Genomic DNA, 144179 nt, shown 5'->3' with positions numbered 1-144179 from the left:
CAAAAGTACAACGCCTGTTCTTATCAAACTAGAAAATAACTGACGGCTCAAATGATGGTCAGACAGACAATCATTAACATTTATCAGTACATTCTCACTGTGAACCAGAATCACAAGATATACTTTGTTCAGCATAGGTTGTAGCATATCGTTGCACTGTCGTTGAAGGACAGCTTTATATGTACAAAGATGCAGCAGACTTGATTAAGTTCAATATATATCATTATATACCCTCAAGGGTTAAGATACACTAACCAGCCAAAAAAGAAATAAAGTTCAAGGGGTTCGTGTGAACTATCAACTTTAGATAATAATACTCTTCCCTCTACTCAAACTATATGGGAAGGATATCAGTAAGTTATTATAAAGAAGAGCTAGCACTTGTTGGCTCACCTAAACTTCTGTAATACTAAAAGGCAAATTACAGACCTGTCGATCAGAAAAGCCCAGGTCAAATAGAAATTGAACAAGAAATCAACAAATAGGAATGAGAAACTCAAAGGTCGAATAAGACTCAACGACAAAAAACAGAGCAGCCAACCACTAACTTCCACATGTATCAATCCATCTGAAAATTATTAAATTATTATCAGCGTCGAGGCTTTGACAGGCTAGGTCTTCTTCAGTTACTTTTCATGGGCATGATCAGATGGATGACTCAGTGCTGGAGCTACATTATGGGAGGTGTGTTGCTATCTTAAACTTATATTCTTTACTCTAGGCATAATGCATTCTAAATTTTATCTTTATAATTTTATTTGAACTTGTTTATATTCTTTTGGCCTAAGTAATTTTCTAGCTTTTCCTAGAAAGTTGCAAAACAAATCAAAAGCTATTAATTATTATTATAAGTAAGGAAAGAAGATATCCAATACAAAATGATGCTTTCTTTTGGCCTCTTTTACCTAAGCAAAAGCAAAAGCTGTAAATTATTATTAAAACTAAAAAAGGAAAAATGCAAAATGCAGGATAAAAATTCAGAATGCAGGAGCAGAATGTAGGAGAAAAATGCAGGAGCAGAATGCAGAATGCAAAATGCAGGAGCAGAATGCAGAATGTAGAATGCAGGAGCAGCAGGGAGCATTTCAAGGACTCTAGGGCAGATTCTATGATAACTAGAATGCAGAATGCAGAAGCAGTAGCAAGAGCATAGTAGAAACAGCATAGTAGCAAAAGAATGCAGATTTACTCCTTTACCTATGGGGGGAGTATCAAATGATTTGGCCAAGCTGTGAAAGCCTTCTTAGCTTGACAAACAAAGATCAATTCATCATTGGGACACGGCAAGGGAGCAGAAGGCATTAAATCTTCTGTAATGGTTACTCGACGATGACCATGGGGCAACGATATGGTATGATTACCAAGAACTTCCGTGTTGTTTTCTATGTAAACTTTTCCGTTAGCAACAATCTGTAGCTCTTTTTCGCTTCCCTCAATTTCCAAGCGGCAATCACTCCATCCCTGAAAACAAAAGGCTCAACCAGATATCAAACATGAAATCTCGCTTAAATGAGCTTCGCATTATATGAGACTTGAAAACAAAGCCCATAATTCAGAAGGCTTTACCTCGGGAAATGTGTAGTTGTTGTTGGTATTCACAACTTGACTTTGATGTGGGGGAATTGGAGTATGCTCAACTGCATTCATAAGGTTCACCTCAGGCCAAGGAACATGGTATGCCTCTGCCTCTACCGCTATCTCGAGGTTCTGAAGTTGAGGATGGACCACGATTGGGCTTTTTGTGTACTGAGGTTCTGAGTTTGTCGTAATTTTTTGCTCAGTATAGGCTTGTTTGTGAGATTTATCCACAGGTGAATCATGTCCAATGTGAAGCCCTTCAACGTCGTGCCTTTCCATACCTCCCATCAAGAGTTGTGTGAGAGGGACACCATTACCAAATGAGTTGTCTAAATGAGCAGCATCCAACCCATTTCCAGCTGCCCCTTGGCTACTAGAACCACTCATGTCACCAGAACCAAAATGGTTCCCAAAAGCACCAAGGAAACCACCCGAACCTCCTGCCTCCCCACCAAGCAGCCCACTTGAATTTGCAAGATCGCCACCAAAAACGCCTTGCTGAGCACCACCAGCCATGAATGCTCCTAATTGCTCTTGGGTTAAGCATGACATCATGAAGGATATTATAAAGTTTTGCTGCTTGCTCATCGTTGCCATCCTTGAGTTCATCGCATTCATTCTAGCATGTAATTCGCTAGGTGCGGTTGGTTTGTTGTATCCAAAGTACTCCTTGTTAGTTATGCCTGATCCAACAGCCCTAACAGAACCTCCATGCTCTGGTTTGTTTAAAGCTCTTGACAAGATATCATCTCGACCTGTAGCAACTATTTCACCTTTTTGTACTTGGGCCTCCAATATAATCTGTAAAACGAGGCCAAGATCATAAACGGTTAGTATTTATTTTTAGCCGTAAAGGAACTTATATTACATGCAGGTGGTTACCAAGAAATTGCATCAGATTGTTGCTAACTTACTATTGCATCATGGATTTCTTTATCAACGGGATTGTCAACTATCAGAACTCCATTCTTGACGTGAGAATGAGCTTTAATCCAAGTCAAATGTCGAGGCACGTTTGAGACATGTATTCCTTGCTTTTCAAGATCTTTCTCCTACATTGCGAAAATACAAAATCATAAATTAAACTACTTTGAAAAAGTTATATACCTAACATAAACATGCAATAATCACTAAAGCAGAAAAAGTAATCTCTTGCTTGCTGCTATCTCGCGTGTGTGCTGTTAGTGTGAGTAAGGCAGTTCATAACAAATAGTAAGGCAGTTCATAACATGTCATTTAAAAAAATGGGGATGTATTTAATAAACCTCCACTTATTTATCATTTTGCATCAAATTGAAAGGTATCAATACAATAACACTTCCTTCTACAATGAGTATGGAGGTTCTGAAGCAACCTAGCCTGAGAAAAGAAAGATGGAGGGGGGGTGGGGGGATGGCTGTTTAAAAGCATCTTCTGGCAAAAAAACTATGCTAAACAGATTATATGCTATTAGTGTTTCTGATATGCTAAACTAGCTTAATATAACTTATTTTCAACTAATTAAGAACAAGCTTTATCATGAAATACCTGAGCAAGTCAAATCACTATAGTAATTCTTTGGCACCTTTTTCCTTAATGCAGACAAAATGTCACATTAAATGAATATATACACAGCTATTATAGTCAACCAACCCCCAACAAACACACGTTTATCACTCTATTAACCACACCATTCACTTATAAGTAGGAGGTTATTTAGGTATGCTATTCATACTAAAATTTATCACATATTTCAGCACATGTAGCTCAAGGAAATAGAATAGGTGAATGTTAAACGTAAATGTTAAACATAGGATAGGCTAATTAGGCAAGTGCCTGTGATGACAGTGAGTAATATAATTAAGGAAGCTTAGGAGTTGGAGTCAGTGAGGAGAATAGCATGAATTGCATCATGTACAATGACACCAAACCATAACTTCGAGCATTTGGTAACTAAGCACCAAGTATTACAGTTGGAGGTTAAGGAGCCTTGTCAATTCAATTACTGCTTGATTTCCACAAGGCATATACTTTAGAGGTTATAATTACCGCACCTAAGGAATGGTATATGTGTTTGTGCATCAGAACTTCAGTCTACCACTTAATCCTACTTTTACAGCCACCCTACCTTGTTGGATGTTAGTAAGAGTGGTATGCTGTAGTGACATTGATTGCTTTTATTTTCAATTTTTGTAAAAGCAACTGTTATAAGGCATTTAGTTGCTTCTGCTGGTATTAATACCTGGAATTCCCTTCCATCTGATATGTTCAGCACCCTAGTGCAATGTGACATTGTTGTATACATGCAGGGAATAGTTTCAAGCCTTTAAAATCTCACTAGCTTGAACCCCACTGTGATCATACACTAAAGTACGATGGCGTCCAAAAGGGAAGAAGATAGAGCAAAAGAGTGGCCAACAAGTTTTTAAGGAACTTGTAAACCGTTCACAAGGTGAAGGTTAGACCCCTTAACGATCCAAGAGATCGTCAACTCCATAAGGTCATGAACCAAATAAGGGTTCGGGGATGAAGGTACAAATCCAACCTAAAAGAGATTGAACCTGCCCTAATAATAGGCCTCTACTTTATTCTGCTCGTATTCATGTGCGCTTTCTAACTTACATACAATCAATAGGATTAATCCTAAACCTGTTTAATCTATGTTGGTTGAATATTAATGCACAAACAAACTATTATTGGCAATCACTTGAATTATAATCACAATTAACCTAACAAGATTATTAATTATCTTATTAAGCGTGATTGCAAGTACCAATTCCCTTTAAACATGCAATAAAAGGTGATCAAGCAATAAATAATAAATAATGTATCAAGCAACATAATCAATAATAATTATGAATAATAATAATAATCATCATAATAATAATAATCATCATAAATCATAAATTATTATAACAATTATAATCATAATCATGTTAATATTAAAGCATAATAAACATAGTAAGATCCTAGGCATGATACTAACAAGATTAATAACAAATCCTAGCATGTCACTAAGCAATAAAAATCAAATCTTTAACCCTAACATGATACTAACATGAATTAATATTAGAAAGAATATAGGAAGCATCGCAACAATCATATTTAATATTAAAAATACCCTAGACATGATACTAGGAATCATAATAACAATATAAACATGATTTCTACATCATAATATCAATTAATCAATTAAAGTACTTACTTGGATGCTTCGTACCTCTTTCTATTAACAAAATACACGCGTTAGTAACTTCAAGGAAAAATAATAATCAAACAATTAAATTAAATAATTGAAATAGAGATTTGGGACCAAACCCTCAGAAATTAAACCTTTCACGTCTAGGGCGAAGGCAACTTCGAATATGGCTAGGTGTTTCAAGATCTTGTGAATGCGGAATTTTGTATTTGAAAGAAAGAAATAAAGAAAAGAATAAAATTATAGAGAATTTTAAAGGAATTAATGTTATATGAGAAGAGATGAATGAATGAAAGAGATGAATGAGAGAGTAGATGAATGAATATCGGTAATTGGTGAATCTTGGTGAATGGTGATTGTTGATGATCAAACCGGAATTTTTAATACGATATTTATAGAGAGAATCATCCAAAAAAGATAATTTATCAAAACAAAGTCTGAAGACCACAAAACTAACTTGGCGCCAGACCTGGCTCATTGGCGCTAGGGTCAGTGGCTAGCGCCAGGCGCCAATGCTTGCGTCTGGCACTAATCGTGATTCCAGGCGCCAAGGCCTGGGGTTGGACGCCAAACCGGATTTTAACGCGTTTTCAAAAATCTGATAATTTTACCGTACTGGAAGATTAAATAATATAATTTCAATCGAAAATGCTATTTGATCTGATTAAAACTCTGAAGAGTCCTAATTGAATTAAGAATGATAAGACCTTCTAGAATGTTCTAGAAGACTAAAACCATTCCTAATTACATTAGGAATGATAAATTAAATTAGGCCCTCCCCTAGATCATAGGGCCGTACTTAAAACTCAAACCGGGCCCAGTTTAGCAAATTGGCCATAAATTCCTCAATATTCATCGGAATTGGGCTTATAATATATCGTTGGAAAGGTCTTTGCAAGCCCCATCCAACTACACCACTATTGGACCCATATTATGGACCAACCAACTGGATTGGATGTTTTCTTAAAAATAAAGTTTTCAAAAATCAGGGAGAAGAGAAAATAAAACTTTCCGCAACACGAGACCTTTCCACACTTTCGTTTCATTCGATTATGATTCGACGTGAAAGGCACTCATCACTAGGTTTGGTTTTGGGGAGACACAAATGGGTGTCTACAGAAGCCCCCACTTTGACTGAGTTTGGAGAAACGCAAGTTTCGAAAACGAAAGCCAAAGTATCGATAGGGACGGAGAATGATTCAGAACGTTCTGCGATCCTAAATCAATCTTGTAACGCCGATACCTGCAAACAATGTTAGTTAAACAGATAAAAGAGTTAAGAAACGCGTATCTTGCACCGTCGAGCACACGTCTCTGAAAGTAACCAATTTGCTGTTGCTGTTGTTTTTTTTTTTTTTTTTTTTTTTTGACGACCTCCTGCAAGCTAGAGAATGCCATCCCGCTTGAAAACCGCTACGCCTTGTAATTGCTTCCAAATTAGAAGATTGCTTTGCCTGAAACTATCCTCCCCGCTATGATAATATTCCACGTCCAAGGGAATATCATCGAAAACTATTTCTCTTGAAATAATTCTCATCCGCATTATGATCATCTTCCATGCCTTAGGAACTATGATCGAATACAATTTCGCCCTGAAATTACCTTCAGTTGTCCATGACAACTTTCCGCCGAAGATATCTTCTCTTGAAGTCATCCTCATTTGATGCGATAATTTCCTAAAGGAAAATACCGAAGACCCACACCTGTCGATCTTTAAAAGTTCGCCTGAACTTTGCTTTTGCTATGCCTGTACGTCGGCGCTCTTCACTCTTGAACCTGTATGTCGGTGCCCTTTGCTCTTGAACCTGAATGTCGGTGCCTTTTGCTAACGAGCCAAAGTTTAGGCGCTTTAAACTTAGTGAGACGATCTTTTTATCAGGTCGACCACTTTACGTAATCAAACCGATTACATAATCATGTCAAATTGCTTAGAGGGGCTAACTGGCGTACCAAGGAACCCAAAATATGTTGCAGAAAACTAGCACAACCCCAACAGGTGGCTGCTGCTTTGGCGTCGCTGAAAAACAATCAGCGCCAACAATATGGCATTAGCGCCAGGCGCTGGCATTGGAGTCTTGCGCCAAGCACAGAATGTGACGCCAATGCCTAGGGACTGGCGCCAACACGGGAATTTTCTTTAAATTCCATTTTCCGTTCATTTCTTGCTCTGTTCGTCGCGAAACAGCCCGAGAGAAGTCCGAAAACTTCAATTGCTTGGTTCTTGCTCGTTTTTCAACCGAATTCGCTCAAATTTGTTGCAAATCAAAGCTCTTTTCATCTATATTCCCGATCTATGTAAGTTTTCCTCTAACTCACACCGTTTTTATGAATTATTGGCATTTTTATTCACGAATTTCATGAAAATTCGAAACTTATAATGCTCAATTTTGTTTTGTTTATCAAGTTTTATGCCATGAAATTGCTTGTTTATGTTTGTATATTGCCTTAGGAGTAATTTGAGACTTGTTTGACTAAATTTGATGAAGAAACGAGCAATCTGCCATTGTTGGACCTCTTAAGGTCGTGAAGAACAATGTGGCTTGTTCTTGATATTTTTGCTAGCAATTCTTGTTCAATTTGTCACAATAATCACTATAGTGTTGCAAGAAATTATTTGATTGCTTGAAAAAATGCTGTCATGCTCAATTCGAATTTGTGCTCTGTTTTAGTACTACGTACTCTGTTTTTTCTGCGAACATAGTATCATGCGGCTAGGCGAACCTTTAGATACTATAGAACCTTAATTCATGATAATTTTGCGCAATGTAGCATGGCTAGACAACGAGGCTCGGGTTCACGGTCCCGAAACACTAGACGGGAGCATGAGCCCGTGGAGGACGACACTACACCGTCCACTTCGCTTGGTCAGTTCCCGGAGTGGGATGAGCGGACCTTGTTCTTTGCCCCTGTCCACCACATTTCTGAGAGGGTGAGACGGGGAACCGAACCCGGGAGGACACGGCATCACGGCTCTGGCTGTGATGGTCTAGGCGATTTGTACAGGATGCACATCGCCAGAGATCGAGAGACGAGACTCCTATGGGAGTCTTGCGGACTAGTAGCCTTGTTTGAGACCTCCGAGGCTATGGTCGCCTCTAGCGGGGGTCACCACGTAGTACGCGCTCTGGTGGAGTTCTTCTGGGACACCACCAACACCTTCCATTTTCCCTGGGGTGAGATGATGGTCACTCCTACAGACTTCAGTCTCATCACAGGACTGGAGTTCTCTCCTGTGCCTCTACCCTTCGACGGCAGTATCGACGTCTTTTCTCCGCAGGTCGAGGAGCTGTTGGGGCCGATTGTTGTTCGGGCCCGAGCTGAGGTCGAGACGACTCAGTTCAACGCTAGAGGGATTCGCCGCTCGACGCTGGCAGCGGCTCTTGATGACGATGCGACCACCCGAGAGCAGCGGGTGCGCATCTTCGTGCTGATGTTGTTGTCAGGGACACTCTCCCCTGACAGGGGTAGTAGGGCATTGCTTTACTACCTCCCTGCTGTTCGCGATCTCCAGCGGATCGGGACTTATGACTGGGCCAGCTTGGCCTATACCAACTTCGTTCGCGCACTGAGGGACTCGTGTCGCCATCGGTCCTTTAGGACGAATGTCGCTCTTTCTGCTTTCTGGAAAGTCGTAGAGGTAAACATTATTCCCTATAAAGTTTAGCCCTATATGTTAGTTAGCATTTACTCACGCGTTTAATTTCTTGTAGATCTGGTTCTACGAGTACTTTCCTTCCATTGCGCCGGCGAGACCATCGCCGATGGGGTATCCGGTGAGCGCCTCTTGGGGCGGCCACAATGTGGACCTGTCTACTGCACGTGTCCGGAGTCGGATCATCTCGGTACAACTTTTAGTGTTTAACTTGCTCTTCTGTGATGTTTTGGACATGTTCTTACCCGATTGATATTTTTATAGGGACCTGAGGTAGTATACCGACCATGGGGAGGTTGGACAGTCCCTGGATTAGCCGTTCAGTACTCTGCTGAGCGTCGCTACTTTCTGATGACCTATGGGGCGGTTGTATACTTAGGAAAGAGAGTTGCTAGACAGCACTCTTCTGATGTTTTTGTTGTTCCTGCTCCTCCACCACGTCACATGTTCGACGAGAGAGAGTTGTCGAGCATGGCTGAGGAGTCTGGTTCCCTCTGGCGGTCCCATGTGATCCTTGGGCGGAGCTATGATGAGGAGCTACTTCCTTTGTTGGCTCCAGCCCCTGTACCGGCCGAGGATGTGAGGGTAAGATCCTTAACTTTTGTTTTTCGCTGAGTAGCCCCCAAGTAATACTTCACTGATTTCTTTCTGTTTTATCAGGATGGTCCCACTGAGTTTGTGCCACCCCATATGTCCATCCACTACCAGGGGACATATGGGCCGATCGAGGAGATGATTTCTCCGGCTCCTGAGGGCGAGCGCTTCATGGAGCGGTCGATTCCTCGTCACCAGGCTAGTGTAAGTCTAGCTTTACTTCAGAATCTTGTATTCAGTTATCATGCACTTTTACTGATTTACTTTTCTTGACAGTTCCCACGCGAGGTGGTTTCGGCTATGGCACGATGTATAGATGCCTTCCGGAGCCAGCTCGTTCGGATGTGGAACGCGGCTACCTGTCGTCGAGACGACGCTGTTCGAGAGGTAACTTTACTTATTATTTCTGCATTATGGCTTCAGTTTTACCTTGTTTCTGATTTAATTCTTTTTGCAGGGTCAGTCGATCGCTTCTCACACCCGTACGAGGCCTGAGGGGCGGAGAGATCCGGTGAGGTCTAGCTCGAGACGTCGTCGCACTTTGTCTGGAGGTAGAGGTGGTCGTTCTGAGGCTCCGCGAGCAGATGTTGCTGAGGGCTCAGGGTTTTCTTCTGAGGGTGCACCTGCTGCACCGGTAGGAGAGGCTACCTCGGCTTTCAGAGGTGGTGAGATGTACGAGGTTGGCTCGTCATCGCAGCAGCCTCCGCGGTCTCAGCCTCAGATCGATCTTGGCTGGAGCGGTCCTGTCTTGAGTTTCCCTCCTCCTACGGAGGCTGGAGCAGGTGCCGAGGCCGGAGCTGGTGGCGAGGTGACTCCTCGGACGGCGCAGTTTTATGGCATGATGGGTCTACGTCCTCCGGCGCCGTAGTTTGCTTCTGTATATGTATTTTATTTTGACTTTTTATAGAACTTTGCCTTTTGTACTTATTATTTAGACACTTTGTACTTTATGCTATTGTAAATTCATTATTATTTATTATGTTAGTGTATGTTAGTGTGTGCAAGTGTGATAACAGTTTTGCGCAAAAATTCCGTCATTTTTATTATTGATGGAGGGTATTATCCGACTCTCTCCCCCAAAAAGAAAATAAAAAAGGGAAAAAATAAAACGGAGAAAAAAGCTGATATTTGAAAATTAATATAGTTCAAAAAGAAATAAAAATAAAATTAACTAAAAATAATTGTTACATTAAATTAATTAATTAAAAAAAAGATAGAAAAATATTTAGAAAAAATAAAACGGGGCCATAAAGTCATTAAACCGACTCCAGTTTTAATATCAAAACGTAAATGAGCACGCGCGGCTTCCTCTGATTTGGCGCCAGCTGGCGCCAGCTTGTGGCGCGTGGCACCAGGCGCTACACCTAGCGTGTGGCGCCAAAGGCTGATGGGTGACGCCAATTCCCGGTGAGTGACGCCAATTGACGCTGACTCCGTATTCCAGTCAGATTGAAATTCCTCGTAATTTGTGCATAAATAGCCCCCTGCTCAGCCGATTCTTCTCATAATTGCATCGAAAAATATTCTTCTCTTTAGAAAAAATAATAACCATCATGTCTTTAGCCACTAAAACCTTCACCCAATATTCTCATGAATGGTGTCGATCCCTTAATGCTAAAGAAAGAAAAGAATTGGATTTATTTCACTTGGGGGGAATTTTTGGCATTAAAGGGGTAGATCTAGACATAGACTTCATACATACCGCTTTAGAATATTGGAATATTGAAACACATTGTTTTAGAATAGGGTATGATGAAATTAGCCCTTTACTAGAGGAATTTGGTGCTATTTTAGGCTTCCCTGCAATAGACCTGGTAGTAATCCCTAGAGTAGATGCATATTACTATAAGGATTTTGAGCGCTTTTTTAACTTGAGGGAAAGGGATTTATCAAAGATAGTAGATGGCAATGTAGTGAACTTGAAGGAATTTGCACGCTACTATTTTGATAAACCGCTTTCTGAATCTTGTCACATATATAGAAGAAGGGCGTTCTTATTCTGTATGCTTAATCAATATTGTCTTAGTAGTGGTAAAATTAATGAGGGACAATCAATTATAACCACTGTGCTAGAACAGATTGAATCAGGGAGAAATCCAATGCCATTGATAGTTGGAGAGACTATGCTTAGTCTAGATGAGTTGAAAAGGGACCCAAAAGCACCTCTTCGTGGCTCTCCAATTTTATTACAGGTAGAAAAATAATATTTTTAATTACAGAAATTAAAAAATATATTTTTGTATTGTAATATTAATTTATTTGCATTGCAATTTCTTACAGATGTGGTTAATGGAGAGGCTAGGATTAATTAGCCCTCCGGACGATATTGAAAATTATACGCCCACTTGCTTTGTGAGAAGGAAGAAACGCATTCCCAAAATTGGGCGCCATGGATGGAGGAAGGTCTTTGAATCACGTGATTTTGCTATCAAGTGGGTCGTCCCATGGTGGAAAATAAAAAGGATGGTTGGTGTTAACAAGCAACCTTTCTGCCGTCTCCCAAGCTTGTCTCGCGTGACATATTATTATCCCTGCAGGGTAAAGAGACAATATGGCTTGCTCCAAAATATTCCTTCCGGGGATCTTCGTCCTCCCTATGAGTATCCTATATCTCAAGAAGTAGATAAATTTGACACTTACTGGAGCGCTAGACCTTTATGGGAAGTGATTACCCAAAAGGTTCCCCCTTCTTTACCTAATGATGTAAAGAAGTGGTTGCTGAAGAAGTCTTCAATTGATCGAGGTAGAACTGATGTGAAGAATCGTCTAGGTGACAGGGTAACACCGGCTAAGGAACGCTTAGGTGCAAGAATTGAGTTCAAAACACCTACAATGCCTAAGAAAAAGAGTACTACCAAAGACAAAGGAAAAAGGAAAGTTATAGACAAAAAGATTTGGGTGGAAAAGAAGCATGGGGTGCTAGCTGAGGGAGAAACAATCTATTCTAAAATTGAATGTAGGTCCTCTAAAGGATGCCTACTAGCTAAAGTAATGGATGAAGAGGAAGAGACAGAAAAGAATTGGAAAAGAGTAAAGAAGGAAAAGAAAGACTAGAACATTGCTTAGCTTTAGATTTATTAGATTTGTTAATTTTTATTTAAAGTTAATTTATTTCAGCTTTATTTGAATTCCATTAACAATGTAATTTTATTTTATTAATGAAATTTCAGCTTTCAATTAAATTGTTACTTTAAATTTATTTTATTAAAGCAATGAAAAATCGAAAAAAAAAATTAATTTTCCAGAAATTCTTCGAGTACGGAAGTCGAAAAATTTCCGAAAAACACCGAAATTCGCCCAGATTTTAATGCCGAGCTGGCGCCGGAAATTGCAGATTGGCGCCAGCTATTAAGGTCTAGCGCCAGGCGCCAATATCATCGTCTGGCGCTAAAGACCAATTTCTGGCGCCAGGCTCTGTTCTGCGACGCTAGTAGCTTTTTCGACTTTAGTTGACTTCTAGCTGATTCTGGAACGCGGAGATGTCGAATAATAAAGTGGCCGCACCCGTGATGGGTTGCCTACGTATCCTTTCCTAAGGAATCAGGCCGAACGTAGCTCTCTTGAGTGTCCTACTCAAGTAATTATGGGTAGTATTTTTTAAGTTGGTTAAGATTGGTCATGTTTGAGAATTCATTGCCATCCATATCAGTTAATTTTGCTGCACCACCTGACAGGATTGTTTTGACAATGTAGGGGCCAGACCAATTAGGTCTAAACTTTCCCCTTGGATCTAAAACATTTTTTCTTAACGCTTTTAATACCAAATCTCCTACTTTGATATTTCTTGTCTTGACCTTCTTATTAAAATGTCTAGCCATACGAGTTTGATAGCACTGAGTGTGATGTAGAGCTTCTAGTCGCTTTTCGTCGAGTAGGATCAATTCTTCATATCGTGCCCTAGTCCATTCGACTTCATCGAGTTTACTCTCTAGCGCAATACGTAGAGGTGGTATTTCTAGTTCGACAGGTTGTACGACATCCATTCCATATACCAAAGAAAATGGTGTATTTCCTGTTGACGAACGGATTGACGTGCGATAACCCCACAATGCAAAGTGAAGCTTGTCAGGCCAATTCTTATAATTTTCTGTCATTTTCTCAATGATAGTCTTTAAATTCTTATTAGCTGCCTCGACTGCTCCGTTTGCTTGAGGTCTATAAGGGGACGAATGATGATGTTGGATACCATATTTTTGTAACAAGTCTTCACATTCGGCTTGAAAGTGAGTTCCATTGTCACTTATCATTTCATGTGGGACTCCATATCGACAAATGATATTTCTCTCGATAAAGAGCGCTACATGTTTTGCAGTGAGTTTAGCATATGATTGTGCTTCAACCCACTTTGTAAAGTAATCAATTGCCACTAGAATAAATTCATGGCCTCCTGTCCCTGGAGGAGTGATCTTGCCAATTATGTCAATTCCCCATGTAGAGAATGGCCAAGGCGATGTGTAGGTGTAGAGCAAAGATGGAGGAACGTGTTGTAAATTGGCATAAACTTGACACTTAGGGCATCTTTTCACATATTGATGGCAGTCCCTATTCATGGTGGTCCAATAATACCCTTCTCGCATTATTTTCTGGACTAACATTTTGCCATTTACATGAGTTCCATAGATTCCTTCGTGGACCATTCTCATTATTCTTTGTGCATCCACCTTCCCTACACATAGGAGAGCTCGACCTTTAGGTACCCTTTTATGTAGCTCGTTGTCTATGAGTACATATTGAGAAGCCAAAAGTCTCAAGGCTCGTTTCGCTCTTTTGTCAGCATGAGGAGGGTATTCTCCATTGGTGACATAGTTGAGAATATCTGTGTACCATGGTTCTTCTTCTTGTTCTTCGTCTTCATCTTGGACTGGGTCGTTATCTTCTATAGCCTGTATATATGCTGGTTTATGCCTTTTGTCAATAGTTAGAGGCATTTGCTCGATATCCGTGGGAATCCTAACCATTGAGGCTAATCTTGCCAAGGCATCAGCAAATTGGTTTTCTTCTCTAGGTAGATATGTATATTCTACCTTCTCTAACTGATCGGTAAGAGTTTCCAGATAGGTTTGATAAGGGGCTAGGCTTTCGCTCCTTACTTTCCACCTTTTAGATATTTGATTGATGATCAGAGAGGAATCTCCGAATATCCTTAACTTCTTTACTCCCAATGCCAGAGTCCAACCTGTAGACACCTATTTGTGTCTCCCCAAAACCAACCCCGATGATGAGTGTCTTTCACGTCGAGTCATAATCGAATGAAACGAAAGTGTGGAAAGGTCTAGTGTTGCGGAAAGTTTTATTTTCTCTTCTCTCTGTTTTTGAAAACTTTATTTTTAAGAAAACAGCCAATCCAGTTGGTTGGTCCATGATATGGGTCCAATGGTGGTGTAGTTGGATGGGGCTTGCAAAGACCTTTCCAACGATATATTATAAGCCCAATTCCGATGAATATTGAGGAATTTATGGCCAATTTATTAAACTGGGCCCGGTTTGAGTTTTAAGTACGGCCCTATGATCTAGGGGAGGGCCTAATATAATTTATCATTCCTAATGTAATTAGGAATGGTTTTAGTCTTCTAGAACATTCTAGAAGGTCTTATCATTCTTAATTCAATTAGGACTCTTTAGAGTTTTAATCAGATCAAATAGCATTTTCGATTGAAATTATATTATTTTATTTTCAAAAACGCGTTAAAATCCGGTTTGGCGTCCAACCCCAGGCCTTGGAGCCTGGAATCAGGATTAGCGCCAGACGCCAGCATTGGCGCCTAGCGCTAGCCACTGACCCTGGCGCCAATGAGCCAGGTCTGGCGCCAAATTAGTTTTGTGGTCTTCAGACTCTGTATTGATAAATTATCTTTTTTGGATGATTTTCTCTATAAATATCGTATTAAAAATTCCGGTTTCATTCATCAACAATCACCATTCACCAAGATTCATCAATTCTCTTATTCATTCATCTACTCTCTCATTCATCACCAATTATCAATATTCCTTCATCAAATCATTCATCTCTTTCATTCTCTATAATTTTCTTTTCTTTAATTCTTTCTTTCAAATACAAAATTCCGCATTCACAAGATCTTGATACACCTAGAAATATTTGAAGTTGCCTTCGCCCTAGACGTGAAAGGTTTTAATTTCTGAGGGTTTGGTCCCAAATCTCTCTTTCAATTATTTAATTTAATTGTTTGTTTATTATTTTCCTTGAAGTTACTAACGTGTGTATTTTGTTATTAGAAAGAGGTACGAGGCATCCACGTAAGTACTTTATTGGTTTTATTGATATTATGATGTAGAAATCATGCTTAGGTTGTTATTATGATTCCTAATGTTATGTTAGGGCGTTTTGATCTTCCTAGTATCATGTCTAGGGTAATTTTAATATCAAGTATGATTAAAAGTACGATGCTTCCTATGATCTTCCTAATATTTATGATTGTTAGTATCATGTTAGGGTTAAAGACTTGATTTTTATTGCTTAGTGACATGCTAGGATTTGTTATTAATCTTGTTAGTATCATGCCTAGGATCTTACTATGTTTATTATGCTTTAATATTAACATGAATATGATTATGATTATTATTTTGATGATGATTATTATTATTATTCATAATTATTATTGATTATGTTGCTTGATACATTATTTATTATTATTGCTTGATCACCTTTTATTGCATGTTTAAAGGGAATTGGTACTTGCAATCACGCTAAATAAGATAATTAATAATCTTGTTAGAGTTAATTGTGATTATAATTCAAGTGATCGCCAATAATAGTTTGTTTGTGCATTAATATTCAACCAACATAGGTTAGACATGTTTAGGATTACTCCTATTGATTGTATGTTAGTCAGAAAGCGCACATGAATACGAGCAGAATAAAGTAGAGGCCTATTATTAGGGCAGGTTCAATCTCTTTTAGGTTGGATTTGTACCATCATCCCCGAACCCTTATTTGGTTCATGACCTTATGGAGTTGACAATCTCTTGGATCGTTAAGGGGTGTAACCTTCACCTTGTGAACGGTTTACAAGTTCCTTAAAAACTTGTTGGCGACTCTTTTGCTCTATCTTCTTCCCTTTTGGACGCCACCGTACTTTAGTGTATGATCACAGTGGGGTTCAAGCCAGTGGGATTTTAAAGGCTTGAAATTATTCCCTACAGTTTTTGGTGACTCCACTGGGGAGGATTTCTATTTTAATTCCTGAATTTGTTTCGGCAATGATTTAGAATGAGTGGATGAGACTCGAAAAGTTCTAAGTATTTCATGTGCGTAATTTTGATTAACATTGTGGCATATGCATAAAAAGGTTCTCATTGGAAAGACCATCCGTAATGAGTCAAAAACATAAGGATTTTACACGTAGGAAATTTGAGAAATGTCTTTCACAACTAGGACTGTTATAACACCGCGCGAAACAGGATAATTTTATTGAGCACGGAAAGCTGCTGATGCATGTGGGAAGTAGCGTCAGCGGCCAGAGCTTGGGGCCAATTTTTTAGCCGTAGCGCCAGACGCCAGTATTGGCGCCAGGCGCTACAGTTAAAAGTTGGCGCCAGTCTCTGTTTGCTGGCGCCAATTTCCCCCAATACCGAGCCAGAAATATGCGTTCTAATTTCGACCGGTTTTTCGCGTTGTTTGCTCGATCCTGCTTCCTAATTGAATTTTTTCTCACTTTTCTGAAACCCATATGTGTTCTACATATGGACATAACCCTCTGGGAATTCATGCTCTATCTACCCGATTGAACGCTCCTGGCAAAAAAGGGTACATCTGAGAGGTTGAATTCACCAAACCATGGAAGCGAGTTTTTCTAAAAAACTCGCGGTGTTCTATCCACACGCGTTAACCCTTCACGGTTAGGCTTCTACGCGGTGCATCTGAACAATTAACCATGGACCCTGTTTGACTAAACCATATCCCGAACTTTAGAGAACTAGAGCCATGGTTAGGTTGCGAACTCATTGCATCATATTGTTCCTACTTGACTAATTGTGCATTATTTGTTGTGCATATATATTCTATGCTCCTCTTAACTGTTTGTTGATTTGTGTTGAAATTAAAATTAATGACTTAAAGAACTTTGCCTAATTAATTAATTAATTAATTAATTCGAGTCAATAAAGTCTTTTTTCTTTTCTTTTAATCGGAATTGACCTAGTACGACTTTAGGCATACCCCAGTTGACAAATAATATCGAAAACAGTCCCAGACCGAGGCTCAAATATTGGTGCCAAAATCTGAGCTATAACGCCACTGTATGGTGCGTAGCGCCAGACATTTACTAAAAGGTCTGGCGCCAAGCACCATATTGTGACGCCAATTCTGTCTCTTGGCCGACAGTTCGAATTATTTGTCGAGTCATCACCTACGGTATATTTAGTCAATTTTCTGTTTAACTCGACTAATTTTGCTGTTATAATGCTTAATTAAATTAATATTCGAGTTTAGGCACTAAGTCCCATGGTCTTACACAAGAGTCCAAGCATGTCACTTACACACAATACACACACCAATACACATGTTTTGACCATGATTAAAGAGTCTTGTGTGCGCGCATCTTTTTTCGTCATTTTTTTCAGGGGGGGTAAGTCGAATATTAATCCTCCAATAAATAATAATACTTAAGTTCCCTAAACACATATACATTATTGCTCCCTAAAAATATGCATACTTTTCTTTTTTTTTTTTTTTTACCTTTTTTTTAAAATAAAAAAAAAAAAAACCATAAAGTCAAATTGATTCGAGTCAAATAATTAAAACGTAAATTGGCTTAATTTACAGCGCGTGGTCAAGAAAAAAAGGACGATTAATCAAAGATAATCTCTTCGTACAAGTCCAACTTTTCGACAAACCTATAGCCCGCAAGAGGAAAGCAAGAGTCATAATGGCAACTCAGGAAGAAGTCAACGATCTCAAGAACCAATTGGCTACTGTAACTGAGACACTGAAGCTTCTCGCACTTAAGATCGAGGATCCCGCGAAGCAACAACAAATGGACCTCATGCAAGAAAGCCTAAGCAAGTTGTCCAGCGACTACAAGTTTCAAGAACTCACATCCCAAGGGGTCTCGGTGGATAAAGATCTTCTTCCGCAGAAGTTCAGTGCCAACGACATCCCAAAGTTTAGGGCAATCGACAACCCATACTTCCATCTAAGAGCGTCTGAAACAATAATGAGTATCAAGGGTATCGATAAGAAAGTCTTCCCTTCTCTGTTCTCGCTATCTCTCGAGACCGTTTGCCAACAATGGTTCTTTTCTCTTGAAAAGTAAAAGACCTCTACCTGGGAATCCATAGCAAATGCTTTCGTTGATAGGTACAAGTGCAACGTTCAAGTTGAAACTGACCATAGAGAACTTGAAATCCTCAAACAGAAGGAGAATGAAGGCTTCACATCTTTCTTTAACAAGTGGAGAGAAACCTCAGCTAAAATGATTGAGGTACCAAGTGAAAAAGAGTCCGTGAGACTGTTCATTAAAACTCTCTAAGAAAAATATTCAAAACATCTTAAATATCAAAATAACCTTCATACTTTTAAGGCTGTTTATGATATTGGGATTAATATTGAAGATGACTTGGCTAAATCCAAAGCTGCCAACAATAACTCCAACAGTGGCTGGAAAGGAAAGAAGAACGACAATCCTTCTTCTTCCAAAACCGCCCACTCAAATAATGTTATCTCCTTCAATCTAGGAGAAGTCCTTGCCATGAACAATCAAGGACAAAAGAAACCATTTAGGAGAAACTTCACTCCTATCGGCATGAGTTATGACACCGCGTTTGATCGACTAAACGCAAAAGGTCTTATAACTCCCATTGGACCATTTGGAGATCCACCAGTCGAGAAGAGGTCGCCTAATTGGAACCCCAATGCACACTGCAAATATCATCAAGGTAGGGGCCATTCTACTGAAAGTTGTTGGAAGCTTAAGGAAGCTATCCAAGACCTAATTGACAGTAACAAGTTGTCGTTGCCCCCTGCTAGTAAGAAACCGAGTATTGACAATGCACCTCTAGCTCACACGTTGGCTATCTCCGATGAAGAAAGCGAAGTTGACCCCTCATCTCTCATTAAGCCTGTCAAAGCAACCAATGTCGAAGAAGAAGAAGAAGAGACCTTTTTCGATGTCAAAGATAATCTTCCAGAACCAGCAAATGAGGTAGAGATGCGAGTGCTCGCACTGTATCTAAGGGAGACATCGCAACTGTTACGTGAAACTCTCAAAAATTTGAATGAACTTCACAAGGAATATGATGAAGAACCTAAGAGAGAATTCACACCAGTAAGAACGAATTATGAGGCAAAATACTTTCCCTTACAAGTCACCGAAAGACCCAAGAAGAGCAATAAAGTTTATACTCCAATTGGGATCCCGTATGCACAGATGTTTGAAATGCTCTCCGAGAGTGGCAAGGTCAAACCTCTCGAACCGAGACCATTTGAATCATTAAAAAGGACGGATAGATATTATTGTCAATACCATCAGTCAGGAGGACACACTCTAGAAAACTGCTTCAAGTTCAAGGATTTGGTGCAGAAAATGATTAATAGAAAGGAATTAGTCCAAGTTCAACAAGAAGAAGACATAAATGTTAATGGAGTATGGGACAGTGATGAAGAAGATATCTATCTAAAAGACATAGTGGGACCTTCACCTTCTGTATCATACACCACGGACGACATTTGGGCTGAAGAAGAGTCATCAATAGACGTCCTCACAAAATCCGGGAGGATGCAACCTCCCGTTTCAACACAACCTATGCCTACTGTACAACAAGTTCCCATACCTATCATCGAAGACAATGACATCGTTAAACAATTCAAGAAGACAAAAATCGAGATAAACGTATGGAAGCTTCTGGCAACATCTCGAGAACATAGGTTAGTTGTGATAAATGCCTTGGATAAAATCGGGATAGATTCTGACACCACTCCTGAGGGACTAGCTAACTTCCTCACGAGTGACCTCCCTAGTCCGATTAATCTAATCACTTTCTCTGATAAAGATTTACCCCCGGAAGGTGATAAACATTACAAGGCATTAAACCACACGGTAGTCTGCAAAAGGATGAATGTTCCCATGACTCTTGTAGACAATGGATCGGCTATTAATGTCTGTCCACTTAGGACCGCAAAGATTCTTGGCATAAAGGATGAGGATTTAACTCCGTCTACACAAGGAATAAGAGCTTACGATAATACTCGACGTTAAGCTCTTGGAAAAATAACCCTAAATGTGACGGCAGGAGCAATAGAACATGCTACTACTTTTCAAGTGGTAGACATCAAAGCCTCATTCAATCTGTTGTTAGGACGCCCTTGGCTCCATGATTTAAAGGTCGTCCCTTCATCTCTCCACCAACAAGTGAAAGCCATAGTTGGAGGAATCCCCATCACTATTGATGCTTCGCCAATGAGGATCAAATCAATAGAGAATCCAATCATTAATGTAGAGCACGACGAAGATGATGAAGACCTATGGGGATTTAACGAAGAAGTCTCCTTAATCCAAGAGGATGAAAGGACATCTCTTTGCCACGACCCCCATTCTAACATGATTATCAACACTATGCTAAAGAAGCAAGGACACTTCCCTGGGATGACCTTAGGAAATAAGAAGGGGATAGCAAAATCAATAGAGTCACCTGGCCTTCCTAAACTAGATACTTTCGAACTTGGTTTCGACCCGACTCGGAAAGATCTCAAGCGAGCCCAGGAAAAATTGAAAGCACGTAGGGACGCTCGCATTCAAAAGAAAGCAATTCCAATGGATCAGTACCCTCTTACACTTAATGGTCAGTTTATAAAAGAAGGAGAGGACTATCCATGCCATGAATTTCCTGAATCATTTGTTGTAAATGGCATACGACAACCAGGATTCGTGATTTTCTTGGATTGCTACTTCACTGACGAAATCCCAGCTCCCGTCCATAAGAAGAAAGCACCCCCATGCTTTGACTTTAACGTCATGGGATTACTTTTTGGGCGAGAAAAGAATGAGTCAGTTTATGAGGAAGACAACTCTTAACTCATTCAAACGGTCCTACAAAGTGAGAATTTTGACCCCTCAAAGCTAATTACTCCAACCGAAGGATTGCTGCAAGGGTGGCGCTAGACTATCAAGGTGACTACTCCGAGTGGAAGAAAGATATCGATCACGACGGGGCAAGGGTCGATGTTTGAAGAATCGTCAGAGTCAAAGTCAGAGTCTGAGTCAGAGTCTTTCCCCGTAGAACCTTCTAGGTCTTTAGCTATAATGTCTCCCCCTCCTATTTCTTCTCCTAGGATAGTTAGTGATCCAGTCCCTGAGGACATATCACTCTTTGATGTAATGATCTCAGAGTATAATAATATCGTTCATTCTCCTTATTTCTCGTGTTCTTCCCTAACCCAAGATGATGAACATTGCTTAGCTAACGATGAAAAAGATAAAAAAATTATTAAAGCAATGGAAACACTGGAAAAGAAACACCGATAATTGAAGAGACTGAAACAGTTGATATCTCAAATGATTCAACTCTTAAAAGAGAATTTAAAATCGGACTAACATTGAATAAACAAGAAAGAACCGATTTAATTAACTTGCTTAAGGAATTTATCGATGCATTTGCTTGGTCATTTAAAGATATGCCAGGCATTAGCAGAGAAATAGCTCAACACACTATACCACTAATTCCAGGAATGAAACCTGTAAAACAAAAGTTGCGTCGAATGAAACCCAACGTAGCACTTAAAATAAAAGAAGAAGTTCAAAAACAAATAACTGCAGGTTTCATCAGGGTATCCAAATACCCCGAATGGGTCGCCAACGTCGTCCCAGTTCCAAAGAAAGACGGAAGGGTAAGGGTGTGTGTCGACTATCGAGATCTAAATAAGGCAAGTCCAAAGGACGACTTCCCTTTGCCACGCATCGATATTCTGGTAGACAACACAGCAAATCACGCGCTTCTCTCATTCATGGACGGATACGCAGGGTACAATCAGGTTCTCATGGCGGAAGAAGACATGGAGAAAACAACCTTCATTACACCATGGGGCACTTACTGTTACACGGTAATGCCATTTGGGTTGAAAAACGCAGGTGCTACTTACCAACGTGCAGCAACTGCCTTACTCCATGACATGATGCACAAAGAAGTTGAAGTATATGTCGACAACATGATTGTGAAATCAAAGGACCGTCCGGGACATCAAGTAGCCTTAAGGAAATTTTTCGAAAGGTTAAGAAAATACAATATGAGGTTGAATCCATCAAAATGTGCTTTTGGAGTAACCTCAGGCAAGCTCTTGGGGTACGTCATAAGCTCTAGAGGAATAGAGATAGATCCAACCAAGATTAAAGCAATCATGTCGATGCCACCGCCCAAGACCGAGAAACAGATTCGAGGATTCATTGGCTTGTTGCAATACATAAGTAGGTTCATATCCAAACTGACAACGATATGTGAACCAATATTCAAAAAGCTCAAGAAGAACGTACCAGAAATATGGGATGATGAGTGTCAAAAAGCCTTTGACCGGATCAAAGCCTATCTCGCAAATCCTCTCGTATTAGCGCCAGCACTTCCCGGAATACCTCTTAGATTATATTTGACGGTTACCAAAGAGACAATGGGAGCCATGCTAGCACAAGAGGTGGAAAATAAAGAGAATGCAATCTATTACTTAAGTAAGAAGATGCTCGAATACGAAACATGCTATACACCACTCGAGAAATTGTGCCTCGCTTTGGTGTGGGCCACAACTAAGTTGAGACATTACATGTTGGTGCATACCGTTTTCGTAGTATCCCGATTGGATCCACTCAAATACTTGTTCGAGAAATCAACGCTCAATGGACGTATTTCAAGATGGATAGTCAACTTAGCCCAGTTCGATGTGCGGTTTATGCCACAAAAAGCTATTAAAGGATCTGTGGTGTCAGATTTTCTGGCAGATTTTCCAATAGAAGACTCGACACCAATACAGGACAATGAATTTCCAGATGAAGATTTGATGGTCACCGAAGATGATACTTGGACCTTGTATTTTAACGAAGCCTCAAACCAAAAGGGATGTGGTGTCGGAGTGCTACTAGTATAACCTAAGGAAGAACACGTCCCAATCTCAATAAAGCTCGATTTCGACGTTACCAACAATGCTGCTGAATATGAAGCATGCGTGGTAGGCCTTGAAACAGCTCTGGCATTGGGAGTAAAGAAGTTAAGGATATTTGGATATTCCTCTCTGATCATCAATCAAATATCTAAAAAGTGGAAAGTAAGGAGCGAAACCCTAGCCCCTTATCAAACCTATCTGGAAACTCTTACCGATCAGTTAGAGAAGGTAGAATACACATATCTACCTAGAGAAGAAAACCAATTTGCTGATGCCTTGGCAAGATTAGCCTCAATGGTTAGGATTCCCACGGATATCGAGCAAATGCCTCTAACTATTGAAAAAAGGCATAAACCAACATATATACAGGCTATAGAAGACAACGACCCAGTCCAAGACGAAGATGAAGAACAAGAAGAAGAACCATGGTACACAGACATTCTCAACTATGTCACCAATGGAGAATACCCTCCTCATGCTGACAAAAGAGCGAAACGAGCCTTGAGACTTTTGGCTTCTCAATATGTACTCATAGACAACGAGCTACATAAAAGGGTACCTAAAGGTCGAGCTCTCCTATGTGCAGGGAAGGTGGATGCACAAAGAATAATGAGAATGGTCAACGAAGGAATCTGTGGAACTCATGTAAATGGCAAAATGTTAGTCCAGAAAATAATGCAAGAAGGGTATTATTGGACCACCATGAATAGGGACTGCCATCAATATGTGAAAAGATGCCCTAAGTGTCAAGTTTATGCCAATTTACAACACGTTCCTCCATCTTTGCTCTACACCTACACATCGCCTTGGCCATTCTCTACATGGGGAATTGACATAATTGGCAAGATCACTCCTCCAGGGACAGGAGGCCATGAATTTATTCTAGTGGCAATTGATTACTTTACAAAGTGGGTTGAAGCACAATCATATGCTAAACTCACTGCAAAACATGTAGCGCTCTTTATCGAGAGAAATATCATTTGTCGATATGGAGTCCCACATGAAATGATAAGTGACAATGGAACTCACTTTCAAGCCGAATGTGAAGACTTGTTACAAAAATATGGTATCCAACATCATCATTCGTCCCCTTATAGACCTCAAGCAAACGGAGCAGTCGAGGCAGCTAATAAGAATTTAAAGACTATCATTGAGAAAATGACAGAAAATTATAAGGATTGGCCTGACAAGCTTCACTTTGCATTGTGGGGTTATCGCACATCAATCCGTTCGTCAACAGGAAATACACCATTTTCTTTGGTATATGGAATGGATGTCGTACAACCTGTCGAACTAGAAATACCATCTCTACGTATTGCGCTAGAGAGTAAACTCGATGAAGTCGAATGGACTAGGGCACGATATGAAGAATTGATCCTACTCGACGAAAAGCGACTAGAAGCTCTACATCACACTCAGTGCTATCAAACTCGTATGGCTAGACATTTTAATAAGAAGGTCAAGACAAGAAATATCAAAGTAGGAGATTTGGTATTAAAAGCGTTAAGAAAAAATGTTTTAGATCCAAGGGGAAAGTTTAGACCTAATTGGTCTGGCCCCTACATTGTCAAAACAATCCTGTCAGGTGGTGCAGCAAAATTAACTGATATGGATGGCAATGAATTCTCAAACATGACCAATCTTAACCAACTTAAAAAATACTACCCATAATTACTTGAGTAGGACACTCAAGAGAGCTACGTTCGGCCTGATTCCTTAGGAAAGGATACGTAGGCAACCCATCACGGGTGCGGCCACTTTATTATTCGACATCTCCGCGTTCCAGAATCAGCTAGAAGTCAACTAAAGTCGAAAAAGCTACTAGCGTCGCAGAACAGAGCCTGGCGCCAGAAATTGGTCTTTAGCGCCAGACGATGATATTGGCGCCTGGCGCTAGACCTTAATAGCTGGCGCCAATCTGCAATTTCCGGCGCCAGCTCGGCATTAAAATCTGGGCAAATTTCGGTGTTTTTCAAAAAAAATTCGACTTCCGTACTCGAAGAATTTCTGGAAAATTAATTTATTTTTTTTCGATTTTTCATTGCTTTAATAAAATAAATTTAAAGTAACAATTTAATTGAAAGCTGAAATTTCATTAATAAAATAAAATTACATTGTTAATGGAATTCAAATAAAGCTGAAATAAATTAACTTTAAATAAAAATTAACAAATCTAATAAATCTAAAGCTAAGCAATGTTCTTCTAGTCTTTCTTTTCCTTCTTTACTCTTTTCCAATTCTTTTCTGTCTCTTCCTCTTCATCCATTACTTTAGCTAGTAGGCATCCTTTAGAGGACCTACATTCAATTTTAGAATAGATTGTTTCTCCCTCAGCTAGCACCCCATGCTTCTTTTCCACCCAAATCTTTTTGTCTATAGCTTTCATTTTTCCTTTGTCTTTGGTAGTACTCTTTTTCTTAGGCATTGTAGGTGTTTTGAACTCAATTCTTGCACCTAAGCGTTCCTTAGCCGATGTTACCCTGTCACCTAGACGATTCTTCACATCAGTTCTACCTCGATCAATTGAAGACTTCTTCAGCAACCACTTCTTTACATCATTAGGTAAAGAAGGGGGAACCTTTTGGGTAATCACTTCCCATAAAGGTCTAGCGCTCCAGTAAGTGTCAAATTTATCTACTTCTTGAGATATAGGATACTCATATGGAGGACGAAGATCCCCGGAAGGAATATTTTGGTGCAAGCCATATTGTCTCTTTACCCTGCAGGGATAATAATATGTCACGCGAGACAAGCTTGGGAGATGGCAGAAAGGTTGCTTGTTAACACCAACCATCCTTTTTATTTTCCACCATGGGACGACCCACTTGATAGCAAAATCACGTGATTCAAAAATCTTCCTCCACCCATGGCGCCCAATTTTGGGAATGCGTTTCTTCCTTCTCACAAAGCAAGTGGGCGTATAATTTTTAATATCGTCCGGAGGGCTAATTAATCCTAGCCTCTCCATTAACCACATCTGTAAAAAATTGCAATGCAAATAAATTAATATTACAATAAAAAAATATATTTTTTAATTTCTGTAATTAAAAATATTATTTTTCTACCTGTAATAAAATTGGAGAGCCGCGAAGAGGTGCTTTTGGGTCCCTTTTCAACTCATCTAGACTAAGCATAGTTTCTCCAACTATCAATGGCATTGGATTTCTCCCTGATTCAATCTGTTCTAGCACAGTGGTTATAATTGATTGTCCCTCATTAATTTTACCACTACTAAGACAATATTGATTAAGCATACAGAATAAGAACTCCCTTCTTCTATATATGTGACAAGATTCAGAAAGCGGTTTATCAAAATAGTAGCGTGCGAATTCTTTCAAATTCACTACATTGCCATCTACTATCTTTGATAAATCCCTTTCCCTCAAGTTAAAAAAGCGCTCAAAATCCTTATAGTAATATGCATCTACTCTAGGGATTACTACCAGGTCTATTGCAGGGAAGCCTAAAATAGCACCAAATTCCTCTGGCAAAGGGGTAATTTCATCATACCCTATTCTAAAACAATGTGTTTCAATATTCCAATATTCTAAAGCGGTATGTATGAAGTCTATGTCTAGATCTACCCCTTTAATGCCAAAAATTCCCCCCAAGTGAAATAAATCCAATTCTTTTCTTTCTTTAGCATTAAGGGATCGACACCATTCATGAGAATATTGGGTGAAGGTTTTAGTGGCTAAAGACATGATCATTATTTTTTTTTGCTAAAGAGAAGAATATTTTTTGATGAAATTATGAGAAGAATCGGCTGAGCAGGGGGCTATTTATGCACAAATTGGGAGGAATTTCAATCTGACTGGAATACGGATTCAGCGTCCATTGGTGTCACTCACCGGGAATTGGCGTCACCCATCAGCCTTTGGCGCCACACGCTAGGTGTAGCGCCTGGCGCCACGCGCCACAGGCTAGCGCCAGCTGGTGCCAAATCAGCGGAAGCCGCGCGTGCTCATTTGCGTTTTGATATTAAAACTGGAGTCGGTTTAATGACTTTATGGCCCCGTTTTATTTTTTCTAAATATTTTTCTATCCCTTTTAATTAATTAATTAAATATAACAATTATTTTTAATTAATTTTATTTTTGTTTTTATTTCTTTTTGAATAATATTAATTTTCAAATATCATCTTTTTTCTCCGTTTTATTTTTTCCTTTTTATTTTCTTTTTGGGGGAGAGAGTCGGATAATACCCTCCATCAATAATAAAAATGACGGAATTTTTGCGCAAAACTGTTATCACACTTGCACACACTAACATACACTAACATAATAATAAATAATAATGAATTTAAAATAACATAAAGTACAAAGTGTCTAAATAATAAGTACAAAAGGCAAAGTTCTATAAAAAGTCAAAATAAAATACATATACAGAAGCAAACTACGGCGCCGGAGGACAAAAGTCAAAATAAAATACATATACAGAAGCAAACTACGGCGCCGGAGGACGTAGGCCCATCATGCCATAAAACTGCGTCGTCCGAGGAGTCACCTCGCCACCAGCTCCGGCCTCAGCACCTGCTCCAGCCTCCGTAGGAGGAGGGAAACTCACGACAGGACCGCTCCAGCCAAGATCGATATGAGGCTGAGACCGCGGAGACTGCTGCGATGACGAGCCAACCTCGTACATCCCACCACCTCTGAAAGCCGAGGTAGCCTCTCCTACCGGTGCAGCAGGAGCACCCTCAGAAGAAGACCCTGAGCCCTCAGCAACATCGGCTCGAGCAGCCTCAAAACGACCACCTCTACCTCCAGATGAAGTACGACGACGTCTCGAGCTAGACCTCGCCAGATCTCTCCGCCCCTCAGGCCTCGTACGGGTGTGAGAAGCGATCGGTTGACCCTGCAAAAAGAATTAAATCAGAAACAAGGTAAAACTGAAGCCATAATGCAGAAATAATAAGTAAAGTTACCTCTCGAACAGCGTCGTCTCGACGACAGGTAGCCGCGTTCCACATCCGAACGAGCTGGCTCCGGAAGGCATCTATACATCGTGCGATAGCCGAAACCACCTCGCGTGGGAACTGTCAAGAAAAGTAAATCAGTAAAAGTGCATGATAACTGAATACAAGATTCTGAAGTAAAGCTAGACTTACACTAGCCTGGTGACGAGGAATCGACCGCTCCATGAAGCACTCGCCCTCAGGAGCCGGAGAAATCATCTCCTCGATCGGCCCATATGTCCCCTGGTAGTGGATGGACATATGGGGTGGCACAAACTCAGTGGGACCATCCTGATAAAACAGAAAGAAATCAGTGAAGTATTACTTGGGGGCTACTCAGCGAAAAACAAAAGTTAAGGATCTTACCCTCACATCCTCGGCCGGTACAGGGGCTGGAGCCAACAAAGGAAGTAGCTCCTCATCATAGCTCCGCCCAAGGATCACATGGGACCGCCAGAGGGAACCAGACTCCTCATCCATGCTCGACAACTCTCTCTCGTCGAACATGTGACGTGGTGGAGGAGCAGGAACAACAAAAACATCAGAAGAGTGCTGTCTATCAACTCTCTCTCCTAAGTATACGACCGCTCCGTAGGTCCCTAGAAAGTAGCGACGCTCAGCAGAGTACTGAACGGCTAATCCAGGGACTGTCCAACCTCCCCATGGTCGGTATACTACCTCAGGTCCCTATAAAAATATCAATCGGGTAAGAACATGTCCAAAACATCACAGAAGAGCAAGTTAAACACTAAAAGTCGTACCGAGATGATCCGACTCCGGACACGTGCAGTAGACAGGTCCACATGGTGGCCGCCCCAAGAGGCGCTCACCGGATACCCCTTCGGCGATGGTCTCGCCGCCGCAATGGAAGGAAAGTACTTGTAGAACCAGATCTACAAGAAATTAAACGCGTGAGTAAATGCTAACTAACATATAGGGCTAAACTTTATAGGGAATAATGTTTACCTCTACAACCTTCCAAAAAGCAGACAGAGCAACATTCGTCCTAAAGGACCGATGGCGACACGAGTCCCTCAGTGCGCGAACGAAGTCAGTATAGGCCAAGCTGGCCCAGTCATAAGTCCCAATCCGCTGGAGATCGCGAACAGCAGGGAGGTAGTAAAGCAATGCCCTACTACCCCTGTCAGGGGAGAGTGTCCCTGACAACAACATCAGCACGAAGATGCGCACCCGCTACTCTCGGGTAGTCGCATCGTCATCAAGAGCCGCTGCCAGCGTCGAGCGGCGAATCCCTCTAGCGCTGAACTGAGTCGTCTCGACCTCAGCTCAGGCCCGAACAGCAATCGGCCCCAACAGCTCCTCGACCTGCGGAGAAAAGACGTCGATACTGCCGTCGAAGGGTAGCGGCACAGGAGAGAACTCCAGTCCTGTGATGAGACTGAAGTCTATAGGAGTGACCTTCATCTCACCCCAGGGAAAATGGAAGGTGTTGGTGGTGTCCCAGAAGAACTCCACCAGAGCGCGTACTACGTGGTGACCCCCGCTGGTGGCAACCATAGCCTCGGAGGTCTCAAACAAGGCTACCAGTCCGCAAGACTCCCATAGGAGTCTCGTCTCTCGATCTCTGGCGATGTGCATCCTGTACAAATCGCCTAGACCATCACAGCCAGAGCCGTGATGCCGTGTCCTCCCGGGCTCGGTTCCCCGTCTCACCCTCTCAGAAATGTGGTGGACAGGGGCAAAGAACAAGGTCCGCTCATCCCACTCCGGGAACCGACCAAGCGAAGTGGACGGTGTAGTGTCGTCCTCCACGGGCTCATGCTCCCGTCTAGTGTTTCGGGACCGTGAACCCGAGGCTCGCTGTCTAGCCATGCTACATTGCGCAAAATTATCATGAATTAAGGTTCTATAGTATCTAAAGGTTTGCCTAGCTGCATGATACTATGTTCGTAGAAAAAACAGAGTACGTAGTACTAAAACAGAGCACAAATTCGAATTGAGCATGAAAGCATTTTTTCAAGCGGCATCGACATGATTGCTTTAATCTTGGCTGGATATATCTCTATTCCTCTAGAGCTTATGACGTACCCCAAGAGCTTTCCTGAGGTGACTCCAAAAGCACATTTTGATGGATTCAACCTCATATTGTATTTTCTTAACCTTTCGAAAAATTTCCTTAAGGCTACTTGATGGGCCGGATGGTCCTTTGATTTCACAATCATGTCATCGACATATACTTCAACTTCTTTGTGCATCATGTCATGGAGTAAGGCAGTTGCTGCACGTTGGTAAGTAGCACCTGCGTTTTTCAACCCAAATGGCATTACCGTGTAACAGTAAGTGCCCCATGGTGTAATGAAGGTTGTTTTCTCCATGTCTTCTTCCGCCATGAGAATCTGATTGTACCCTGCGTATCCGTCCATTAATGAGAGAAGCGCGTGATTTGCTGTGTTGTCTACCAGAATATCGATGTGTGGCAAAGGGAAGTCGTCCTTTGGACTTGCCTTATTTAGATCTCGATAGTCGACACACATCCTTACCCTTCCGTCTTTCTTTGGAACTGGGACGATGTTGGCGACCCATTCGGGGTATTTGGATACCCTGATGAAACCTGCAGTTATTTGTTTTTGAACTTCTTCTTTTATTTTAAGTGCTACGTCGGGTTTCATTTGACGCAACTTTTGTTTTACAGGTTTCATTCCTGGAATTAGTGGTATAGTGTGTTGAGCTATTTCTCTGCTAATGCCTGGCATATCTTCATATGACCAAGCAAATACATCGATAAATTCCTTAAGCAAGTTAATTAAATCAGTTCTTTCTTGTTTATTCAATGTTAGTCCGATTTTAACTTCTCTTTCAATGTTAACTTCTCTTTTAATGTTAACTTCTCTTTTAAGAGTTGAATCATTTGAGATATCAACTGTTTCGGTCTCTTCAATTATCGGTGTTTTCTTTTCCAATGTTTCCATTACTTTAATAATTTCTTTATCTTTTTCATCGTTAGCTAAGCAATGTTCATCATCTTGGGTTAGGGAAGAACACGAGAAATAAGGAGAATGAACAATATTATTATACTCTGAGATCATTACATCAAAGAGTGATATGTCCTCAGGGACTGGATCACTAACTATCCTAGGAGAAGAAATAGGAGGGGGAGACATTATAGCTAAAGACCTAGAAGGTTCTACGGGGAAAGACTCTAACTGAGACTCTGACTCTGACTCTGACGATTCTTCAAACATCGGCCCTTGCCCCGTCGTGATCGATATCTATCTTTCACTCGGAGTAGTCACCTTGATAGTCTTGCGCCACCCTTGCAGCGATCCTTCGGCTGGAGTAATTAGCTTTGAGGGGTTGAAATTCTCACTTTGTAGGACCGTTTGAATGAGTGAAGAGTTGTCTTTCTCATAAACTGACTCATTCTTTTCTCACCCAAACAGTAATCCCATGACGTTAAAGTCAAAGCATGGGGGTGTTTTCTCCTTATGGACGGGATCTGGGATTTCGTCAGTGAAGTAGCAATCCAAGAAAATCTCAAAACCTGGTTGTCGTATGCCATTTACAACAAATGGTTCAGGAAATTCATGGCATGGATAGTCCTCTCCTTCTTTTATAAACTGACCATTAAGTGTAAGAGGGTACTGATCCATTAGAATTGCTTTCTTTTGAATGCGAGCGTCCCTACGTGCTTTCAATTTGTCCTGGGCTCGCTTGAGATCTTTCCGAGTCGGTTCGAAACAAAGTCCGAAAGTATCTAGTTTAGGAAGGCCAGGTGACTCTATTGATTTTGCTATCCCCTTCTTCTTTCCTAAGGTCATCCCAGGGAAGTGTCCTTGCTTCTTTAGCATAGTGTTGATAATCATGTTAGAATGGGGGTCGTGGCAAAGAGATGTCCTTTCATCCTCTTGGATTAAGGAGACTTCTTCGTTAAAGCCCCATAGGTCTTCATCATCTTCTTCGTGCTCTACATTAATGATTGGATTCTCTATTGATTTCATCCTCATTGGCAAAGCATCAATAGTGATGGGGATTCCTCCAACTATGGCTTTCACTTTTTGGTGGAGAGATGAAGGGACGGCCTTTAAATCATGGAGCCAAGGGCGTCCTAACAACAGATTGAATGAGGCTTTGATGTCTACCACTTGAAAAGTAGTAGCATGTTCTATTGCTCCTGCCATCACATTTAGGGTTATTTTGCCAAGAGCTTGACGTCGAGTATTATCGTAAGCTCTTATTCCTTGTGTAGACGGAGTTAAATCCTCATCCTTTATGCCAAACATCTTTGCGGTCCTAAGTGGACAGACATTAATAGCCGATCAATTGTCTACAAGAGTCATGGGAACATTCATCCTTTTGCAGACTACCGTAAGGTTTAATGCCTTGTAATGTTTATCACCTTCCGGGGGTAAATCTTTATCAGAGAAAGTGATTAGATTAATCGGACTAGGGAGGTCACTCGTGAGGAAGTTAGCTAGTCCCTCAGGAGTGGTGTCAGAATCTATCCCGATTTTATCCAAGGCATTCATCACAGCTAACCTATGTTCTCGAGATGTTGCCAGAAGCTTCCATACGTTCATCTCGACTTTTGTCTTCTTGAATTATTTAACGATGTCATTGTCTTCGATGATAGGTATGGGAACTTTTTGTACAGTAGGCATAGGTTGTGTTGAAACGAGAGGTTGCATCCTCCCGGATCTTGTAAGGACGTCTATTGATGAATCTTCTTCAGCCCAAATGTCGTCTGTGGTGTATGATACAGAAGGTGAAGGTCCCACTATGTCTTTTAGATAGACATCCTCTTCATCACTGTCCCATACTCCATTGACATTTATGTCCTTTGCTTGTTGAACTTGGATTAATTCCTTTCTATCAATTATTTTCTGCACCAAATCCTTGAACTTGAAGCAGTTTTCTAGAGTGTGTCCTCCTGACTGATGGTATTGACAGTAATATCTATCCGTCCTTTTTAATGATTCAAATGGTCTCGGTTCGAGAGATTTGACCTTGCCACTCTTGGAGAGCATTTCAAACATCTGTGCATACGGGATCCCAATTGGAGTATAAACTTTATTGCTCTTCTTGGGTCTTTCGGTGACTTGTAAGGGAAAGTATTTTGCCTCATAAGTCGTTCTTACTGGTGTGAATTCTCTCTTAGGTTCTTCATCATATTCCTTGTGAAGTTCATTCAAATTTTTGAGAGTTTCACGTAACAGTTGCGATGTCTCCCTTAGATACAGTGCGAGCACTCGCATCTCTACCTCATTTGCTGGTTCTGGAAGATTATCTTTGACATCGAAAAAGGTCTCTTCTTCTTCTTCTTCGACATTGGTTGCTTTGACAGGCTTAATGAGAAATGAGGGGTCAACTTCGCTTTCTTCATCGGAGATAGCCAACGTGTGAGCTAGAGGTGCATTGTCAATACTCGGTTTCTTACTAGCAGGGAGCAACGGCAACTTTTTACTGTCAATTAGGTCTTGGATAGCTTCCTTAAGCTTCCAACAGCTTTCAGTAGAATGGCCCCTACCTTGATGATATTTGCAGTGTGCATTGGGGTTCCAATTAGGCGACCTCTTCTCGATTGGTGGATCTCCAAATGGTCCAATGGGAGTTATAAGACCTTTTACGTTTAGTCGATCAAACGCGGTGTCATAACTCATGCCGATAGGAGTGAAGTTTCTCCTAAACGGTTTCTTTTGTCCTTGATTGTTCATGGCAAGGACTTCTCCTAGATTGAAGGCGCTAACATTATTTGAGTGGGCAGTTTTGGAAGAAGAAGGATTGTCGTTCTTCTTTCCTTTCCAGCCACTGTTGGAGTTATTGTTGGCAGCTTTGGATTTAGCCAAGTCATCTTCAATATTAATCCCAATATCATAAACAGCCTTAAAAGTATGAAGGTTATTTTGATATTTAAGATGTTTTGAATATTTTTCTTGGAGATTTTTAATGAACAGTCTCACGGACTCTTTTTCACTTGGTACCTCAATCATTTTAGCTGAGGTTTCTCTCCACTTGTTAAAGAAAGATGTGAAGCCTTCATTCTCCTTCTGTTTGAGGATTTCAAGTTCTCTATGGTCAGTTTCGACTTGAACGTTGCACTTGTACCTATCAACGAAAGCGTTTGCTATGGATTCCCAGGTAGAGGTCTTTTCTTTTTCAAGAGAAAAGAACCATTGTTGGCAAACGGTCTCGAGAGATAGCGAGAACAGAGAAGGGAAGACTTTCTTATCGATACCCTTGATACTCATTATTGTTTCAAACGCTCTTAGATGGAAGTATGGGTTGTCGATTGCCCTAAACTTTGGGATGTCGTTGGCATTGAACTTCTGCGGAAGAACATCTTTATCCACCGAAACCCCTTAGGATGTGAGTTCTTGAAACTTGTAGTCGCTGGACAACTTGCTTAGGCTTTCTTGCATGAGGTCCATTTGTTGTTGCTTCGCGGGATCCTCGATCTTAAGTGCGAGAAGCTTCAGTGTCTCAGTTACAGTAGCCAATTGGTTCTTGAGATCGTTGACTTCTTCCTGAGTTGCCATTATGACTCTTGCTTTCCTCTTGTGGGCTATAGGTTTGTCGAAAAGTTGGACTTGTACGAAGAGATTATCTTTGATTAATCGTCCTTCTTTTCTTGACCACGCGCTGTAAATTAAGCCAATTTGCGTTTTAATTACTTGACTCAAATCAATTTGACTTTATGGTTTTTTTTTATTTAAAAAAAAGGTAAAAAAAAAGGTAAAAAAAAATTAAAAAAAAATAAAAAAAAAAAAAAAGTATGCATATTTTTAGGGAGCAATAATGTATATGTGTTTAGGGAACTTAAGTATTATTTTTTTATTGGAGGATTAATATCCGACTTACCCCCCTAAAAAAATGACGAAAAAAGATGCGCGCACACAAGACTCTTTAATCATGGTCAAAACATGTGTATTGGTGTGTGTATTGAGTGAAAGTGACATGCTTGGACTCTTGTGTAAGACCATGGGACTTAGTGCCTAAACTCGAATATTAATTTAATTAAGCATTATAACAGCAAAATTAGTCGAGTTAAACAGAAAATTGACTAAATATACCGTAGGTGATGACTCGACAAATAATTCGAACTGTCGGCCAAGCGACAGAACTGGCGTCACAATATGGTGCTTGGCGCCAGAATTTTTAGTAAATGTCTGGCGCTACGCACCATACAGTGGCGTTACAGCTCAGATTTTGGCACCAATATTTGAGCCTCGGTCTGGGACTGTTTTCGATATTATTAGTCAACTGGGGTATGCCTAAAGTCGTACTAGGTCAATTCCGATTAAAAGAAAAGAAAAAAGACTTTATTGACTCGAATTAATTAATTAATTAATTAATTAGGCAAAGTTCTTTAAGACATTAATTTTAATTTCAACACAAATCAACAAACGGTTAAGAGGAGCATAGAATATATATGCACAACAAATAATGCACAATTAGTCAAGTAGGCACAATATGATGCAATGAGTTCGCAACCTAACCATGGCTCTAGTTCTCTAAAGTTCGGGATATGGTTTAGTCAAACAGGGTCCATGGTTAATTGTTCAGATGCACCGCGTAGAAGCCTAACCGTGAAGGGTTAACGCGTGTGGATAGAACACCGCGAGTTTTTTAGAAAAACTCGCTTCCATGGTTTGGTGAATTCAACCTCTCAGATGTACCCTTTGTTGCCAGGAGCGTTCAATCGGGTAGATAGAGCATGAATTCCCATAGGGTTATGTCCATATGTAGAACACATATGGGTTTCAGAAAAGTGAGAAAAAATTCAATCAGGAATCAGGGTCGAGCAAACAACGCGAAAAACCGGTCGAAATTAGAACGCATATTTCTGGCTCGGTATTGGGGGAAATTGGCACCAGCAAACAGAGACTAGCGCCAACTTTTAACTGTAGCGCCTGGCGCCAATACTAGCGTCTGGCGCTACGGCTAAAAAATTGGCGCCAAGCTCTGGCCCCTGACGCTACTTCCCACATGCCTCAGCAGCTTTCTGTGCTCAATAAAATCATCCAGTTTCGCGCGGTGTTATTTCAGTCCTAGTTGTGAAAGACATTTCTCAAATTTCCTACGCATAAAATCCTTATGTTTTTGACTCATTACGGATGGTCTTTCCAATGAGAACCTTTTTATGCATATGCCACAATGTTAATCAAAATTACGCACATGAAATACTTAGAACTTTTCGAGTCTCATCCACTCATTCTAAATCATTACCGAAACAAATTCAGGAATTAAAATAGAAATCCTCCCCAGTGGAGTCGCCAAAAACTGTAGGGAATAGTTTCAAGCCTTTAAAATCCCACTAGCTTGAACCCCACTGTGATCATACACTAAAGTACGGTGGCGTCCAAAAGGGAAGAAGATAGAGCAAAAGAGTCGCCAACAAGTTTTTAAGGAACTTGTAAACCGTTCACAAGGTGAAGGTTACACCCCTTAACGATCCAAGAGATCGTCAACTCCATAAGGTCATGAACCAAATAAGGGTTCGGGGATGAAGGTACAAATCCAACCTAATAATAGGCCTCTACTTTATTCTGCTCGTATTCATGTGCGCTTTCTGACTTACATACAATCAATAGGATTAATCCTAAACCTGTTTAATCTATGTTGGTTGAATATTAATGCACAAACAAACTATTATTGGCAATCACTTGAATTATAATCACAATTAACCTAACAAGATTATTAATTATCTTATTAAGCGTGATTGCAAGTACCAATTCCCTTTAAACATGCAATAAAAGGTGATCAAGCAATAAATAATAAATAATGTATCAAGCAACATAATCAATAATAATTATGAATAATAATAATAATCATCATAAATCATAAATTATTATAACAATTATAATCATTATCATGTTCATGTTAATATTAAAGCATAATAAACATAGCAAGATCCTAGGCATGATACTAACAAGATTAATAACAAATCCTAGCATGTCACTAAGCAATAAAAATCAAATCTTTAACCCTAACATGATACTAACATGAATTAATATTAGAAAGAATATAGGAAGCATCGCAACAATCATATTTAATATTAAAAATACCCTAGACATGATACTAGGAATCATAATAACAATATAAACATGATTTCTACATCATAATATCAATTAATCAATTAAAGTGCTTACTTGGATGCTTCGTACCTCTTTCTAATAACAAAATACACGCGTTAGTAACTTCAAGGAAAAATAATAATCAAACAATTAAATTAAATAATTGAAATAGAGATTTGGGACCAAACCCTCAGAAATTAAACCTTTCACGTCTAGGGCGAAGGCAACTTCGAATATGGCTAGGTGTTTCAAGATCTTACGAATGCGGAATTTTGTATTTGAAAGAAAGAAATAAAGAAAAGAATAAAATTATAGAGAATTTTAAAGGAATTAATGTTATATGAGAAGAGATGAATGAATGAAAGAGATGAATGAGAGAGTAGATGAATGAATATCGGTAATTGGTGAATCTTGGTGAATGGTGATTGTTGATGATCAAACCGGAATTTTTAATACGATATTTATAGAGAAAATCATCCAAAAAAGATAATTTATCAAAACAGAGTCTGAAGACCACAAAACTAACTTGGCGCAAGACCTGGCTCATTGGCGCCAGGGTCAGTGGCTAGCGCCAGGCGCCAATGCTGGCGTCTGGCGCTAATCCTGATTCCAGGCGCCAAGGCCTGGGGTTGGACGTCAAACCGGATTTTAACGCGTTTTTGAAAATCTGATAATTTTACCGTACTGGAAGATAAAATAATATAATTTCAATCGAAAATGCTATTTGATCTGATTAAAACTCTGAAGAGTCCTAATTGAATTAAGAATGATAAGACCTTCTAGAATGTTCTAGAAGACTAAAACCATTCCTAATTACATTAGGAATGATAAATTAAATTAGGCCCTCCCCTAGATCATAGGGCCGTACTTAAAACTCAAACCGGGCCCAGTTTAGCAAATTGGCCATAAATTCCTCAATATTCATCGGAATTGGGCTTATAATATATCGTTGGAAAGGTCTTTGCAAGCCCCATCCAACTATACCACTATTAGACCCATATTATGGACCAACCAACTGGATTGGCTGTTTTATTAAAAATAAAATTTCAAAAATCAGGGAGAAGAGAAAATAAAACTTTCCGCAACACGAGACCTTTCCACACTTTCGTTTCATTCGATTATGATTCAACGTGAAAGGCACTCATCACTGGGTTTGGTTTTGGGGAGACACAAATGGTTGTCTACAATACAGTAGTCCTTTTTTTAAAGATCTTGTATTCTCTTCTTATGTTGAACAATGGCGAATGATTTGATGATAGGTCACTTACTCATATTTTCAGTATTATAGTCGATTTATAGAGTGACAATGTGTGACTATGAAGGATTCTTGCAGGCTGATATCTTGCTTCTAAATTACATTTCTCTTGTTTGATATATATATGTGTGTGTGTGTGTGTAAGTCTGATTGTCTGACTATTCTGTACCATATAATCTATAATAGGCAATGTTTTTATTTATGTTTCAGGGAATCAGTGGAACTAGAGATCATAATCAAAACGGCAATACTTAATCTTTAACGCACATATTTCAGCACATGTAGCTCAAGGAAATAGAATAGGTGAATGTTAAACGTAAAACCCAAATAATTCAGCACATATTTCTGCCATAACCATGTTATTTAAGTGACTTGCTGAATATTCACACAACCAACTTTTGAACCTCACAGAAGCAGCAAGCAACCAACTTCCCTCGAGCATCCCAGCATACAACTCCCCCCACCCTCATAGGAACAATATCAGTAACTTAAGTCATTAAGTGAAGGCACCTGATTTAACAGAGATAGGTACTATAACCCGATTTACTAGAACCAAATTATCTCAAAAGTTTTATACTAGTAATAATATAATTGAAGGCACCTGATTTGACTGGAATTCACCCAAAAACAGGAATTAAAACACAGGTTCAATGAGTTGAATAACAGACTAATATAATATATAACAGTATAATATGATGATAATGGAACTCAATCAACTACATACAAAATAGACAGCAACAAGACAGAGGGCTTAGTGACAGCAGGACAGCAACAATGCAGAAGGCTTAGTGACAGTAGGACAGCAACAAGACAGAGGTGAAGTAAAGCAAAAATATAAAAGAATCAAAATCACAACAGGCACTTTAGTATAGATCATATCAAGGGCAGAATAAAAGCAACATATACTTACAATTTCTTCTTCAAAATATTGATAGCCAAGTCTCCCACCTCGATATTTTGAGGTCTTCTTTTTAGACCTTTCACAATTACTTTCACTCAATTTCTGCAATTAAGTACACATTCAAAGTTATTTTACACAAACATTAAATTTATAAAGGCATACAACAAAAAATTAAGGTAATGCCATAATGATGAACAAGCACCTTGAAGTCATTAGAACTACAAGCTCTGATGAATGCCCCCCAATCATCCGGAGTTATAAAAGGATATTTCAAAGGTGGTGTACTGTTAATTGATCCATCTTTGAGATACAACCACCTAAGTCTTAGTCTAGTCTTGAAAGCTCTCCATCGATCAGAAGCTCGATTTAGTATCCATCTTTTGCGACCTTCAAGGACATCAAACCCCCTCTACATTCATATAATGTCATATGTTAGACATACATATACATAACCCTAAACTTTTTTTTTATTAAGTAACATATGAACTCAGTTTACTTACCGAGATATTGTCATACAAATGATCTAGGACTGCTTGTGGAACATCTAACCACTTGTTGTAGGTGATACTTACTCTTTCACGCACAACTACACCAATATAGGTGGAAAATGACCTCTATGACTCCCAATAGGGATTCTTTTGGTTGTATGCCATTGTAAAGGGATTTTGGAGCCATCCTGGATAGCTTTCCCAACCATTCTAAGCACCGTGCGACCTCTTTCTTCCTCGCATTCGTTGTTGTCAGAATTTTCGGTTTCACGCACTCGCTTTCTTTTTCGAGCCATCAACCTATTGAAAAGATAAAAAGAAAAAATCAATTTGGTTAGTAAAACTAAATAAAATGCTATAAAAACCATAACGTGAATTAAACATTAATATATAGATGGCAATGAGAAATGATTTTGACAAGCAAACATTTATAAATCAAGTTGCACAAACAAAGTAAGACTTGAAAATTAATGTTACCACCTAGTAAGTGAAACACACCTCAAATACATAAGGACTTATTATGTCCACGCTTTCGCTTTTTCCCCTTTTTTTCTTTGTCAACCCACATGCCTTCATTGTGGTCATCTCTAACATATATTGAAATATCATCTGTAACATCAACCTCAATGTGTACTTGCTCCTTTCTCCTAACATAACCATCATCCAACATACTATCTTCACCATAATCATCAAGAATATGTCGGGGCTTTGGTGCTATAACTGCTGACATTCTCTTGTTCGATGGGTCGGTCATATAAAAGACTTGTCTTGCCTGACTTGCTAGTATGAAAGGATCTTCTTTGTGACCAACTTTATTCAAATTCACCAATGTAAGCCCGAACCTATCATGTTCAACCCCATTGTTATTGTCGACCCATTGGCATTTAAAAACAGGTATCGAAAAACTAGAGTAATGCAGCTCACAAATCTCTTCGATGACCCCATAATAGTTCATCATACCACACACAGGATTCTTGTCTTTAGCACTAGCAAAATGCATAGCTTCAGCCTCTAAAGTAACCTCACTATTCTGCATAGTACTAAGTTCATCTTGAAACCTTGTGTAAAATGTGCAACCGTTAATAACATAAGCAGAATAATAAGTCGCACTAAAATCGGGTCCAAATGCCAAACTCTTTAGTCGATCAGAAAATGGAGTCGAAGACTCTATGAGCTCCTTCATTACATAATCCTTCAGCCAACTAATAAATGACCTACTATGTTCAGCTACTAATGACTTCTCATTTGCTCTCCTGTTGCTTTTCCTCAAAAAGCTCATGTGTTTCTCAACATACGGCATAACTTCATCCTCATTATGAAGAATGTATATATGAGCCTTATGCCAATCAACATAGGATAGGTCACGTACTTTTCGACCTATGGTCCCCTCACCATCCATTCTTCCACTATGACGAGATACAGGAAGCCCTATCCGTATTGCATTTAGCACATAGTCATTGGAATAAGCAAGAACTTCTTCGTAAAATAGTTGTTCGGTAATACAACCTTCAGGATGAAAAGCGTTCTTCACATATCCCTTATAGGTTCTCATTTGCCTTTCAAAACACCATTGATTTCTCATGTGAACTGGACCACAATATCTTATCTCTCTAACCAAGTGAATCGGTAAATGGATCATGATATCAAAAAATGATGGAGGAAAAAACATCTCTAATTGACACAAAATTTCAACAATTTCATCCTCTAATGCAGTCAACTCTCTTGGATCAATCACTTTGCTATAAATCGCATGAAAAAATCCGCAAAGTCTAATTATAGCATAACGAACATTTTTAGGCAGAATAGAACGAATTGCTACAGGTAACAAGTGCTGCATTAAAACATGGAAATCATGAGACTTAAGGCCTACAAGTTTCAAAGTTTCCATGTTCACAAGGCTACGAATATTCGAAGAATAACCTTTGGGCACTTTTACTCCAGCCAAGCTTTCACAAAACTCGATTTTTTCTTTTCTGGACAATGTGTAAGTAGCAGGAGGCAAGTATGGTCGACCTTTCTCATTCATAACAGCATGCAGTTCATCTCTAATCCCCATATGCTTCAAATCATCTCTATATTTTTTACCATCCTTGGTCTTACCGGGGATATTGAGTAATGTACCAATCAGGCTATCACACACATTCTTCTCAATATGCATAACATCAAGTGAATGTCTCACAAAGAGAAATTTCCAATAGGACAGTTGCCAAAAACATGAACACTTTTTGAAACCCTTCTTAGAAAGAGTGGATCTGTGTTTCTTTCCAAAAGTAATTTCAATGTCCTTCACCTTTTCGAAGACCTCTTCACCTAACATTACTTTTTGTCGCCCTTTGAATTCTTGTGTCCCATCAAACGCATTTTTTCTCCTTCGATATGGATGCTCAGACGGCAAAAATTGACGATGAACCGGATAAACATGCTTTCCAGATTCCTTTAACCACTGTCCTTTGCAATCCTCAATACCAATAGGACAAGCTGTTTCCCCTTTCACAGTATACCCCGAAAGATTTCCATAAGCCGGAAAATCTTGAATGGTGCAAAATAGCATTGCTTTCAGATTAAACTTCTCATTGCGATGTGCATCAAACACTTCCACACCTTCTTCCCAAAGCATAATCAAATCGTCAATAAGAGGTGCCAAGTACACATCAATGTCATTTCCCGGCTGTTTTGGCCGGTTATTAATGGTAAATGGTCTCTTGAAACAAAGAGACCGTTTATGTAGTAAACAGGTCTATTATATTGGGTCTCTTTGGCCAATTTTGTAGTAGTATAATATTGGAAGCAATTTAACAATAATAACGTGAGTCAAATCAAATATAAAATAACCTTAATCATGATACTAGCAATAAGAAAATAAAGTAAGAGTAATTAAATTAATTAATTACTCACATTCCGCGCGTTCCTTTAAATTGCTACATCATGAATAAATTGTTAGTAACTTCAATAAAAATGTAAATCAAATGAAAATTAAATTAAAGTAGAGTTGATTTGGTCCAAACCCTCAGTTAATTATACCTTTCACGCCTTGGTTTAAGGACGGAACCTCAGGTTAAGTATGGACTCCTTGGAGTGCTTAGGGGAAGTATTATGGAAGAATAGGGAGGCTAGTATTTAGGCTAAAGAGGGAGAAGAGAATTATTTTGTGATCAAGATTGTTGACGATTCAAAAAGGGAAGATATTAGCTCTATTTATAGAGAAAAAAGAGGGGTTGAAGAATCAAGAAAAGATCGAGTTTGAATCGGATTAAAACTCTTGCGATAGACAGCAGTTTTTGCGGTTTTTGTTTTTATCATATCTTTTTATCCAGAAATTGGATTAAGATGAATAAGATATCGTTGAAAAGAACTTGAAGTCTACTTTCTAAACCAATTAGAATCAGATCAAAATATTTTATAGAATAAAAGATATGGCCGAAATAGTGAGACGGAATCAGTTTTAGATAGAGTTAGACATTTTATTCATATCTTTTCCGTTATAGCTCGGAATTGATATTATAATATATCATTGGAAAGATAATTTCAAGGGCTATCCAACCATATAAAATTTGGATAAAAACTATGAGTCAAGAAAATAATATCTGTCTATCTTTGAATGTCTTTCAATTCGGATAAAATTATGATTTTCAAAAAAGGAGTTTTATTCAATTTCAAACTCTTTAATCTTATCTTTTCAAAATGGATAATTAGGATCTTTTAGAAACTTATAGAAGCTTCCAATTAATCCTAATTGGTTTAGGAATTGGATTAAATCATTTGGACCCTCCACATGATCATTGGGTCGTAGGTAAGGTGGGCTTAGGTTCGGTTTGGGCTCAGTTTAATATTTTGGTCATAACTTATTCGTTATAACTCGGATTTGGGCTTATAATATATCGTTGGAAAGCTATTTTCAATCCCCATCCAATTATTGAATCATTGGACCAAGATTATGGACCAAAATAAACTGGATGAAATGTTTGTATAAAAAGGACACGAAATGAATGATTTTAAAGCACACGAAATGAATTATTTTGGGTTTAAAGGCACGAAAAGAGGAAAATAAGTTATGGTTTGTGGAAATGGGCTAGAAGTTGGGTTGGTTTATGAAATGGAAATATGGATTTAAGCACTCCAAGATTAAATACTCAACCCGACCAATAATGGCGATGAAAGGTTGTTCATCATCGGGTTTGGTTTTGGGGAGACATTTTTAGGTGTCTACATTTATCGAAATTGGGCTTATAATATATCTTGGAAAGCTCTTTTCAATCCTGACCCAACTACACTATTATTGGATCCTTTCCATGGACCAAACCAAACTGGATTGGTTGTTTTATTAAAATAGTTTTTCAAAAACAGAGAGAAAGAAAAGAAATAAAAACTATCCGCAACACTAGACTTTCCACACTTTCACTTCATTCGATTATGATTCGACGCGAAAGATACTTATCTCTGGGTTTGGTTTTAGGGAGACACAAATGGGTGTCTACAAACGCGCGCGTAATCAAATTAAATAAGAAAATTATTTATCTATTTATTCGTTGGTTGTGTTGTGTGCTTGTAAACAGGTGCAACAAGGTAAGTTGTGTGTTGATAGGATTAAGCATGTTAATTTACACTATTTACGTTAATATACTCAGCATTGATGATTGTGTGTTGTATGTTTGTTTGGCCTTGTCTTTATCTTGGGCCTATGACGACCCATTTCTAATGACGAGTAGTGGGGACAAAGTAAAGAGAAGCTTTTCAAGTGTTGAAGTATATTCATGACGGGCGTGAGTGAAGAGCTAATCATGTTTAGTTTCTATAAGAATATAACGTGGTTTATTGCTTTGATTATTATATATTTTGCTTGTGAGACTAACGCAAAGGTTTTAAATATTTATTTCGGTATTATTAAGGACCTACAATGGTTCCAAGTTGTAGCTAGGTTGACTTTAGATTGACTTTACTTTCATTTGGTTTGACTTTTTAAGTTGACTTGTTTTGAATGATTATAATTTTTTAAAGATAGTCTTCCGCTGTGTGTTTTTGATAATTGTCTTAACTGTTTCACGGTGGCAGTAATGATTTCCTATTTTGAATTTAAAAAACGCAAAACAAGTATTATACAGGATATGAATTTCTAGGGTGTTACAGATTCCAACTCCCCTTCCCTTACCCGTTGAATTTCGACCACCTTGCACCTTCTCCGACAAATTTCGACCACCTTGTTGCCTTGTCCATCTAATTCCGACCACCCCCTGATGGTTCGAGAGTGGCACGAGGCGGCTGGGGCTTAAGGAAGGGAGGTTGGTGGTGGTGGTCGATGCTGAGGCTGAGGGAGGGTTTTTTTATTTACTTTTTAACTATTCAGGTTGCGACATGTGTACAAGTAATCCCAAGTCAGCAAGGTTTACCTCTTCAACCGGTTTCAAGTCACTTGGAGGTGATAAAAAATAATAGGGTATAAAGTTGAGAGTGATAGAAAATAAATGAAAGTTGAGATTAATAACATCGGACGAAGAAAAGTTGGGATTAATGGAGACAATTTTTCCTAAAATAAAATAGGAAACATTGAAAAGAATAATCCCATCTTTCGCCCATCTGCTCAAAATAATCCCACCTTTTCGAATTCCAAAAATAATCACACCTTGTAACCCCATCTTCCCAAAATGAACCTTTTTTCATTTAATGACCGGTTGTTTGAATTGGTAACCTGTTTTAAAAGGAAACTTGACACATGTCACCTTTTGATTGATTTTTTAAAAAATTAAAGAATTATTTAAAAAATTAAAGAATTAAAAAAAAATAACCCTCTTCTTCTTCCTTCCCCTGCCAGAGCCCCCTCTCCCTCGCCGGACCAGCCGCCGCCGACCAGTCAGAACCAGCTGTCTGCCAGAACCACTAGACCCAGCCGACCGGCCGCCCTCCTTGATTCCCTCCCCCCAATTCACCACCACATCGTTTCTCCGGTTCTATTCCGACTCACCCACCTCTAAGAGCTCGTACTCAACATCAATGCTCTCATGGAGTCATGGGTCCCATCCCACCTAGCTTTTTTGAGTTGATGCTTTAAAAGGATTGGAAATTCAAGGGAATCAACTCACTAGTGAGTTCCCTGAGTTGAGTCGACTCGGTTTCCTCAACTCCCAGCGAGTTTCTTTACTCGCCCAAGTCTCCAATAGCTATCTCCATTGTCTTCTTTATTCACCTGAGTAACAAAGATTTGAGTGTGCTATTTTAGTTCAAAGGTGGGGAGAGGGGTGAATCACCGAATATTATCAAATTCCGCCGTTGAAATGCTCGGAAAACATAGCAACAATCCATGGAAAAACAACAAAGACAAAACCTCGGAGCTTGACGTTGGAGCTTGACCGAAACGAAATCAATGGTGATGGGTGGGAACGAGGTTTTCGATTCAAACCTTGGAGCTTGCTATTCAGGAGACTTGTGGGATTTGGGTGGGTGTGGCTCAGGTGGCGGGGCGGGGCTGGGGTTGCATCTCAGGCGGTTGGTTTGGTGGTGATGTTGGGAAGGTGGTCAGCTCAGTGGTGGTGGGTGGTCATGGTGGTTGAATGAAGGGGATGAGGTGAAAAAAGAAGATTAAAAAATATTTTAAAAAATTAATCTATTAAACAGATTAAAGATAAAAAGGCTTAATTTTAAAATACGCAAAAGTGGAATTATTTTGAAAAAATGTGCAAAGATACGATTATTCTTTCCAATTTTTCCAATAAAATAAAACTACTTGGGAAGTGTCTCACAATTGCAAACCTTAACTACCCTCTGGTAAAGTATTGGGTAAAACGGACTCATGTAAGTCCACCATCTTCATTCTCTTTCATGTTAGTCAGGTTTAAGACTATTTTAGTCATAAACAAGATAATTTTAGTCTGGAATAAGACTATTTTAGTCAGAAATAAGATAATTTTCATCCTTCTCTCCTTTTCTCTCCTCCATGCCTCGACTAGGGATGTCAGTGGGGCGGGTCAAGTAGGAGACCCGCCCCATCCTCGCCCCAATGGGGTGGGGATGAGTCTCGGTTTGGCGGGTGGTGGGGCGGGGATGGAGATAAAAACCATACCCGCCATGGGTGATGGGGCGGGGGTGGATTTTAAGTTGTACCCACCCCGTCCCCGCCCCGCCCCATCCCCACCTCATACCCACATCTATATATCTTTTAAAGCAAAATTACATACTTTTATTCTATTTATAAAATAATGAAATATAATATTAATTATAATACTTTGTACGACACTTATATTATAACACAAAAATGTGTATAGAATTTTTTATTTTATAATTCGTATTAATTATGTAAGATTGTGTATTTGAGACACGGATATTAGGTGGATCTTGGGTGGGGATTAGGCGGGTCTTTGGTGGGGATTAGGTGGGGATGGATATCCAAGTGAGGGGTGGGGCGGGGATGGTTTTGGAGTTGTACCCGGTGAGGCGGGGATGGGGATGAAAATTGGACCCGCCGCGGGGATGGGGATGGGGATGGGGATGAAAATATTAGGTGGGGATGGGGATGGGAAGGCCAACATCCGCCCCGCCCCGCCCCATTGACATCCCTAGCCTCGACCTCCAAACACCGAGTTTCAAGAATGGCGGAACAAGCTGAAGGAGATTCACCTACAACAATCTAACTATTTCTGCTAGTACAATTTCTTCTTCTTCTTCAACCTCAAAGAACCCTAATTTTCTCAAAGTTGATATCTCTACTACTGATTCAATCTCATCGCCTATCAATCACAAGGATCGTCGGAATCGGACTCGAAGTGTTCGTCAACTTTCCTTCTTCCGTTTATTGAAGGTTTAGCAATTTCTTCACTCTACCTCGATTTTCAAGTCTTTTCTTTCTCTTATGAGAACTATGAATCGCCGAATTGCTGATTCGCCGCCATTGTCGCGTCGTCATTCATCCAATTCTGGGTTTTATCATTTGATTAAGGTGTTGTTAGCTGTGGTTTTGATTTTGCTGTGTTTTTTTGTGCACAAAAATAAAAATGGAATAAGATAATTTTTTATCAAGAATAAGACTATTAAGATAATTTTTATCAAATATTATCGATTTTATAAAATTTTGACGAGCGAGCTTTGATCGGGTCTCTCACACTCGCGCCTTTTTGTTGCTGAGTCCGGTCTCACATGAGTCCAGTCTCACACAAAATTGTTCCATACTCTCTAGTCTCTACTCAACACTCTACTATGGCAGTCTCCACCGTAAGCCACCATCACCGTTTACCAGCCACTATTTTTCACTCTCTCTCGTCCTATGAACAATCTCACTGACTTCAATTTTTTTTAGGTACATTTTTTTTAACTTCAGTCTTTCTCAAATTATTTACTTTGCTCAAATTATTTCTCACTCTTTTCAATTTGTTTGTTGCAATTGCTGATTAAAATTTTCAAAATTCATTTCCCAATTTCAATTTTATTGAATATCACTTACCACTTACCTGTAAAAATTAGGGAAAAATAATTTACAACCAAAGTGAAAATCACAAATTTTAGAGATTCATTTGTGTCTTCTCCACTTCCTGAACATAACCCAAGAAATCTAATAAGATAAATCAATGGTTTTTTTGTTGTAATTTAGTCAATTGTTATTATTAGTATAATTGTTGTTGAGTATAATCTGCTATGACATAAGTTTAAGCAACAGACTAATTCGAGTATTTAGGTACTGATATTAGGATTTCCCTTGCTTTTTCTTGGGTTTGTTTGTATTTGATAAATTACTTATAATTTTGATCCTTTAGTTAATGGTAGTATCGATTCCACATTCTTAACATAATCCAAGAAATCTAATTAGGGTGAGTCCATATTATACCTGTTTTATTAACCTTATTATTCTCTGATCATCGGGTATCGGATTATGTTTAAGTGTGTTAATAATGGTCTTCATTCATGTTAGGTTCGAGTTCCGAAAGTAATCAAAGTATATTTTTGTTCATCTAGTTGCCTGCTATGTCTTGCAGTTTTTTCTTTTATTAATAGACTTTTTGCCTCCTGAATTCTGCTGCATTGACTTTCTTTCTGAGTTTAGTTGATTATAAAATGAAAATCTGCCGAAAATTCGTTGGTTTGATAGTTATGAGCTGTTTTACTTTTGTGTAATGTTTACAGTTAGTGATTTAGCTGAAAATATAATTGGGAGTTGCTTTTTGTCTTAATCTTTTGTTCAATACAGTAAGAAAATTGTGGAAGGAACGTAGAGAAATTGTTGTATTATGTCACAAAACCAAAACTTTATGAAATTTTAGGTGTTTCCTTCAGAAAAATACTCATATAGATTTGTCTGAAATTTACATGGATGGGTATCTATCCTCTCTGCATTCTGGGCATGTCTTGAATCTGAAGTTTATGCCTTTTGCCTGAAGCAGAACCTACCGTGGTTTCAGTTCTATCAATTGCGGGTTTGTGGTATCCCTACCATTTTTTTCTTACTATCAATTACATTGGTTTATAATACCAAACGGTTCCTTATGATGATTCATGTTAGCTGACCCCTATCATTTTGGGACTAAGGCTTTGTTGTTGTTGATCAATCACATTGGTTTACAACATATACTGCTAAATTTTTCCATTAAATGATTAAATCTTTGCATTTTGATTGTTCTCTTGGCATTTATCAAGATACTGATACTCTAATTTTATATTTTTGTATTTGACCAGGAATTTATTTTTAGAAATTGCTCAACATGAAAATCATCAGGTTCTCTCAAAACCTGAAGTTTACAAACAAGAATTTTACGCCAACTTTTTCGGTTTTCATTAGAGATTTTTCACTTTGGTCAATGAAGAAAGACCCAGATCTTGAATCAGCTCTAACCCATAACCGTCGTTGGATTGTGAATAACCAAATTAAGAACATAATCCTGAGGTACCCTAATCAGGTAGTACCTGTTAATTTCATCCAGAAAAAGTTTAAGACCCTTGATCTTCAAGGCAAAGCTCTCAATTGGCTAAGCAAGTATCCATGTTGCTTTGAGGTCTTTCGAGAAAACGACGAGCTCTATTGTCAACTAACCAAAAGAATGATGTGCCTAGTAGAGGAAGAAGAGGCCATCAAAGAAGATCAGGAGCCTGTATTTGCTGAGCGGTTGGCGAAAATCTTGATGATGAGCTCAAACCAGAGGCTTAATGTGGTAAAGCTTGATGAATTGAAGCGGAATTTCGGTTTTCCTGATGATTATCTGATTAGAATAGTTCCAAAATATTCAGAAATGTTTCGGCTTATTAATTATAGTGGGAGGAAAAGTTCAATGGAGGTTGAGCTTGTGTCATGGAACCCTGAGTTGCCGATTTCGTGCATTGAAATGTCAGCTAGCAAGCAGAATTTAGAGCCTCGCTTTTCGTGTTCATTGCCTTCGACATGGATTAAATCATGGGAGAGGTTTAATGAATTCAATTCAACGCCATATATATCACCTTACACAAATCCAAGCAGCTTGGTTGAAGGATCAAAGGAGCATGAGAAAAGGACAGTGGCCTTGGTACATGAATTACTATCACTAACTCTTTGGAAGAAAATGTCTGTCATAAAGCTAGGCCATTTCAAGAGAGAGTTTGCTTTGCCAGAGAAGTTAAATGTTTTGCTGTTAAAACATCCTGGCATATTTTATGTAACAAACAAGTATAAGACCTACACGGTTCTCCTCCGAGAGGGATATAATGCCTCAAAGCTGATTGACAAGGATCCACTAGTTGTGGTGAAGGATAAATTTGGGGAATTAATGCAAGAGGGGCTGCATGAGTACAATCAGCGAGGGCGTTTATTGAATCTAGAGAAGAGGAAGAAGAAAGGTATAATAATGCCTAAAGTAGAGAAAAGGAAGAACAAGAATGTGGAGATATCTGAAGAAGAAGATCCAGTAGGTCAGGCTGGACGTCTATTTGATCCTGAGGAAAGGAAAAGGTTTTACAAGATACTATTTGAGGACGATTCCTGAGAAAATGAGAATATGTGGTGCTTATTAATTGGGCACTGATTAAATGGACAAGGAATCTAGCTGCTGTTTTCTTATATCAGGAATAGTAACATGGAATGAGCTTAGAAGTTCGCAACCAATCTAACAAAACAAAGCAATGGGATTCCGAGATTTGAAGCTTATGCAAAAATATGACCCTCGATTCCGATATAGCTTCCAATACTGTAATACTTCTAGGTTATGCTGGTTGTAAGATAAAAACTCAAGTGCCATATTGAGTAATTTACCTTTTGTTGAGATTTCAGGTGATGAAATCTTCATAAAAGCTGGAATGCTGTAAATACAAGGGAAATCGCAGGGTTTTTTTTCCTCCTTTTCTCCCTTTTGATCCTGTTTTGGTCTTTCTTTCTGTTTATTCTATTGTAGGGTTCTTTGTGACAGCAATGGCTGAAAGATATACTTCTATGTGAAAGGTTCCATTTTCTTATTAAATCGATGGGTAGTTTCTTATCTGAACTCTTCTATCTTGTGCTCTTATTACTTTTATTATTAGGCCTGCTGTTTTTATTTGATTTTGGTCTTTTTGGATCTCATTATTATCCTCTGACTGAGTGTAAAGTGAACAAAACCACTATATAGTTTCAGTGGATTACAGTGAAATACTAGATTGCCATTAAGAACTCCTGTAGTGGATGAAAACTTTGTACCTATGATATATATTGCTAATTTTGGTGCACTCTTTTTCAAAAATGTTGTAGTCTACTGTCTACTTTAAGGAAATGTTTGGAATAAAGAACTTACAATAGTTATGAGACATAATCATTCTAAGCCTTTTTCTGATTGTGATATTACTTCTTTTCTGACTATTTCTTACATGAATACAGCTGTTGTCTTATATGTAGAAGTCATTGTTACTTTTAATCCTGAAGGTATTAGTGACAGAACTACAAACAGGAATGTTTGTAGCTGTTTTGTTCCTTGAGTCTGTATTTATAATATTTCTGCTTCTCTTTCTGCTTAGTTCTTTTTACTTATATTTCAATTTATGCTAAGCATCCATCTGTTATGCATTATGGATACAATCATACTCATACTGCACTGTGGTTTCAACATTGTGAAATATTGACATCTGAAATGCCTAAAGGTAGTGCCCTAATATTAACAATAAGGGGCTATTGAAGTTTATTTTTGTAGGCAATAAAGTAATTGCTTTGCAACATATAAAAGATACAGCTTTCAATTTAGATCACAACTACATCCTCAATCTCATATACGATGGATAAGAGGCTCTGAAAATAGTTGCTTATTATTAAACCTCTGAAAATTACCTGAATTCTGTTGCAAAGGTGGACCTAGTAAAAACTTTCTAGAAATGGGTGGAAGCTCTCTAGTAGAAGCACAAGTTGTTTGCTGTAATGACAATTATCTGCCAATTTTTATGTAAATTGGAGAATTGTGTTGATGAAGCTCAAAAGGATGCAAGAGTGCCAAAATGTCTGAAAAGTTGGTAAAATGCTATCTTAAGTTTTTTACAATAGAAGTCTTGCTCTTGATTTGTTTTTGTTGCTGATAATTCCATATAATTTTGTATGGACTTGCACTGCAGTATCTTAATAATGAGCAGCAGTGATAAGAAAGAAGCAGCCATGCTGACAGAGACTAAAAAGGTGACATAAAATAAGGGTTTACACTGAAATTAGAGACTAAAGGTGACTCAAAATATAAGGGTTTACACTGAAATTGTAAAAAATAAAGGAGCCTATTGATTTGAATCACTTACGCTGAAATTGCTATATTGTAAATAGATATTGATTATTGACTCCTGAAGAACTTTGATTTCCCGTAATTTGGACATAGTTTTCTTTCTGTTTCTTGTCACGGAAATCTCCATGCCCTTACATTTTCTCATCTCTTTTAAAACTAATATCCGAGATGCCTTCATATGCTAAGTTTTTTAAGAACATGCTCTCTAAAAAAATAAGTTTGACACTGCAGGTCTTGGAAGAGACACGAACGTGTCCTGGAAAAGCACGTCAGTGCCATATCCAAATTCAGAACACCAGAAGCCACTGCCAAAGTAAATTTATCAAGGCATGTCTGTGTCCCAGCAGGCAGGCTCGTCCGTGCCCCAACAAACAGAAGCAGCAGCATGCAGCATTAGGCACGTCCGTGCCTTAGGTTAGCACGCCCGTGCCTCGTCAGTTTTGAGCGTGCTCTTTTCTTCTTATGTCTGTGTTTTTCCTTCACAACCCCACACTATCACGAATTCCTCTCTCCTCTCTATACTACCACACCCTCAACACCCTAAATTTCATCACAATATTTTTATCATCACCATTATTTTCCATTTCTACACCTCCTACGCCAATTTTCTACGAAATTCTCACCATAATTCACTCAATCTCTCATCTCACCAAAAATTTGAAAATCCAAACTTTCAAACAAATTTGGGGGTTTTTCTCATATACTCAATTGGAAGCAATTCTGTGGCTTGTGGAACATTCTAAGGTTTAATAGACTACAAGAACGGGTCATTTGTGGGTATTTGACACCCATCATAACTTGGGTATACTCTTTCCACTCTCTTTCTCTCTCTACAAATTTCATGGCTTACTTGGTGAAATTTCTTGATGAAACTTCTTAGTTTGTGATTCTTGTGGGAATTTCCTATTTGTGTTGACCTTGTTTATGTGGATTGTGATTAATTTTGTGAAATTTCAAATGTTTTTAGTAGTCATGGATTAGCTACTTGAAAGAGTTGACTTTGATTTGGTTTTGCTTCATTCTTAGTCTTAATTCTTGATCGATTGTGATGGAATTTTCGAATCCGTAGAAATTGTGGAAGCAATTTTTGTGAGTTAAGATTGATTGCATTGTTTGTTGGTGGTTGTAGTTTTTTGTTTTTTAACACAAAGCTATGAATATATTACATTAGGCTATAAGCCATAAAGATGGTTTTAAAACCAAAGATAATTCCCATCACATAGAGAATTATTAGGGTCACAAAAGTAGTGTTTGTAGGTCCTGTGGAACCAAATATTACAGCCCAAAGTTTGAAACAAAAGGAGGCTACAGCTAAAAATATACAAGTACATGCTAACAGATAGCAGGGGCAAAAAAATCTTTTTCTGGTAGAGCTAGTTAGCAGCATTGAGATCCGCCAGATCCGCTTCTGCTTCAGTCTTGGCACAGTCTGGGACAGAAAGATGCATTTCAATAGCATGTTGTGCCAACTTATGGGCCACCCTGTTACGTTCCCTGGGGATATGCACCATGTAAAGTGTCCAGCTCTTCAGAGTCAGCAGATGAGCAACATCCAACATGACAGAAGCAACCTTGTGATGGGGATTGGCAGTAGCTGAAGGAAGCATATCACTCTATCCTAAGTATTCTTGTTGGTGGTTGTAATATAGTCATAAGTATTCTTGTTGATTGTGGTATTGTGGCAATCTTGGGATAATGCTTGTTATCGGTTAGGGTGGTGTAGCTTTGTTGTGCTTGATTGGTTATTGTTTCTTTGGTTACTTCTTGGTGTCTTTGATTGCTTAATTGTGGGTCATGGCTTCCGCTTTAAACCCTAGAAGAAACCAGCCAAGAAACACTTCCACTGCTAATCATAGAAATCGCCCACCACCTAACATCCCATTCAACAAGTCATCCCACCGGCTATACAACCCCCTCCTATTGACACTTATGGAATTGATTTGGGAATAATGAGCAATATATGGCAAAATTTCTTAAGATTCGACAAAGATCCATTGTCCCTACTAGATTTATGAATAGAGGCACCACTCTAGCCTTAGAAATTGAAGATGAGATGTTGAGATTATTCACTTGTGCAGGTTAGGCTCCCCTTACTATTCAAGCATGCATACACTTGCACCCATCTCACTTTCGAGTTCCTCTCCACATTGACCGTCAGCCGTAGGTCAAATGGCTATACCCCTAAGGATATATCATTATATTGTTTAGGTGTACGTCATACTCTCACGGTTAGCCAAGTTAACCAATTCCAAGGATTCTTTCCACATGGAAAGTTAACTAGACCAAACCGCTTTAATATAGAGGGGTATTCAGATTAAGCATTTTGGAGGGACTTAATTGGACTCTAGTAATATGACCCTAGTTGACCCATTGCCACATGTATATAGTTCGACTCCTCTCTTGTACTCTTTTCGCTAGGAATAACACTTGAGGTGTATGCTCTGCTATGCAGCTATAATTTTTGTGGCATATCATGGTTGACTTCGCTCGGGATGTCCAAGGAAATGAGGATGTCTCTGAACAAACTTTTAATCTCGGTACGTGGTTCATGGATTATTTGTACAATGTTCGTGATGGTTCTTGGGAGATTGCTATAGGGGGTATGATTATCTTGCTTTTTATTAGTGTCACTAATGTACTTGATCTTTCCGTTTTAGAGCCATATAAAATGGGTAGTACTATCAACCTTGAATTGTAGAGGTAGAGGACAATGAACTGGATGAAGAAATAACAAGACGACCAAGGTTATGTGTTGGAAGGACATAACTGAGTGTCAACAAAACCTGAATGAGATGACGATCGAGCAAGCTAATACATTCTATACTACTAGAATTGCCCTTAAAATGATGATGTATCATGCCACCCATATCCTGAAACGCTGAGTGCATAGAAGTGAATTGACTTTTCATCTCGCCAAAAGTGGTGGCCATGCTATCGTGAATTTTCACTAGGTTTTCATACTTTGTTCTTGTGTATGTAAAATCCCTCCTTAGGCCATCAAAGTCAGTTTTCATGTAACCAAAGTCAATCCTTATACGTGCAATTTGCTCCTCTAGTGTAAGTGGTTGGTTGCCACCCTGAAATGCTTTAGCACCTTGAAATGGTTGGGCACCACCTTGGAGCATGGGGATGGCTTCCTCCATGTTTTGCTGACCATCCCTTATCTATAATGGGACACCTTCAATAGGTCAGGGTGGAAAAACGAAGTTTGGGGGAATGGACTATGTCTCCGGTCCTTTAATCTCAAGGAGACCATCTCTTGGGAGGGTTGCATAAGGCCCAGGACGTGGGAGATTTGGCCTTCCAACAAGCCACGCATAACCTTGGCCGTTTTGCTGTTTCTTGATGAAATTCATTGTCCTCAAACTCTGTAATTCAAGGGTGAGAGTACCACCCGTTTTATATGGCTGTAAAACTAAAAGATCAAGATCATTAATGGCACCAATAACAAGCAAGGTAATCATACCCCCTGTAGCAAGTAGCAATCTCCCTATAACCGTCAGCAACATTTGTACAAATAATCCATGAACCACGCACCAGGGTTAAGAGTCCGTTCGGAGACATCCTCATTTCCTAGGACATCGTAAGCGGAGTTAATCACGATATGCCACAAAAAAAATATAGCTCCTTAGTAGAGTAGACACCCCCAATGCTATTCCTAGCAAAAAGAGTACAAGAGAGGAATTGGACTATATATCTGAGGATGATGAAAATGTATGAGGCTATGGATCAACTAGGGTCATATTGCTCTAGTCCAGTTAAGTCCCTCAAAATGATGTATCCAAATACCCTTCTATCCGAAAGCGGTTTGATCTACTTAACTTTTTAGGTAAAAGGAATCCTAAGATTCGGTTAACTTGGCTAACCGTGCGAGTATGATGTACACCTAAACAATTGAATGATATATCTTTAGGGGTGTAGCCATTTGACCTATGGTCGACGGTAAGGTGGAGAGGAACTCGAAAGTAAGATTGATATAAGTGTATGCATGCTTGTTTATGAAGGGAGCCCAAGTTTCACGAGTGAATAATCTCAACATTTCATCTTCAATTCCTATGGCTAAAGTGGCGCCTCTATTCACAAATCTAGTAGGGACAATGGACCTATGTCGAATCTTAAGGAATTTTACCATATATTGCTCATTGTTCCCAAAATCAATTCCATAAGTGTCGACAGGAGGGGGTTGTATTACTTGTATAGGTGGTGGGATGGGTTGTTGAATGAGTTGTCATGGTGGTGGGCAATATGTAAGGTTGGCAGTGGAAGTGTTTCTTGGTTTGTTTCTTCTAGGGTGTGAAGAGGAAGCCATGACTTGGTCTTCAAGTAAAAGCTCTCAATTGGACAAAATCAATAATTGTGTTGCTTTATTTCTAGAAAATGATCATAAAGCTAAGTTAATTCAGGAGAGTTTGTGTTGCCTGCTGAGAAGTTAATCTTTTGCTGTTTAGACATTCTGGCTCCTTCTATATATATTTTAGATAAAAGTTTACAATCTAAATGGTTTTCTTTAAGAGAGTTATTGTAGCTTAAAATTGATTAACAATGCAATTAAGGATAGATTTGGGGGACTTGCAAGAGTGGTTTTATGAGTTTTTAAATGTGATAACATCTCTTTGTGTGCTCAGGACGTTGTACCCAATTGTTATGATCTGGTGGTATCAAATATGATTATGGGTTACTTTAACCCAAGAACAAGATGAAAGGAATGATTGTGCCATGAATAGGAGGAATGCAAGGAAAGAAATGCAAGGAAAGAAATTCTGAAATTTCTGAATAGATCAATTTGGTTAGAAATTAGAATGGATCTATTTCTGAATAGATCAATTGAAGGTACCATGTTTTCTTTTATTTTTTGAGTTTCTAACTTGTATAGATTGGATTGAAGATGGATTGATCTTTAATTGATTAAGACAAATAGATAGAGAGTAAGCGAATTGAGAAAATAAGATAAGCTAGAAAAATACAAGATTTTTATGTGGTTTGGTCAATCTGATATACATCCATGTTTGAGGAGATATAGTCTTTCTATTACTGTGATGGAGAGAATACAATATGATCAGCAAGAGTAGCAATTAAAAATCTCATGGCTTCCATATGAATGGCACTGCTATGTCTGTCTGCGGCATGACCCTACAAGCCTGCTTCTCTGAAACAAGAATCTTCTGGAAACTTTGCGCTGCTATTCCAAATGATGCCACCCAGTCATGATGACCAACTCTTCAAAGCTCAGAACTTGCTTCAAATAGGTGAACAGCAAAGCACTTCATAACTAGAAGCCTTGATTTTGCACTACCATGGTTTTTCATTAATCTCATTTTCATTATTATGATGTGTATAGAATGTTGATAAGTGGTTATTTTTTCTTCAAAAAACAAAATTATTAAGGCTGGTTTTTTTTTTTTTTTTTTTTTTTTTTTTTTTTTTTTTCTGCTTTTGCTCTCTTCTGTATTGTGCATAACTGCATACTACTTTTGACCGTCAAGCCTAATGCTTTCCTTTATTAGTTTCTCAAATATCTTCGAGTTGAGCTGTCAGATAAAGTTATAGTGGGATTTCCTAAGCAGATTGTCGTTGCGAACTCTGCATTATGTGAACTTTGTGCCATATGCCATGTTGTGCTCTTTCAAAAATTCTGTAAGAGTAAGATTTGTAAACTATGGACTTTTTGGTCTGTAAGACTGTAACTGAGGATGATGTTTTTTAAAAAAAGTAATGTGATGCATCTATGCTTTACCATAGTGCTGCTGTTGTCTGATTAATGTAACAGTGAGTCCACTATTCCTTTTTTTGAAGCACTGTAGCCAATTTGCAAAAATGTTGAGTTGTATTTATTACAATTGTACTTTTCTTTCTTTGAGCCTTATTACATGACCCTAAGATACAGCAGTAGCAGCACCAGTGACGAAGGTGACTAATGGCTTAGTTAGCAGTAATTATTTCACTTGTATTAAAAAGCTGAAGAGCCTGAACAGATAACGTAGGAGTTGCTGTCATGGACTACTTGCTTAAGTAGCCGGCCATTTTCATGTCTAAGCTTATCTAAAACTCTTTCAACAGAGTACAGAGGAGTTAATATTGCCTAAACGGCTTTCAGACTGCTAGATTATCATCAAGAGCTCCCTTTGCCTTTCAAACGAAGTATTACCCTTGAAAAAAAAAAACTAAGCTTGTGGCAGTAATGCAGAATCAGATTAATAGCTTATCAAAAATTGAATCTCTTGAAGAACTCGACTAAGATAAGACAAGTTTGACTCCTGTTCATTATTTTATTTTCTTTTCTTCTCAGGTCATTCAAGCTGTGTTTGAGTAGACATCTGAATTTGTGGATATATGATCCGCAAACGTCTGAATCTCCTGGTTTCTGTGGCAAGAACCTTTCCATAACTGATGGAGTTAGCAGAAATGGTGATGCACCTTTCAGTGATGTGCAACTGTGCAATTATTGGTTGAAGCTGTCAAGCTGGGATAATCTCATAATCTCACAATAACTTATTCTGAGCCTCTCAGGCGTCAAAAGTTGCTACCAAAAACGAAAAAGTAAAGGTCACCCGTCACCTCAGTCTCATACAAAAATTCTCCCTTGGTGACTTTCATACCTTTGCATTTGTCAGAACTCAGAAGAAGCTTCCCCCAGTAACACGATAAAAACAGGCAACCACAATCTGCATTTGAGTTTGAATGATGGAAGAGGCAATGAGTCAAAGAACTGCATTTCTTATTCAGATACAGACATTGTATAACTAGCAATTTTGGCACTCAACAAGGTGCAAGCCCGAAGTCCTTGAGCACAAGCTATTTGCTGATTAATCCTTACATGTAGTAGTGATTTGCATACCAAACAAAGATAGTTTATATTGTCCTGTTTTCAGTATGGTAATGTAAGGGTGTAGCATGGGTTTCATTTTTCATAGTCTTCATAGTAAGTTCATACTGCCACGGCTAGCAAGAAATGAACATCCTATTTCCAGATGCTTAAAATCTCTACAGAAATTAGAATTGTCTGATTTGTTAAACAGATTAATTTTGTCAGATTAACATTATTTTTTGCATTCCTTCCTCCTCAGTCCTCACATTCCCAATACAAAGAAAACATAATTAGAGATATTGCCAATACAAAGAAACTCTAATTAGATGTTAGTCCAAAATCACCATCAAAATAGATACAAATAATTTAACTTGGTTAGTCAAACCTATAATAATTTCCCAGAATAATTCCTTATTTCAAATCAAAATATAATACGAGTAGCATTCAACAAAATTTTAAAAAAAAAAATAGAATGACTAGAAATTAAACAAAAGTAGTATTAAACCATAATAATAATTAGATTTCCGTAATTCCATTGAACATAAAACAAACATTCAGAGTTCCATTTAAATACACAAATCTTCACTACAAAACCCTAATTTCCCAAATCCATCCCCAAATTACAAACCCTAATTAAAATCAACCAAACTTAATCTCAAGCCCTTTCACCACGAATCCGACGAGCAAGCTGAATATCTTTAGGCATAATAGTAACCCTCTTAGCATGAATAGCGCAAAGGTTAGTATCCTCAAACAAACCAACCAAGTAAGCCTCAGCAGCCTCCTGAAGAGCGGCGACAGCGGAGCTTTGGAAGCGAAGATCAGTCTTGAAATCCTGAGCAATTTCTCTTACAAGCCTCTGAAATGGGAGCTTCCTGATAAGAAGCTCAGTGCTCTTCTGGTACTTCCTGATCTCTCGAAGCGCAACGGTTCCAGGGCGGAAACGATGGGGCTTTTTCACTCCGCCGGTGGCTGGGGCGGACTTGCGAGCAGCCTTGGTGGCTAGCTGCTTCCTTGGGGCTTTTCCGCCAGTCGATTTACGGGCAGTTTGCTTTGTGCGAGCCATTGATTGTGGATTTGGAGGTTTTTGAGTAGAGAAAATGGAGGGAAAGTTTGATTTATTTTGGATGTTTGATTGATTGAGTTTGAGATGAATTGAAATGGTGGGATGGGGGGTTTATATAGGAAAGAAAGGCGGGAGTTTGAAATTTTTGAGGAATTTTTTGATTTGTTTGAAAGGTGTTTTGAGGTTGATTTTGAGGCGTTGGATTTTAGGGAAATGAACGGTGAAGATTGGGTTTGTGAGGGAGCACACAGATCACGATCCGTGTATCACTGGTTTTCGTTTTATTCTCTTAATCTCTTTTCTAAATGGTACGGAGTAAGATATAAATCATTTTTCCTCCGTTTTTTTATAGTTGCAAACTTGCAACAGTTTGACTTTTACATTATTCATGTATTTCACTTTGATTAGTTTTGACGGTTTATAATTAAATAAAAATATAATCATGTGGGATTTTGTTAGAGTCAATCGTCTCGACTTATACAATTTTAATATCAAATGTTTATAATTTTAACATCGATTGAAAACATGCATCGGTAAGCGTGAGAAGAGAAGTGTTACAACTATAAAAAAAATAAAAAAAAAAAAAAAAAAAAATATGAGGAAGTATAATCAATACCTTTCCTCAAAAAAAAAATACTACCTTCTTTGAGAGATATAAAATATATATATAACATTCCTATACTATTATTACTATCCTTTCAACTTGGAATGGTTAACGATGGGTTAGGTAATGGTTAAGTGGTTGTAATGTTTTGATTTACAACTTCATCTATTACTAAAGTTGTTGTGATCTTTAAATTATACATCTAATATATAATTTGAGAGTCACTTTAATGTGAAGCCTCCAAATCTCCAATGCTAAACTCTCATTGATTTGAGGTTTTTTTTTTTTTTTTTTTTTTTTAAATAACTACCCACCCTTATCCCATACTTTATTTAAAATTTCAAAACTTTTTTTTTTTTTTTTTTTTACAAAAAAAACAATAACTACAAATAGCACCTTTTTTTTTTCTTTCTTTTTTGGTATTTTTCCAAGGGACTACTACTAAGATTTCACTGTGTGTGTGTGTGTTTTTTCTTTATTTGAACGTAGTATTATGTATGTCATGCATTAGCACGGGTATACAATTCCTTTATCAACAATTAACCATAACACTTAAAATCCCCAACTCTTCAATTATATATACTTTTTAGGGACAACCCTTTAAACAACATCTTTCTCTAATCATTAACACAAAAAAAATGTACAACACGTTTTTTGCGTGACTGGTCTCGCCGAATAACTGCTTGCAAAATAACAAAGTAACTCCTAATAGAACAACCCTTATGTCACTAACCGAGTAACCCCTATAATACTGAACGAGTAACTTCTATAACTTTGACAAACTAAATCCCATAATAGCTGGCCACATTGCGTGGCCACGGTAAGAGTAAGACCATGTTCTTTTAAGTAGAGCAAAGAACATCAGATTTCAACCGAGAAGAGAAATGTCAGCAAGCCAGAACGAGTGTTCGCGTATTACTAATACTCAGTGACATAGCTAAGCAGGCTTCAGCAAAGCAAATCAAACCACAAGTACACAACAAACAATAATAGCTCAAAAGAATAAGGTCTAAGTTAACATCAAAATCAACTTCCCAAATTTTAAATATTACATATTTAATATTTCTCTAATATAATATATATCCCGTGCATTTTGCACAGGTACACTCTAGTTCTTAGACATTATTTAGTATCACCATATATATAATGTCTAAGAATGTTTTATTTTTGGAACTTCCTAATTAAAAATTATTGTATGAGTTCTATTTACTTTGTCTAGTATTAGCATAAAACTATTCCCACTAAGTATATGCACCAATTCATCTTGAAGTTTGACGTTATGGTACTTTAATCATGCAACTTGACTAAGTTTCGAAAGTTGTTGCATGCGTTATTTTGAAAAACTTTAATCTGGATAATAATACTTAATTGCGAGTGACACTTCATGCAAATTTAATTACAAAAATGTCTCGTATCAATGCACACACAAAAAAAAAAAAAAAAAAAAAAAAAAAAAAAAAAAAAAAAAAAAAAACATTTCGTATCAAGTTAGTCCTTGCTTGAATTAGGGCTAGTAAGTTAGGGAGGTAAAATTTATGGGGTATAAAATTTCTCTTTCTAAACTATAAAAGGGAATGCATTAATCAATTAAGAAAGCTATATACAAATATGAAAAGTTGAAAATAATGTCAAATTCCATTATTTTTCACACATAACAGAAATAAGCACTCAAAATATTTTAAGTTGATGGATCTTTTGCGGAGATACTGAGATAGTGACATAGTTTAACTTTAACACATTTCCCTGAGATAGGGTCAAGGATCATTTATTGGATTGTGTACCTTTTAATACATAACAAAATCAAGCACTCAAAACCAAAGGATTTGAAGCCTAGCTAGACACTATAAAGGACCGGGTATAGCTCACTCTTCATCTTCCTTAGCTTTTCACCATTTTACCACCAGCTGCTTTCTTCGCTACTACGAGGTAACAAATTAAGTTGCGTAATTCAAGTTTCATCAAATTAATAGTAGAGGAAGTATATGACCAAACATTGTTGAATTGTATGTAGTTTTTGTTTATCAAATCAGATTTATATTAAATTATTAATTAATATATAGCAAAAACAAAATTTATTTTTATAGATATAGATTTTGCATGTTATTGTTACCCTTTTTTTTTTTTTTTTAACAAGACATGTAATTGTTACCCTAGCCCCTCGGAGAGGTTAGTGGAATATATTACCCTAACAAATACATTAGGATATTATATGAAAATTAAAGAAAATAATCTAAGGTAAAATGAAATGCATGACATTAGAATAATGTTACAAGTAATTAGTTAATTAATTACCATAAGATTTAAGGGTTCCACTGCATAAAATGAGTAAACAATGAATGCTTCAAATAAATAGAGACAAAACAAATCAATATTGGGTGGCCGTCTTCATGTCCGCTACTCTTGCTGCCAAACCACACCGCGAACAGATCCCCGCCACTAGTCTTTGGTTTCGCATTATTTCACTCTTCTAGAGTTCTAGTCCTCTAAAAAAACATTTACATATAGCCATTATCGAAGTTATTATCACCTTACCTCCTTGAGTAAAAGTTTATTCGATGAGAATGTGAAATGTATGGACTATTCAAGTTAAGTTTCATTTAGAATTTGTAAGCTCTGTTAAGTTAGTGTAACTCTAGTGAAGGTTAGTGTAAATTATTACCCTTAATTCGTGAAATGGAGGGGGGAAATTATGGGCCAAACCATTTAACCTCTTTAGTCCAGACCTACTATTATAGGATAGTGGCATATTCTTAGGTGCACACTCATGCACCTAGAAATAGGTGTAAACAGCACAATATGAACATTAGGTTTATAGAAAGTGAACATAGGCATAAAAAATATGAACATTAGGTTTCCAAAAAGTGAACATAGGCATAAAAATGTGTGAATTTCGATTTTTTATGCGGTGACTTTGTGATTAACTTCGATTGATTGGTTTATACTACCTCCATTAACATTTAGTTGCAACTTTGGGTCATTATTTGAGAGACATAAAATATTCCAAAGTTGCAACTAAATGTTAACGGAGATACTATATGATTTTCTTAATTATAATGAATTGAATTTTATCTGATTTTCTACAATTTTTTTTAATAAATGAACATAATTATGCAAAATATGAACATATGCATAGGTCCCTTAAATGTGAACATTAGATTTTTGGAAAGTGAACATAGACATAAAAAATATGAACTTATGCATTTCAGAAAGTGAACATAACATTTCAAAATATGAACATATGCATTGGTTTTCTTAGAGTGAAAATAAGCATTTAAAAGGGGAACATATACGTAAAAAAATATGAACATAAACATCTAAGAAAGACAACATATGCATAAACAAATTTAATTAATATTTCATGAACAACATGTATTTACATTATGAATATTGTAATTATATATGAACATATAATATATTATTATGAATATAATGCATTTAATTATGAACATAAAAATTTGAAGAAATAAAAAATAATATGATTATGAAACATATGCATTATAAGTATTAAATGTTCATTTTTTTACGTGTTCATTTTTTATTATTAATGTTCATTTTTTTTTTCATGTTCATTTTTTTTTTAATAAATGTTCATTTTGTAGAGCGTAGTCGCGGATATATTGTCTGGGTCATTGATTTGGGTCGCGATTTTGGACCTTCCCTTGTTGCACCTATCTTAGTTGCATCAAAGACCAATTGTAGGCTAGTCAATAATTCTTACTCCATTAATGCAAATTATGGCTAGTCTTCCGACCAAGCTTGTCATTTCTTTTGAAAAATGAACATTTAAGAATAAAAATTAGAGCACTTTGATAATAGGCTGCATTTTTAAGAATGGGACAAGTGTTGATGCTCTGCACATTGGTGCTGGTTTTGTGAAGCTTTACTATGATTATTGTGCTTACAATGTTAAAGTGTGCAAGCCAAGTGGGGGATCTACTCCTATGTTAAGAGGGACTTGGCAGAAATTGACCCGAACTGACTAGACCCAAATTGATTTAATTTGACCCGAAATTGACCCAACTTGATCCGACCTGAACATAACCCGAAAAGATGACATGAATTTGACCCGAAACTCTAATTGACCCGACTCGAACTGACCCGAATATTTACTGACCCGAAATTGACCCGACCCGAACGACCCATTTGCCAGGTCTAACATAAATTAATATAAAGGACTTCATAATTAAACACATTAACTAACAAATTTCAATAAATAAGTAGTATTTCAACATGTAAAAGTAATTGTATAAATATGAATAGTAAACATAATTATTACTTTTGTTGGCGGGCAAAATATTTTAATAATTATAACATTGATAAATTTGAAATTAATCAATGAGATTTCAAACTTGATGATCATGTGTCTTTTGCAGGATATCTTACAATTTGGGCAAGAAATGCTGCCTCAACCTCAAGTGACCTTTAGAGGCGTTAGAGCACCGGTATGTATAACACATCGAAATTCCTTGTCTACTGTAGCATTAGATGTACAATACAAGTATAAAAAACTAACTGTAAATGAGGATCCGCCAATTCCAGTTCCAATTCCGGTACCCGTAATCTTTACTCACCCTTACTCTGTAACCTGATAAAAGTGTCACTTAAGTCTAAATCATACATCAATTTAAACCTAATTTTAATAATAAACTACTTTGAGTTTAATTTGTTGTATTTACAAGTTACAAGAGTTAAAAATTTATGACCGCAAACAATTTGAAATAATTTTGCAAAAAGTAAAATATATATCAAAAGACAAGATATTCTGAATCGAAACTGGAACCTAGTTTCCATTTTCAGAAACCTATTCAACAAGTTATGAGATGTATTAGCATATAAATAACCCATAGAAATAATTTTGCAAAAAGTAAAATCATCAATCAATTACATTATACTAAAGGCGAACCTAAAATGACACCTGGCAATATAATATAAAGAGTTTTCCCTCCAAAACAACTTACTAAAAAAAAGCCTTATTTTTATATTTGTATCAAAATTTTGACTATTGATTTGTACAAAATATAAAACAAACTTCTTTAAATATAACATTGCCCATAATAACTATTACATATATATTAATTATTTTCTTTCACATATATACTCCTATCATTTTTTTTAAAAAAAAACAATACATTTCATACCCTTTTTTGAAGAAATATATTTCATACTTGATAATACTGAGGGTCTGTTCTGTTCCGTTGAAATTCAGTTCAGCTCAGTTCAGCTCATCTCTTAATTTATGTCTAATGATATTGCTAATGATATAAAGCCAAATTTCATTCTTTTAAGCTCTTATTACAACGACAAAAACGACAAAAACAATAATAATAATAATAATAATAATAATAATAATAATAATAATAATAATAATAATAATAATAATAATACCTCCGTTAATTGTTTTGTGCAACTTTTGCCATTTTGGGATGATCGGAGTTATGTGCAACTTTCCATTTTCTTACTATTTTTAGTAAAAAAAAAGGTGGAAATTACTGAATTACCCTTACTTAGTCCCTTTTTATTTTTTAATTGTTACCCTTAGTCTAACTTAATTACACTAACCTTACATCTACTCTAATCTAATCAGATTCCCTAAACTAATGACTCCCTCCATTTATTACCCCAATTCCCACTCACATCCTCAACCACCTACAATTAATTGCGATGATTTGCCTCCACTATTTCTTCTGGATATTTCTACTGATGAACCCTAGTTCATCATTTGGGGTTTCTCTCTCTCTCCTCTTCTTCTTCGATTTCCCACTTCCTCTCTCCAGATCTAAACTCCTCTCCTTCTCTCTTTTTCAACCTCACATCCTCTGTCAACCATGATAAACCTAGATCCGTTGAAAGATGCTTACATGGCCACCAACGACAAGGGTGAAGAGAACTTGATACAGCATCTCATACACTGCTTTGAGACTGGTTCACCCTTCCCTCGTGCTTTCTACGAGTCCAGTGAAACGGGTCCTTATTGTACGTTATACACGTATCGGGCTCTGGGTCAAGTGCTGAAAAGTGTTGATGAGGAAGAAAAAAAAAGAGGGAGGAGGGAGAGGGTGAGTCCCGTAGGAAGTCCCTTGATTTTTCTGAGATTCCGGTGGAAATGGTGGCGGAAACTGGAGAGGGGAGTGCGGCTCCTCCAAAAAAACCTAGATCTAAGAGGGAGAGGCCTCCCTTTAAGGTGCGTGCTACTCGGAAGGCGGCGCGTGTAGCGTTGCGAAGGATGCGTGGGCTTCCTGATGAGGAACTCATCGTCCTTTCATCTAATGAGGAGGCTGATGAGGCACCTCTGTCTCTTGAACCGGAATCTGACTCTAGTTCTGTCCCTGTGGTGCACTGCTCTGTGAGGCGGCTGAACCCTAGGGTTCAACCCTCCGATTAACTGCTCTCGTAACGATTCCTAACCCTAATTTCTTTATTTTAAATTTATGAGTCCCTCTTACTTGATTCTATGCTATATTGGTTATTTACTTGTGATTATGAGTCCCTCTTACTTGATTCTATGCTATATTGGTTATTTACTTGTGATTATGTGCTGGGTAATTGGTTTGAACATGATGAATTTTTGTTGTTGGTTAATTGAAGCTGATGATGTTGGCGGATTTTTTGAGTTATTGGTGATGTTGGTGGATTGTTTGGGCTGGTTATTTATGTTGTTGGTGGATTGTTTGGAGTGGTTAATTGTTGTTGGTGGATTGTTTGGACTGGTTAATTGTTGTTGTTGGTTAATTGAATATGGATAATTGTTGTTGTTGTTGGTTAATTGGAAATGGATAATTGTTGTTGGTGGATTGTTTGGACTGGTTAATTGTTGTTGTTGTTGGTTAATTGGAAATGGATAATTGTTGTTGGTGGATTGTTTGGACTGGTTAATTGTTGTTGTTGGTTAATTGAATATGGTTAATTGTTGTTGTTGTTGGTTAATTGGAAATGGATAATTGTTGTTGGTTAATTGGTTGCTCTTTTCTACTCTGAAAAGTATTGGTAATTTGTTGGCCCTAGTTATATTATTGGAATGTCCTGTGGAGATGGTTAATTGATTACCTTGCTGTTGATGGTGGTCTGCTCATGATGTTGGTCTCTACTGTTGTGTTGGCTATATTGTGGGTGGAGTATGTATATCTTTGTTTATTTATGATGTTGGTTGATTGTTTGGACAATTGTTGTTGTTGGTTTATTTGGCATGAATTACTTATGGCTTGAAAAGGGAATTTGATTGATGAATAATGATGCTACCTAGTTACTGCTTTATTGTGGTGAACTTCTGATTTTTATGTCTTGTTCTCAATGATCAATTGTGTAGAGAACAGTGGTACATGTTTGAGTCCCCCTTTGCTGCTTGTGTATTACTCAGTAGGGAGTCCCAATATTACTCTGAGTACATTGTTTAAATTGAAGTCCATATGATGAAGGGACTCAATTGAATTACAAATTGAACAAGTTATTTGCTCCAACTATCACAATAATGGGATGGTTGTTGAGGTAAACTTGTTTAATTTGCTGCATTCAAGATTCAAGTATTCTTCTGATGGATTGTTTTTCATACCTCATAATGCATTCATTCCTTTCATTCCATTCAAAATGTGGCTACAAAAAGCCTATTACACAACAACTAACATATCATTGCCTTAGTGGTCTATCACATTATCCATTACAAAATACACCTAACCACCTAGTCATAAACAAGACTAATAAAATTAGTGCCCAAAAAAAGAACTACACACTGTAGATGGTTATGTGTGGCAGTACATGTTGATGTTCTGAGTCTGTTTATTTCCTTGACTTAGTCTGCATCCACCTCCATGTCCTCCTCTGCATCATGATTACCTTGAGGTGCTGGCCTAAACATTATGTTTAGATACTCCACAGCCTCAGTTACTACTTCCTTCTGAACATGCACAACATTTAGCAGAGTTCCCAGATTTTCTAGCTTTTTCTTGTTCATGTGTGGGATTTTGTACTTGTTACCTCCTTCTGCTTTCAGTATCTTGATCATGCATCTCTGTAAAGTGACCCAAATGTACTTGTTCACTTCTGGTTTGAAGGTGTTATATGACTCAATAACTTTCTCAACAAGTTCATCTAGATTTTTGGGAAAGGACTGGTACTGTAAAGATTGAATAGACCTAAACAATCCTAAATCCAACACATTTAAATCTGGTGATTGTGCTGGCTGGAAGACAAAATGTATGTTGAATCCATTTGCTGTTGTTGCTGCAATAAACTCATCATCTTTAGGTATTTGATGTGGTCTTGCATTATCCCACTGAATAATTACATTCTTAGGCTGACTTTCAGGCCACTTAGCAATTATAGCTGGTATAACTTTGTTGAGCAACATTTCTCTAATGACTTCTCTGTTTACATTTTGGAGTGCCTTTGTGACCATTGTTCCTGCTGCTCTGTTTTTACTTGATTTCTTAGCCCTCTCTTGAACTGTAAAAGGGAATATTCCATATTTCCCATCATGAATGAGTTCCCCATTAGTCCCATAAAGTGGCTTCCCAATTAGTGCCATGAACATGGCCTTTAACTTAAACCTTCTTGATTGTTGTGCCATGTATGGATCTTCTTCACTTGGAAGGAGATAAAATCTCCTCTTGTCTGGGTTCAAGTAGAACCATTTCTTATCAATGTGTATTACTCTGTCCATATCTTCAAATGTTGGGTCCTCATTTCCTAAGACAGGATTAATATGAGATAGAATCCACTTCATTCTTGCTACTTTATGGTCAGATGAAAGTGCTGGCTTGTTACTTGCAGTATGTGTTCTCAACCTCCCCTTTTTCTTCAAATAATGAAGAGTGACATGAGAAATCTTCAGTGCTGATGCATAAGACCTTTCAGTCTACCTTAAATGAAGGGGCACCGACTGTAGAAATTCATCTGTGAATTCCCTTGGTTTTGGACCTGTTCTGCCTATTTTCTTAGACCTAACATCAATCAAATTTCCCTGAGCCATCTGTTTTTTAATTTCAATGAATATCCTTGTAATTGTTGATTTGTGAACATGGAATTGAACTGAAAGTTGCACTTTATAACCTCTTGGCAAATTACCATCTTGCATTTTGCACAACATTGCATCAACAATCTGTCTTCTTTGTTGCATTGTTAGTTGTTTCCTATTAATGCTCTGAGTGCCTTGTTGGTCATCTTGCATGCCCTGAACTTCAGCTTCTGGTTCTGATACATGAGTCCCATTTTTGTATCATCCTCTTGCTGCATATTCTCATTTTCAGAATCGTATTGCTCTATGTCTTCATCTTGCATCTCCTCCTCTACATCAAAGTATAATTCTGCCAACTCTTCCTCTGTCAATAATTGGTCAACATCATAAAACAGAGATTCATCAAACTCTGCCATGGCTGGTTTTGTACTTGTGTGTTTGCAGATTGCTGTAGCTATTGATGGGCTAGCTGATGATGGTTTTTGAGGAGATGAAGCAGCCCTTCCTTTTGTGTAGATAAAGCAAGATGATGACGGATTTATGTGAAGATTTTGTGCAGCACTAATTAAATTTTTTGACTAATTATGGGCTAATTTAGGGTGCTTAGTGCTAACTTTTGGCAAACAATTTCATGATTTGGAAAACAGAATGTTTGTAATTAATGGTGGAACATTTATTGGCTTTTGGTAGTTTGGGGCTAGTATTTATAAGCCTCTAAAACAATGAATGGAATGTGGAACTTCTTATGCAATTTAAATGACAAGCTGATTTTTTTTTTTTTTTTTTTTTTAAATCTGTTGGAGGGAATTAAAATCCCACCAAAAAAATTCAAACCTTTTGAATTTTGGCTGAAAATTTCGGTGGGTAAGTGATTCCCTCTAAAAGAGATTGATTTCCCCACCAAAACACATGGGGGTGGCCTACCATTATCTCTCCTCCCAACTTTAATTACTTTTACAAATCAACCCTTAATCTATACCCCTCAAATTTTGCATTGGTAACCGAAAACCCCCTCAAAGTTGCACAAAACAATTAACGGAGGTAGTAATAATAATAATAATAATAATGTTTTCAAAATAATAATAATAATAATAATAATAATAATAATATTAACAATAATAATAATAATAATAATAATAATAATAATAACAATAATAATTGAAATAATAATACTAATAATAATAATCAATAAATAATAATAATAATAACAACAACAACAACAACAACAACAACAACAACAACAACAACAACAACAACAACAACAACAACAATAATAATAATAATCAATAAATAATAATAATAATCACAATAATTAATAATAATAATAATAATAATAATATTGATACAATTCATTGTTCAAATGGTTCTATTTTTTTGATACATATTTCTAATGTTAATCTCATTGAGAAAATTAGAGTACTACACAACTTTAAATTTGTTTAAAAGGGTTAGATATAATAATAATAATAATAATAATAATAATAATAATAATAATAATAATAATAATAATAATAATAATAATTTTTTCAAAAAAAAAATAATAATTATAATAATAATATTAACAATAATAATATTAACAATAATAATAATAATAACAATAATAATTGAAATAATAATACTAATAATAATAATCAATAAATAATAATAATAATAATAATAATAATAATAAATAAATAATAATAATAATAATCAATAAATAATAATAATAATCACAATAATTAATAATAATAATAATAATAATAATAATAATAATAATAATAATAATAATAATAATAATAATAATAATAATAATAATAATAATAATAATAATATTGATACAATTCATTGTTCAAATGGTTCTATTTTTTTGATACATATTTCTAATGTTAATCTCATTGAGAAAATTAGAGTACTACACAACTTTAAATTTGTTTAAATGGGTTAGATACATATAAGTGTTTTGTGTTCTTTTGTCCTAATACTATTTTATTTTTAAATTAAATAGTATATGTGTTTAAAATGTTTAGAGGTTTTAAGTTTTTAATATATTTTCCATACATTTTATAATATATTTTCCATATATTTTATAATTATAATCATATAGTATATTTTTCGTAAATATTTTAATATGTGCATTTGTATATACACATATGTATAGTAATAAATAATCAAAGATCACTAATCCGTAGTTAAAAATCACTAATTAATAAGTTCAGTTCAGTTCAGTTCAGTTCAGCTGAGTTCAGTCAATCAGAACAGGCCCTAGTTATACTCTTTTTTGATAAAATTTATTGTCATTAAAGTTATTTGAAAACCGTGCATTGCACGGGGTTTAATCTAGTTACATAATACTAAAAGCGAATCTGACATGACACTTGTCATGTTTTGATTAAAAATTTTCCCGCCACTTTTTTCTTTCCATTTTTTTTCTTTTTTTATACAAAATCTTCATTAATATTATTTTATATATCCTATGATATTTAACTTTCAATTTGGCAATTATATACGAAATATATTCTATATGCATATCTTTCATATTTTTTATTATAGGTATTTTTCTATAATAAACAAACCCATAATAAGGTAATATATTAGAATAATAAATGTACTACTCCCGTACTTTATATCATTCTACAACGTATTTTTCTTTGAAAGTTTTTTTTTGCTCTAACCAGGATTTGATACTTTAGCTATTATTATATATTTATTAATTTTTTTTATAATATTAATAACATTACAATTCAATAACTATAAACATAAACATAAAACAAAATTAAAAAATTAAGATTATTAATTTTCATAAAAAATTAGTCAATTTAATTTGTAAAACATTGTGCCAGTTATAGTATGCTACGGAGTATAAAATATTGTGCCGGTCAAAGCATGCCAACAAAATAGGGACATATGGGTATATAACTACATTGCACGGGTTATAATATTATAAATTGCATTTTCATATAAAACATTATAATCATTAAATATTTGTGTGTTTTTTTTTAATGTTTAATAATCAATATCTTTTGATAACAGTATAATATAAATTCAAGTTTTGTTATTTTTTTTTTTTTTTTTTTTGAAAAGAAATTCAAGTATTTGTTTCAATTAAAAATATTTTTTTTTTGAATTTTTTTTTTTATTGTTGTATTAACATTATAATTCACTGATTCATAATTTGATTAAGTAAAAACCGTGCGTTGCACGGGATTTAAACTAGTATATATTAAAAGACAAGATATTCTGAATCGAAACTGGAATCTGGTTTCCATTTTTTAGGAACCTATTCAACAAGTTCCAGAAATTTTAACTACTGAGATGTATTAGCATATAAATAACCCATAGAATTGTTCATCACTTAAAAATCTTAGTGCGAAATATAACCTCCATAGACCAGTACTGTTGTTCTCTTCGTTCGCTATAACATTATTAAACAACAAAAAATGGTCGGTTTCACGAGAAATCACTGATCTGGTAGAAAAAATATAGTAAATTCAGCACATCCTTAAAGTGAAGATAATGTTACAACACCTCCTACCTCATGTTTCTAAATAAGTTGAAAATTATTCATTAAGACAAGAATGATTATTTTAACTTAGCAGGGAATAGTTTCTAATCTGTCACACTTCAACAGGATCTAAATCGATTAGTAGCCACATGATTATAGCCTCTCTTTTGTTTGTTCGTTGTGTGTATGCGCGCGCTATGTTAATCGGACACGGCTAAAATCACAAAGTGTCCTGTCGACACAGATAAGTGTCCAGTCGACACAGATACGTGTCTGACACTTCATTGTACACTTGGACACTTCCATTAAGGGGGCGTTTGGTATGACTAGTGGAAATGGAGTGGAAAGGAAAAAAATAAATGAGAGGAATGAAATCATTGAACTCTAACCTTTTCATTTAATTTGTTTGGTTTAATCTTGGAAAGAAATCACTTAAACCTATCTTCCTTTGTTTTTGTTTGAGGAGAGAAAGACCCTGTTCTCTTTTCTTCACCTTAAAAAAATAATATTAAGTAAAAATAATTTCAGTTCAGTAAAAATAAGTTCAGTTCAGTAAAATTAATTTCAGCTCAGTAAAAATAATTTCAGTTCAGTAAAATTCAGTTTTCTTAAAGAAAAATTATAATAGAAAATCAGTAAAAATAATTTCAGTTCAGTAAAAATAATTTAAGTTCAGTAAAAATAACTTGAGTTCAGTAAAATTAAGTTTAGTTCAGTAAAAATAAGTTCAGTTCAGTAAAAATAATTTCAGTTCAGTAAAAACAATTTCAGTTCAGCAAAATTAAGGTGAATCAAACAGGGCCTAAGGATAATGGTTTCCTTAGGTTTTAGAGAGGTAATTAACAAATGGGTGGAAACCATTACCTGCCTAAACCTTCTAACCAAACACTTGGTAACAGTGATGGTTTGTTTGAATCCGTTTCCAATCAAAAACCACTCCAACCAAACATGCTCTAAGCGTGGAGAGGATAAAAGAGGAGAAACATCAAAGAAAAACACATCTTGTTCAAAGAGCACCATTGATGGAGAGAAAAGGTTGCCAATTTAATGGAGAATTTACCGAGAAAAGAATTATTAAAAAAAAGGGCAGCCAGGTGCACATTGGCGTCCCCGCTAGGAGAGGGTCCGAGAAAGGGTCTCACCTCAAGGGCGTATAGAGGGCAAGCCTTCCCTTGTCAATTTTGACAAGAGGCCGCTCCTAGGACTTGAACCCGTGACCTCAAAGTCACGCAGCGACACCTTATCCGGTGTGCCAAAGGCTCCGAGAAAAGTATTTAAAAAAAAATGTCGGACATAATGAAAAATTTAAAGCTTTTGTAATATACAAAATATATATATATATATATATATAATCTATTGACGTGTTCCTGTACCAGTGTCCAAATATTGGACATAGTCCCCATGTCATAAAATTTTGAAACTTCCCAGATCGGATACTTGGACATGTGTCGTGTCCAACACCCGTTCCTGAGTCCATGTAACATAGTGTGCGCACGTGCACTATTTTGGGGAACATGTTGATTAGATGCCTCCTAACTCTTGATAATACATAGTATTATTATTGATATTAACTTCCATAACTCTACAACTGTGATCTTATAGAACAATATTACATAGGATGAAGGTTTAGCATCACAAGATATCAATGAACAGGTAAGGAAAGAATCTGTTCATCCTTACTAAGTTATTCTTAATTATGGAACTTGACTGGCTTAATAGAACAGGACACTAATAGCAAATCGGTCACCAATAACACACCATTATGTTCTACAAAATAGAACACGAGTTATAATCTTAATGCCTCTTAGTTGTGAATTTGGCAGAGCAATGCACCAGAGCAAGAAAGGACAATTTCCCAAGAGCCAGAAGATGCAGCTGATCTGGTAAGAAAATATAAGGCTGCTTTACATAAGTATGATCATTCCACTGTATCTAGCTTATACTGAAAATTTCATGATTACTAGAATAATATGAACCATACATCTAGTATAGATGATCATTAGAGGAAAGACTAGTATTTATAGTGATCTGCAACTTTATATTAAACAAAAAAATTCCAAATGTCTATCTAGTTAAAGTTGAAAAGACAGAGTCCCTAAGAAGCCTTGAAAACTAATCAATCTTACAGATTGTTATAGTCTATTCCTTAAAATATTAGAAGTTTGTTGATTGTTTGTGAGGATCAGTGAGCTTATAATTATAAATAGCTTATCATTGTACTCACGCTTTTGATCAATACACTGATATTCCATCTCTATTTATTATATCTTTCTTCCCTTCTCTGCGTTTTTTCTACTATCCTTTTTTCAGTCAATCGGAATACACCATTGTTGGTGCACATCAATAGGTTCTCTTGAGCTTTCCCATTGGGTATCAGAGCCGACTTATCCCCCTTTCTACGTTTCTGCTGTAAATTTCATCAAGGAATTCTCATTTCTAGAATTATCCTTCATTCCTTGATAAGTGTAAAGCAAACCTAGATTGAAATATCAATTCTGGTGCCTGCAATTTCAAGGGTTGAGTGAGATGGTTAATTATTCTCAAGGGGAGGAGCACTTAGCAGCTTCAAAGGAATAATTTTGATACACAATATGTCCCAGTAGCTGATGGGCAACACTTAGCATCACAGTCAGTTTGCAGACAGTTTTCATGAATTGCAGAACACTCAATTCGGCTCTAACATGATGAGTCATCATTAATGACCATCCCTTTGGGAAGTTGTGATATGGTGTTAGGTGTTCAGTGACTCAAGTTGTGATATGGTGTTAGGTGTTCAGTGACTCATCGTTCAGTGTTTTAGGCACTGTTAAGTGGGATTTTATGAAGTTATTTATGGAGCTTGACTTCAATGCCCTGAGAAATTAAGCATGTGGTTACAGGCTGGAATTTTGCCTAGAAAAGTAAAAACAAAATCTGAACTAAGTGTCAAGGCACTACTCCCTCCGTCCCTAATATTTTGCTCCATTTGACTTTTCGCAATCTTCAACACGTGATTTAAAACAATTTCATCCCATTTTCATGTGTAAAATTTATAAAAACCAGATATTAAAAAATTATATAATCAGCAAGGTCAAACTGTTGATCAGTTCACTCTGGTTGATGGATTGTTGAGGAGAATAGACAAGATTGTTGTGGATCCGGATGTTGAACTTAAGACGGCTATAGTGCAGTGGCTACACTCCTCACCTCAAGGGGGGCATTCTAGATGCAACTACAAAAAAGGTGAGAAGCTTTGTTTATTGGAAGGGAATAAGTGCACACATACATTAGCAACTTCACGAGGCATTGTGCTATTTGTCAAGCTAACAAGAATGAAGCAATGACTTATCCTAGGTTGTTACTGTCTTTACCAGTGCCTCAAGAGGTTAGGTGGAGTTTTCTACGGATTTAATTTCTCGTCTGCCTAACTCACATAGGAAGTAACATTTGTTGTAGTGGAAAAATTGAGCAAGTACAACCATTTTATGGTATTGAAACATCCTTCGACTACAATTAATCCAGCTCAAGTGTATTTGGATAATGTGTTCAAGTTGCATGGTTGACCTAGGTCCATTGTGAGTGATAGATATGCAACTTTTCTAATTAAGCATTTATTAACAAGGTCTATATTCTATTAAGGGGTCAGATTTGCTAAACCATCCTCAAATGGATGGCCAAATTGGGTGTTTATAAATGTACAGAAACATTTTTGAGGTGTATGTGAAGCACCAAAAGACTGGAGTTTATGGCTTTCATTGGGAGAATTACACCTTATAAATGGTGTATAATCAGCCACCACCCTTGCAATTATCCTATCTCGTTGGTCAATCAGAGGTTGATTGGTGGACAGGTCTTTGAAAAACAGAAAAAGGTGATTCAAGCTCTGAAACATCAACTTGGAAGTGCACAGGAGAGAATGAAAAGATAGGATAATGAAAGAAGTGACAAGAAGTTTCATAATAGAGCTTGGGTTTGGTTACAGTTCAGCCATACAAGCAAAAAATTTAAAAATTATGAGAATGAGAAGCTCCCTGCTAATTATGCAGTCCCTTTCCAGATTGTAGATGTAATCGGAGGGCCTGCTAATAAGAGCAAGTTTAGCCCCAAGTCTTAAGACTTTGGGTGACATCATCATTTTGAGTCTTAAAATTTATACTTAAGACTTTTCCCATTTTTCTTCAAAAATCTCAAGCAAGTCTCAAGTTGAGTCTTGAAGTTTCAAGACTCAACTTAAGACTTGAGATTGGGACCCACTTCACTTTTATTTTTATTATCTCTTTTTTTTTTTTTTTAAAAAAAACTTTTCTACATATAATATGTCAAATATTTAAGTCTTAGGGCTAAAGTGATAAATTTGTATAAGTCTTAGTGAGTCTTAACAAGATTTTGATGACATCATTTTCAATGGGAACCACCAAAAATGATGTCACATCCAAGTCTTAAGACTTGGAGCTAAACTTGCTCTAAGTTGAACCTGTTAGATTCAGCCAAAGTGCATCCAGTTTTCCATGTATCTTAATTGAAGACCTTTAAGGAGACTTTCCTGCTTTGACTCATATTCTAAAATGGTACAATGAAAAAGGCATGATTTGGAGCTAGATCTGAGAGATGTTATTGATTAAAGAACAGTCAAGCATCACAATATAGCTCAAGTTCAGTAGTTAATTCATTGAGAAAGATCTAATGCAGCTGATGCTACATACTTAGGAGTTTTCTGGAAAATTTGAGTCCAAGTATCTTAATTTCCTATTTGAAGTTGTTAAATTTAACATGTTTGTACTTGAGTTGAGATTAGTTTTTATTCTTTCAAGAGGAAAAATGTAACAGATTATTGCAATATGTTCCTTAAAACAAAGATAGTTAGGTTTAACTAGTCTTCCTATTATTCCCTTCAAACATGTGTTATTAGTCTTTTGATAATAAAACTAATATCCTTTATGTACTATATCTTTATTCCTTCCCACTTGTTTCTTATTCTTGTTTCTTATTCTATCTACTGTTTCTCAGTCAATCTGATTACACCATTGTTGGTGTATATCAAAATCTTTTTCTCAAGCTATTGCAACTAATCAGAACACAAATGAACATGTTTAAAAAAAGACTACGTACCAATCATTTTAATCACTATTTTTGGGGGAGGGGGGAAGGGGTTTGTAGTATGTAACAAGTCACTATTGTTGGACACCAATAGCACACCATTATGGTCTACGAGATCTAACGCATGTTATAACCTTCATGACTTGGTTGTGAATTTGGCAGAGAAATACACAAGAAGAAGAAAGGAGAATTTCCTAAGAATCAGAAGATACAGTTCATCTAGAAGAGACTAAAAGCCATACAGTATAAATTCTTTCCCTCTAAAGAAGGGACCTTGTCAACAATCTAAAACTTACATATTTTACATGACAAGGCAAAAGGTTTTACAGCAAATTAGACACCAAAACACCTATTTGTCCAAAATGGTCATTAAAATCACAAATCCTGGTTGCTCATTTACGTTATTTACTGGTATCAAACTATCTTAACAGTTCCGTTAAAAAATAGCTATCTTAACAGTTATATTATGGTTGCTAGGAGAAATCTATGCTTCACATCAAGTAATGATTCCATCAAATAAATAAATTACCATAAGAAACAACACTGTGAAAAAAAATTTAACACAGTAGACTTCAGGATCTTTTGAAACTACACAAGCTTTGAATTTCCATATAAGATGTATTTTACTTCACAATAATTAATCTCTTCCCTTTCACTAGAAAAATTGCTTCACTTGAACATGATAGAATATGCTAAGCACGCAACACAAATCAATTCTGACGCATATATTCAATCCTTCTCCAATGATACAGTTTGCTAACATGCAAACACCATCCATGAGTTTAATAGAAAATTTGACACCAATAAAAACACATTTATCTCACCAGAGGTCTTACACAAATCATAACCTTCATAACTCTTGTCTGCTCATTTGACAGAGCACTATCACAGAAGATGAAGAAAGGGCAGCATCTCAAGAACCACAAGAGATTGTTGATGCGGTAAGTAAGAATTATCTGTTGTACTTTTGAATAATTAAGTCATTCTCCAAAATCAATCTATTAAAACACATATTTTAAGAATACAAAAAGGGACAATATGCCTCTAGACATCTAATCTTCAAGATCAAAAAAGTTGGTACAAAAGTACCTTTTTTTAGGAAAGTAATTTTAAAGTAACTAAATAACCAACGATAAAACAATCTGATAGTGTAACAAACTAACAATAGTCAAAGAAGTTGTTAAAATACATGTTGGACTATGTTGGTCTCATTATCTTCGAACAGAAGATCAAAAGCACACAGGAAGCTATTCAAATCACAACATGTTCGTACATGATAAACACATTTGACAAAAGAATATAAACCTCTTTTTGTGCAAATTTAATCCCTCTATAACAAAGAGTCTTTAATATTATACTCCCTCCGTTACGAATTACTTGCAACAAAGAGGGAGTTTGCGGACTCCTAGGCAAAATATTGAAAACATGATTAATGAAAAATAAGGGCATACACTTAAGTGTTAATCCAACACCCCCCCAAAAAAAAAAAACAAATTAAATAAAAAATCATATTCCAACAACTCGAATTCAAGAACCACCACCACCACCTAGCACCACAAAACTACCCAACACCACCACCTAGCACCACAAAACTACCCAACACCACCATCTAGCACCACAAAACCACCCAACACTACCATCTAGCACAACAAAACCACCCAACACCACCACCTAGCAACGCAAACCCACTAACCACCCAGCAGCACCAAACCCACTACAACCCACCACCACCCGCCCCAAAACCCACAACCCACCACCACCCACCCCAAAACCCACAACCCACGAACCCAGAACCACAACTCTGAAATCCACCACCCACAACCCGAAACGCACAACCCACGAACCCAGATCCACCACCCACAACCGCAAAACTCACAACCCACAACCCCAAAATCCACAACCCATAACTCGAACCCAAACCCAAAACCCCAAAATTTGAAACCCACAACTCTCTATCATCAATTAAAGCTCTAATTGGTCAAATTTAACAATTAAAATTCTAGATCTAGATTTTTCATGGTTAAATTTGACCATAAAACCTTCAAATATGTGCTTCACTGACAGTGGAAAAGCAATAAGAAGAGGAAGAGAGAGAAAATGCCACAACAGTAAGGATGACAGGACGACAGCAGTGACTTCCGGCGACAGTGGTGTCTCCATAGAATGTTGTGGTCGAATCGAGGGGAGATGAACAAAGAACAAAATTTCTGATGAATAGAATGGAGATTGGTGGTGATGGTGGTGAGAATGAATATAGATGGAAGGGGAATGATTTTGGTGGAAATAATTAAGTTAATCAATGTTAGGATTTAAGTTAATAAGTTAAAATAATTAGTTTAATTAGGGTGTTTAAAAAAAAGTAAGGGTGTAGGCGTCGCTCGAAGTGCGCCTACGTTAAAAGCATGTGGTGAATATGCTTGGCACTCATAGGAAGTGGGAATTGACATATACGATTAGGGACAAGGAAAGTAGGGAGCCGCCAACAAGTTTTTAAGGAGCTTGTAAACCGTTCACGGATCATTATAAGGCAACCACGAATAAGGGACAACGAAGGCAACAACGATTGACCCGTGAAGGTTACACCCCATTCATAATCCATGAGATTACTAACTCCATATGGTTCGGAACCACGAAAGGAGGATCGGGGATGATGGTACGAAGTGAGTCATGGAGTCACATTCGCCCGTATTGGCCTCTACTCGATTCTTATAGTGAAAAGTGATTCCTGCAATCTCAAAGGCGTACAAACAAAATATTCAATTCGCTCCAAACTATTATTAAGCTAAATTGGTTGAATATTAATGCAACATATAATTCTAAAATATTTGTGACCACTTGATTTAACAACAAGATTAAAAAGGAACCTAAGCCGGTTGTCCAAATTATCTTATTAGTCGTGATTTCCAATTACATATTCCCTTTAAACATGCAATATAGTGATCATAAAAAATAATAGAATAACATCAATATTGGAAGCAATTCAACAATAATAGCGTTAGTCAAATTAAATATAAAATAACCTAATCATGATACTAGCAATATTATAATAAAGTAAGAGTAATTAATTTAATTAATTACTTACATTCTGCGCGTTCCCTTAAATTGCTACATCATGAATAAATTGTTAGTAACTTCAATAAAAATATAAATCAAATGGAAATTAAATTAAATAAAAAGTAGAGTTGATTTGGTCCAAACCCTCAGTTATTTGTACCTTTCACGCCTTGGTTTAAGGACGGAACCTTGGGTTAAGTATAGACTCCTTGGAGTGCTTAGGGGAATTATTATGGAAGAATAAGGAGGCTAGAAATTAGGTTAAAGAGGGAGAAGAGAATAATTTTTGGGTGTAAGGTGAGAGAGAATGATTATTGCTGCCCCCGTACATCAACGCCTTGGTTTAAGGACGGAACCTTGGATTAAGTATAGACTCCTTGGAGTGCTTAGGGAAATTATTATGGAAGAATAAGGAGGCTAGAAATTAGGTTAAAGAGGGAGAAGAGAATAATTTTTGGGTGTAAGGTGAGAGAGAATGATTATTGCTGCCCCCGTACATCAGAAATGAGGGGGTATTTATAGAGAAAATGTGCTGAGGGAGCACACGGAACCCTAAAATAATAAAAACCCTAAAAAAGTATCTCGCGACACGGCAAAGTGTACCGTGACACGGGAAATCCCACCGTCGGACGGGAAACTTTCCCGTGACACGATACAAATTTGCGTGACACGGGAAATATTTAGGTTACGGGAAGTGAAAACGCGTTTAGGGATTACGCGGAGAAAACACGGAGCAATCCCGTGGCACAGGATGTGCATCGTGACATGGGAAGAAATGCCGTGACACGACATTGTCCACCGTGGCACAGTGCAGTATGCCATGTCACGGTGTAAAAAGTACGCGGAAATTACACGGAATATTTTCGTGTCACGGAATGGGCACCGTGACACGGGAAATTGCACCGTGACACGGTGTAAAATCCCATGACACGGGAGAAAATTGTGCAGAAATACTAAAATGGGCACCGTGTCACGGGAATCAGCCCCGTGACACGTCAGCTTTTGCCACGTCACGACATTTTTGCTGCTGCACGGTAATTTCAGTTTTTTACCCGTTTTTAAAATAATCATAACTTTTGATCCGTAACTCGGAATAAGGCATATAATATATAACTGGAAAGCTTATCAAGTCTACTTTCCAACACAATTAGAATAAAGTCAAAATGATATGTAGATTTTAATATATGAACGTTTTAGTGGAAGGGTGTCGGTTTTAGGTCGAGTTTAGTGTTTTGCTCATATCTTTTTCATTATAGCTCGGAATTGGGCTTATGATATATGGTTGGAAAGCTTATTTAAAGGCCTATACAACAAAATAATAATTGGATCAAAATTGTATAGCCATTAAATCAGTTTCTCTCAGCTTTGCGATGTGGACACGAAAAGTGGAAAATAGGTTATGGTTTAGGGAAATGAGCTAGAAATTGGATTGGTTCATGAAATATATTGGATAGAAAATGGATTTAAGCACTCCAAAGATTAAATACTCAACTTGACCAATAATGGCGGTGAAAGGTGTTCATCAACGGGTTTGGTTTTGAGGAGACATTTTTAGGTGTCTACAAAGGGCAATTTTGTAAAATCACATATAAAAACTTACTATAAAAGGAAAAAAAAGTTTGTTGCAAGTAATATGTAAAGACCATTTTTAGTAATTGTTGCAAGTAATTCGTAATGGAGGGGTTACGTATTTACACACCATGACTAGAAACTAATTAGATAGCTGCATCTCTTTAGAGATCTTACACAAATCAGTACCACTGTATTTTTTATGGATATAAATAATGACTCATCCAAGAAATTTAACTCATGTAGTCATCCTACTCGTTTGACAGATCAATGTAACACGAGGAAAGAGAACTAGCTTTACAATAAGCACAAGGTAGCTATTACAAGTATAGAGAAAACACTTAGTTCACACAAGGGAATAACAAAACCTAAATGGACATGAGGTGAAAGCAAACTATAAACATACTAGGTTATTCCCGTGCAATGCACGGTTAGAATTAATTTTTTTTTTTTATAACTTATGTTCTTGTGCATTACATTGTATATAAAAGTTAGAGTCAGATATATATAAAAACAATTTACAATTAAGGATACATATGAGCCACATTATTTATAGCTAATAATTGAAAAGGTTGAAAGAATTTTTTTTATGGATGCATATTAATGAATATGATGAAAAAAATACACAATATACAATTAGAACCAATGTCATCAAAATTATTATTTTAGCTTCCAACAATTAACAGGTTTGTATAGTAGTTAAAATCATCTATTTGATTTTTTAGTCATAATGCATAAAACAATTTTCAAAACCAATAATATAATAGTTTAGCTTTAAAATAAAATAAAAAAATAAAGATGATGTCATAAAGCATTTAGGCAGGAAATTTTTTTATCAGAAAACAACATGTTTACAATTTTGGAGAAAAATGATGTCAGCATGTTTTGTTTTAGTATTAGTTAATAGATTTAACTTTGTTTGTTGTTGAGTTAGAAATGAGAACCACATCTCAGCTTTGATGTTTGGATTTTGCTCCATATTTAATCATCCTCCTCTCCCTTGCTCATATAGCCTCATCCCAAAACAATTCACAATTAAATTAACCACAACTAAACATATGCAGATATGCCACTCATCCTTTTGTTTGACCTTCCTTTTCTTCCATGCTTTCCAAAAAAAACACCTTCCCCTTTTTTTTTCCCAAAAACCACAACTCTATCTACTAACCACCTTTTATCTTCCGTTCCTTCTGCCCCAAATAAAAAAAAAACACCAGACAACCTCTCCCTTATTCGTATGATCAAAAACATTATAAATAGCTACAATCGACCAAGTTGTTGAATATTCCCAAATCAAAGCCACATTTCCCATTTAAGACATTTTTAGAAAGTTGATTAAAAAAAAGACAATGGGAGTTAGGGGGCATTTGGTACAGGGTATTAAAGAAAGGGAAAGAGAATAAAGAGGGTTGATTCCCATTGTTGGTGTTTTTTTTTTTTTTTTTTTGAAGAACGACGGTGCTTAATTAATAATTAAGGGGATATTAGAGTTTACAAAAGTTGGTCCAACGTGACCCAAAGTTACATCCTGGGAGACATTTGAATGTGAAACATTTGCGCAGTCAGTTTGCAAGAGATTAATACATTCCAAGGGAGGCATAAATAATACAAAAGACTGATTTATCACACTTAGACTCCTTCTTGCTTCTCTAGCCAAGATGTCTGCAACCGCGTTCTTCCCTCTTTCTCCATAGTACAGCTGGACATCAGGTCTGTGCTGCAGGTGCTCCCTGCATTCAAGCATTTTGGGGGTTAGAACAGAACAGTTGGCATCCTTCATCTCATCCACAATTTGCTTGCAATCTGTTTCCACATGGCAGTTTTGCCAACCAGTTTCTGTTATCCATGACAATGCCATAGATAAAGCCTTTAGCTCAGCATCTTTAGGTGAGTTGCAGTAGCCTTTCCAGTGAATACCCTGAATCCAGTTCCCTGCATGATCCCTACAAACAGCTGCACAACCCGTCTCTTTGGAAGTTGTAATGAAGGAAGCATCCACATTAATTTTTAAGAAGTTGGAGGGGGGGGGTTCCCATGTATGAGATTTGGGCTCTGATCCAGCTGAGTGTGAGGTAGAGTAAAACCACTCAGTAGCAGCCCAGATACAATGGGATACAGAGGTGTGAATGGGGGAGTTGGTATGAGAGAAAATCCAAGAGTTTCTTCTCTTCCAAATATGCCATAGTGCAAAAGAAAAAAGGATGTTCCAGGGAATATCATTATGGGTGGGTTGTTTGTGTTTGAGGTTTTTGATAAGCCAATCATTACAAGAGTCAGATTGGTTCTTGGTACAGGGAGCAGGGAAGGTAATTGAGTTCCAAAATTCAGAAGCTCTTGGGCAGATTTGAAGGAGGTGGAGTAAGTTTTCTTCCATAGAAGGACAGAAAGGGCAATGGTGTGTTTGGCTGCAATTTCTTATGGCTAGGTTTGCTAAAGTAGGAAGCCTATCCCATAGTAGCTGCCAGAGAAACACTTTGATCTTAGGAGGGAAATTAGTATTCCAAGCACTACTCCAATCCAGGTCATGAATAGAATCACAGTTTTTGCTGGTCAGCCATCTTCTAGCACTGGAGCTATCAAACTTGCCATTTTTTGACCAACTAGTGAAGTTGTAATCTTCAGAATTAGACAAGTTGTAACTACAGATCCTAGAGTATATTTCTTCAGGTAGTTGATATCCCACCTCATTTTCCATCTCAGATTTGGTTAGATTAAGGACAGAGCTGAGGAGTTTTGACCTAGACAAGAAATTTCTAGGTCCAGCAAGAAGCTCAGCAGGAGCATCATGTTGCAGCCACTTATCCTGCCAGAAGTTGATGGTGTTGCCATTCCCAACCTCCCACCTAAGGCTATGCTGGAATAAGTCCCAGCCCCTTTGTTGGTGTTTGCAATGACATTTTATCCATCCCTTTGCCCTCTTCATTCCCCCAAAATATTCTAGCTTGATTCCCCAAACCCCCCTTGGTATTCCCATTCCTTGGCACCTTCTCACCACCATACACCTACCTCCATCCTTAGCACCACTAAAGGCACTAACCAATCACGACAGCGCACCTACACCACCACCAACCCACACCATTGGCGCAACCCTTCCACCACCACCACTCTTACCACCCACAAAACCCCCACCTTAACCCACACCACCCTTTCACAACCCATGAAACCCCCATTTCTGCCCTCACTGCCACAACCCTACTCGAACCTACACCGCTACACCTTAGAAACCCACCAACAATCAACTGTCATCAACTAAAAACCCACCGCCACCTTGGAAACTCACCCAAACCTACCCAAAAATCAACCATCATCCACCATAAATCCAACCCCACTATCAATTACCCACCCTATCCACCAAACACCCCCCTTCTTAATCTAGAAAAATGTAGATCTAAGATAGAAATAAGAAATAGAACTATAAGAGAATTATAGATAGAGGGAAGTTACTCTAATGAAATGGATGGTGGTATCCCGATGGAGCTTCATGTGCTGCAAGTTTAGTTGTGGAGGGGGAGATGGGGTTGAGGAGGAGGGTGATTGTTGCTGTTAATTTTTTTTTCTCTTGATTATTAAACAAACATCATAGTAAACACAAGGGTTTTTAATTCTTTCACCTCCTTTCCCTTTCTTGATTTCATACCCTTTTGTTTTACCAAATGCTTTCTAAACGAGAATAAAAGAATAAGAAACTTGAGTGTAGTTGATTGGAAATAATACAAATAAATAAATAAAAAAACTGCAGGCTTTGGTTGATTAAAAACGTAGAAGAAAATACTTAGTGGGACATGATTATTAAGGTGAATTAGGTAAAAAAAAAAAAAAAAGTGGAGAAATGAGACTCTTTTCTAGGGACAATAGTTTTGGGTGGAATAGAACTATTGTTTGTTGATAAAGGGATTACTATATCAATGAGGCCATTAAACAAAAGACTTGATAAACACTATCCACATCATTGACTATTTAATAATAGTTGGAAAATTAAAGTCCTTAAGAAGAACGTTTTAAATTATTTAATCACAATACATTCACATGGAGATTGAGGTCTTCATGTCCCTACATATCTACGACCTCAAAAATCAAGCACCACAAGTCTATGTTGAGTTGTTGTACCAGGGATCACCTTACAATCAACGTAACTCTTCCTTTGAGCATTCCTTAGGACCATAAGTCAATAGGTGAGAGATCACATGTCCATTGAAATTTCCCCCAATGACTAACTTCTCACTCCTTAAACCTTTTGCACCACTTCATCCATCAAAGTCATCCTAAAATTCTTGTCTTACAAAGTCATCCAATCTTGTGGTGCATAAGCACTTATAATTGTTACAAACTCATCACCTATCACAAGTGTAACACTCATAATCCGATCACTCCTTTTAGACACCTTAACCACATCATTAAAATATTTCCGATCAATGAGGATATCGCTCCATAACTACCCTTATCCTTACCCGAGTACCAAACCTTATAACCCCATGGAGCTACTTATTTTCACTAAATAAGCCACTTTACAACTATCTATTCAACAATGCTAGTATATGACAAACACACGTAATAAAAGCCTATATATGTACCAATCTATTCTAATGCGTAAATTAAATCCTTATTCAGTGAAGTCTAAAAAGCACTTTAAGACAAGGAAAGATGACAAGCTTGATACATAATTAGACACCCGCAATAATACCTTAAACAAATTACAAGCCTTTGGCTAACTCAATGACTTTTTTTTTTCCATACATTTGCATAATATTATTTCACAAGATGTAGAAAGGACAATCAACCAAGAATTACAAGAGACAACTAATGTGGTAAAAAAAATATTCATCCTATTATTTTTAAAGTTTTAAGCATAATATTTATTCCCTAAAACAATACTTGTATATCTTCTCTTAATATGAAGTATATAAAGTACAAAATATGAAATACAACACAGATATTTTATGTGGAAAACCCTTCTTCAACAATAAGGGAAAAAAACCACTATCCTAATCACCAAGGAAGAAAAACTTAACCAATAATATTTAGAGAGCAATGATAAAACCACTACTAAATTATTAGGTACAAGAACAACTACGATTAGTATCCTTAATAATGGTACTTATAAAGCTAAACAATTTCTCACCATCTATATTATAATTATTTCACATCAATAACTACCTTACAATATTATTTAATGTACACATACAATACTCTTGTTATTCTTCTTCTGCTTTCCATCATTCTTCTCTCGATATAACCAAATCATGAATATGAATTTGGTTATCTTTCTTTTCCTTTTCCCTTTTCTCTTTTTCTTTCTCATGTTATATTTTGTTTTAGGGAGAGTAAACCAACATCATATCGAGTTCACTTTAAGAATAAATTTTTAATACTACCTCTGTTTCATATTATGTGCAACATTTACTAAAAATGGATGCTACACTTTATTTGCAACAAATGTTTTCTTTCCTTTTATTGATTGTCAATTCTCTCTATCTCTCTCCTCATCACATGTTTTTTTTTTTATATTTCTCTCTCCATTAACCACTCACATACAAATTTTGTCTAGGAGTCCGTGTTGATGTTTTTGTTGCACATAATATGTAACGAAGGTATTATTTTCAATTGTAAGTTTCTTGATGTATAAATTAACATCTTATGCTAAAAATATACACAAGAAAAAAAGGAAACGACTTCTCTATAATGCATGTTGTCGAATAATTGAATCTTTTAAGTTTCATTGTTATAATCACTTACATTATAAGTGCAAGCAAAAACGGGTATTTTTCCGATAGAACTTAAGTATTTATATATGATTTTCCTTGGACTACCTACATGCCTTAATTATATGTTTGCAATAACATATTGTCATACTAGTTAAAGCTCTAACAACATTTTTTATGTTAAAATTACAGGTCATTTCTATAATTGCATCGGAGATCACCCCTGACACATGCTCTCTATTAACAAAACTAGCAATGAAGTTTGGACCCTTAGGATCTAGTATAGTAAACCTATTGGTATCAAACCATCCGTTATTTAGTTGAAGGGTTTCATTTGCAGTTGCTGGGGTTATGTTTTTAATCATCTTCACCTTATCTGTTTGCCTCACTAAAAGCCCAATATTTATGTTGGAGAAAAATAAAAAAGATGAAGCGAAAAGGATTCTCCAACGAATGAGTCGGAAAGATAATATTGAAGAGACATTGGATAAATTGGAGGATTTAGTAATTAGAAGCAAGACAACTTCTTCAATAACACTAATAAAACAGTTAAGCCGTCCACCACTCATCATCACCATTTTTATAGCCACCTTACCCATCTTTACTACCGTTGGCACGATCCAATTTTATGGCCCCGTATTATTACAATCAGCCAACATCTCACAGCAAGCTACATACTTACCTCCCATATTCATAGCAGTAATACAAATATCCACTAGCCTCCTAAGCCTGGGCATGGTAAAGATATTTGGTAGAAAAAAGGTATTGTTGTTCTCCATCTCGTCAAGAATGATTTTGGAGGTAAATTTAATTTACTTTCCTTATAATGTTTCATTGAAATACTATTTAAATAAGCGTTTTCCAAATGTAAGCATCATATATCTACTAGTTCCACAATATGATATATCTTATAACCTTAATGGTCTGAACTATTAATGAACGAACCGAATCATAGCGCATTTGTTATTTTTAAAATGGGAAATGACTGGCATCATCTCATTATATCTACCTTTATTTATTTTCATGTGATAAGTCATCATGAAGAAATCTTAATATTACGCAATTGTATAATGAAAATTTTTTCTTACTTGTCAAAAATTAATGTTAGTAGGTGATATTATGCATTGAATTTTACAAGAATTCTCACGTGTTAACATATTTTAACTTTTCACAATCTACGCTCATCATTGGAGGCATTTACGTGGCGATGAATTCATTTTTACAATTACCAGATGATTGGCTCAGTGGCGGATCTTATACTAGTAAACTATATGGGGGGCCAAGTTATAAAATTTAATAAATTCTAATTAAAATTATAGATATATAACTATTTACAAAAAACAATAATCTGACTGGTGTCAAGTTTTAAAAAAATGACATCAATCGTCCTCACTTAACTATTATAGAGGCTTCCTTCAAAAAAAAAAAAGAACAACTATTATAGAAGCTTGTTACATACAATTAAAATATGATAATTAAATAATAAATTACTATAAGAAAACAATATGCGAGTTTGATCTAAAATTTTACTTTATACAACTTATATGGGCCAATAGATGCAAACAACATATCATGATACACGTACAATATATGTACAAAAATAATATAATTATTAAAAAATACATACCATTTTGATTTGTAGTTGTTAAATTGTAAATAATAAAATAAATTTGTAATGATGTCATGATTTGAGCGTAAAAAATTAAGGTCTCGATAAAAAATAAATTTAAATATTAATTTTTCTTAATTAAGTATTAAAAGTATCTATGTTATATTAGGTTTTAATTTCCATTTATTTGAACCAACTTGAAAAAGTTGTTGTATTTGTCACTAGCTTGACATAATATTTTTATCATGCTCTTCTAATAACTCTTATAAAATTAATAGGGGCCGAACCCTTATGAGCCTAATGAAGAACCTCCCCTGGTTGGCTGGAAGTATCATTCACGACAGATTCAAAAGAAATAGGATCCACACTTGCAATGACACTAGGACCACTCCAAAACGCTATCACGACGAGTATTTCAATATTATTAGTTTGCAAGTTAAACAAAGCAATTTTCTTTTTATTTATGTTTTGGGATGTCATAGTTGGTTTATTCATAGTCTTCTTTGTACCAGAAACAACTAACATAAAAAATTCTGACATAGTTAGCAAGGTTTGGAGTAGGCATTGGCTATGGAAGAGGTATGTTAGGACTAGTGATACATATGAGTAGATAGTGTTATATTACACTACACTATTGTAAACCTATGTCATGTGTAACTTTTCCATCAAGGTTTATCCTATAATGTTTATTCCATTGTTATGTTCAAATCAAATTTTAAGTTGCGTATGGATCAAGATTAGCATAACATTATTCCTTATAAATCACATAACAAGACGTTAGAAAGAACTTGTTAATTAATATCATTTATCCGAGAATAAAACTACTCAATCAATTTGGAAACATTAAGGACTTAGGATTTGAAAAGCTTTATATTCATTTCTCGCATAAGAAAACTAGCTAAACCTAATTTCAACACAGGTAACATGTAATGTGCAATTTAAGAGAAAGTAATATGTAAAGCACTGCTTATAAAAGAACAAAATTATTAACCTCAAGTTTCCAATCCTACTTTCCTTTGTATTCAATAAATCTATGCCCAACATGAAATCCTTAGATGATAGCAACCAAAACTACATCCTCGTAATCTATACAAAGAAGACAAAGAAATGAGCTGGTAACTTAGTGAAGAGTGATGAAGTAAGTAACTTTACACAGGCCAAACTAATAAAATTAACAATAGACAAGATAGACTATAACGAATTCCACATCATTTCTACATTATATTCCCATAGTATATCTCCTCTAATCAATTACCTTAGCAAAGCAGGAAGATATGAAAAGTGATCTGTACCCCAAATAGCACTCAATATAAATCATGTCGATACACAGAAATCAAACACCAAACTCCCAAGAACTAGATTAGGTCCTATCTTACAGAAATTTTAAGTACAAGCTTTCAAACCAACAAGTAACAACTAAAGCAGATTATTAACCACCTTTATATAGCAGATAATACATAAAGCATAGGGACTGGATTTCCAAACATGGTTAAAGGTTTGTGGAATTTGGCTTTTAGTATTCTTAAAGTAATTAATTGAATTTCTTGATGATGTGAGAATCATTCTTGGTTACAACAATCACCACATTGACATATATTGAATTTCAAAATTCTAATTTGATGCTTTGTTTTATGCATGCGATGTAAAAAGTAGATTTTGTATTCTACTCTAGTTCCCTTTTCTGATTCACTTTGCATTTTGAGAATGAAGCCATGCAGAATCTAGCTCCATGGTAATGTTAATGCCTAACGACTTTGTTGATTAAGCCAATGCCTTGCAGTTATTTTAGTTTGTATCAATCTGAACCACTTTTATACTCCCTTCTATACACTTTACAAAATTGGATGGTACCAAAATTAACAAGGTCTCTTTTTCTATTTGAGATATTTTTTAAATGGTTAGATTTCTATGTCTACGAGAAATTTCTTATATTTGAAATATCGTAAATAACCATCCCAAAAAGCACACTATGTTAGCAAACCACCAATTTCTTACAAAATAAAAAAATAGCACCCCTTAAAGTCGAAACCAGTGGATATCACCACCCCTTCTCCTACTCCCGCCAGATGACTAAGGGGCCTACATTCTTATTTTCCCTCCTTTTTTCTATTATTTTTCACGATTGTTTGTCTGCAATTTACCTTCATACTAACACCATCTCATCACCACCGAACATCTTCATCATATCATCCGTCAAGCCGCCACCTTATTCAAAGCTCCACCACCACCAACCACGGGAGTACTTGTACCTAGTCAAGGTAGTTTGCTCATTTGAGTTTTAATCAGGCTTCCAATAAAATTAAATAGTCTAATTTAGATAAATTTAATTTTAATAAAATTATACCAATTGAATTGGAGAGGTTTGGTGGTTAAAATATTTCTAATATGTGGCTTTAATATCATTTAAATTGAATTCATTGATATTAAAGAAGTTAATGATGATAGAATTAGTTAAAACAAGTCATCTCCTAGTAAATTTTTGTTTCTTTATACTTCTCAATTCTACAAGTTTTAATTGTTTTTTTTTTAATTATGGATTTTATTGATTTAAACTTACTTTTCATTCAATCATACGAATAGAATCTGAATTGAGTTTTTTTTAGAGCTTTTATAAAGTGGGTTCCATATGAATTATTCCATTTTGACTCTTAGTTCATTGAGTATTAGTAACATTTTGTTTCCTAGTCATTGAGTGTGCCTTACCACCTCGTGCGCTCTTCGTGCACCTCAAGCGCCTAATATGTGCCTAATAAAAAAGGCCTCGCCGAGGCCAAATAAGTGCTTACCCTCTATCGCCTTGCGCCTCTAGGCGCTTTTTAAACACTGTTCTAATTGCCTATCTAAATGGTTATGGTTATGGGGGCACACTTGCATTGTAAATTAGAAGTACTTGCTTAGATCTTGTAATATAGGTTTCCATTATTTGGTTTAGATTCTATAATATTGTTAGTTTCGTATTTATTATTCTAATTCTTTTTTGTAAAATAAAATTGATTGAATTCGGAAGAATGCAATTTGATTGATATTTGGGTAAATGGTTTATTTTGTATATTATATGCATGGTAATAATATGAACCTCTTTCCACATCGCACAATCTCTCCGTGATTATCAATCTTTTTGGTTGTGGTAATTGGAGTCAACTCACTCAAGGCAAGACATTGACTAAATACAATTGTGATTTTATTTGATATTATTATTGTCTGCCTATTGCTGATTTACCTATAATAACTTCCATTTATCTCTACATGTCACTAAGAAATCACAGTCTAATATCTTAGTTATGCTATTGTGCTTAAATAATTTAAGAAGTTTGTTTTTATTTCCATGTGAGAATCTAAAACTTTGATTGAATGACATGCTAGCTTTTTGACAATGTGAGAAATATATGTGCTCAATTAGGTTCTTTGAAGTAACATATATGTCCATTTATTCCTTTTGCATTCCAGTTCCACCTGCATAGGCTCAAACTTACCACTACAAGAAAAATCACTTTTCGTAGCGATTATTTCGTAGCGATTGTACATTCGCTACAATATGCAAGTATGTTTGTGAAATAACTAAGGATGTCATATCATTTTTACAATCGCCATGGTTTTCCCTTATAAAATCGATACAAAAAACATAATAATACATATCCACACTATTTTTACACATTTATATAATTTTGAGAAATCGTATCATTTACAATCGCCACTAAATCCTAAAAATCGATACGAAAAGCCTTTTCAACACTAGATATATAAATATTGTTTGACAAAGAGTACATAAAATATTTCATAACTTATTGGTGAAACATTTAATATAAGAGTTTGAGGTTGCATGTTCGAATCTTGTAAAGATCATACGCATGTTTTTTTTTTTTTTTTTTAAAGAAAATGAGTTAAACATTTATAGCGATTGTAATCGCTACAATAATCACCACGATTGGATGTAGTTTTTCGTATCGATTATTGAGGCCAACCCCAGCGATATTGAAAACCACTACTAAAGGCTAAGGCAACGGGGGATATTGTATTGAATGACCATTCGTTGGGAAAGCTTTTTGTTGCAATTACAATCGATACTAAAGGTTAAAATAATCGCTACGAAAAGGTTATTTTCTTGTAGTGTACTTAGATACGCTCACACTTGCCCAAATTGGTTAAATTTGAGCTAGATAGGTTAATCTTGCCCCATACTTCCATAAGTTCCATTTCGGTCCCATTATGTTCTCTACCAGCTATTTTTGCTTCGACTTTATCCAAATAGGTTAGCTTATGCCTAGAAACCTAATTTGTGCACAATTTGGTTCTTTTGGGTGGGATATGTTCAAATATGCCTTTATTTGTTATAATTCAGCCTACTTAGGCTCAAACTATCCCAAAATGGTTGAATTTGAGTTAAGTAGGCTCAAACACCCCCCTAGGTGGCAATTTTGTTCGAATTTGATTCGAGGAAAAATCTCCAATTCGAATATGATAATAAGAAATTTGAATCTGAGTCCACTAACAAAAGTCCAAATCCGAATGAGTGGTGGATCGAACTCGGATCTTGTGTATGGGTCCACGACCCATTTAAAGGTATCGTCTATTTTTTCATTTCATCTGACTCCTTATACAGTATATAAATATTCCATATGAAACCAAATCCTAACTATGTCCTTTACCCCAAATGCCACATTCCACTTCCATTCATCTCCTATATAATCTCTTTTTCTATCCCCTCTTTCTTAGCACCTTGTAGGGAATAATTTCAAGCCTTTAAAATCCCACTAGCTTGAACCCCACTGTGATCATACACTAAAGTACGGTGGCGTCCAAAAGGGAAGAAGATAGAGCAAAGGAGTCGCCAACAAGTTTTTTTAGGAACTTGTAAACCGTTCACGAGATGAAGGTTACACCCCTTAACGATCTAAGAGATCGTCAACTCCATAAGGTCATGAACCAAATAAGGGTTCGGGGATGATGGTACAAATCCAACCTAAAAGAGATTGAACCTGCCCTAATAATAGGCCTCTACTTTATTCTGCTCGTATTCATGTGCGCTTTCTGACTAACATACAATCAATACGATTAACCCTAAACATGTTTAATCTATGTTGGTTGAATATTAATACACAAATAAAATATTATTAGCGATCACTTGAATTATAATCACATTAACCATAAACAAGATTATTAATTATCTTATTAAGCATGATTACAAGTACAAATTCCCTTTAACATGCATAAAAAGGCGTGATCAAGCAATAAAGAATAAATATCAAGCAACATAATAAATAATCATAATAATCATGAACAATAAAATTATAATCATAATAATAATAATCATAATCATGTTCATGTTAATATTAAAGCATAATAAAAATAGCAAGATCCTAGGCATGATACTAACAAGATTAATAACAAACCCTAGCATGTCACTAAGCAATAAAAATCAAATCTTTAACCCTAACATGATACTAACATAAATAAATATTAGGAAGAACATAAAAGGCATCATAGCAATCATATTTAATATTAAAAATAACCTAGACATGATACTAGGAACATCATAACAACAATATAAACATGATTTCTACATCATAATATCAATAAATCAATTAAAGCACTTACTTTGATGCCTCGTACCTCTTTCTAATAACAAAATACACACGTTAGTAACTTCAAGGAAAAATAATAATCAAAGCAATTAAATTAAATAATTGAAAGAGAGATTTGGGACCAAACCCTCAGAAATTAAAACCTTTCACGTCTAGGGCGAAGGCAACTTCGAATATGGCTAGGTGTTTCTAGATCTTGTGAATGCGGAATTTTGTATGAAAACAAGGTCAGAAAGAATTGAATGAATTAAAGAATGCTAATTAAAACTTGTGAATGAGGAGAATTGGTGAATGATGGATGTAGATGATGAATGTAGATTGTAGGTCGATGATTCTTGATTGTAGGTGAATGAAAACGGAATTTTTAATACAATATTTATAGAGAAAATCAGCCAAAAAAGATAATTTAACAAAACAGAGTCTGACGCACGCAAAACGAGGTTGGCGCCAACCCTGGCTAGCTGGCGCCAGGCACCAGTGGCTAGCGCCAGGTGCCAAGGCCTGGGGTTGGACGCCAGTCTTGTTTTTAACGCGTTTTCGAAAATCCGATAAGTTTACCGTACTGGAGGATAAAATAATATAATTTCTTCGAAAATGCTATTTGATTTTGATTAAAACTCTGAAAAGTCAACAAAGTCAACTTAATCAATGCTAATTGAATTAGGAATGAAAAGAACCTTCTAGAAGATTCTAGAAAACTAAAACCATTCCTAATTGCATTAGGAATGATAAATCATATTAGGCCCTCCCCTAGATCATTGGGCTGCATATAAAGCTCAAACCGGGCCCAGTTTAGTAAATTGGCCATAACTTCCTCAATATTCATCGGAATTGGGCTTATAATATATCGTTGGAAAGGTCTTTGCAAACCCCATCCAACTACACTACTATTGGACCTATATCATGGACCAACCAAACTGGATTGGCTGTTTTCTTAAAATAAGTTTTCAAAAACAGAGAGAAGAGAAAAGAATTAAAAACTATCCGCAACACTAGACTTTCCACACTTTCACTTCATTCAATTATGATTCGACGTGAAAGGTACTCATCACTGGGTTTGGTTTTAGGGAGACACAAATGGGTGTCTACACACCTCTTCCCTTAATTTCTTACTATCACTACGTGAAAAAATGAATTTGGCACCGGTTCAAACCCAGCCTAAGGCACCGGTTTGAACCGGTGCCAATGTGGGGGGTGCCAAAAAGGGGTTTAAAAAGGCACCGGTTCAAACCGGTGCCAAAACTTGAAATTGGCACCGGTTAACCGATGCCAAAAATGGGTTAAAAAAAATTATGGAATTGTTTTTGGCACCGGTTAAAAGTGCCAAAAAATTATAATTTTTTTTTTTATGGTTAGAACATCAAACAATTAAAAATCGACAAAATTATTTAGAACATCAAAATATAGATCGAATTTCAATCAACATAATAAAAAATTTACAATATATAATCAAAACAATTTTACAATATAGATCAATACAGTAGTAGTTCAATTACAACATATAAAAAAAAAATTTCAATATAAATAAAAAAATAAACTCAATATTCTTGCATCTTGATTCTTCCATTTAAGATCTAACTCAAGATACCTGCACCAATTAAAGCAAAAAAAAAAAACGATTAATATAATTAAGCTTCGAAAAAAAACCAACTAAGATTCAAACCCAGAAAAAAATTTGAAATCGCAAAAAAATTAAATCGAAAAATACCCAATCGAAAAAAAATAACCAAGAAATCGAAAAACAAAAAATCAAAATCGAAAACAAATTGTATTAAAATCGAATAAACAACAAACAAAAATCAGAAAAAAAAAATCAAAATTGAATTCGGAAACAAAATAACCCAGAAATCGAAAACAAAAAAATCGAAATTGCTATCGAAATAAAAACTCAGAAATCGAAAATTAAATAAAAATCGAAAAAAAATAAATCTATTAAAATCGAGTTAAAAAAACCAGAAATAAAAAAAAAAATCAATTAAAATAAAAGAAAATTCGAAAATCAGTTAACAACCCAGAAAATAAAAATAAAAAATCGAATTAAAATCAAGAAATTATACCCTAACCTTGCTCATGCATGTGTTCGTGGTGGATTAAACCAATTTTTTTTTGATGAAACCCATAAACAATTAAAGAGAAGAGATGGTGGTTGTAACACCCCCAAATCTCCCTCTACGTAAATACTATATTTATACGTATACAAATACCATAGAGATAGACTTGGGCGTATTACCGCCACGTGAAAATGTAAGGCTTATTAAATTACTCAAACTGCAGCGGAAAAATAACTAACTTTTATTAATAGTATAAATAATTATAATAACTGTTTCAAAATAAGCTAAAAAAAAACTTGTCCAAACATAAATAAAATTAATTCCTATCTATGTGATCCCAATCCCGACTCTAGTATGCGTACGAACAACTTCACACCTGAAATCAAGACTGCTTACCAAAATGGTAAACAGGGCGAACCAAAACAAAAAAAGAAAACAAATTAGCAAAAACGCTAAGTACGTATAAGTGCAAGACATGTAAATACTTTTATTAGGCAAACATGCTTTCAAAATAACCATCTAAATTTAAACCTGTCACGAGTCACTTTCCAAAATAAAACTTTCCAAAAATAATTAAACCTTCCAAGGGTAGTAATATCCATCAATAAAAGCTTTCCAAACCAATAGATTTCCAATTTATAAACTTCTCAATTTTTGATATATTTCTAAACCAATTTTCCTCACCTAAGTGTGCACACCCCCCAAGCAAGTTATACTATACTCGAGGAAAGACCAGATCATACAAAGCTCATGGTCTTACTTAACCAGTCCCGGGTAGAGGGACAATTAAAATATCAAATACTCAGGCTCACAATGAGCTACAAATTAATTAAACCAAGTGATTTATAAATCAAACAACTTTTATTAAATCGATCAACATTTAGAGATCAAACCTTCAAATCATAAAATTATATACTTTAACTTGTCATGAAAATTGTTAACTTAAATATTCATACGCAACATTTATTCAAACAATCATTAAAACAAACATTATACAAAACACGCATTCAAAATTGTATCAAAGACCTAGCCACCTATACGTACCTTGATCACGAGAACAAAAAGGTACGACTACTAAACTTGACCACGATCGGGAGACTCCTCCTACACAAATAAAATAACCTTAATTAATATAAGGTTAACAAAATAACACAAAACCAAAAACACCATTCTATTGTGCATGAACTACCTAAATATTAACCTTTATCAAAATAGTGCTATTAGTATAGTTGGGTGGTCGTTGGTGGCGGATGAGTTGGTTGTTCGGTGGCAACAACTTGGTTATGGGTTGCAGAGTTTATTTAAGCTAGATAGAGTAAGAAGAAGGGGTGATGAGATAGAGAGTAGAGAAGAGGATTTCTGATTTTTGGTGTGAGGAATTTGTGAAGTGTTGAGGGTCTATTTATAGTGTTTAAGGGTGGAAAAGATAGAGTTCAAGAAGGTATAGGATTAGTATGAAAACTAGATAAGTTTGGTTAGTTAAATGAACTTGAATGTCATTTAGCCTAGGTTAATTTATGTAGAAAAGAAACTAATGAAAGATATTAGGAAAATAAATAAATAAATAAATAAATAAGATAGGTGTTAATAAGATAGGAAGTAGAATAGATTAAGATACTTAACAAAGGTTGTTGAATGGAATTACTCCAATTCTCACGGCCAACCCTTTTTTTTTTTTATTAACATATATATATATATATATATATATATATATATATATATATATATATATATATATATATATATATATATATATAACGAAAATCATTCTTAAATAAATAAAATAATTATATTTGATAATTAAATCAAGTTAAACTATATAGATAATATCAAAACTAAGATTTGTTGTAATTCATGAGATAATAATTAAGCTAAAGTTGTTAAGTATTATTAAGATAAAATCCGGAAAATAAAATTAAAAATGGCGTACAACGTTAATTAATAAAAATACGGACCGACCAAGATCATAATTTAGAAATTTTAATTATTTCAATTAATTAAAGAAATTACTAATTATTTAGAAATTTTAATTATTTCAATTAATTAAAGAAATTACTAATTAAGAAAATATTTTTAAAAATTAGGGGTATTACAGTCTACCCCCCTTAAAAGAAGTTTCGTCCCGAAACTTAAAATTATTTAATAACTCGAATTAATACTCCAAATTAGTTAAAATTTAGTAAGTTCATGCACAACCTAAGGACTTGACTCAAAAGATTCACTTAATAAAGACATCAAAGGAAAGCGCGAAACTCTATTGCCTTCTACCCCCCCTTAAAAGGAAGTTACGTCCCCGTAACTTAACCACTCACCATGAAAAGGTTAGGGTACTTTTTACGCATTTCTGCCTCAACCTCCCAAGTTGCTTCCTCAACCTTATGGTTCGACCATAAAACCTTGACAATCTTCACATCCTTGTTTCTGGTGCTTCTAACTTTACTATCTAAAATTTTCACCGGTCTTTCTTCATAGGTCAAACTCTCATCTAGCTCAATTGTCTCTGGTTCTAGCACATGTGCAACATCAGGAATGTACTTGCGAATCTGACTTACATGAAAAACATTGTGCACCCTTTCCAACTCGTTGGGTAAGTCCAACTTATATGCTACTTTCCCAACCTTCTGAAGAATCTCATATGGCCCAATGTACTTTGGGCTCAACTTCCCCCTCTTACCAAATCTCATTACTCCCTTCATAGGAGATATCTTTAGCAACACCTTTTCTCCTACTTGGAACTCTACATCTCTGCGCTTCTCATCGGCATAACTTTTCTGTCTGTCTTGGGCTGCTTTGATTTTCTCTTGGATCAGCTTTACTTGCTTAACAGTTTCCTCTATCATTTCAGGCCCAAGTACAACAGTTTCACTTATGTCACTCCAACAAACTGGGCTCCTACATTTCCTTCCATACAAAGCCTCAAACGGGGCCATTCCAATGCTTGCATGATGGCTATTATTATATGAAAACTCAATCAAGTCTAAGTGATCTTCCCATGAACCTTGATACTCCAATACACATGCTCTTAACATGTCCTCCAAGGTCTGTATGGTCCTTTCAGTCTGACCATCAGTTGCAGGGTGAAAAGCTGTACTCATTAATAGCTTTGTTCCCATGGCCTTTTGCAAACTTTTCCAAAAGTTAGACAAGAATCTTGAATCACGATCTGAAATGATATCTGTAGGCACTCCATGATACTTCACCACAAACTTCACATATGCCCTTCCCAACTGATCCATAAACCAAGTGTTTTTCATAGGTATAAAGGTTGCGGACTTAGTCAATCGATCCACAATGACCCAAATAGTGTCATTCCCTGCCCTGGTCCTTGGTAATGCCCCCACAAAATCCATGGCGATCGAATCCCACTTCCACTTTGGTACTTCCACGGATTGAACCATTCCTTGTGGCCTTCGATGCTCTATCTTCACTTTCTGGCATGTTAAGCATTTTGCCACAAACTCTGCTACTTCTTTCTTCATGTTTGGCCACCAAAAGATCTTCTTCATATCCTTATACAACTTATCCCCTCCAGGATGCATCGAATAAGGAGAGATATGGGCCTCCTTCATCAGTCTTTGCTTGATGTCCCCACGATGTTGTGGAATACACCATCTCCCTTTAAATCGAATACTTCCATCATCAGTAATAGTAAAGTCCAAAACCTGTCCTCCCTCAATCTTCTCTTTTATTGCCTTCAACTTCGAGTCCCCCAACTGACTTTCTCTAATCTCATCATAAATAGAAGGTTTCACCGCCAAGGCATTTAACATCTTACTGACCTCTCCATGCTCCACCACTTCCAAATTCATCTTCTGAAATTCTACACACAACTGGTCTGGTAAAATCATCAAATTCATCAAATGACTGGTTTTCCTACTTAAAGCATCAGCTACCACATTAGCTTTTCCCTCATGATATTGGATATTCACACTATAATCTTTCATAAATTCCAACCATCGTCTCTGTCTCGAGTTCAAATACTGCTGAGTGTAAATGTACTTTAAACTCTGATGATCTGTGAACATTTTACAAGTTGCACCATATAGATGATGTCTCCAAATTTTCAAAGCAAACACAATCGCAACTAACTCCAGGTCATGGGTTGGATAGTTCACCTCATGTAGTTTCAATTGTCTCGAAGCATATGCAATGACCCTCCGATTCTGCATTAAAACACAACCCAATCCAAACTTTGATGCAACACTATACACCTCATATTGCCCACTTTCATCTGGCAAAGCCAATACTGGTGCTGAGGTTAACTTGTCTTTCCAGGTCTGAAACGCTTGCTCACACTCCTGGGTCCAAACAAACTTACATTCCTTCTTCATTAAATTCGTCATGGGCCTCGCAATCCTCGAAAAATCCTTCACAAATCTTCGATAATAGCCTGCCAATCCCAAGAAACTTCGAACATCTGACACATTCTTAGGTGTTGGCCATTCACTCACTGCATTGATCTTCGAGGGATCTACTGAAATTCCTTCCCTAGAAATCACATGCCCCAAAAAGGCTACCTTTTTCTAACCAAAACTCACACTTTGACAACTTAGCATACAATTGGTGCTCCCTCAGGATCGACAATACTTTCCTCAAATGATCTTCATGCTCCTCCCTATTCTTGGAGTAGATCAAAATATCATCAATGAAAACCACCACAAACTTATCCAAATATGGCCTAAAGATTCGGTTCATCAAATCCATGAAAACTGCAGGTGCATTAGTTAACCCAAATGGCATAACTGTGAACTCATAATGGCCATAACGTGTCCTGAAAGCACTCTTAGGAATGTCCTGCTCTGCAATTCTCAACTGATGGTACCCTGACCTCAAATCTATCTTGGAAAATATTCCAGCCCCTTTCAACTGATCAAACAAATCATCAATTCTAGGCAAAGGATACTTATTCTTGACTGTCACATTATTCAGCTCCCGATAGTCTATGCACAACCTCAAACTTCCATCCTTCTTTTTCACAAACAACACTGGAGCACCCCATGGAGAAGAACTAGGTTGAATATATCCCTTATCCAACAAGTCATCTAACTGAGTTTTCAATTCCTTCATCTCAGCTGGAGCCATCCTATATGGGGCCTTCGAGATAGGTCCAGTCCCTGGTAGCAATTCTATGGTGAACTCAACATCCCTTACTGGCGGCATACCTGGTATCTCATCAGGAAACACATCTGGAAATTCCTCAACTATTGGAATACTCTTTATCTTCTCATCCTCCCTTCCCACTTCCTGAACACTACACATGTATATAGGATAACCCTTCCTGACACAATTCCGAAACTGCAAGGCAGAAATGATTTTGATCCCTGAATTCTTCCCTTCCTTCCTATAAGTCACTGTCACATTACCCGGACCCAACAATTTCACTTTCTGAGCAGCACAATCTATGTGAGCCTTATACTTTCCTAGCCAGTCCATCCCTAAAATCACATCTAGGTCTTGCAACTCAAACTCAATCAAATCTGAAAGAAATTCTACTCCAGCTATGGTGATAGGTACCCCTTTATGTAACTTAGAACAATTTCTCACCTCCCCAATTGGAATAGAAACATCTAGAGACACTAATAATGGACTCTCTAACTTTAATCTTTGGACCAGAGATTTTGAAACAAAAGAATGAGACGCACCCGAATCAAACATGACTCTAGCATTCAAAGAACAAACAAGGAAAGTGCCAATTACCACATCATTAGAAGCCTCAGCCTCACGACGATTCATCACGAACACACGACCCTTAGGGGCCCCTCCTGCACCGCTACTGGTTCCATTCTTCTGAGCTGATCCATTGGTCTGGGGTGGTTTAGGTGGGTTATTGGTCTCCTGTACTTTTCCCATCTTAACATCCTTCTCCTTAGTGTAGCACTCATACTCCCAATGCCCCAGTTTCTGACAGTAACGACAAGTCACAGGGTTTCCCTCACAATCCTTCCCTGGGTGATTTTTCTCACATCTCTTACAAAAATAACTTCTCTTAGGCCTGGTGTTATTTCCATTCCCATGGTTGTTATTTCCTTGTCCATTAGCTCCCTTCCCAAGGTTTCCCCTATTGTCCCTCCTGTTGAATTGCCCACTTCCCCCAGAATTTTCCCCAATTCTAGGCCTCTTATCAACTCCATGTGAACCCCCATCACTCTTCCTTTTCCCTCCAGCTGAGTTCTCGAACTCTCTCCCTCGGATCCCATATAGGTGGGCAGCTCTCCCATAAACTTCATCTAGTGTTTCAAAGGTTACCCCTCCCAACTTCCCCTGAAGACTTAGGGTTAAACCTTGCTCGAACCTTTGGGCTTTCAACTCCTCCGTGGGTACTACCTCAGGTGCAAACCTCATCAACTCAATAAATTTATTATAATATTCATTAATGGTCATATTCCCCATCCTCAGATTGGTAAACTCCATGCATTTCTGCTTCTTCAGGTAGGCGGGATAAAACTTGTCTCTTATGGCCTTCTTCAATTCTTTCCACCCAAAGTTAGGGGTTTCTAAAAGCCTAGTCCGGTTTTGACTCCACCATAGGTCAGCTTCTTCCCTCAAGTAATAAACAACATTATTAACCTTCAATTCTTCAGGACAGTTAATGGCATCAAACAACTTGTCAAATTCCCTTATCCAATTCTCCAAACTAGCAGGACCCTCCTTCTCAAGGTAAGTGGGTGATTTTGCAGCTGCTACCCTCTTAAAAACTTCCCCAAATTGATCTAAGTCGTTGCTACGATTCCCCTGGCTCACCAGTTGGCTCATGCTTTGAGCAATGGTAGTTAGCTTCCTAAGAGTAGAACTCATTTTGGAACCAGTGCGTCTACTATTTCCGGCTCTTAGAGACATCCTGAATAACTTAAAATAACAAATAATACACATTTATTATATGAGAAAATTTCATAAAACTCTTATTAAATATTTAAACTCCATATTTAGCCACATAGGCTTATTAAAATAATTAATTCATTTTGTCACTACAAATTCATAAGGGCCACTAGTTGGCTTACAAAACAAAACAATTTGCTATTAATGGAAGAAATCAATCAATTATTATTCTGAAGTTCTACTCTTAGTCTTAGCTTGCTGGATCATCTTTCTGGCCACGTCACCTGTGTTTCCTGTGGAAAGTTGAGGGGAATCTGGTTCTAAAGGTTTAGCCATGTGGGTTGGAATTTGGTTACATTCAAGCAAGAAGGTAAGATAAAATTCACTATAAGTTGGGCTACGGCACGAGCCATAGCTAGAGTTGCAGTTTGGGCTAACATAGGGGCCAGGGTTATGGTTTGTACTGTGTTTTGGACTAGATACTCGACCTCTTGGGACAAGGGGTTCAGTAGTATGAGGTGGGGATTCAAAGTCATTTGGGTGAGGGATTTCTAAGTCATCGGATGATGTATAGTCAAGATACAAATGTGGAGGTGGTAAGGGTGGCATATCATAGTTTAGATTATTTAACTTTTGGACTTCTTGAGGTGTAAGCCGAAGAGGAATTTCAGCAACTATTGGTCTTGGGATTCGGCTTCAGTCAACTTCGGCGAAATGTAGGTCTGCTTTAAAATTGGTTAAGGTTCCTAACCATTTTCCTTCATGCATATAGGCTTCAATATTCCACAACCCATTTGGTTTAATTAAATTTCTATACTTTCGGATTAATGTATTATATTTAGGTGTGTTGGGTAAGTGAACTAAGGCCAGTAGGATGATCCATGGTTCCTCGATCATAAATTTCATATTCCTGTGTCTTTTTATATCAGTAGCATGCCAAACAATGTCTGTTATAAAGTCACGCACAGATATAGCATCCGATTTTACTAGCCTTTGATCAAAGAAATGTCTTCTAACAGTTTCCATCATCTGTGATAACACAAACTATTTAAGTAAGCAATTCAAATTTCCTCAAGGATAAATCCAAAATGATTACCAATGGAACCAAAATTCCATAACCACACAAATAACTAGACGGCCCTAATTATACTTAGACTAATGCACATTAGGTGTTTACAAAATCAAATAGTTTCAATTCATTTTGTTTTCGAAAATAATAATGTACTCGATTCTTGAAATTGGACGGTCGAGCCCGCGTCTCCCAGGAAAGTTACCTACAGCGTCGAGGCGAGCCTTTCCTAGACAGAGAGTCGTACCCATTATAGGCCTCCGAAGAGAACTCGAGCATCCTTTTCTCAATCACCTTTCCAAATAAGAAAATAGTTTTTATAGAAAATAATTTTACTTAGAAGAATGCGAAACTCTATTTATCCTATATGCCCATCTTAAGTCTACCAATAAGTTTTATTTTTCAATTTTTTTTTAATCTTTCGTAGACCCGAAAATCTGATACCACTTTGTAACACCCCCAAATCTCCCTCTACGTAAATACTATATTTATACGTATACAAATACCATAGAGATAGACTTGGGCGTATTACCGCCACGTGAAAACGTAAGGCTTATTAAATTACTCAAACTGCAGCGGAAAAATAACTAACTTTTATTAATAGTATAAATAATTATAATAACTGTTTCAAAATAAGCTAAAAAAAAAACTTGTCCAAACATAAATAAAATTAATTCCTATCTATGTGATCCCAATCCCGACTCTAGTATGCGTACGAACAACTTCACACCTGAAATCAAGACTGCTTACCAAAATGGTAAACAGGGCGAACCAAAACAAAAAAAGAAAACAAATTAGCAAAAACGCTAAGTACGTATAAGTGCAAGACATGTAAATACTTTTATTAGGCAAACATGCTTTCAAAATAACCATCTAAATTTAAACCTGTCACGAGTCACTTTCCAAAATAAAACTTTCCAAAAATAATTAAACCTTCCAAGGGTAGTAATATCCATCAATAAAAGCTTTCCAAACCAATAGATTTCCAATTTATAAACTTCTCAATTTTTGATATATTTCTAAACCAATTTTCCTCACCTAAGTGTGCACACCCCCCAAGCAAGTTATACTATACTCGAGGAAAGACCAGATCATACAAAGCTCATGGTCTTACTTAACCAGTCCCGGGTAGAGGGACAATTAAAATATCAAATACTCAGGCTCACAATGAGCTACAAATTAATTAAACCAAGTGATTTATAAATCAAACAACTTTTATTAAATCGATCAACATTTAGAGATCAAACCTTCAAATCATAAAATTATATACTTTAACTTGTCATGAAAATTGTTAACTTAAATATTCATACGCAACATTTATTCAAACAATCATTAAAACAAACATTATACAAAACACGCATTCAAAATTGTATCAAAGACCTAGCCACCTATACGTACCTTGATCACGAGAACAAAAAGGTACGACTACTAAACTTGACCACGATCGGGAGACTCCTCCTACACAAATAAAATAACCTTAATTAATATAAGGTTAACAAAATAACACAAAACCAAAAACACCATTCTATTGTGCATGAACTACCTAAATATTAACCTTTATCAAAATAGTGCTATTAGTATAGTTGGGTGGTCGTTGGTGGCGGATGAGTTGGTTGTTCGGTGGCAACAACTTGGTTATGGGTTGCAGAGTTTATTTAAGCTAGATAGAGTAAGAAGAAGGGGTGATGAGATAGAGAGTAGAGAAGAGGATTTCTGATTTTTGGTGTGAGGAATTTGTGAAGTGTTGAGGGTCTATTTATAGTGTTTAAGGGTGGAAAAGATAGAGTTCAAGAAGGTATAGGATTAGTATGAAAACTAGATAAGTTTGGTTAGTTAAATGAACTTGAATGTCATTTAGCCTAGGTTAATTTATGTAGAAAAGAAACTAATGAAAGATATTAGGAAAATAAATAAATAAATAAATAAATAAGATAGGTGTTAATAAGATAGGAAGTAGAATAGATTAAGATACTTAACAAAGGTTGTTGAATGGAATTACTCCAATTCTCACGGCCAACCCTTTTTTTTTTTATTAACATATATATATATATATATATAACGAAAATCATTCTTAAATAAATAAAATAATTAGATTTGATAATTGAATCAAGTTAAACTATATAGATAATATCAAAACTAAGATTTGTTGTAATTCATGAGATAATAATTAAGCTAAAGTTGTTAAGTATTATTAAGATAAAATCCGGAAAATAAAATTAAAAACGGCGTACAACGTTAATTAATAAAAATACGGACCGACCAAGATCATAATTTAGAAATTTTAATTATTTCAATTAATTAAAGAAATTACTAATTATTTAGAAATTTTAATTATTTCAATTAATTAAAGAAATTACTAATTAAGAAAATATTTTCAAAAATTAGGGGTATTACAGTGGCAGTGGCTTTGCGGTGGTGGTGTTGTTGTTGCGGTGGTGTTGTTGTTGTTGCTGCGGAGATGCTCGAAGAGAAAGAGAAGAGATTGGGAATGAAGGAGAGCTAGAGGAGAGAGAAGGGAGAGCAGAGGAGAAAGAAGAGGCGGAGTGAGAGGAGAGAGAATAGGCCGAGTGATTTAGGGTTAGTTAGTTATTAGAGGCCGAGTTATAAGAAGAGGCTGGTTTTTTTTTTTTTAAAATAATTAAAGGCCCGGTTCACAAAGGCACCAGTTCAAACCGGTGTCCTTTATGATTTTGGCACCGGTTTGAAGTGAACCGGTGCCTTTTATTCTGGTTCAGCTTCCCACCAATTTTGTAGGCCATTTTTGGCACCGGTTTGGACTGAACCGGTGCCAATTAGGGGGTGTCTTTTTGATATTTTCTACTAGTGTATAATCCAAGAAAATTTCTAGGATAATATATTCCATTGTTTGACTTTTACTCACTCTTCTTTTCAAGAAGAAATTAGATACGACAATGGTGATACAAGAGTCTCCACTACCCAATAATTGATTGCCTTTCAATATTTGACTTTTCAATGGGACAAAGTCGTCAAATCATCATCATACTCCAAGCATTGGACCTGGCTGCTTTGTTTGTCATTTGTTGTAAATATATAAGGATGGATATCAATATTACATCTTTCATTTTCTGTTACAATAGTTTATGATGTTAGATAATCGGATTTAATTGGATTCGGAGGTTCGCAGTTTGAAGGCCGAAAATCCGGTGGATTCGGACTTGGAGGAAGCTTGTCCAAACTTGGATTCGAATTTGGATCCAAATTTGTAGTTCCTTTATCATTCAGATTGTATTCGGATCTTGTTAGATTCGACCCTAATCTGATCCGTTGTCATTCCAACATCCCCTATTAATTCTATTTTAGTCCTATTATGTTCCTTTCTATTTTGTTTGGACTATGTTCTAAGGACTAATCGCTAGTCATGGGGTGGTGATGTAGTGTAAGTGTGTAGCAGAGCTGTGGGTCTTGGACAAGTCCAGGGAGGAGTGGCAAATGACATGCAAGCAGTTGTGGGGCGTGGTCAGGTGTAGGAAGGGGGTAGTGGGAACAGGACAAGGGGGGTTTTTGCCTTGTTGGTGTGGGTTATAGTGTGCAGGCAGGGAGAACGGGGATGCCTTGGCCAAAATTATAGCAGTGCAAGGCTACTGTACAACACAACCATAACAGAAACACAGAACAACATCTACAAATAAAAGGTTGTGAAGTGTTTGATCAGTTTTTGATGAGATAGTTATTGGTCTGGGTTTTCCATCTATCTTTTTATATTTGATATATTGAGTGCAAAAGTTGTATAAAAATGTAAAAGGAAAAATATAGCTAGAGCCCTCATCCCCAAGTATAACTAGACCATCAAGATAATTTTTTTTTAAAAATAAGACAAAACTAAAGAGACATCTATAGCTAAATCTTAATCTTCTTAGTGTGTATAACAAACCACTGCTACACTCACTACTCAAAAATAATATTCAATTACTAATCAAGCACAGAAAACAAAGAAACCTATTTTGAGGGAAGGTTGGAAGCTTTTCATTAACAAAGACAAAAACTTTCATAATGGTAGTGGCTTGAGGCCACTACTCTCCAAAACTGTAACTTTAGGTTACAATCTCAATGCCCAATTACCACATTCAAGCCACCCCAAAAATGATACCCCTTCCCCTTTTTATATGTACACACAATCAGCAAAAGAGAGCAACGATCCCAATAACTCCCCTGCCACACTTTGTCACATTCTCTGAAATTACCGCTCCACTATTGCACCCCTCAACTTTTCCTTCTTGCGCCTCCTTTCACATGTAATCAGGCCGCGTGGCCCTCCAGCTAGGCTTGTTACATTGTGATCTTGAGAGGCAACTATATCACGATTATATTGTTTTTATTTACTTATTGTATTAGCCTTTTTATAATTATGTTCTAATAATTTTCTTGATTTCTTGTTCTAATAATTTTCTTATGCTTTTATAACAATAATATGTTAGTTTTTTTTTTCTTGTTATTTTGAACAAATATTTCTTTTTATTATTTTTGTAAAGGCTTTTTATTCTTTTTTTGGTTTTGGTTGACAATAATGACAAATACTAATTTCAAGTATATTTTGTAAGTATGTATATCAAATAAAGTATTAAATTTTATTATTTCTCTAAAATTATTGGGCAATATATATTTATTTCACAATAACAAATGTGACATATATAGATAAAGTTCGTCATTTTAAACATTTAGCCATGTTTCTAGCCATAGCAAAAGCTAATGTCTAGTGAGTTTGGTAGCCACAAGACCACAATAATATTTGTGGCAATTATTTGCCACGGTAGTATTTGTGACAAAGAAGTTTATTACCCACGGTAATATTTGTGGCAAATAATTTTTTACCACAATAAAATTTGTGTCAAGGGAATATGTTTGCCACATAAATACCCATGGAATAACAATCAAGATTTGCACACCCTATATTTTCATGTTAAAAGTTCCTAGCCACGCCTTCTTGTGCCACGAGAGTAATTTTCAATATTTCCGAGGCTAAATTGCATTGCTACAGCAATTTTAGACTTGTGCCTCGATTTTACACGTGGCACAAGTGTTAATTTGTTGTAGTGCCTATCTATCTCTCCCAGCTTGAAATAGAATTTTAGATTAAGCAATAATGTAAACCCTTAAAAACCTACATCGTTATGTGTCATATTAATTACCCATAATGTTGCTATAAACTCAACATCTCAACCAGTCTATCCTCCTTACAATATTCTTTATGTTAACCAGGAAGTTTCTCACCCATATTTCCAGATCCAATTTTTGTGCAATACTTACTTTTTTTTATATCGTGTAATGCTGACACTTATACCCAATATCAAGCTCTTTCTTATTCTCAGTAGAATAATCACACAAAATTCCTACATGCAAAATTCTAGTTCATCCCATAGCTACAATAAACCTCCTTTTCTTGTTTCCCCAAATAATCACAACCGAAGAACTCCCTAATTTTCAAAACCAAAAATCTCCCTCTTTAGAAGATTTTTCATATACATCTTCTTATTCATGTTTCTATGCATTTCTCTTTATAAAATTACAAAAACAGTAATTTGAATTAGCCATACAATTATACAAAGAAAAAAATTGCTTATCCAGTAGCAAATCACTGTCTTTAGCCATAGCCAAAATAAATCCCTCGAAAAATATAACTGCTTATTTTCAAAAATCATTAACTAAATCTGAGTCTCTTCCTTAGCCTAAGATCCGTTAGTGACTCTCTTGAAAAGAAACATAAAAGCACTCGAATAAACAAATCGACCCCTCGATCTTAAAAAATCTTCCTACATACTAAACTATATAGAACTAAAAGTTTTCCTACTCTTAAATTGTTTACTATTAAAATTTTCAAATTAATCAATGGTTTATGTTGCTGTTTTTTTTTTATTATTTTTTTTATTTTATTATCAATATCTACTTCAATACCAAATTTTTAAATAGTCATGAATTTGATATCAAAAATACAGATCAACCACAACTAGAAACATATAATCGACCATAATAATCTGACAACAAACACTTTTGAAATTCGAATTGAGCAAATTTAATTAATTAGACGAATTTGGTAGAATAGCTGGAATAATCGAAGATATTCATCATGCAAATAAAGAAATTTGACTGGAAATTTGATAATTGCAAAACTAATTACAATTCAAAGTAAATTATACTTTTAAAGTAAAATGGAAATTTGAAAATTAACTAACCTCTCTGAAATTAGAGTCGTCGCTTTCGTTCATCTAAAAATTAGGTTTGAATGTTTGATGATCAAAGTGTGTGTTCGAGAAATCTAACGCTCATGAATGATGAATCTCTGTTTGGCTTTTTTTGGCCTAACACGTGACGTGTATATGGTGTATAATAATAGGGGTTGTTAAATATCGCCCTCAAATCTAACGCCCGCAAAGTAAAATGTTTTTACAAATTTACCCTTACATAAAAAAAGGAATGTACCCCCCACAACTTAACCCCCAAACCCTCACTCCCTTTTCTCTCTCCTAAAAACAATTCACTCTCCACACCACCACCACCACCACCACGTCCTTTTATCACCCACAACTTTTAACCACCTTGAAATTCAAGCTTTTATCACTACCACCTCCTCTTTTAACCACCCACCACCACCTCCTTATACCTCCAATTTCTCAATCTACACCGTTAGCTGTGGAAATAACGAGGAAGAACAAGGGAATGACAGTCGCCGGAGACAAGCTTTTTTTTTTTTATTCTGAAATCGGGTTCAAACGCCCAAAAATTTCGACCAATCTAGGCTCAAACGCTCAGTTCGTTCGAACAACCGTATGGTTGTTCGAAATTTCAGGGCGGTTGAGATGAAGCGCCTAGAAATTTCAAACAACTGGGCGTTTGAGCCTCGGTGGTTTGAAAAATTTGGGCGGTTCCCCCTTTTTTTTAGAAATTGGTTTTTAATTAAATGGTTTTTAGTGTTGTTGTTTGATATTTATAATGTCTACTGGGATCTATGATGAGATACGAATTAATCTATGATGTAAATCAAGGGTAGACTCAGAAATATGAGGGACAAACTAACAATTAATCTATGATGTAAATCATGCGATTAATCTATGATGTTAATTTTGGTAGTATCATGATATATGAATTACTCATAGTTTGGCGTTAGTTTTGATTGTGTTTGATATTGAATTATATTAAGCACTAAAAATCTGTTGTTGTTTGAGATTAATTCATTGTGTTATAAATATATAAGCTGGGATTGAATGTTGATTCGTATCATCACTTGATACTTGATTTTTTTTTTTTGGTAACTACTTGATACTTGATAGTGTATGTCAATATGGAAAAAGCTTGAACCTTTGGAGACCAGTATCAAATTCTATTTGAGGGGAGTAATTTTTTTTAAATAAGGGTAAATTTGTAATTTTATTTTATTTTGCGGGCGTTAGTTAGATATTCGAGGGCGACGTTTAGCTTTCCACATAAATGGACTTTTTTTTTTTTTTTTTTTTGGGAGAAAAGTGTATACTGGACTTTACTCAAACTCTACTAATGTGTTACGACCTTTACGAGCTATTCTGGTACAAATTTTTGCCTACACCCCTATATAGGTAGCACTACCTGCACCCCCTCTTCATCATAATGACGTCATATTATAATTTTTCGATTTCGAATCATATGTAAAATGTTCATTTTGGTATATATAAATGTTCATTTTTGTAGATATAAATGTTCAATTTTGTATCATTAAATGTTTAATATTGTTAATACGATGATACTATATATTTATTGTTTCTTAATGTAATACCCCGTATTTTAATACGTATTTTATAATTAATTAATTAAGAATTATTTTATAAAAAGGGTATTTTAGTAATTTCATTATTTGGGGCCAAAATAATATTTGAATTTTAGCGCCAAATATAAGTATTTAATCATTTGAATAATTATTCATTTTTGGATTTCTAAATTAATAATATAGGTTTAATTATCTTTTTAAGGTCGGTCCATATTTTACTAACTGTTTCAAGAGAAATATTTAATATACATTATGTATTTAACTAATTTCGATATTATCTAAAATATTTATTTATTCAATTATTTTATTATTATTGATTGTTATCACTTTAGTTTGTTAATTATTATATTTTAAATTATCCTCTAATTTTCTTCTTCATTTTCTCATTTTGTTCCTATCTTTCTTCTCCCAACCATATGTATATCCATTTAAATTTTCTTATCTTTTAACCCAACTATTAATCTAGACTTAATTTGATTCAAGTACCTTAACAACCCCAAAAACTTATCACATTTTCTAGTAATCATATCACACCTTAAACTCTATCCTTTCTACATCCTAGCCTATAAATACCCCTTCATATCTCTCACATTCTTCACACCAATTCTCTTCTTTTCTTCTCCTCAATTTTACACAAATCATCTCGTTTATCTTTGAAGCCAATTTTCGGGCACTTATGCTCAGTTTTTGGGGTATAGTTGTTTCACAAAAAGTTGTTTCTCTTGAAAAGTCCTTGAGGTTAGGCTCAAGAATCACCCAATTCCGAGCTATATCAAAGGAGTTATAGCCTCTGAAAGTTCTGTCTATTATTTCCTACGCAAATCCAATTCTTCTCTTTTCTTCTTCTCTTCTCTTATTCAATTATTATTATTTTTATTATGGGGGATTTATAAAAATTATTATGAGTAGTTTTAATTATATAAAATCATATTTTTAATGTTGTTTATGAGAAATTAATTAAAAGGTTCGTGTACACATAGTTGGGGGTTTTTAATTATTTGTTAACCTTATATTGATTAAGGTTATATTTATTTGTAGGGTGTGTTCGACCAAGATTCTTGAGGTTCTTTTGGTGTGTATAGCAAAGTAAAGATCAAGGTACGTTAGGTGGCTAGATACCTTTGAAAGTGATTGGTTTGAATAACATGTTTTATTTGATTTGATTGGTGATTGAATTAAATTGATTTGAATTATGATTTTGAAATAAATCATGTTTGGAGGTATTGATAAAAGTATTTTGGTTTTTAAATCATGTTTTAAATGGTTTGAATTACTTATTGTGTTTAAATAATTTGATTTTTAAAAGGTTTGTTGAATTAAATAAAAGGTTTTTCAAGGAAAAGTTATTGATTTTGGAAAGCTATTAATATGAGATTTTATTCTCAAGTATTTATTTAAAATGTTTTGATTTTGAAAGTATGTGGACTCATCAAAAAGGAGTTTGAATTATATTGGATTTGTTGGATATTAAAAGGATTTATTGAACCATTGAATTATTATTATTATTAATGCTTTATAAGCGGGTTGGTAATCCCACTATGCGGATTTGGTTTATTGATAAGGCCTTGAACTTTGTATGATCGGGTCTTTCCTCAAGAATAGCCTTGTAATATAAGGAGACTAGCTTGGGGGGTGTGCACACTTGGGTGAGAAATTGGATTTAAAGAAATTGGTTCAAAAAGGAATTGGATTTTTAAAGGAATTGGTTTATCAATTATTTTGAATGTTGAATCATTGGAATTGGTTTTGAATCATGAGTTTTGGAATTAGTGGATTATTTATTGGAATCGATTTTAAAAGCATGTTTGCAAATAAATTGAGTTTACATTATCTTGCACTTATCGTACTTAGCATATTTTGCTAATCTGTATTTTTCTATTTGTTTTGGTTCGCCCTGTTTACCGTAATGGTAAGCAGTGTTGACTATTTTCAGGTGGAGTCATGAATGAGCATATGGGAGTCCTGGGATTTGCTTCACCTAGTTTAGAAATGTTGGTCTTGTCTTTATTTAGAGTACTCATAACAATGTTACTATTTTCATAAGTATTAATAAAAGAAAGTTGAGTTTCCGCTGCAAGTTTTTGTTATTGAGTTAAGTATTTTGAGTAGCCTTGCGTAATCACGCGGCGGTAATACGCCCAAGTCTATCTCTACGGTATAATTATACATATTATACTGGTATTTCCGTAGAGGGAGATTTGGGGGTGTTACACTTAAGCATAACTTTTTTATCTTTTCAAATGTATATATGTACACAAGCTCAATTTATTAATTAAAAGTATAAACTTTTACAAAAAAATCAAAAGTGAAAATCTTAAACTTCAAAAATGTACATATCATATACTTAATATATATGTGGCTTACAAAATAAATTGAACATCGCCTCTAGTTTAACATTTGGTATACATAAAAAGTTTTTAAAGTCATAGTCCTTGTGTAATAGATACCCTTCTACGTACTCTTATGATATGTGTATGTTTTCCTTGATACATATCTTTTCATCAATACATACACTATCGTATTCAACTTTTTTTTTTATTTTTTTATTTCATTGATTATCCTGTGTGATAAGAGATCAAAATTTTATAATGTGAAATGTTAGTAGCAATCAAAACACACGTCCTATAAACAAGACAGAAACATTTTAAAATACAAAATTTTAACATATTGCCAGAAAATAATGAACATAGTTCAATATGAAGATGAACAAGTAATATCATAATCTAAATAAACATTTTTCTTTACGAGAATGAACAAATATTAAAATTTAATTGAACATTTTTCAATATGATAACAAACAAGTATTAAAATTGAAACAAATGTCTTTTAATGTGATAATGAATGAATAAGTATAAATCTAAATGAACATGTTTATATATGAGAATAAATATTGAATTAGATTGCTATGCAAATGAACATCTTTCAATATAAGAATGAACATATAATGTAAAGAGAATGAACATGTATCAAAATTAATTGAATATAAATGAACATGAAATCCATCTAAAATGATCAATGTTCCACCTAAAATGAAAATTTACAATAGACTGATATTCCTTATTAGATCAATAGAAAATATAGGAAGAAAATGGAGATAAGGACATTTATCGTAATTCTAATGAGCGTATATTAATATGTGCATGAACATATATTAGAACATATATGAACATTTATCAAAATAAAAATGAACATTTATATACGAGCTAAATTTATATTTCTATAATCATACGAAATATATCAAATCCAGAAAATTAGGGCAATTAAACTCTTTATTTTATTTTTTTTGTCCAGTATATTTCTAAGCTAATAATACACCACAAATTAATTCAACTTAAAGTGGATTATTATACCAAACATCATTCTAGTATAAGTATAAGAAATCATTGTTATGACAAAAATTATAAAAAAAAAAAAACCATTGTTATGATAAAAATTATAAGAAATCATGAAGTAATACTAGAATTTCATATACCTTTTTTTTTTAAGGAAACCGTTAGCCGGGTAAGGAATTTCATATACCTAGAGAAAGTAACTGAAGAATAAGGCAAATAAAAAGTTAGGGTTTATACTTTTTTTTTATCAAAAATAAACAAATTAAAATCAACTTACAATTTGATTGTTAGTCATTCTTTTGTTGAAATTTTCTGCCATTTTTTCTCTTACTTACTATATTTTGGTAGAGATCTAAGAGTTTTGATTTTTTTTAAAAAAAAAACAAATTTGGGAGATTTTGATAGCTTAGAAGTGAGAAAATAGAGAGAGAAAGGGATAAAATTATGAGGAGAGAGAAATTTAAAATATTAGTAAAATTACAGAAAAATTGATTTATAAGAGGAGAGAGAAAAAGTGAAAATACCTACACTAGGATGTAGGTATAGGTGTATTAAAAAAAAAAAAAAAAAAAAAAAAGGATGTAGGTATGGGTTGTATAGTGTGTGTGGGGAGGGGGGTGTAGGTACTAATACCTACACTAGGATGTAGGTATTAATAACTACAATGCTCACGAGTATGGGCTTACTTTTACATTTAGCTCATGTTATTTTACCACTACTCATATTCTTACAAAAACATTTTGTTTTGTTCTTAGATTGTGTTAATTTGCTTAAAATATATATATATATATATATATATATATATTTTTATCCAACACCATCCTATGAGTCTCTTCACTCCCTTGAGAGAATTAAATATGACATGAAAATATTGTAACTTTTTTTTTTTTTTTTTTTTTTTTTTTGAAGACATAAAAATATTGTAACTTAACAATTTAACATGAGAAATTTATGAATTAGATGATGCGGGATATCAAAATAGAAATGCCTAAGCAATGTAACATATACTCCCTCCGTTTTAAAAAAAATAATATTCTCTCTCCGTTTTTAAATACTTGTTCCACTTTTCATTTTCGATCGTTTTTTAAATACTTGTTTCATTTTCTTATTTGGAAAGCTTTTTTAATTAATTTATTTCACCTAGTGGATCTACCATGAATTTTATTTTATCAATAACTATATACTAAAAGACACACCAGAAATGACACGTGTCATCTCCTGGTGTGTCCTTAGTTTTTTATTTTTTATTTTTATTGAAACAAATCTTATACAAATATAGCTCTCTAAATTTATACAATATAATTACTTTAAAAAAAAAAAATTGACATATTTTTAACACAAAATATTTTTATAGCTATAAAAAAGACATTCTTAACATAAGTTTGATAACTTTTTACACATTTTATACCTGTAATCCCTTATTTTGATCAAAATTTGTCAACTATATTTTTAGATTTTATTTTGTTTGATTATAAATTGTAACGATAGTTTAAAAATGATTATTGAAAATTTCCGTACAAGGCACGGGACCTAACTTAGTTAATTTCATATTCTCTCCTCCAATTTTCTCCACTACTTTTGTTTTTTATAATTTTTTATTCATTCACCCACCTCACTAGCTCCCTATTTTATTACTTTTTTTAATTTCTTCTTAAACTCCGCGCATGGAGAAATGGAGCAAGTATTTAAAAATAGAGGGAGTGCTAGTATATAAAAATTGAAAAGAAGATTATGTAGGAATAACATGAAAATACACAACCTCCATGGTACTCCAGGGGTATAAAAGACATTGCGTTAAGCTAATGTCACTAGATGTAATTTGTCTTACAATTAAAATAGAGGGAGTTTAATTCATGTAAAGTTCACCTTATCGAAAAACAGTTTATTAGATTAGATAAAAAAGGGGAAATTCTCACCGATAACACCCAACTTTTGTTTTTTCTCAACGGTAGAATGCAAAATTTTTTATTCTCATTGGTAATCACAAATTAGTAATACTAATTTACTGGTAACATTAATGAAATATTTACCTAATTATTGACTAACCATGGATTAATAATAACACAATTACAAATCTACCCTTCTAAAAAATCACTTCCCTCCAAAGTTATATGCTACTTTCCCTCCTTAATCAATTACCCCTTTATATAAACCTTAAACAATCCAATTCTATTCGTACTCTTTGTTTTTCTTCTTCTCAATTTCTCTTAATACTACCATGGCTAAACAAAATGCTCCAGCGAAAGGTTCTTGAGGTCAGCTATAAAGAATGAATCACTGTGATCTGCGACAATACTCAATTGTTTTCCAGTTAGATTAACAACAGAATTTGCAAGCTGACTTGCAATTAGTATACTAGATGAAGCCCTGAAGTTATTTGATTAGACATAAGTGGTTAAGGGAAATAAATAGGGGCAATTGAGTCATTTCGTAGCTAATTTTCCACTTAACATAGTAACCATGGTTAAGGACTTAGGTAAAAGTTTCATTAATGTTACCAGTAAATTAGTATTACTAATTGGTGATTACCAATGATAATCCAAAATATTATATTCTACCATTGAGAAAAACGGAAGTTGGGTGTTACCGGTGAGAATTTCCCTAAAAAAAAATAAGTTAAAAAATTATAAATTGCGATACACGTAAGAGCAAGTTTAGCTCCAAGTCTTAAGACTAAAAAATACGGTGAACTAGCTCTCATTAACCCGCCTGGCGCCTGTTACCGCATTCAAGCCATTCACCCCACTTGTATAGTTGCCGTGGCAAATCCATAAGCCGTTAATTCCCTCTATTGGCGCAGGGTTTTAGCTTCTACAATTTGTTTGGTAAATCCCAATTATATTCGAAAAAAATGAGAGCAATTAATTCAATTTTTCGGAAAAAATTGCTATCAACTTGGATTAAAGCAACTACATTTGAGAGTAGAAGTTCATTTTGCACCCAAAATTTGGATGGAATTAGCAGTTCTAAAGTCAAGATTTTCGATCGTGATCTCAAGCGCAAACAGGTCCATTTCGCAATTTGAACTCAAATTGTTTTAATTTGTTCAATTTTTATTGCAAATTTTATTTGATTATATGAGTAATGATTTTGTTGATTTACGTTGTTTTGTAAAGTATAATGTTGTTAATTTGATGATTTTATTGGTTGCATTTTGATTGCATTTGTTATTATTGTGGATTTGATTTTGAATTTCAATATTCTAGGTTATATTATTGGTGATCAATTATTCGATTGTTTTGAAATTATCGGAACATGTATCAGAATCTAGGAATTAGACAGTAATACAAATGTCATAGGTTGCTTATCTCAGGGGCCTTTGGCTAATTGGCCTTGTAATCATTCTGTCCATTCGGCATGGACTCGAGTTATCGATCCGTATCCAAATAAATCATTACCAATTCATGCCTAGACAGAACCTATTTGACCGAGTGAAAGTATATTGAGTAATTTGGCAAGATTGTGTTGTGTCATTTTGTGAATTCATGGTGCTTGTGTATAGAGTAGTGGTTAGTGAAACTGTGAAGTTCATTTATTCTTTGTATCTCTCATAATAGTTGCGTTGGCGAGTGTGCGATTACAACAACTTTGGACCTTAGTGATATTGGCAAAAAAATCTGTTAGATTTTTATGATAATAGATTATGTTAGGATTACCATAAAAAAATTTTACTCCTTGCTTTGCAGCGTGATCGAGCAGCATGGTTGTCACGCTCAGATGATACATTTATCAATTCCGTGGCTGATAATCTTCTGGATCGCCTAGAGGTTAGTTTGCTCGTTTTTAGTTAAGGGACCGAATGGATTGAAATGAGACATTTACATGGCGCTATACCTTTATGTTGGTATTTGGGCTGGTAATTTTGGTGTTACTAAGTTACCCGTGCTTGTTTTGGTTGTAAATTATTTTTCATGTAATATTAAAATATTATGTCTCTTCAGTGACAGAAAGTGGGAACTACTTCCTTCATTTTCTTTTCTTTTAATAATTATATGACTTTTTGTTAGATATTCAATGTGATGAAGTATCAAGTATGTAATTTCCCTGTGCAAATTGGTAAAATTGTTTGGCTAATTGGTCTTTCATTTGTTATCCAACAGCAATTGTTGACCAAATTTTTAGCGGTTGTTATCTTGCTAATTGTGTTCTATCTGCTCATATGTAGCAGTGCTCTGACTTTTCGACCTGATTTATCCCATGGTTTATGCCACTAATTCCAAACAAATTTATATCTTTTTATTCTTTGAAAAATTTAAGAATATGATGCAAGTATGGTAGTGTATGAACCAATTTTACCGTGTATATGATTGCTATCAGATTGGAATTTATTTATGATCTTTGTTGGGCTATTTGTGGATAAGTTAACTTTTAGGTTTGATATAGTTAGCACTGTCTTAGTGAGACTAGTAGTCGTATCAAAGCAATTTACTACCCTTAACATAGTACATATGCTTCTGTTGTAAGTGTCTTTCAAAACATTTCTCTGAGGAAGATCATGCAGTGCAATTTAGCCGTAATATCCACTGGAAGGTGTTGCGGCTAGAAATCTTATAGTTTCTTATTTTAATTTGTAGGACTGCAAAAGAGAATTTCCCACAGCATTATGTCTAGGAGGCTCCCTAAAGGCGATAAGGCAGTCGTTGCGTGGGCGGGGTAAGAGTTTAAACTTAATATTCCTGCGTTTGCTACATTCTCTAGGCAGAACTCCTGGTCTTTTACCGCCTACAGGAAGGGGACTTAGCAAAAAGGAATTACTGTGCATATCGAAGAAGATGTCCTCTTAGAAATTACTGTCATGATCCTGGAATATAAGAAATTTGAAGCTGGAAAACTTTTGGGCCTAACTTGTATATACAAGAAATCTGCTGAAAGCTCATAGATTTAGCAACCAAGTGTATAACTTTTTCTCTATGGAATCAGAAAATCCTACCAAGTTCATATTTCTTGGTTAGATCTAGGTGTACAGGTCATGTTTGAGCACCTCTGATGTAACTGGCAAAAATGGAGGCTATAAGGGTCACTGGGTCAGGATAAATGGTCCTTACAACAATTTTTTAGCGTGTGAGAAGCTGGAAATAGAATACACATGAGTAGCGGCCTTGGAAGAAAGCTGTTTACTTATAATAGGTTTAATTTGACACGACTTAACCTTAATTAGGTGATTACTGAAGTAACTGAACTTAATTGTAGAATTTGGGATTAAAATATGCACGTCAATGAGGGCTGTCGGCTGCTTCATAGTTTGCAATTGGATAGTGAGTGAAAGTGACTTTTTCAGGTGAAGTTAATGATCACATCTCACATGTATGATGTATCTAAACACCATTAAGCTGTTTAGTTGATTTTTGTGGGAATTGTCCTTCGATGTTGACTTTGGGTTCATTAAGGGAATTCAGTGCAAGTCTTAGTAATTTTTTCTATGATCCAGTGGTTTTTTTTTTTTTGCAATTTTTGGGAGTTCAATTGAAGGTCTGAAGGTTAAGCTTCTCTGGAATTTTATTTGAGCTAATGTTAATTCTGAGAAGATATGAACCTTAGTACTGTTAGAACTTATTACTGCTTTTTATATTTGTTTTATCATCAATGGAAAAGGTAAGATTGATATAAGAGTAATCCTTAGCCATGAAGTTACTAGATCACATTAATCCAATGGGAAGACTTGCAACTTCAATACTTCTTTGACCAGCTGCTATTCTTATTTTGGTATTACGGAATACGAAGTATGCCATTTGGGCAAGTTGTTGGCTGTTTTTTTTTTAATATTTTTTTTCCAATTTTTTTTTTTTTTGGTTTATTTATTTATTTTAAGTGTTTTTTGTTTATGCACTTGTTGGACTATGATTTGCTTATAAAAAGGTCAGTTGATGGAAATTTGTATTTGAATGGTGAATGTTTTTGAAACTCGTGAATTTTCTGTCACAGTAGCATTTTATTAGGGTATCGTTTGTGTTGCATTGACTAGACTTTTATTTATTAGTCCGTCAAGGTTTAGTATGTGTCAATTGGTTATTATTGATCTTAGCTTGAAACTACAAAATAATTATTGTCTATGAGGGCTGGGTGATTACCCTCCAGGGCTGTAGTGTGTCATTAGTTTATGCACCCAATAAATGGGCATTCCTGAGATAAGGGCTTATGTTTTAAGTGTACTTGTTTAATAAAATTAGGAAAAAAATAAATTGTAAATAATATGCATCTATACTATATATTAAAAGGCGTTTATAAAATTTTGTATGTGCCACGTGTACTCCTTCTTACACCCGTATTACGCCACATCATCATTCAAAGAGATTCGAACCTAAAGTTCATTGAATAAAAACCACATGCATTGCCATCTTAACTAGAATTGAATTATAATATATGTTTCCACATTTATGTATAAATACATATAGTACAAGTATTATAATGTAATATAAAACGAAAAAAAATCCAAAATGAGTTATTGTTGTCATTGTTTTCAAATTTACCACGTAAAAAAATTATGAAGTACGTCTTTTAAAATGTCTAATATAAAAACAAAATTATTCAAAGTATCACCTGGGGCAAAGCCTGGGCCACACACTAGTTAGGTAGGAAAAAGGTGAAGGTAAAAAGCAGCTAAAACTAGGCTCTATGATATTTAAACAAGCACACACTTTGAAAGTAAACTGGGCAAGAACATCTTTAACCCTTTTCTTTTAAAGAATACAAATAACATTTGCTTGATGGTCTTCATATCTCTTTTTAGCTCAAGAACACCTTTGTTGTGATTTATAAAAATCCTAGGCAATCCTGAAATTGCTGTCATCAATTTTATTTTAAAATTTGTGTTTTTAATATTCAGAACATAATAGCTTGTGATACTTCTCTCTGTCAGAGTAATTGCTATGTAGAACAATTTAGTGGTTTATTAATCAATAATGTACTGTACTGGAGTGTAAAGTATTAAGGCTGTGTGAATAATGCAATAATCAAAGCACACTACTCATTTGAATAATTGTTAATTACAAGCTCCAGTCGTCAAGTAAAAACAAATTAAATCTATGAAAGAATGTTTGAGCTTGTGTGACTGAGTGCCCGTCCTTTTTGTTGGTTCTCTTCTAAATACCTGGATGTTCCTGAATAAAATCTTGCTGGAGGCATGGAGTGTAGTAGGGCACTCCAGCTTGCTTGATTTTGTGCCTGATTTGGGCCAGTTCAAAAATTTCCATTACCCAGGTTTACTTGTTCCTAAAAAAATGAAAGATTTTGTGTAATATTTATGTTCAATCCTTGTTAAACTAATGTTTTGAGGTAGGAACTAATTCTGCATTGGTGTATTAGACTAATCATATGATATATTTGTCTTTTTGTCAGGTGGTGTTGAAAAACTCATAATGATGGATTCGTCAGTAGATATGGTGAAACTATGTAAAGATGCTGAGAAGGATATGCCTGACCAAAATGTTGAAACAGCTTTTGTTGTAGGTGATGAAGAGTATCTACCAGTGAAAGAAAGGTATGCCTTGTTATTTCCTTGATCATCGCGACTTCTTAAAATGACTATATCTGTTTTGAGGGATTTAGACAATGCCATTGATACATCCTGAGGCCCTCTTATATTATAAGAGATTCAACTAAATTTCTGCTCATTACTTTAAAAATTATGATATACAAGTGTACAATCATTGGGTTGTAATTAAGCATCAAACATATTTCCTTGATCATATGGTATTATTATTATTATTATAAGAATGCATGACAGAATCATGCATCGATAGGTATAATCAAAGCTTGATTATGCTTAGTATTTCCATTTTAGCTCCTTATCCACAGCCTTTAGGCTGTAATTATACACTACCTATTTATTTTTTATACTTGCAACACACGTTTTCGGCACGCTGTTTGAGGAAGTGATTATATTAGGTAAACAGGTGGATTAAGGTAATATTTAAACCCTAACAAGCTAACACTTTCTCCTTATCGTCAGTAAATTATTTCAATTAATTTGTCCGTTTACCTTGTGTAATATCTTCCTTAAAATGCGTGCCAAGGGGGTGTGTTGCAAATAAATAAAAACAGAGGAAGTATATTATAGTGCTTACTTAATATAAGATGTTAACTTCTATTTACCTCATATTAACTTTTGCCTTTTGATTTTTAAGTTCATTAGATCTAGTCATCAGCTGTTTAGGACTGCACTGGACAAATGATCTTCCTGGAGCCATGATACAGGTATAGCTTCACTGACAATAGATTCATGTATAATCTCCCCTTTTCTGGAAAATATGTACAACTTGATATGTTATTCTTTGTTTTTATTGAGTTTGATATGCTAAATTGCTGTTTATTGCAGAGTAAATTGGCACTGAAACCTGATGGGCTCTTTTTAGCTGCTATTCTTGGCGGAGATTCATTGAAGTTGTTTATCTGACTCATACTTATGGATAATATAGCCTTTTGGGTATTGAGGGTTCTAATTATTTTTATATTTGGAAATTCTTAGAGAATTGAGGATAGCATGTACTGTGGCACAAATGGAACGTGAAGGTGGCATTAGTCCACGTTTATCTCCCCTGGCACAGGTATTCTGTCCTTACTTTCTAGTGTCAAGCCTTGTGTACTTTTTAATTATCAGTTTTTCTTGGTTCTTTGCATGAGAAATATTATATCTGGCATCTGTGACCAATTGCCAGGATGTCACTTGAACTGACAGCTTTTCTAGCAGTCAGATCAAGGTGTGATTTTCTTTTGTTTGATTTATAAAAGGGTGATAAAAGTCTTCCCAGGAATGAGCATCTTTTCCCTCTAATGAAGGAATACATACACTTTGGAATTTCAGGTACGAGATGCAGGAAACCTTTTGACAAGGGCAGGGTTTGCTCTTCCAGGTGTTGATGTAGATGAATACACTATTAAGTATGAGAATGGTGAGTCTTCCAATTCTCAGTTTTAGAGTTCAGAAAATCATGAATAATGTGCTAGAAAATATTAGTTCAAAGTCAATAATCAAATTATAACCACACTTCTATAGGTTTAAACTTTTCTATTCTTATCTGATCTCCTTCCTTTCTTTCCTTGAGTTAAAAATATCCTATCACTTCCAAAGTTCCAGTTAAATGCCTTAGTTAAAAATCGATTGGTTAAGATATCTGCTACTAGTCCAGCTAATAGTCTTTTGCTTCTAATGCACAAATGTGCAACAATCGTACCTTGTAAGTTTCGCCTTTCACGTGCATCCTGAACTTTTTTTTTTCTCTACTTATTGCAACTATTAGGCCATGCTTGGATTGGGGGTTTTCATCTCAAAGGAAGAAATTGTGGCATTGCTTGAGAAAGATGCTTATAGGAAGTTTTGCACATATTTTTGTTTATTTTACTTTCATAAAAGGGAGCTGGGAAGAAACTTGTTAACTTTTCCCTACATCACTTCAATCTTTATCTTCTAATTCAATGGGGCTGTTTGAAAAGACTTGTGGCTTCTTTATCATAGATAAAGGGAATATATCCTAGGAAATTTTTTCCAACAATCATAAAGGTTAACTGCAATGTCTCCATTAATTTTCCAACTTTCAATTTGGGATGTCCAATAAAATTCCTATTTTGTTTCAAGTTAGTCACTCTCTCAAATCCAATACTTTCCTGTACTACCTTTTCTCATCATTCCATTTTTACTTTTTCATCCTACTTTTAACATTGCTTTGAAACTCTGTCACTTAGAAGTGAGAAGTTATATGTGGGACGAATGTAGTAAATGTTCTTCATTTCTCCAATTTTACATGTGCGTAGCAATTGTTTAACTTGTTTATCAGCTTCAAAGTAACATGCTTTTGAGTAATATGAATTGAATGGAGAAAGTGAGCTACCTTTTCATCCTAACCTCTAGTTTATGTGGTGGTTAACTGTGCTGATTTAGCTTTGCAGCTGATTGAGCATCTTCGTGCTATGGGTGAAACTAATGCTCTTGTGCAGAGAAACAATGTGAGAAAATCTTCTATTGCAGTCTTTCTTATATTCTTCTGCATCTTATAGAGACATTGATGATATGCAATTATATTTAGATCTTAAAAAAAGATACTGCTCTGGCAACGGCTGCTGTCTATCAATCCATGTTTGGAGCTGAAGATGGCACTGTTCCTGCAACATTCCAGGTGATTAAGGATACTTTGCTCGATTGGCTGTCTGCTTGAATGCTATTCCTATATTTTCACCATGCTTCTTGGGATAAATGCAAGTCTTCATTTAATTGTACTCGTAAAAAGCATGTGAATTTATAACTGTTGCCTTCATTCACTGGTTTCAACTCTTATGATCAAGTTTTGCTAGTATGAACTATTTTCCTTTACTGCTCAAATGCATCTCCATTTTACCCTTCAGCTTATGTACTTCTCCTGGAGCTGGCCTTTGTTATATTTAGCCCTTTGGAATCATTGTTAACTTTCTGGTGGATTACATATATACATTGCATATGACCTTGAGGAAAACATCTGATTATGTGAAGCTGACACCATAATCATTTTTTAACTCCTTTTCTTCCGTGAGCCTTGATTGAAGGAATTTATAAGAGGCTGCAGATTTTGAATGAGGTTCTCATTACCATGTTTTAGTGTCGTGCATGTCTTGATGGCTTCATATTAAAGAAGAGTAAAAGTGATTTATGCAGTATTCCCATCATGTAGCTAGATTTTTCTGAAGTTCTAATATGAACGTTACATTGTCCACATCTTAAGAAATAATACCTTGTTCTATTGTCTGCTGTTTTCAATTTAGGAATTTGGATGTAGTCCTCTATAGTTTCTGTCTCTCTCTCTCTTGCCGTTTTGTAGACTGGATAGTGCAAGTATATTTTTCCTGACCTTAGTGCTTCAAAATTTTAAAAAGATGATATGAAGGATTTTTTTTTTTTTTTTTTTCCCCCAATGTTAATTACTCTTGCTGGAACTTTTATTTGTGATTAGCCTTCTCACAGTATATGCCAGAGGAGTCAAACTAAATTTGATGAGAGTGCAATAATTCTTATTTGCATAATCTATCCTTCTCGCCTTTTCGGGAATGAACACTGCAGGTTATTTTCATGACGGGTTGGAGAGAGCATGCATCTCAACCGAAGGCCAAAAGGAGGGGATCCGCCACAGTATCTTTTCAAGATATACAGAAGCAATTTGGGAGTGAAGATAAGTAGGCTGTTTAATTCGACCCACTAGCAGTTCCAACTTTTTCTAAAACAGTTTTACACAGTTTAACTTATAGTTGGCCAAATTTTGTTGTAAGTAGATGTTATCTTGATTTCAGATCTTTACTGTGGTGTCTGTACAAGATCAATGATGTATGTCCTTATGTCGTCCCTCCATCCAATAATAAATAGCATTATAGCAATGTATTACTGCTGAATTATTGTGCTTCATGTATCATGTATGTTCAAGATTTGCTTCAAGGTCTAGTGTGGGATGGATTAGCTACTCGTCCTCGACTGAAGTGGTGATTATGTTTGAAAAAGGTTGACAATTTTGCTATCTCTGAAAAAGGTCTAGTGTGGGATGGATTAGCTTCTCTCCTCTCGCATCTACTACATAATTTTGCTATCTCTGAAAAAGGTTGACAATTTTCCTATCATAATTTACAGTGTGCCCCTAAATCCATTTCCCGTTTTGGAGTATAGCAAGAGTATACGTTATAATGATTTTGAATTGATCACTTATTCACTTTCATTTGACTGATTATATTGGCTATTGTTCCGGTTGAGTTCTAGTAACTTGTTTCTAGGGTCGGTAATGGTTTATCACTTTATCGTCCAATTGGGTACCTATACAGTCAATGTGGATTAGCTAGCCCAAAGTTTATTTTGGGATAATCGCTCCGATGATAAAGTCAATAACAAGATGATATGAGATAGAAAAGAGATTGGAGAGAATTTTAGAGAGAAAAAGAGAGTTATTGAGAAACAAAATTGTAGCTTAGAAGTGAAATATGCTTGGGTATTTATAGAAATCCCCAAAGTTGGTGCCATGTGTCAGTCCATGTAAAAATATTTTCACGTGACTGTAAGCAACTCTCATGTGGCTAATAAAGTATGCCGATATGGGTAATTCTAACTAATATGGATGATGATCTAGGTGTTCAAAACGAGTTGTACTTACCTGTTTCATACTTATGCTAATATAACAACTACTACTTTTATAAAAAACAATTACAATAAAAATACTACATATGTAAACATTTAATTGCAACTTTGAGGTATTATTTGTGAGATATAAAATATTTTAAAGTTACAACTATAAGTTAATAGAGGTAATATAAATTTAATGATCAAACACGATATATGATATATAAGTTATCACTTATCAGCATTAGGTTCAAAACAATGTAAGGTGCGATTGCTAATCTGTTATGCTCCAATCTCCATTAACTAAGCGAGTAGAACGAACACTAAACAACAAATACCACGTTTTTATTAAAAACCAAACACGTGCAATTCTCAAACTCTTAAACCCACAAAAAAAAAAAAAAAAAAAAAAAAAAAAAAAAGAAAAAGGAAAATCAATCATGAAAATGAAAGACTCTGTCTTGACGTAAAGTATATCCGGTCAACTTTAATTTTGAAATACCGAAAATACCCCTCACATTTCCACTAATACGACACCGTTTTGTCCTAAGCGCTAAACCCCAACCTTCAACCGTTAATCGGATGGTCGAAACACGAAAATCTCCCATTTCTCTCTTTCTCTCTCCTTTCCACTCACTTTCTCTCTCTTAAATGAAATCAAATTCTTTAGGAATTCTTAAATTCATATAATTTCAATCAATAATTCACGATTTATCCGTTACAAATCAAAGATTTCCCCTTTTTATTTGATTTCAATTTGATTCCTTATTCATCAGATTTGAAATCACTTGGGATTTTCAAGAAAATCATTCAGCATTTAATTTGATTGATTTATTGATAAATAGGGCAAGAAATTGTGAAATTCGATCTGATTAATAACAATGGCGGATCAAGAGGAAGAGGAATTGCAGATGGCGTTGAGGATGAGTATGCAACCGCCGAGCAATTCTCCGCCGGAGCCGAAGAGAAGTAAGCCTAGAGATGTTAGTATTACTTCCGCCGGAGCTTCGCCGGAGGTGGAGGTGGAGGAGGAGTCGCCGGAGTTGAAGAGCCGGCGGCTTCAACGGGAGCTTATGGCTGCCGCGGCGGAGAAGAGGATGATGATGATGACGACGAGTATGTCGAAAGCGCCATTGTTGAGTGTTAGTGCCCCCAGGACCGGAGGCGAAAGCGGTAGCCAGGGTGAGATTGAGGTGAAGATTGCGGAGGAGGTGAAGGTGAGGGAGGTGAAAATGGGGGAGAATTTAGGGGAGGAGTTATCGGTGGACGAGGCGAATCAGTTGTTTTTTATGGTTTTTGGTGGGAATGTTACTAAGGAGGTTCTTGCTCAGTGGACTAATCAGGGTATTAGGTAATTCTTATTTTCTTGATTTTTGTTCACAATTTCTTTTTTTATGATTTTTTTGAAGTTTTATTATGGTGATTGTGAACAATTTTAGGGTGAGAAATTGAATTGTATGAGCTTTACAGAGAATTGCGTGCTTTGCTTAATGTATATTTATGAATTATGATTTATGATTGTATGATTGCCATTTGTTTTCAATTTTTGAGGGTTTGTTTCTATGACTTGCTAAACGATTGTTGATGTTGATTTATTGTTTGAGGATTGAATTGAGAAAATTTCGTGGTTTAGGGACTTTGTTGGGGCATTGATGATTGAATTTGTTTGCCAAACATGTATTATAGTATAGAGATTGTATGTTAAATTGAGAAAATCTTGTGATTCATGGACTTTGTGGGGCATTAATAGTTGAATTTGTTTGTGAAACATGTATTACAGTATAGAGATTGTGTATTAAAGAGAAAATCTCGTGATTTATGGACTTTGCTGTGGCATTGCCCGTTGAATTTGTTTGCGAAAAATGTAATACAGTGTGGTGATTGTATATGACAGAAGAGTAAGTCATGATGATGGAGTGAGTCATGTGTCCTATAAGTTGAATGAATTTCTGTAGTATTCGAGTGTTGTGACTTGTGAGAGTGTTGGGTGTAAAGCATTTTCTATGAAAATGATTCCGATGTTTGGTTTAAAAGGGGTGGAAAATAACTCTCCTAAAGGTGAAACCTTTTTCTTTTGCTGTGAAGGGAGTCCACATTTTACTTCGTATTACTTTTCTATTACCTCCGTTTCTCTCTTCTCATCCATCATGTCCCTTCCACTTTAAATTCCCTTTTCTATATAAATTTATTGTAGGGAACCAAAAAGAAGTAAGGCCCTAAACAAATTATATTTAGTCAAGAATAATTCAGTTGAGTACAAATAGTTTCATTTTAGTACAAAATAAGTTCAGTCTAGTAAAAATAATTTTAGTTCAGTAAAAATGATTTCAATGTAGTAGATTTCAGTAACTTTAATGAAGAAATATAATAGAGAATCAGTAAAAATAATTTCAGTTCAGCAATAATAATTTAGGTTTGATAAAAATAATTTCAATTAAACAAAAATAATTTCACTTCAATTATAATAATTTAAGTACAACGAAAATCATTTCAATTCAACTAAATAAGTGAACTAACCAGGGCCGAAGTCTGCAATAGTAATTTCCTTTGTAAAATTATTTTCCCTTTTAAAATTTTTTCATTAAATATGTTATCCACCTAACCAAGCGGAACCTGTGTATGTGAAAAATGCTTTTTGACATGGACTTGGGAATTAGGAAAGAAAGAATCTTTTTTAGCATCCTTTCAATGTGTCGACTATATCTGTAAAGAGATTATCTTTCTGCTGCTATAGGCAGTGTTTCTCCAAATTAGCCTTGTCATCTGTTTAAGGATCTAATGGAAACAGTTTCAAGATAGTCTTGAGGTAAATTTATCCTATATGCATTATGTGTTATGTTGCTTACATTTGACCTTCCACTCCTGAACCCTCTAAGGAGGAATTTTTGTTAGAGGCATCGGGTAATAGTATGGGACTTTTCTTGTTGGAGGAAATTATGTGTTTAAAATATTAGACCCCTTGCCGCTAGGTTTATGTCCACTACTCATCAAATCTAATAATGTTCAGTTTGATGTGACTTTATTCTTTTGATGTTTCTAGTTATACTGCACTCTATTATTATGTTGTTATGGTTTTCTGGGTTCTGTTTATCTGCTATTTCATGCGAAGTATTTTAGAAAGGATGACAAGTTTAAGGTATTTTATGGCTATATTTATCAGCTTAATTGATAGAAATCCTTATTGTAGGTTTAGCCCTGATCCAGAAACTTCTATGGGCCTGGTGCAGCATGAAGGAGGCCCATGTGGCGTGTTAGCAACAATACAAGTATGAGTTGATTTCTTGCTCACTGTGATATTAGGCCTTTAGAGGCTTGACACTTAGTTTCCTGGTGTTTTCTTGTGAAAATTATAAATGATTTGTTGTATAAGGTTTTGTGTTTGCATGATTGGATTAAACAAATATTAGCTTGATTAGTCAGTATTCTGAATTTTTTTGAACCAAGTTCAGTCTCAAGTGCTGTAAGAACTACAATTATGTCAAGTGTAAGCTAATCTTGGAGTTAAATTGCTCGTATGGCTTGATTATCTCACATGCTACCCATTTTTACTTCTACTTTTGTTCATGAATCAATTGTTTTAAACTAATGTTGTTACAGTGCTTTGGTTCTTATCTGAAGTCGTGATTGTTATCCACTGGAAAATGTATTAATTTCTTACAAAGACTTACACCAGCAAAGTCCCTATATGACACTTGTCACAATACTCACAATCTGGCATACAATTTTCTCGCCACTTCTTTACTTTTATTAAAAAAAATAATACTCTCTGTTCTTTTTTTTTTTTTTTTTATATATTTTATATTTTATATTTTTTTTATTTTTTATATTCCATTTATTATTCATATAAAATGAAGTAGCAAGTGGAAAGTGGATCCTTAATTTTTCTTTTTTGGTAGAAGAGAGAAAGTTGTTTAGAAACATGGTATTATTATATAGTTTTATGTTGACGATATAGTAGGGTAGGAAGTGATAACAGCGGAATTTTTTTTTTTACCGTTAAAAGGAAAAAAGCAAAAGTGGGAAGATAAAAGAAGTACATATCAAAACAGAAAGCGGGGGAAGATGAAAAAATAACATATCAAAACGGAAGGTGAGAAGATGAAATAAGAACATATCAAAACATCAAGTGAGAAGTTAAAAAAAAAAAAAAAGAACCGAGGGAGTAATACATCTTTGCAAACCCCCAACCTTTCTTATACATATCTAATAAAATTTTCTTATCTTTCAAATCTATAATATTAAAATTTCAATCTCCTTTATTAAAAATATAAGCCTAATAACTACCATTTTTGAAGTTGTAACTATTGTCTTTTTTTATATATTAAATTATAGAGTAATTAATTGCTCAATATCTATGATAGTATTATAGACATTACGAGTATATAGGAATACTGCAATAAGGGCATTATTGGTCGGATATGAATTTCCTAAAATGTAGTTAAAATGTCTCCTTTTTTGTTTATTCAGTATTAGATTTGGTGGAATTTCTATCATTATTATTGAGTTATTAGAATGTAATTGTGCTAATGTATGAGACATATTCTTTGCTACGAAACAATCTTAGATATTGAGGCTCTTTTAAATACTTGTTATTGGAAAAGTTGGTGAAATAGGTAGTTTATTGTTTTTTTTTAATAAAAATTAAATATAGATTTGTAGAATTTGGAAGTTACAGGAAGTTAAATATTTTTTAAAAAATAAATGAAGGGAAAATGCATAGGAATTGAGGATGAAGAGTTTCAAGTGGTATAGTTTAAAGTTGCCAAAACGAAAATTTTTTAATTTTATAAATTTTGACTTAATTTATTTCATCATTATCTTAACAATTTCGATCTATTTGTAACATTTTAAGTTTTTTTTTTTTTCAAAATATTACTATGAAAATGCTATAAACACATCTAATAAATCTAGAAATTTTACTTCTTATGAAAATAGATTTTGCACTTTATATTTAAAATCTTTCATTACTCAAGTACTTTCAACAATAATTTCAATTAATAATCATGTTCTAGTTTTTATTGTCTTAGGCCTTAGGCATTTAGTTATTATTTTCTAATTCGGGGGAGGGGATTTCCAATTATAGAGATATGTACTCTTGAGCTTCATGCTCATTTTTTTCATTTATTTTGCTAATTTAGTCAATTAGGACAATTTTTATACACAAGTTTGGTTTATTAATGTAACTACATATGTCCTAAGTTATTTTGGATTTTTTTTTTTTTTTTTTTTTTTTTTTTTTTTGACGGGTTGGATTTATCTATATATTTATTTATTTATTTATTACTATTTTCCCAATAGCACATGAAGTTCAAGTTTATTTTTATACTATTAGAAAAATATTAGTGACCTTTAGAGAAGTTCCTAGCTATTTCTGTGTAATCTAAAATGAGGAAATTAGTTTAGGTTGTGTGCTTGGCTGCTTGCTGTTCAAGTATTTCAACTGTGTGACATTCCAAGTAGAGAAAAAGAAAGAAGATATTAAGTGCTGTTAGATCATTCTTTTGATGAATTGTATGTTTTCAAAAACCTTTTATCTTGGATATGACTCATAGAAGTAAATTTTAGTGTTCTGGACTTTGAACTCAACTGCTCATCTTATTTTAGCTCGAATTAGCTTTAAGATTTCTTTCCTTAGCAAGGTAAAAGATCTGGAAATGTAGATCTTGATGTTATTGAAAAGGACGAGTTCTATTACAAATTCACATTCTCATTCAAAATCTAAACCGTGGATGACAAATAGGTAATGTATATTTTTTATCTTCTTATTAACCATATATATTTATACACCCTTCGTTTTGTTGGTTACAATTTTACTTAATTCCTAATTTTGCAAATCTTTATTCTCACCGTGCCCCACTTGCAATAGTTGCAACATTTCCTTTCTGAAATTTTCCTACATGAACAACAAGCCCTGCATACAACATGCTCTTTCTTATCTATTCTTGCTCAAAGCCAATTACAGCAGAATACAAAATTTGCTTTCCTCTTTCTCATATCTTCCCTAGCTTCTGTTGCTACAGCAATTGCAGTCATTCTTTTTTAAAAAATAAAAAATAAAATTAGGAGGGAGTATATTATAATGAATTTGATCTTTTTTGTTTTTTGAGCTTTCTTGGGCTAAGCCCATCAAATTACCAGCTTAATTTAGAGCTCCATTTGAGCTTGACTTTAATCTTGCACAAACTGTAATGTTTATTGGTAGGTTTCTTGCTGTGGCTTTTGATTTATTAATTCTCATTAGGCACTCTTTAGACAAACTTTTCATTTCGTTCAATGTTACATTGGGACTATTAGCTATCATATCTTTTACTAGTGGTTCGTGTAAGCCATAGTGGCTATATATCTCTCTTCAGTGCTATTTATATGTTTAGTGTGTGCTTTCAATGTTTATGGCATCTGATATCGTCTGGACTCATCGGTGTCTTTTTCTGTATTATCTGTGGTGGTAATCTCTGTGCTAGTGAAAAGCTGGATTCCTTGAGCTGACAATTGTCCCAGATATTAAAAAAAAAATCACAATATCTCTTTGTAAGGGGACTGGAATATGACTGTAAAGATTGATAATTTGTTTTAAGAACTTTTTGCACTTGAGATTAGTCTTCCACTCTTTTAGCACATTGCTAAATAATTAAACAAAAGGTAAATTGTGAAGAGGAAATGTAGAAGATATGGTGTAATAGTTTCTAGCACAACATGTTAGATCTCTTGGATGTCACAGCTTTTAAACTGCTCTAGTTTGCCGTTTTTAGTGAATTTTAAACCAATGATCTGCTTCTCTAGCCGTGTCCTTATCAGTTCTGCTGAGTAATTTACAACCTTCTATGAGAGTTGCTTTACCTAACACAGAAATAATTTGTTTATGCAATCAATTGGCCTCAATTGACTAGGAGTTTTGAGTGTTGGTCTTGCTTTCATGTCGTGTTAAAGTGATAATGGTACCCATCGTTGTTATCCATATATTTTAAGCGAGTGGCTGTACTTAATTTTTATAGATTAAGGAATTACTTTTGGATTCTGTAAATCACATTATCATAGATTAAGGAATTACTTTTGCGGGAAAATTGCTGTACACTTAAGTTTGTGGGAAGAGAAGGTGAACAAAGTAATATATGTTTTATTAGGAGCTGGGCTAACACTATGTAGTCATGATGTTGTTGCACTCATTTAACAATTTTGTGGTTGTATTTTTCTTTCATTCTTGCCCTTTGAGAAATGGCAAGTCTGTAGTTTCATGTTGGTTCTCATCAGTCGACATTCTATTTTTGTTTTTTCATAGAATTGCATATCTGTCCTGTTTTCCTGCAAGTTCATATGATGGAAACACACGCGCACACATACACATTGTTGAAAAAGGTAATTTGGTAGGTAATTTAATAAATAGCCCGAATATTGGTGACTATATTATTTAGCTTCCAAATTTGTCCCTGCATAATATTAGTATAATTCCTATGACTTGTTTTTGAAAAAAATAATTCTGAAATGCTAACAGAACTGTGGCAATTTTTTAATGGCTGAGTGTATTATCTATGGGCTGCGGCCTCGGCCTGTGATTACCTATTTTGCTGAGCATGATCTAAAGAAAATCTGCTGTATCTCATATGATGTCGTAAAAATTACATCTTTTAGCGACTTTCTCAACTTAACATTTTTCTTCCCTAATTTTGCAGGGGTTCGTTCTAAAGTATCTTCTGTTTGTTCCAGAAGAGTCAAGTAATAATGCATTAAGAACACCACAGAGATCTTGGAACCGGGAATCTGTTACCCCAGAAAATTTTGCTTCCCTCTCAGAGGATACTAGAAAAAGGTGACAAATAGAAGCTCCTACGCTTAAAGATTTATTTTAAACGTGATTGTATTATACTTTATATGTCATTGTTGTTTTTTGGATTACTAGCTTTATTTTTAAGTCAAAAGCGTGACTTTGACTTACAAGGGGAAGAGGATTAGAAATCTACCAACATCAAGCAATGACAAGACATTGCCCTACACCCCTCCCTTAGGCACAAGTATTGCTGATCCCTTAGGGCCCATTGTTCACCCCCCCCCCCCCCCCCCCACCCTCCTCTCCAATTTTCACACCATCCTAAATTAATAATGGCTCATTTCTTGGACAAGAACTTGACTCTGCATTTTTCCCTTTTTGAATTATGTGTTGTGGAGAGGTGATGTTTTGAGATTGTAGACTAGAACTGACTTGAATATCTTGTTGCTATCTCTCTGTGGTCAATCTGGAGTGTTATATAATCTTATATCTAATAGAGACTAAACACACGCAAATCTTTTCTTAAATTTACAGGGCACTGGTGAAAAGTATGGCAGAGATATTATTTCGTTGTGGAAGTAATAAAAAGGCAGTGGTTGCAACTCTTGATGTCCTCGACCAAAATGGTGAAGGCAACAGTGATGGACCACTGGATGAGGTATGTTCTTATGACTTCTTAAATCTATGTTACCGCTATAGCTGATTGGGGTAATAATTATACCTTCTCCTGTTCTATTGAGTTAATGCTCGTGCCTCTTTCTATTTTACAGATGATATTGAAAGCTCTAGAAGGTTTTTCTATTGAGTCTGCTTCAGATTTGCAGAAAACCCTGAGAGTAACGTCATATACATCATCTGCCAATGCAATTCAGAGACTTGAGATGATGCTTCCTGTGTTTGAAAGTCGTATGGGAGCAATGCTGTTTTTGATCTCAGCATTGCTTTCTCGAGGACTGGTATGTCTGTTAGCTGTTTTATGTGATTAATTGCTCTATCATATCATCTAATTTCTTGAAAACTTGAGAGTTAAACCTTATAGATGTCTATCTCAATTATTTTGCGTCCTTAATTTCCTGTTGCATTTGTCTTTTCCCTCCCCTAGTTCCCTCTTTAGGAACCTGCAAATCTGCATACTTGGGAGAGCTTTATGTCAATATATAAAAATATTTGAACGTGTTCTGCAGATAACATTTTGTTTTTATTTTACATTTTGGTACAAATGTGATTTTTTGTTTTTTTTTTTTCTTTTTTCCTAATTGTCTTACTCTTACATCAAGTGGAATTGGAATGGAGTGGGGATGATTTTTGATGGGTGAAGAATGAGAGCTGCTAGCCAGTAACTACTTTTAACGTAACGTTCTTGAACTTTATACTTGTTGTCAATAAAATAGTTTCTTTAGATAAGAAAAGTATCAATAATGGAGAAAAAGTGAGATAGGAAGATCACAATGTAAAGAAGCTAATCAGTTCTCATCAATCCAAGGAGAACTTTCATTTTGTTTTCATCTATCAAAGGACAATCATGTCCATTGGAAGCAATGTCCTTGGATCAGTGAAAAGAGCTTAAAGTTGTGAGATATTCATTTTCCCATTGTTTACATTTCCATTTCAATTCCCATTCCAATGCTATGTATATGGGACCTTATCCTTTTAGATTAGAGTACAAAAGGGAAAAGGCTGGCATGTAAGAAGTCTCTTTAGGAGGCTTAGAAAGAGTGACTGTTGTATAAAGCCAAATTGTCTGCCAATGTAGATATTGTCTAGGGATTTATCAAGGATGGATTCAATGAATATTGGACATACTCCTCTATGAGTCGATATTAAGGGGAAGAGTATTTAGGAGTATCATTTTAAATTGATGGTTAGTAGCTTGTTGGAGAAGACACTTAGTTTGTTTGTGGGAAAGCTCTATAAATAGAGCTAATTGGAGAGAAGAATTATGTTGAACATTGATTGAGTATTTTGTTGTAGCTTAGTTAAACTAAATTGCGAGACACCTCTGGAAAGTAGAATTATTATTCACACTTGCTGTTATTTCCTCTTGTTACATTGATCTTCCTCTTCCTAGTTTCTGCCATTAATGATGCTGAAGCTATGCTAAAATATATAAGACTGATAAGCTCCCTTATCTCCCACTTGCAAGGATTTCTTATATAGATCTAAGTTGAAGTCTATTTCCCATTCTCCCAAAAGAAATTCTGGTAAGCTGAAGCCTATATCCCAAAAGAAATTCTGAAGTCTATGTTAAATGTCATCCACATCCTATATCACTTGACCCCTGAACCTTTGATAGACTGATGCTGAACATGATTCTGTCCAGTCTCTGGTCAGCTATTAACATATGGACCCCTCTCAATAACAGAACTTCAACTGCTGAATATTTTAAGGCCCATAGTTGATTCTAGCAACCATAGCCTCCATGCCCTCCTGTAATGACAAGGTTTTGGTCCCTATGTGAAAGTTATAAGATAGAGTAGAAGCCAATAACTTTTCCACCTTTTGCATTACTAGGATATGAGTCATATGAGTATATGACTATTACCTCTCAGAGAATTGAACTCTAACCTAATTTGGTGAACATAAAGTACTTGGTCTTGCCTCAAAAAAAAAAAAAAAGTACTTGGTCTCCTGTGCCATCTAAGCCACTTCTGTGGTGCCAAAGAACAAAGATGCAATTTCCTGGCTGTTTAAATTCAGTTCTTCAGCCCACCAAATATCACTAAATTGTCGCTGAGAATCATGTTACTACAAAACCTGAAATAGATCCGAACCGAAAGTGGGACAGTCTCAGATCAACCTAACCCATTCAGTCTCAGATCAACCTAACCCATTCTGGTCCAAAGGACCCATTTTTGTGGTCTACTCTGATCATAATTGTTTGACTTCCTTTACTATTTATACCGACAAAGTTTCTGTAAAAACCTGAAGATAGATAACAGTTACATCCTTGCATCATTGAACAGGAAAGATCTGGCCTGCTTACAAGCGATTCTCTTTATGGGTGTACATGCTCTGTTTACACCCCCCTCCCCACCCCACCCCCCCACCCCCTCCTTTTTTTTATCTTCATAGAAACACTATTGACAATGCTGTAGTCTACACAATTGTATTATTTCAATGAATATACTGAATTATTTATAGTAGCTTAGTGACATCTGATGCTTATGCTGTAATTTTATTAGTACCTTCTGTTACATTTAGATTCTGCTTATTTAACCTACTATTATATTGTACAGGAATCCATTCAAGCTGATAGGGATGATCCAAGCCTACCGCTAGTCACTGCCCCCTTTGGTCATGCCTCACAGGTAACTCCTTGGTCTTATGTTGATAAGGTGTACTTTCATCTGCATTATGAGTGTTGTTACTAATTTGAATAACATGGTGCAGGAAATTGTAAACCTATTACTGTGTGGAGAGGCTGTTGCGAATGTGTTCGATGAGAGGATAGACTTAGGAGGTGGCATGTTTTTGAAGGGTGTATCCACTGATGTGGAAGTTGGATTCCTCACCCTGCTCGAGTCCCTCAACTTCTGTAAAGTCGGACTGCATTTAAAACGCCCAAAATGGCCAATATGGGTTGTTGGGAGTGAGTCACATTACACAGTCCTATTTGCTTTTCATCCTTCTGTTCAGGAGGAGAATGAAATGGAGGAGAGGGAATCAAGAATCAGGAGAGCATTTGATGCACAAGACCAGAGTGGAGGTGGCGGCTTCATTAGTGCTGAGGGCTTGCATCAGGTCCTTAAAGAAACTGGCATAAACCTTCCCTCTGATAAGCTTGACCGCCTCTGCAGTGCAGGCTTTATAGTATGGAGTGAGTTCTGGCAGGTTCTTTTGGATTTAGACAGGAACTTGGGAGGTTTCAAGGATTCCTCGGGGTTAATGGGAAAAAAGGTGTTTGATCTCTACCATTTTAATGGAATTGCAAAATCAGTAATTAATGGAAACCAAGGTGAGACACCCTTTCAAAGACCGCGGATTACTAAACTGCGAGTTTCAGTTCCACCTAGGTGGACACCAGAGGAATATATGGCAGAGGCAGCACCCCCTTCAAGCTCCAGTGGCAGTGATACTGCTGGAAAAGATGCTGCTAAAGCTGTTGCACCTGAGCCTCCGCAACATGCTCCACTTGTAGACTGTATTAAAACGCGGTGGGCTCGTGCAAATTGCAATTGGACTGGGGATCCTCCAAGTATCGTTTAGTATCTTTATGATGTGTTGGATCCAAACATCAGCTCTCGTTCATATACCCGCCGGTGTGTGGACAGTCTAGAATCTAGAGTAAATGAGTTGAGGGGACGCATGAGACTGTTATTCTCAGAGCACAGCTTTGGTTGAACAAACGTTGCACTGGTGGTGTTGGTTTGTGATACAGATAGGCACCAAATTTTCGTGCCCTGTTGTAACTGTCATATTTGACATTGATTTCATTTGTTGAGTATTTCTCGGAAGAACTAGTTCCCTGATAAATCTGTTAATAGATTGTGCATATCCTTGAATGCATATGTTATCATAAGAGAACTTTTCTTTTTATATATGAAGATCATGTCATATTTTTCTTCTGTATCTTCATTCTTCACTGCCTTGTTTTGTTTTGCAAAGATTCAGGAGTTTCATTTTTTCATTTTGTCTATGTCATTTTCACTTTTTATAACGATTTTGTCACTCACTAGTAAAGTAGTAATACACTAATACGTGATTTGTAAAATCATCCTTAATGCTACCTCCGTTACAAATTATGTGCAACGATTAGACATTTTTCCTCTGTACTTTATATCAAATTGTTGCACATAACCTGTAACGGAGGTAGTAGCTGCGATTCTTTATAAGACTAACTATTTAATTCCACCATAAATTTTGATCACATACAATAAAATGACTATATATTTATATCGTGGAGGATAATGTTATTTGTTTTTTTTTGTTTGTTTTTTTTTTTTGTTTGTGATCTGACATCATGGTTCATAAACAATGAACTAAAAGGTTTTAGAAGATGCGCAAGAATTCAGATCAAAACTCATTTATGGTAGGGAAACAATATATTAAAAGGGTTTAGAAGATGTGCAAGAATTAAAACTTGTTTATGTATGTCAGTTGTGATTTCATAAAACAATATACATATATTAAACGGTTTTAGGCGCAAGAATTAAAACCAAAACTCATTGAATTTCTAATTTTATTTTTCAAATGAGGAAACTCACGCCAATAATTACTCTTGTCATCAATAATAATAATAATAATAAATTATGGTTTCATTCCCTTCTCCTTTTTTTCGCTTGGGGATTTAGAGAAGGAGGCCGTTGCGTTGCTGAAACAGATTCAAAGGTTCTCAATGACGCAAGACATTGGGGCTCGTGCTACAGCTCATATATTCACTACGGTAGGCTTTGCTATAGCTAGAGGAGTGGGGACCCAGATTGTATCTCGGCTTTCCACTAATTTGTTGTAGGTTGTATGACTTTTGTTTTTGAGATAATAATAATAATAATAATAATAATAATAATAATAATAATAATAATAATAATAATAATAATAATAATAATAATAATAAATGTTCATTAGTAAAATACCAAATATATCAATATGAAATTTAAAAGTGCCAACACTAAGAAAATGTGACAAAAATCACATACGTATACTTATTATTGTCATTAATGACAAAAATAATTATTAATTTAATTATCATTTTGACAAAATAAACATATATTATTATTATTAGGAAGAAAATGTGAGGTATGTGTGTATATCCATTGGCAAAGCAATTAACACAAGATGACATGTCATTGCATCAACATCCTCATCAAAAAAATCAACCAATGAGTTAAAATATTAGATAAACCAGCACATAACGTCCATATATATATTGACAATTTTACACATTTTCCAAAAATAAAATCCCCTCACTTTTTACAATATTTCCTTGAACTGCTAAAGTGTCAAAAATATCTTCCATTCCAAACCAAAACAAAAAGCTGTCATAAAATCTCGAATCAACAAACAGCAGTACTAGAGGTGGCAATCAGATTGTCCTGTCATGTTCTAGTGGAGTCGGGTTAGTTTTATCAGGTCTAGACACACGCACAGAATAACAACGAAATTCGTTATCTGCAGACTGCAAGACTGAGAGGCAGGCAGAGAGTTTTACCTCATCATCTCCAAACCCCACTTTCTCTCCTCCTTTGACGTCCCATCTTAAATTCCCTATATTATCACATACAAAATACCCAACAACCAATTAACTGTTCCAAACTTTGAGGAGTCAGAAAATCACAGGAAGAAGAAGAAGATGGATCATGCAGCTGATGCTAGGTTGACGGATTTGATGACCATAACACGGTACGTGTTGAATGAGCAGACTAAACATCCCGAATCTCGAGGCGATTTCACCATTCTTCTCAGTCACATTGTTCTTGGTTGCAAATATGTCTGCTCTGCTGTTAACAAGGTTCATTATCTTCTTAATTTTTATCAGAAATTTTATGTTTTTTTTTTTTTTTTTTTTTTTTTTTTTTTTTTTTTTAACTGATGTTCTGAAATAACTCAATTGAAGTCATATTCTAGTCATTTTTATATACTTTTCCTTTGATTTGGGATACTAATTTATCGGAACTTTTATTATGCATTCGGATATACCTAGAGTTGAACGTACCCGTCCCATGTATACCTTGCTCTGTTAGACTAAGAATTTTTGTACAAAATGTGGGTCAATGTTATTTTGGAGATTAAATTTATAGGTGGGGTCAAATTTACTTATTCTAAAGTATGATTTTACCCATTACAATTCTGATTGTTAATGGAGTTATGGTCCCTTTTATTTAAACCTGAGATATCACTGTCAACTTTTTAGTTTGGACGATGAAAGAATTTGGTCAAATTTATTGGTCTGTAAATTTTTTCCAATGTAAAATTTCGTCAATTAATTGTAACACATTGTTTGACTTGATTTTTTATTTTTATTTTTAAAAATTTGGGTTAAGCTCAATTTGATGGATTTTATATACTAGATGAAATTTGATAAGGGATAATGTAGTTGGTACAAGAAGTTGATTTTAGCTCTATTTAATTGATTAATTGTACTAATATATTGTTGCTTAGATATTAAGGATGATTGTTAGTTCAACCCGTACTTCATTGACTATTTTGGATAGACATAAGCTAAGAAGAAGGATCTAATGATGCAATACCAAGTCATACATTTTATCTGTAATTGAAGAAGGTGGTGTACTAACTTACACGTCTTGAAACACCCGATTTGTTTTTCGGTGTATAGATAGCTACAACGGAAAGTGATATGTGGATGCCAACAAAAAAACTTGGGAGGTGGTGTCTTAGGATTAAATCCGGTCTACATCAATGATCTTTTTAAATCACTATACACACGCACGCAAGGGAAGTTATGTTGACCGGGTTTGATCCTAGATTTGGGGTATTTTTTT

General features: G+C 35.6%; 5 protein-coding genes and 2 long non-coding RNA genes across 10 annotated transcripts in view; 5 read left to right on the top strand and 2 right to left on the bottom strand.

The window, feature by feature from the left end:
* Positions 1-47313: 47313 nt before the first annotated feature.
* On the top strand, positions 47314-51156 carry LOC145638052 (protein WHAT'S THIS FACTOR 1 homolog, chloroplastic-like). 2 transcript variants are annotated; one of them, XM_081689023.1, is made up of 2 exons: positions 47314-47519; positions 49385-51156. In XM_081689023.1, the coding sequence occupies exon 2, from the start codon at positions 49411-49413 to the stop codon at positions 50659-50661; it is 1251 nt and encodes a 416-aa protein (XP_081545149.1). In that variant the 5' UTR covers positions 47314-47519; positions 49385-49410; the 3' UTR covers positions 50662-51156. The 2 variants fall into 2 exon arrangements, with proteins under 2 accessions (XP_081545149.1, XP_081545148.1); XM_081689022.1 differs by lacking the exon at positions 47314-47519 and adding an exon at positions 47875-48014.
* Positions 51157-55334: 4178 nt separating this feature from the next.
* LOC145638051 (uncharacterized) lies at positions 55335-59425 on the top strand. Its single transcript, XR_014114599.1, has 2 exons — positions 55335-57650; positions 58691-59425. It is a non-coding gene; the product is annotated as an uncharacterized LOC145638051 (long non-coding RNA).
* A 283-nt stretch (positions 59426-59708) lies between these two features.
* LOC145638049 (histone H3.2) lies at positions 59709-60373 on the bottom strand. The gene has a single exon (XM_081689021.1). The coding sequence runs from the start codon at positions 60273-60275 to the stop codon at positions 59865-59867; it is 411 nt and encodes a 136-aa protein (XP_081545147.1). The 5' UTR covers positions 60276-60373; the 3' UTR covers positions 59709-59864.
* Positions 60374-65063: 4690 nt separating this feature from the next.
* Positions 65064-112160, bottom strand: LOC145638050 (uncharacterized). 3 transcript variants are annotated; one of them, XR_014114597.1, is made up of 3 exons: positions 112021-112160; positions 91306-91400; positions 65064-65352 (listed from the first exon to the last, which is right to left on the bottom strand). It is a non-coding gene; the product is annotated as an uncharacterized LOC145638050 (long non-coding RNA). The 3 variants fall into 3 exon arrangements; XR_014114596.1 differs by lacking the exon at positions 65064-65352 and adding an exon at positions 65421-65680; XR_014114598.1 differs by lacking the exon at positions 65064-65352 and adding an exon at positions 87124-87237.
* Positions 112161-119647: 7487 nt separating this feature from the next.
* Positions 119648-128286, top strand: LOC145638048 (putative methyltransferase At1g22800, mitochondrial). The gene is made up of 11 exons (XM_081689020.1): positions 119648-119924; positions 120604-120684; positions 121492-121570; positions 124253-124394; positions 125041-125110; positions 125232-125296; positions 125382-125460; positions 125718-125805; positions 126792-126856; positions 126937-127026; positions 127941-128286. The coding sequence occupies exons 1-11, from the start codon at positions 119769-119771 to the stop codon at positions 128055-128057; spliced, it is 1032 nt and encodes a 343-aa protein (XP_081545146.1). The 5' UTR covers positions 119648-119768; the 3' UTR covers positions 128058-128286.
* A 1278-nt stretch (positions 128287-129564) lies between these two features.
* On the top strand, positions 129565-141305 carry LOC145639147 (uncharacterized). The gene is made up of 7 exons (XM_081690310.1): positions 129565-130329; positions 132166-132244; positions 136646-136782; positions 137275-137398; positions 137511-137696; positions 139977-140048; positions 140131-141305. Exons 1-7 carry the CDS (start codon positions 129860-129862, stop codon positions 140944-140946), a joined length of 1884 nt encoding a protein of 627 aa, XP_081546436.1. The 5' UTR covers positions 129565-129859; the 3' UTR covers positions 140947-141305.
* Positions 141306-142683: 1378 nt separating this feature from the next.
* The window catches only part of LOC145639145 (fructose-1,6-bisphosphatase, cytosolic-like), a 5716-nt gene continuing 4220 nt past the window's right edge, over positions 142684-144179 (top strand). The window contains exon 1 of the mRNA XM_081690309.1: positions 142684-143188. Within this exon, the coding sequence (XP_081546435.1) occupies positions 143030-143188 (159 nt within the window). The 5' untranslated portion in view covers positions 142684-143029. The remainder of the gene's footprint in view (positions 143189-144179) is intronic.

This window comes from Chenopodium album, chromosome 7 (genome assembly GCF_948465745.1).
Source record: "Chenopodium album chromosome 7, dcCheAlbu1.1, whole genome shotgun sequence".
Taxonomy (NCBI): Eukaryota; Viridiplantae; Streptophyta; class Magnoliopsida; order Caryophyllales; family Amaranthaceae; genus Chenopodium; species Chenopodium album.
The sequence above is the reverse complement of the archived record's forward strand: the minus strand, read 5'-3'. Positions and strand labels throughout refer to the sequence as shown.

Bases quoted from the DNA above. Each gene is read 5' to 3' on its own strand.
- LOC145638052 (XM_081689023.1), top strand. From the start codon at position 49,411: ATGAAAATCATCAGGTTCTCTCAAAACCTGAAGTTTACAAACAAGAAT.
- LOC145639147 (XM_081690310.1), top strand. From the start codon at position 129,860: ATGGCGGATCAAGAGGAAGAGGAATTGCAGATGGCGTTGAGGATGAGT. The intron at 136,783-137,274 runs GTGACAAATAGA...TTAAATTTACAG, and splicing joins TCAGAGGATACTAGAAAAAG to GGCACTGGTGAAAAGTATGG. The intron at 137,399-137,510 runs GTATGTTCTTAT...TCTATTTTACAG, and splicing joins GTGATGGACCACTGGATGAG to ATGATATTGAAAGCTCTAGA.
- LOC145638049 (XM_081689021.1), bottom strand. From the start codon at position 60,275: ATGGCTCGCACAAAGCAAACTGCCCGTAAATCGACTGGCGGAAAAGCC.
- LOC145638048 (XM_081689020.1), top strand. From the start codon at position 119,769: ATGAGAGCAATTAATTCAATTTTTCGGAAAAAATTGCTATCAACTTGG. The intron at 119,925-120,603 runs GTCCATTTCGCA...CTTGCTTTGCAG, and splicing joins GTGATCTCAAGCGCAAACAG to CGTGATCGAGCAGCATGGTT. The intron at 125,297-125,381 runs GTTGTTTATCTG...GGAAATTCTTAG, and splicing joins CTTGGCGGAGATTCATTGAA to AGAATTGAGGATAGCATGTA.